This window comes from Colossoma macropomum, unplaced genomic scaffold (genome assembly GCF_904425465.1).
Source record: "Colossoma macropomum unplaced genomic scaffold, Colossoma_macropomum, whole genome shotgun sequence".
NCBI lineage: Eukaryota > Metazoa > Chordata > Actinopteri > Characiformes > Serrasalmidae > Colossoma > Colossoma macropomum.
In genome coordinates this window covers 37,621,201-37,743,096 of record NW_023494805.1, presented here as the reverse complement: position 1 = coordinate 37,743,096, position 121,896 = coordinate 37,621,201, and the positions used below count along the sequence as shown (strand labels likewise).

At 39.9% G+C, this 121,896-nt stretch overlaps 5 protein-coding genes across 5 annotated transcripts in view; 1 reads left to right on the top strand and 4 right to left on the bottom strand.

Annotated features, from left to right (window-relative positions):
• Window positions 1–414: 414 nt before the first annotated feature.
• LOC118825424 lies at window positions 415–21,616 on the bottom strand. The gene is made up of 14 exons (XM_036596009.1): window positions 21,557–21,616; window positions 20,412–20,574; window positions 19,658–19,839; window positions 17,476–17,568; window positions 15,234–15,438; window positions 12,620–12,807; window positions 12,414–12,511; window positions 10,469–10,653; window positions 9,043–9,245; window positions 8,512–8,674; window positions 6,515–6,624; window positions 5,613–5,732; window positions 3,492–3,639; window positions 415–1,279 (listed from the first exon to the last, which is right to left on the bottom strand). The coding sequence occupies exons 1-14, from the start codon at window positions 21,614–21,616 to the stop codon at window positions 1,275–1,277; spliced, it is 1,923 nt and encodes a 640-aa protein (XP_036451902.1). The 3' UTR covers window positions 415–1,274.
• A 1,993-nt stretch (window positions 21,617–23,609) lies between these two features.
• Window positions 23,610–58,758, bottom strand: LOC118825423. Its single transcript, XM_036596008.1, has 33 exons — window positions 58,440–58,758; window positions 57,530–57,685; window positions 55,765–55,949; window positions 54,355–54,537; window positions 53,296–53,387; window positions 53,037–53,206; window positions 51,980–52,133; window positions 51,776–51,855; window positions 50,499–50,679; window positions 49,329–49,484; window positions 49,116–49,249; window positions 47,623–47,781; window positions 46,774–46,957; window positions 46,456–46,667; window positions 45,354–45,542; window positions 43,214–43,356; window positions 42,871–43,030; window positions 42,495–42,578; window positions 41,057–41,182; window positions 39,658–39,774; window positions 39,334–39,551; window positions 37,410–37,603; window positions 35,279–35,503; window positions 33,427–33,578; window positions 32,081–32,158; window positions 30,631–30,728; window positions 28,499–28,580; window positions 28,275–28,412; window positions 27,723–27,852; window positions 26,238–26,383; window positions 25,911–26,057; window positions 24,320–24,433; window positions 23,610–23,750 (listed from the first exon to the last, which is right to left on the bottom strand). Exons 1-33 carry the CDS (start codon window positions 58,542–58,544, stop codon window positions 23,610–23,612), a joined length of 4,833 nt encoding a protein of 1,610 aa, XP_036451901.1. The 5' UTR covers window positions 58,545–58,758.
• A 21,711-nt stretch (window positions 58,759–80,469) lies between these two features.
• Window positions 80,470–85,081, top strand: zgc:153115 (uncharacterized protein LOC768186 homolog). The gene is made up of 2 exons (XM_036597369.1): window positions 80,470–81,280; window positions 84,792–85,081. The coding sequence occupies exons 1-2, from the start codon at window positions 80,776–80,778 to the stop codon at window positions 85,016–85,018; spliced, it is 732 nt and encodes a 243-aa protein (XP_036453262.1). The 5' UTR covers window positions 80,470–80,775; the 3' UTR covers window positions 85,019–85,081.
• Window positions 85,082–90,770: 5,689 nt separating this feature from the next.
• si:ch211-13f8.2 (procollagen galactosyltransferase 2) lies at window positions 90,771–109,948 on the bottom strand. The gene is made up of 12 exons (XM_036596945.1): window positions 109,725–109,948; window positions 107,966–108,079; window positions 106,661–106,778; window positions 105,486–105,620; window positions 103,084–103,288; window positions 101,865–101,984; window positions 99,930–100,003; window positions 98,587–98,693; window positions 98,355–98,487; window positions 94,977–95,104; window positions 94,464–94,670; window positions 90,771–91,014 (listed from the first exon to the last, which is right to left on the bottom strand). Exons 1-12 carry the CDS (start codon window positions 109,946–109,948, stop codon window positions 90,771–90,773), a joined length of 1,809 nt encoding a protein of 602 aa, XP_036452838.1.
• A 1,901-nt stretch (window positions 109,949–111,849) lies between these two features.
• The window catches only part of si:ch211-13f8.1, a 22,012-nt gene continuing 11,965 nt past the window's right edge, over window positions 111,850–121,896 (bottom strand). Inside the window, 7 exon segments of the mRNA XM_036596007.1 lie at window positions 111,850–112,122; window positions 115,820–115,992; window positions 117,459–117,580; window positions 117,682–117,901; window positions 119,584–119,764; window positions 120,255–121,349; window positions 121,351–121,481. Coding sequence (XP_036451900.1) covers window positions 111,929–112,122; window positions 115,820–115,992; window positions 117,459–117,580; window positions 117,682–117,901; window positions 119,584–119,764; window positions 120,255–121,349; window positions 121,351–121,481 — 2,116 coding nt within the window. The 3' untranslated portion in view covers window positions 111,850–111,928.

Genomic DNA, 121,896 nt, shown 5'->3' with positions numbered 1-121,896 from the left:
CAGCCACACTTGGCCATGAAACTGCCAACTGTCCAATTACATTTGGACAAATGGCTGTTAATGCAATATGTTTGTTAAACCCCTTGAATTAAAGCTGAAAGTCTACACTTCAGTTACATCTTGACGGTTTCATATCAAATCCATTATGGTGGTGCAAAAAGGCAAAATTACCAAAATTACACCACTGTCCAAATACTTATGGACCTGACTGTACGTCACACAGTGGTGGAAAAGGGGGAAAGTGCAGGCTACAGGATGCACCTGTGTATGAATGGCGTAGTCTGAAATCAGTACCATTGCACTGCCATTGATGGCCTTTCTCAAAGATTTGCAACAAAAAGTCTGTCAGTGTACAAATCATTTTATTGCACTTTACAACACAAAAGCCACCATAAAATAAGAAAAAAAAAAGAAATCATTGCCCCAGCACTTTTTATCCTCTTTTAATTATTTTGTCTCTCCTTTTGTTCCCCTATTGTGCTCAATTTATTACCTTGTAACCTAGCATGTATAAAAAACTTCCTAAAATAAATGTCTAGAAACTAAACCAACGTTTATACATGCAAAGTGTTACAGAAGTGTAAACTGGATTAGGAGAAATATTAAATTTAGTATCTTCAAGGCATCTTCACTATTTCACATTAGATTCACTGCCTGAAAGACATTTTCACTTGCTAAGAAATGTACTGTTAACAATTAACTTTGCCAGAAAATATCACTAAAAGCATTTCTCTTTCCACACAGCCTGAGTCCAGATCTGACAGGTAGAGTTCCTGATGTCTTCTCCTCCGTAATCAGGGCCACTGGACATCAATCTGAGTCATAAGTCCCGTTCACTACATTTCACGTTTTACGACCCTTAAGTCTGTATTGGCCTCAGGCCAGGTCCAGAACGGGAAAAATGCACTGGCCTGTTTTTATTGAGGGCTTTAAATGTTTTTCAAGTCGAGGTTAAAACCGTGCTCACATTCATTTGCGTGTAGTGAGGTCAAAGTTGTAGAAACCCTGTTAAACCTAAAAGTATTTCCTCAAGCGGTAGATTTTAGCTCTTGAAATTTGTCTTAAATATGTAGTAACTTTAGAAGGTTAGAAGCGCTTTAAAACTCATTGCTGAGGTCAGATACAAGCTTAAAATAAAATGTAAAAAAGTAAAAAGGTCCATGAATCAGATAAATTGCAAAGTAGGAAAGATGTGAATGAGGCTCATGTTATGTGAAACAGCTCAGGTCAGTGGACACGTCGTGTTCAGCTGAGGCGAGCGCTTCACAGCGGCCTTACGCTGCGAATAAAAGAAAAAATAACTGCAAATTGGTAACATTTCTCATTTACACTCACTGGCCACTTTATTAGAAACACCCAATGTGTAGCTCCACTTTGCCGGGGTAGAGCTAGAGTCTGTAGCTCATCTGGTGATAGTTTGTGTTAGCCATCCTCTAGACCGCAGAAGGCCTGTGGGCCAAATCAGGCCTTTGGCACATTCCTATCTGGCCCTCGAAATTATTTTGATTAACTTGTTTCACAATCCGCTGCACTACAATCCCCAGCATGCACTGCAATGTAATGTGCGCTCCCACTACCCCAGCAACAATCTAAGGGATACCATTCATGTCACTAAACACACTAGCTGCTTTTCAGCTGTAGTTCTACTAATACTAACACAGCAGCTCAGAAACTGATCCTAAGTACGAATGAACTTCTAGCAAAGATGGCAGATGTCTAGATTAAGTACGTTGGGTAGGGTTAAACGACCTACCTCCTGGGGGCTTTAAAGAGGTTTAATAGGTATCTGCAGTTAATGTAGCTTAATTGTGCCAAATCTTTCAGGGGGCAATGATGGAGCCTTGTTGGCATAAACAAAGATTTCTCTTAAAGCTACAAAACTACAGTATTTGTGGGCAGCGATGTCCAGAAATGCACTGTAAATCCGTTCTTGAATAACATTATTTTGGCTCTACCATGACTGAACAATCACCTGTGGTCATCAACAGTAACAGCTTTGACACAGCAAGTCGAGAAATCTAGCTAGTTGTGTTCCGATTAACCCCTCAAATGGCCAGGGCCTGCTTTTATTACACACTTCTATAACCTAAGAGTAGCTCAGCCAGTTTGCACTGAAGTCCCTGTTGTTACAGAATAATAAGCCTTAGTGTGTAATAAGCCTGGGATTTTAAGGGGTTAAACAAATGAATGTAGGCATAGCCTAGTAGTACTAACTACAGTAACAATGCACATCACATAGTTACCCACTAGATGGCACTAGATTTTTAGCTGCCCCAGTTATCCCTACACCTGGGGCATGTTCAATCTCAAAACGCTGCGCAATGTTTTGCTTCGGTTTCCGAGTCGAACTAAAAATACAGTCCTCTACAAATGCAGCTGATGCAGCTTGGTGAATGCGACAATTCAAGATGTTAGAAGACGTATTTTGGAGTATTTAACACATATTTAAACTCATTTCAGCAGCCAAGAAAATGACGCCAAGAATGGCCCTCTTAGCTGCTTACATAACACAACAGAATGTTCAACCCACCACAGTTTCTGTTTAACCCTCTACTGCATGCATTAGAGGGCAATTTAAAAAACAAAATAATCAATTCACTTTTCTTGCATAATATGGACCTGATTATTAAATATATTTTTTTAAATAACAACGTGTGTAGTGGTCCGTCTGGTGTTTGTTGCCTTGAGGCAACATTGTGCGGCAATGGGATGAAATGATATAGATCCTCGTTCCCTGAAGCGGTAAGATCTAACTTGTGACTCGCTAAATCCATCCCACTGTTGCACAATGTAGCTTCTAGGCAGCAAACATATTTCTGCAAATTTGAATAACTAAATTATATTAAATGTTTAAAAAAATGTTTAAAAGTGACCACTAAGAGACAGTATGACTAGATACATGCTTTTTATTGACTTACTTGAACTCTGCCCTTTATTGTCAACCCTATGTTGTTGTTAAATATGTATAATGTTATTGTAAAGTGAGAACAATGTTTGTTGCCCTGAGGCAACATCGTGTAATAGAAGGCTAAATAAATGTTTGGCAGGGCTGAGCGTAGCTCAGGTTACATATGATGAAAGCATGTTAGTGCCAGCCCTCCTGGAACCCATTCTTGGCTGGATATTTTTGGGTGGTGGACCACTCCCAACCTAGCAGTGACACTGAAACAGTAGGTGAATGGTAAGGTGTCCCACTACAATGTCAGTGTCACTGCAGTGTTAGAATGGTCCATCACCCTACTAGCTGTCCTGCGGTCAGAAACTGGGTGATGAGGGTGACTGATGTATTGCTCATAATAACAGTTGGGCTGCAGCTAATTCTGCATGCAAGTAGTGGTGCAGTAGGGTTGGTGGAGCTCATAAAGGGACCGATGAGTGGAAGTACAAGGTAGGGTTTCTGATAAAGTGGACAGTGAGTGCACTGCATTCACACATATACATATACAAACACACAAACGGCTGTAAACCTGGAGGGTAATAAGGATACTAACCACACTGTATGGGCAACTCCAGAGGAACGTAGTTTCTATGGCACAAGTGAACGTAGGCTAAAGCCAGCCTGCAGAGAGTAGTTCTGGACGCATCTACAGAGTCACAATGTCTTCGTTCACAAACTGTAAGGAACTGCTCAGGGTCTATCTGAGAATGAGAGAAAGGACATGATGACATCACTAAATAACAGAAAACACCACAGACTGTCAACTAAGGGTTATTAACATAGCATTTTTTATGTCCCTTATTCTTCCAAAACATAATTTAATAAATACATGACATTTATTGAATTATTCAACAATACCTCTTTAATGTAAAACAATTTTCAGTGAATCCATATACAATTCATTTTCAGGGTTGTTTTTTTTTTGCCTCCAAAAGTCTAAAAATGTCAGGTGGTGCAACCGTCCCAGCCATATATGCTGATTAAGTAAACTATGAAAAAAAGGTAACGTAGTCATATAAAATCCTAAATAAACAGTTTGACATGATTTTATGTTTGAAAACTTTAAAAATAAAAACCATGTTGTAAAACTTCTGAAGTACTGAAAAACCTTAAATTTCTCAACTATCTCAAATGTCAAGAAAAACCAAAGGACTTTTATTTTGACATGCTTTTACATGCTTTGACATGTCCAAGGGATCCTTATGATGCAATGCCAAGGTCAAATTTTGGATGAAATATCAGTTTATGTCAGGTGGTCTGACCTCTTAAAAAACATGAAAATGTGTAATGGTTATTAATAATGTTTATTTATTTGAAAAAAAAAATTAAGTATAAACTCAAGCTCAAGAACCAAGGTTTGTAAGGATGTCTAAGTAATTTCACTTGAAATTAGTATGAAAAGTCAGGTGGCACAACCGGTAAATGTCAAATGGTGCAACCAGACCAGCAGTTTTAATAACTGAAATAGGCACTTAAAACCATTGATAACACTCACTATTTTAAGATCTAGATATATGCAAATTTTTAAAACTTTGTTACTGACCCTTAAATGACTGTATTACTAATCATATACTGATATTCAGTTTATTTGAAACCTCCATCTTGCTGTACAATTGTCTCTCCATCCCTATGCGTTCAGGGCTGGGATAGAACCAAAATGGTGACCACCTGAAGAGCCCTTGGGCCTGGTTTGAGAATCATTGCTCTAGCTCTCATCAGGGGTCAGTTTCTGACCACAGAGCTGCTCTTGGCTGCATAGTTTTGGGTGGTGGATGACGGAAAACTTCAGCCACACCGCTGTGCCTGATACCATCACATGCATTACAATGTCAGTGTCGCTGCTGCACTGAGAACGATCTACCACCCAGATAACGCTGCTCAACAGCGGTCCTTTGGTCTGAAACTGACCAGTGATGAATGGGGTATAATAAGGGGGGTGATAAACTGTGCAGCAACAGATGGGTTACAGTCTGTAACTGTACACTTACATAGTGACCTATAAGTTAGGTGGATTTCATAAAGTGGCCAGTGAATAGAAGCACAAAGTAATTGTTTCTGATGAAGTAGGTCAGATGTTAAGTGTACACTGTATATTCTAAGACTGTCCACTCTCAGCACTGCAGTGATACTGACATGGTGGCGTGTGTTGCACTGGTCTGAGTGGATCAGACACAGCAGTGCTGCTGGAGTTTTAAACACCTCAGTGTCACTGCTGGACTGAGAATAGTCCACCAACCAAAAATATCCAGCCAACAGCGTCCTGTGGGCAGCGTCCTGTGACCACTGATGAAGGACTAGAGGATGACCAACACAAACTGTGCATCAACAGTCGAGCTACTGACTTTACATCTACAAGGTGGACTGACAATGTAGGAGTGTCTAATAGAGTGGACAGTGAGTGGACACAATGTTAAAATCTCCAGCAGCACTGCTGTCTCTGATCCACATGTACCAGCACAACACAGCAGTCCTGTGGTGGTCCTGTGGGGGTCCTGACCATTGAAGAGCAGGGTAACAAAGAAACAGATGGACTACGGTCTGTAATTGTAGAACCACAAAGTGTTCCTATACAGTACGAGGAGCTGATCAAATGGACAATGAGTGTAGAAACAAGGTAGGTGTGGCACTTGGATCAAATGCCATTTAACAGCTAGCAGGAGAGGCTGATAGTTACCACTCTGAAACAGGGGCTGAGGGGAGAAGTGACGGAGGAGAAGAGGAGTGTGCAGGATGGAACCACTGTGGTCCATTTCTGGCAGGTCCCAGATCTGGTACCGTTGCAGCTGGAACTGGCCTAGAGCAACACACACAGCCATGACCTAAGCATGTGTTGTTATGCATACCTTACATGCAGGCAACTACTGGGCAGATGACTCCTACACTAAAGCCTCCTGCCCTTATACCTGAGTATATCTCACAAATCAAGCGCTCAAGCTTTGGTTTGACCAAAAATCAAATGAACGGTTTCCTCCCTGGGCTACATGAGGCGGCTAGCCAAGCCATGTTTGGTGGTTCCTAATAAAAGTTTCCTTCTTTATTCTTTCACTTCTTTAGATATGAGGCTAATGTCGTTTGCACAAGGCTAAATGGTGGCTATAGCCTTCTTTTACTACTACATTAGCTCTACATAAGCCTGGTAGCGCCGGTGCAAAACTAAACAAGAAGACTTTGGACACTAAGCACACCTCGGCTGATCAAGTAAATCCAGGGTGTGGGAAAAACTGTAAATCTCACTTCTGGCTTAAATTATCCATCTTACCGAGAAAAGCTGCTTTGTGAAATACCCTGTGGTATTCTGTTTTAAACACAAAAAATAAACTCTCTGCATGATAGCACTTTAAACTGTTTAGTTGCATTAGATTAAACAATGTCCAAAATTAGACACTGAAAAACATGCCTATAATGGAACAGTGGACCGAGATTGATTGTGTCAGCAATAGAAACATGACTCACGGCTTGTAATCGCCTCTTGTAATCACCACAAAGTGGAAGTGGAATGCCATATGGCCACTCTTTCTGGCTGCCCTTCAGTCTCATGTGCTAAACATCTGTGGTGTTCTTTAAAGGGGCTCTTACCTGCCAGTCGTCAGTGAATTCAGCCAAGCTCTGGGCCTGGGAGCCGTCCGGCAAAGGATACTCATTCCCGGCCTCGTTGTCATTGGTGCCAAGAAGTCCGCTGGCTGTCCCTAATGGCACCAAGATAAAAGAATGAGCTAGACGACGATGTGTAACTGAACTTAAGAGGTTTGTCAACAAGTGCAACAAGCAAAAGGCACCCTACGACAGCCGGAAAGACTGGCTGACCTGGATCAAAATGAACGTGATGGTATAACATACGTGTCAGGCTCCAGTCCTCGCGGGCCAAAACACTGCAGACTTCAACATGTTGCCTCAATAAACACATCTGATTCAGCTTATCAGCTCATTAGCAAGGCCTTCATGAAGTGAATTCAGAGCGGTAGATGAGGGTAAACGCTAATCTCCGCAGCACTTTGGCCTGGAAGTTCCCCAGTTTGACATGCCTGGTACAGCATCGTATAGCACGTTGAATAAAACAGGGCAGCCAGTCACCACAGCTGTGAGCTTTTTTCCATAGGGAACCATGTTTCGTTTGTCTTCTTGTCCCCCAAACCAACCATTATGGTTTGGCTATTTTATGCCATCAATAAAACACTTACCAGTCACTATATAAAGCAGTCAAAGTAATATCTGGTCAAGAGTGGTTCGGAGGTCAGAACCTGACCAATCATGAACGAGACAGAGGACGGTTGACAAACTGTGCATGCTACCAGATGACGGTTCCACGCATATTGCCTAGGGTGGCAACCTGTAAGGGGTGGTACTGGCATATTTCTTCACAGAAGCTCCTCAGACTGTGCAGGTTATGTGTGTACCCACTATCCTCCTCCATTAAATTACGTTTACTGGCTGCTGTCAGATGCCACATTCCCAATCCCCTACATCGCTATGATTGCTTCAAATTTTCCTCAATCATTATGTTGCACTCTGGAATACCCATAGTAGGGACAATCACCAAGAAAGCTGGATTGTGGATGGGATGGGGCAGCAAGTGAAATTGCACATAAGGCGCTAAAAAAGGTCAGGCAGCCACTAAGCCAGGCAGGTCAAACCCGGTTACCTTCCGGGCCAAAGTTCTGCAGATATTAGCATCTACCCTCATATAATGCTCTGAATTCAGTTCATGAAGGCTTAGCTAATTAGCTGACGAGCTGAATCAGGTGTTCTTAATGAGGTGCTGAAGTCTGCAGTGTTTTGTCCTGTGAGGACTGGAGCCTGACACACGTGCACTAGGCTACAGTCTAGGGTTAGGGTTAGGGTAATTGTCTATAACTCTACACCTATATAGTATAACCTTCTAGGCGCCCGTGCATTAAATTTTCTCAATGTTTCTATATATGTTTGTCTATCTTTGTGATAATGCAAGAAAACATTTCCTGAATCTGTACAGTCACTCTTTCCATTCCATCTCATCACGAGATCGTATGTGACTCATATCTGGGGTTATGAGCCTGTGAAGAGGGGCTGAGATACACATCATCTGTGTTTCACTGTTATAACTAATACATTTTGTGTGTCCGTCTACATTTTTGTGTAAAACTGACCAATGAACGCTCAGGAAATCACTAAGGACTGACCCATCATTCCAGAAATCCTTCATTCTTCATAAAGTCCACATCGGAGACACATGTGAAATAGTGTGTAAAGAGTTTACAGCCGCTGAAGTTGCTGCAGCAGTTTTGGAAAGTCACGAAGAAGATATTGGAGCATTTTGATATGAAACACATGAGTATCATGTTAAGTGTAAGTGCCTTTAAAGGCGAAATTGGCAGGATATACAAACATCGATATGCTCTTAGACCCCAGAGGGCTAATAAAGCAGATGGTACACATCATAATTGATGAGAAAAAGGTTTATTTAATATTCCATACTCATCTAATATTCTGTATATTATTCTATGTAGTTGCTTTTGATTGAGATTTGATATGGTAAAAAGTAAGAATCAACTAATTCGCTAACTGTCCAGAGGAACATCAACAAGTAGCCATCTCACCATGTAGCCAGCCATCCAGAGTTACACTGCACACGTTCAGATAGGGGTCACATGACACCGACAGTCCTCTTCTGTTGGACACCGTTAGTAGATTCAGCTCCCTCATTATGGCCACATCAGGGTTAGTGAAGGGTGGGTGTATGTTGCGGCAGTCAACCTCCACCTGATAACAGAAGATTAAAGTCCAGTTTATTCAAAACAGCTACTTTATACTTCTAGTCACTGTCCACTTTAGCTCCACCTACCTTACAGGTTCACTATATAGGTGTACAATTACAGACTGTAGCCCATATGTGATGACCAGGTATTATTCATGTGGTGGACCATTCTCAGCAGTGACACTGACTCTGTGGTCAGAAACTGACCTTTGTTGAAGGCCCAGAGTATGGCTAATACAATATATCAACAGATACAGTCCCTAACTGAACACTAGCAAGGTGGAGCTACAAGGGAGGGGTTCCTAATAAAGTGACAGATGAGTGGACATTTATTACACAGAATAAAGTGGGTGGATTTATTTTGCACACATACCTGTTCATTAGGATGGATTATTACAGTGGTGTTTTTCAGCTGCACCACTAGAGAGCGCTGTTTTGGCCGGCTAGCTTTGAGAGTGATGGTGAAGGTGTTACTTTGGACATCAGCTGCCAAGATAAGATCGCAGGAAGCTGGGAGCTCCAACAGGTGTCCATCAAACGATACTGCAAATTCATCTGCTACCAGAAATGCTTGATCTAGACAGGGGGGAGATATATCAGGGAAAGTGGTCTAAAATAAAGAATTCACAAACACAAACAAAACACAAAACGAGTGCAAAAGAATGGACTTAAAAACAGTGAGTGACCAGATTAACCATGCAGGGTTCAAGTTTCATCATTTCAATCCAGTTTCCAATTAATCTGTTTAAGAATGGCCCTTTTTACAATAGACATTGTCCCAAAACTGCTTTCCAGAAACATGGATCCAGCCTCTAATAAGCAAGTTGAAGGCGATACTGCAGAGGTCAGCAACCCAAATGTTAAAAGAGCCATTTTGTCCTTTCAACAAAAATCAAACCACCTTGGGAGCCACTTTATGTCCATTTTACCACCTTTGCTGAAAGTATGTCTCAGTAAGTGCTGATGTACTAGTACAGGCTAAAAATAATGCTTTTCTCGCATCTCCGGCAGGAAACTTTTCCTCAAAAGTAGAACGGTTTCTTGTAAAATGTCCCTCAGTGTTTGATTTTTACGAGGCTGAAGTCGCTTCTCATTCGCCAGCTTTTTTTGTATATTCCTGTTCCACCTTAATTGGTGCCTGAGGCACCAGAATGTATCTGCGGCACCATTTAAGGTGGAACGGAAAAAATTTGAACAGGAAGCTGGCGAATGAGCAGCTGACTTGAGCTCTGTGACGTTTTAGTGTTTGACAGTTTCTCATTGCAGATCTTTCTCTTTGCCTTTTCGTTAGATACTAGCTTGGCATGTTGTCTGCATTGCTATAGTGACCAGCAGTCTGCGCAGGTTAAAGTGTGAATTAGCAGTTCTACATTAACTCCAGAGTTTAAGACCATTGAGTGTTAAAACTGTGTTGAACGATCAGCAGAGCCTTTTTTTACTGCAAAGCAGGATTATTTTATTTTTACCTACAAAGCTAATTCCGCTGTGGAGCCACAACAGGGCAGTGAAAGAGCCGCATGTTGCTGACCCCTCGAGAACCATCAAGAGGAACGAAGATTCAAAAGTAGAAACTCCCTAATCCTGAAAAACAGCCAGATTGATACTGAAGACTTTTCCTCCTATGGTCCGCAGTGCAGTCAGGATACTGATAGGACAGTTTACATCCTAAAGACACGCCTGGTTAAAAGTCCTCTATCATAGGCTGATCATTAAAATCCCTGAGGAATTTAGATGAAGCTTGTTCGTTGCAGCAGCAGTGAGAACAGCACAAGTGGTTAGAGAGACATCCAGAGACTCACGGTTGAATGGACTGTCCATCAACCTCCTCTTGATCCTGTAGAGCTCAGCAGTGAGGCTGGCTGAGTTCAGTGCTAAGAGGGGCTTCAGGAGGAACTCCTCCAGTAGAACCTCCACCACCCCGGACACTGAGCCCTTTGGCCAGGGAGTCTGTGGCAGAGGTAGTCTCAGTCTCACTTCCTCGCTACTGCAGAGACACACAGCCGATTAGGACATCAAAAGTTTATACACTGTTCCAGTAAGTATGAGTACAGTAAAATTGATATATTTTACTTACGTCATCTATAATAACTTTTTAATTAACTTGTATGAACTTTTGTGAATCTATATGAAGAATGAACATTTCTCATTTTTTACTTTGGGAGGCTTAGTTGTCATATAACCCCACCTTGTGGAGGCTGCACTTGAGCCTGGATAACTCTAATAACCGCAAATATGTATTTATATTTATTAGTAATTTACTAATAATTAATAATTTATCATTATTCAGACCCGAGGTGCCAAACTTTGTTCCTTCAGGGCCAAAGCCTTGCAGAGATTCGTGTTTTCCCTTGTCTAGCGCTCTGACTTCAGCTCATAATGACCTTGCTAGACTCTGCAGAGCTGTGTCCCAGAAGGAACCCAGTCTGACACCCCTGATTTAGAATGTCATTGCAATTCATTGATGAAGTCTTTTCTTTAGCGCCTAAACCTTTTAGTTTGCTAAAGTAGCCTCTGTCCTTCTGATTACCACTGTTTGAGTAATGCTCATTTTTGTTAGGGCCCCAGTGGGGTTTGTAAAGCAGGGGGCTCCCCTAACAAGCATGCACATGAACATTTTATAGTGCCCTTCTCTGAACAGCAGGAGGGTGAGGTAGAGGAGACAGGGCTGCTGTCCATGTGAGGAGTGTTAGCACTTTCACTCAGTGAAAAGAAAAGACATTTGTGTTAAAAGCAATACCAGAGTGGGTAATCGGGAGAGTCGGGAGGTGGGCCGGTAGCATGTTGAGCCGGTTACTGTAAGCTAATGAAGTTTCATGCTTATATGGTCCTTTGCATGGTAAGACAGTTCTTCAGATTGATCAGTGTGTTGTATGTGGTTCTGTATAGAACCTTTTTTAAAACGTTTCATGTACACTACCGCTCAAAAGTTTGGGGTCACTTGTGATAATAATAATAATTGTTATTCAGTAATAACTCATGCAGTGAAGACTGAAATGTTATAAAATAGAAACCGATGCTTTATTCACAGTTTACAGTATTTTGGGAACAATATAAGGATAGGACATGGTAAAAAATATGGAAGTGTTATTAAATAACAAGCTATAATTTTCTGTTGAATTTGTTGTCAAATATACAAAAATACTACGAATAAATGCTTAATTAGCGAGATTTGGTTGTATGAGGCACTGTGGAGGTCAGTTTCTTTATAAGTTCATTCACAATGCTGTACAGATTCCACTTACAGCTCCATTTATCATTGTAAACGTCTTCATTTTTGCAGGTTCCTACAAACTGTTTACATTATTTTAATTCATTTTATACACAAATCTTCAAAGAAATCGGTTTTGCATGAATGAAATCAATGGCCCCAATCTTTTAAGTGGTAGTGTAGCACCAAAAAGGGTTCCTCTATCTTTACCAGCTTGACTTTGTAAGAATATAAGAACTCTTGTTGGTGCAATTTAGAACATATACAACACATTCTCCATAAATCTGAAGAACTATTCACCATGCAAAAAACAACTTAAGCATGAAATGGTTCTATATAGAACTCATAGTTCTAAACAGCACCATTGCCCTTATGTAAGAACCCTTGAAGAGCCTTCTTTTTTGTAAGAGTGCACATTTGAGATTATGATTAAAGCTATTTTTCATTCCTTTACTACATTCTGCTTAGACTTTATCGAGCAGTTTAAGCTCTTACACAACTGACACGAGCCACTTTAGTCCAGATTTGCAACCCACCTTTTGGAGAACTTGTACATGTAGGCTAGCTGCCTCCGGATCCCCACTAGCGCTGCAGCCAACCTGGCCTCGGCCCAGTGGACTGTCTGCTGGCTGACCTGGAGAACAGGGCACCATGTAGCTCTTTCACACCCCTCTGTTACTCTGACAGCTCAGTGAGAAGTCTAACTGGAGTTCTGATATGATATGAATTGTCTCTGTCTCACCAAGTCCAGTGCGGCGATCGTGGTGTGGACAGCGGTCAGGGACGGCACCCTCAGCTCGTGGTTGTGCAGGATGGCAGGCAGCAGCTCCTCCAACTCTCTGCGCCACAGCTCCAGACCCTGCTGCCACGCCGTGTCCAGACGCTCTCCCGTCACATCGTGGTAAGCTCCAGCCAGTGTGGCCAGCGGCTCTGTGGATAAAAGAATCCTGATAACTTCAACACAAGCGTAAACTCACAAATATGCGCATATTAATTCACAGAAAAATCTAATATCATCTATTGTTTAATTTAATAATTGAACGTCCTCAGATACACTGATATATTATTAATGCCAGTGTGTTATTTTTACCCCCATACTGTGGTAAAGGACAGGTATACACTACAAGACGAATGTATTTTTTTTCAGTTATATGATTCTAATAATAATTAATAATTCTGATAATAACAATAATGAATGATTTTTGATGATAATAACTGATAATAATTCTAAAGTTTTCATAATTCAATGTATTTAATTAATGTTAGATTTATCTCATTATTTCTTTAATAATGTATTTATTTATTTTAACTTGTTTATTTGTTATTTTAAATGATTTTTAATGTATTAATACTATTAATAATTTTAATAATTAATATTCTAACTGCTAATAATTAATACTTTTTAATAATTCAATATATTGTTTCCAGACTGTAATATGATGATTCATATCACAAATTCACAAAGTTTTATTGCAGGTCTAATCAGAGCTGCAATAAAATGGGAATGTTGGGGTGCTGAGGGGGCTGCAGACCCCAGATTTTGGAAAAGTACCACTGCAACTGCTAAAAAAAAATTAATAATTATCTCTATAATAATTATCTAGCACAGTAAACACCCCTGTGAATGATTTAGAGTGGAATGTGTATGTTTATGTTTTATTTATATATTTCCAAACACTGAATAAGGTGACTGAAAACAAGAAAACTGTTTTCTCGAGTTAACTTGATGACACTAGAGTTCACCTTCTTATCAACGTCTTGGTTTAATCAAAAGTTTTCCTAACTAATATTTTTCAATTTTGCATCTCAGTACAGAATCGTTAGGTAAACACTAATAAATGTATTTTTTTTACTCACATTCTGTACTAGCTCAGACTCTTTCCACCAGACCATCCAACCAGGCATTTTCTGTGCTTGGGCTCCCAGTTACAGATGGCTGTGGCAACACTGGGGTTCAAAGTCCCAACTACAGGTGGGGGTGAATAATTAGTCCGATGCATCACTTGAAAGCTACTGAAATTTCTCAGATTTCTCTGTTCTTTAATGTTTAAACATTGTAAAAAATACACTACTGCTCAAAAGTTTGGGGTCATTGATTTCATCCATATAAAACTAATTTCTTTGAAGATACATCTATAAAATGAAACTTCTTACAAGTTACAGGAAACCTGTGAAAAAATCCCTAAAAATCTCAAATTCATAGCGTTTATGTGAGAACAAATTTCAATAAACGGACAAGCTTATTATTTACTAACACTTTTTTACCATGTCTGAACTTTATGTTGTTCCTAAAATACTGTAAGCTGTGAATAAAGTATTTGTTGTTTGAACTTTGAAAAGTAGTGTGGTAACGTGTGGTGCAATCCAATCTGGTCCTGGAAATTATTTTGATTTTCTATTATTATTAGCCCATTTCCCATCCACAGCACTACAATCCCCAGCATGCACTGCAGCGTAATTTGCGCAGACACCCCACTCCCAACAACAATCTATGAGACAGCAATTTTCTACCTAATCGCGCATGTCATGTCACCAAACACACCAGCTGTGTTTCAGCAGCAGTTTAACCAGCACAATAAACACTCAGCAGCTCAGAAACTGCTTGAGAATGAATGAACTTGCAGAAAGAAAAGATGTTAGGTGTCGGGACCAGACACACAGGTAGGTTTGACAGACCTACATCATGGGGACATTTAAAGAGATTTAACAGTTATCTGTAGCTGATGTAGCCTAAATATATCAAGCATTCACATGTAACATTTGAAGATTTACTACAAGTGGCTATATTTTGCTGTTGATGTTTTGGTGTATTAAAATATAAACACTCTCCGGCCCTCAGATTTGTTGAGTTTGACTCCCCTGATCTACAGTAATGCCTTCCTAAAAGAGGATAGGTGGTATTGAAGCAAAGGGGGGACAAATTTGCTAATTATTTTGGAAAAAGTGCTGGATAAGCAGGTGTCTGGATACTTTTTGGAGTCTGTCAAGGGTAAGTCACCGATGAAAAGCCTTTTTAGTCCTGGATTAGCCCCATTAACTTCCATTCCTCATGCCTATAATTCAATAATAAGCATTATTATTACTAAACAATATGCCTTACAATGTGGATGTGTATGAAAGGGGTTCTTCTATGTGGACAACCTGACGTTTAAGGGGTTAAGCCTTTTCTAGGTCAGGGAAACTGACCCATAAACTCTCAAAATGATGTTCAAATTAACAGTAGACTTATTGTGTTATCATTACTTCAACACAAATTGTGTTTTAACACATTTTACTGAAAGAAGATGGAAAACCAGGCTTGGGACCGAGTGAATTAGATGTGCTGCTACCGGCTAAGTTCCATGGGCTCTACTCACTCCTGAGCTCCTGCTGGACCAGCTGAGACATGTGGTGTAAGAAGTGGAGTGTTTGCGGCAGGCTTTGGGTCAGCGTGTGGCGGAGAGATCCATTGGTCCAGACGCTCCATGGGACGGCCGCTCTCTGCAGCAGCAGCTTCTCGGCCCTCTGGGTCAGTCGCAGCGGCCAGTCACACAACTCGTGTAAGGCCACACTGCCTCCAGCCTGCACACATATCAGATACATGTCACATACTTCTTCTACGAGCCTCTTACCCATAGAAGTTACAGTTATCATCAGCAATAATAAACACTGCAATTTCATGTTAATATTTCTCACTTCACAGCTCACAAAAACGAGCGTAGAAATTCTGTCAAAGGTGAGGATTCAATCTGTTTACATGCAGAAGTGTTGAAACATAAGGTATTTTATTATGAATTTGAATTGAAAAAGTGATTGTTGTGTAGAAAAAAACACCAATTTGAGGAAACTTGGCCCATTCCTCCTTACAGAACTGCTTCAACTGTGTTACACTGTTGGGCTTTCTTGCATGACACCTTAGGTTCTGCCTCAACATTTCTATTGGATTAAGGTCTGGACTCATCATTCCAAAATGCAACATTTCATCTGCTTTAACCTTACTTTGTAGACTAACAGGTGTTTTTAGAGTCACTGTCTTTCTGAAGGACACACCTTCTGTTGAGCTTCAGTTCATGGATGGATGCCCCAATATCCACCTGAAAAATGTCTTGATACAATCCAGAATTGATAGCTTCATCAAAAGATGGCAAGCTGTCCTGGTCTAATAGCAGCAAACAGTCCCAAGCTGCGATCCTGCCACCACCATGTTTCAAAGTTGGGATAAAGCAGTTTGCATTACATTTGTGATATATTGACAGCCTAACTGTGAATTAAAAGCACACTAGGAAGTCCTAGGTAAGACATGCAGCAGAGCAGACAGGCGGACGTCTCGTGTTGTACTTGCTTTGGCCAACAGAGGGGGCTGCTGCTGCTATCTACTGACCACTTCTACCACTCACTCAGTTTTAGAGAATACTGCTGTGTAAAACTTGACCAGAGTCCACAACATCACCACAAATGTCTTTTCAAAACTAAAGGTAGGCCAGGGATTAAAAGCAGGGGGGGTTACGGGACTTGAATCATACCAGGTGATCATTTGTATGGGCAAACAATGCACTTCAATGCGGCTACCATGCCATCTACAAATAGTCCACCATTTTTCAAAACTGCGTCACTTTTCCAGCCATCCATATAAAACATATGGTAGGTGTTGAAAGCGGCCATCTCTGTCTCTGCAGAACTGGAGCTGCCCAGGGGTTGTTTGGGGTCTGGCCATCTTGGTAGGCTATTATATGATTTTCTGACATGGTTTACAAACGTACTTAGTTAGTACCCAATTTTATCAGTCGGCCTTTGTCATATTTTATTACAGTACAAAAGTTACCATGGACAAAATACATGAAACTGGAACTGCCCTTTATTGCATAGATAAAAACACTGGATATTTTAATGATATATTAACAGCCGAACTGGAGATTTCCCCAGGGACCTGGTCATTTGGGGGAACTTTTCAGCTATGCTCACTTCAGCATGGCATAGTCACATCCATGGGCTAACAGCTGCTTGGATAATGTTGATGAGTGGACCATCTTCAACACCTTAATGTTGGTGGATCAGTTTGTTCCCATTGTAATAAGTCCGCTCTCTCCTACATGTAGCACAAAATTCTCATGGTTGTCCGCAGACCTTTTCACTACAAGATCACATCTGGCCCCTCGAAACCACATTCAACCTAAGACTGACACTGATGTGTGTAAACTGACCAATAATGAATGGGGGGAGAGGGCAGCTGATAAACTGCAGCAACAGATTAGCTACAGTCTGTGATTGTACACCTATATGGTTGACCTATAAGGTAGTTGGAGCTCAGAAAGCAGAAAGTAAGTGGAAGTACAAGGTAGGACTTTCTAATATAATGGATGGTAAGAGTGTTTCTAAATGGACGGACTTTACTATGACCTTCACTCTTCACTATGACCTCTTCTACATTTCCGGTCAATGAATCTTTTTTTGTGCCGCCTTCTTTTTGTGCCGCCACATCTCACGCATATTTATGAATTTTTATATTAAAAAAGTGGGTTACAGTCATTATATAACCCATAAAAGCTTTCTAAACAGCCAGTAAATCTTGAAGACCACTGAATATAGTTTTCGTGCTTCCTCTGAACATTTCCCGCTAACCTGTCTCCTGAAGTCCAGCAGAAGATTATGCAGTCTTTGAACTCTGTCCAGCAGCTTCCTCTTCATGTGTGAGCCCAGCTGCTGGAGCCGTGCCTGCGAAGAAAGTGCTTTGGGTCAGAAATGAGAAAATGTGGCATTTATGGGGGAATATGGCAGATATATGGATGGTACGCTGCTCATCAAAAGTTTGGGAACACCAGGCCTTCCTGTTTTCTGAGTAGTGATTGATTTGCACTGTTAATTCTCAGTTATGGGAGAAAACATACCTGCTAAGTTCCACTAATGCAAAACAGCTGTTTGCTAATATATCGGCTATATTTTGGAACACTCGGCTTCATGTTTACCAAAGTGTCTTTCATGGTTTAGTCACAGCGTATGATCAGACGGTTACCTCACCACTGACTTTTCCAAAATACTGATTAAGATCCATTTCCTTCTGTTCCTGTGTACGAGTTACAGTTTCCTTAAACCGGTGGTCCTCTTTTTACCCCATTTTAGCCATAACCCCCTCCATCCTGACTCCCCCTGAAACACACTGGAGAAGATCTTTCTTCATATTATTGCACGCACAGGGGTCGTGAACTTCACAGTGCCAGTACATTAGCTCTGGAGTCCATGTCTGTTATGAATATATGCTGCATTGCTAGTTATTAATATCATACCCAGCGCAGGGATGTAGCCAGAACCTTTTTAATGGGGTGGCCAGGTTAGACCCTACTGTTAGTGTAGTTAGCTAATAATCCCGTAATGTCGATACACATAAAATTGGCAAAAAGAAGAGCTGAATGCTGCCCGACAGCCACTCTGCTGAGAGACTGTTTTAACTTATAATAACAACAAGTTATGATTGAAACATTATGACCACCTCCTTGTTTCCACGCTCATTGTCCATTTTATCAGCTCCACTTACTGTATAGGTGCACTTTGTAGTTCTACAGTTACAGACTGTAGTCCATCTGTTTCTCTGCATACTTTGTTAGCCCCCTTTTACCCTGTTCTTCAGTAGTCAGGACCCCCATGGACCCTCACAGAGCAGGTACTATTTGGGTGGTGGATCATTCTCAGCACTGCAGTGTGGTGGTGGTGTGTTAGTGTGTGTTGCGCTGGTACGAGTGGATCAGACACAGCAGTGCTGCTGGAGTTTTTAAACACCTCAGTGTCTCTGCTAGACTGAGAATAGTCCACCAACCAAAAATATCCAGCCAGCAGCGTCCTGTGGGCAGCGTCCTGTGACCACTGATGAAGGACTAGAGGATGACCAACACAAACTGTGCAGCAGCAGATGAGCTATCGTCTCTGACTTTACATCTACAAGGTGGACTGACAAGGTAGGCATGTTTAATAGAGTGGACAGTGAGTGGACACAGTGTTTAAAAACTCCAGCAGCACTGCTGTGTCTGATCCACTCAGACCAGCGCAACACACACTAACACACCACCACCACGTCAGTGTTAGTGCAGTGCTGAGAATGATCCACCAACCAAATAGTACCTGCTCTGTGAGGGTCCATGGGGGTCCTGACTACTGAAGAACAGGGTAAAAGGGGGCTAACAAAGTATGCAGAGAAACAGATGGACTACAGTCTGTAACTGTAGAACTACAAAGTGCACCTATATAGTAAGTGGAGCTGATAAAATGGACAATGAGTGTAGAAACAAGGAGGTGGTCAGAATGTTATGCCTGATCAGTGTATATTATCTAATTAGCTGTTTGTTTTTTTTTCCGCTCCCATCGCTGATTCCCTGAAGCTAACCCCATGAGAATCACCACCTCAGTGCTCTACAAATATCACAGAAAAACATGAACAAAATATAAATTCAGCTTTTTTTCATTTTTCATTTTCACCACCCACCTCATTCGGTGATACTGTGAAACAGTTCTTTTCCAACCTATCGTTAAAAGCCCAGATGTGGTTTAAACCCCTGAAAGGTTTGAGCACTTATGAGTCACAACAAGGTGATAAAACTTTGCATGGGTTAAGTTATTATTCCCTAAGTAGCATTTCTGTCAGATATTTCTTCACGTCTTGCAAAGGAAAATGGCAACATGTCAACTGCCCTCTGTGTAAACTGTGAATTATTGTTGGATAAAGTAAACGATCATTTGTAATTTAAAAAAAACTGGGAAATCTAGGTCTCTGAACTTTTGAGGAGCAGTGCTTCTACCTTCTTTTTCGCCTCACCTCTGTCGCCTGTAAGCACTCCTCACACCCTTTGGCCTGGAAGATAAGGCTGTGATTGGCTATCCCCATGGAGATGAGTGCTAGAGTCTCATTCTCAATGCCACTTCCTCCCCTTTGGGCCTTGAGGGTCAGCCAGCGCCGTCCATCCAAGCAGAGGGTTGTTCTGAGGTCGTCAGACGAATCTGAGAGAAGATGTGTAACGAAGCGTCATTTTATGGGCTCAACATTAGTCTTATATGTCTATAATTATTCAGGAGGAGCCACAGGTGAAAAGGATCTGACTTAAATACAGTAGCGGTCAAACATTCGGACACGGCTACTTACTGAATGGTCTTTAAATTATTTTTTCCCAGTTTTAAAATAATACATACTGTAGTAATAACACTCCAATCAGAAATACTGGCCTTCTGCCAAACAGAGCTATTTAGATCCACCCAAACAGCAACATAACTAATTGGCTCAATCACAAATAACATCAAACTACATTCCACCAATTCCACTTTTGACGAAGCACATCATTTAATGATTGTTGATCATATTTTTTAGGAATAAATTCATATGTAGGCATCAGCTCAACTATTTACAAATTACAAATTATTTATATATTTAAAGCACTTAGCATTTACATATGTCTTTAAGATTATGAGCATCATACAACATACATTTAACCAGGTTCCTCCAAACTTCTGACTCATCCTGTACATGAATACATTTTTCCTGGCAGGCAAAACAAAGAATTCCAGTGTAAACTGACCGCTATCGTGTCCAGCAGCAGCCTGTAAGCAGCGTTTGCCCAGTGCGGCCTGCAGCCAGAAGAGCTCAGTGCGGTCCAGTTTGGCCTGAACCTGTATTCCTGTGCTCCTGCCTGAGGAATGTCCACTGCCCCCCAGCTCAACGCTCCAGTTACCGACCTTCCACTGCAATACACACAGCACAGTGTATCAAAGCTCAAATATCTGTACTAAGACTGTATTTATAACTATTTCCATTTCCATCGCATCACTGGACCACACACAAACCAAAGGTGAGCTCTGGCCCAGTTTAACTCCTGATTATATCATGGTCATCAAGGTCACATTCCTCTGGATGTAAAACTCCAACCCACTAGTTTGAGTTTCTTTCAAACTAGAATTTGTGGTCACACTTTATTTGGATGGTCCACTGTAGGTGCTCATGTTGCCTTAAATATTCAATTAAAGGTGGAGTAGTTGATTTATTTTAGAAAGATTTTGTGTTATATTTCTTGAAATACAACATCGGTGTGGCCTTCCAATGGTGGCAAAACCTGAGGGAGTTGAAAGGCCTGGAAAGCAACACCAAAGTTGCTAATTTTCTGTTGGACTGGTAATTATCTGGTTTCTTATGTTTATAGAGGAATTTGTTATTTTCCTAAATTATGTAGCCAATGAAGCTAGCTACTTATTCAGCTACATTATGTATCAGTCCAACATATGCATTTTTACCCCTTCCCCTTGTTTTCAAGTGTCACCTTGCCCCTTGGAACTGAGTTACAAGGGTTAGTGGTGGAAATCTTCCCTATGAAATGGGTGGGGTAGGATTTTTTTTCATTTCCGGTTTCTACAAAATCACCTAGTCTAGCTTTTAATATCAGTTTATTTCAACATACCTTTTCTCTAACTCTACACTTAAAGCTATTTTTCTATGAAAAATCAGATTTACAAAGTTTTTTTCCTAACCTCAAATGTGGTCGATTAGCCAAGACATATTTGGTGCCTGCCTGTACAGTACTTATCTGCAATTCCATCCATTTCTACATGCAATCAAGGACTTCAGAAGGACTTTTCAGACATGTCTGGTGTCCAAAGTTCTGTCATTCTAATTATTCATCAAACTATTACTTTTTATTCCCTCTGATCATAACCTTGAAGTCAATCCAACTTGTAGATAAGCTATAAAGAACCATCCAAACGAAATGTAACCGAACTGGCTACTGCGCATGTTTGAGCACATATTTTTCCAACTAGTATGACCAGACTGAGCACTGATCATGCATTAACTGTATGGTTAAGTGTGGACCTCAGTGAGCAGGGAGTAGTTGCTGCGTTGGCTGCTGCTGGCGTTCCTGAGGGCCAGGACGAAGGTGCTGTGCTGCAGGGCCTGACCGGACACTGACAGACCGGTGCGGCTGTACAGCAGGTCCTTTCCTGAGTTTACACGGTGAGAGCCAGACCAAGACAGACCCTGTGAGGAGTACAGTAATTACTACAAAGCTGAAAAGGGCAGACAGTCGGTATAAACACAAGCTGTTCTCAACTCACGATGTGATTCAGGTGTAAAACAGGTGTAATTTATCACAAGGCTGGTAACACATGCTCTAAATTAGAATGACCTAAAACAAGTGTGATATATATATATTTTTTTTTTTTCCTGAAATGCTGTAAAGAGACAAATTGCAATAAAATACAGACCATTTCTCTAAAGCCCATGGGGAGGTGGGGTAATGTGAGTTTACAAGAGGATGTCTGTCATGGTTATGAGCGATTCACATGGGATAAGAAGTATTGGTGTAAATGACAGAGATAGGAGTGGCTATTGTATTTATGTGCCATTTTCACTCCAGAAAATAGTAGAAAAGTTCAAATACTAAGATTAAATAATTTTATTTATTTATTATAAAATTATTTTGTTTACCCTAACCATTTACCTTTCTTAAGTTAATGTAGCATCGCCATTAGCTTGTAAATTCACAGCCAGTCGATTTGCACAAGATTGATATAAGATTGATATAACCTGAGGCTCTTTTTATGGCTCGTTTTACAGAAGATAAAGGCGATGGAATCGCTACTGAATCGGGAGCGCAGTCTGTAAAAACGACTGACATGGCGCATTCAGATGGGACCAAAATCACAGAGAAACGCTGGTAATAATTACGTTACCCCACCGCCTCAGGTAAAACTAATCCCGTCCCAACAGGTCTTTACTCTGTAAATTCAGTGCCACCTTAAATGTAGTTACACCTTAAATTTATTGCCACCTTAAATTTAGTTTGATTTTTATTTTTACTTAAATGGAGTTCCACCTCAAATTCTGTGCCACCTTAAATTCTGTGCCAACTTGAATTCAGTGCCACCTTAAATGGAGTTCCACCTTAAATTTAGTGCTACCTTAAATGCAGTTCCACCTTAAATTCTGTGCCACCTTAAATGAAGTTCCACCTTCAATTCTGTGCCACCTTAAATTTAGTTCTACATTAAATGCAGTTCCACCTTAAATTCACTGCCACCTTAAATTTAGTGCAAACTTAAATGCAGTTCCATCTTAAATCCAATGGCACCCTAAATTTGGTGCTACCTTAAATTCACTTCCACCTTAAACTCAGTGCTACCTTAAATTCATTGCCACCTTAAATCTGTCTCAAGTTTGGAATCGTTTGGGAACTGTTTCGAGGAATTCGTCGATGGCTTAGGGAGGACCAACCTCAGTGGTCAGCTTAGTTAACATTAGTGTGGAAGAACAAGGCACAACAAGGCCGGGGGTTCTGGTAAAGTGGATGGGGAATGTAATTCAATAGTGACAGAGTTGTGCCTACTTACTGGTTGTGGAGGACACAGCCCCAGGAGGACATGATGCTCTAGAAAGTCTTTGAGGTTTGTGTGCATATGAGCCAGGAGGGTGTGAGATGGACAGGGACTGGGAGAGACATTCTGGACTCCCACCTCCACCTGGACAGTGTGCACTCCACTGGATCCTCTCTGTTCAAAGCAGCGAGAACACACAAAAAGGCTTGAGTCTGCACGTCACAGTAAACTTCCTCATATATAATGAATCTATCAGCTTAGGAACTGAAGTGTGTTGGGCCCTGTTCTTCCCTTTTTGGCGTCCTTTAGGTGAAAAATAAAATCATAAAGTGAAAGTTTTGAGCGATGGAAAAGTAGTCCAGGTGCTCAGTGAGAGAATTAGTAACTCTCATGTGTCACCATAACCTAATAGTCTAAATTACCTGGTATTTCAGGCTCTGCGTGATTTTCTTGTCGCTCCACTTGAGATCAGTGCTTTGTGAGTAGGAAGATTTTCCTTCTTGGGCCACTGAGATGCAGCCTCGAGCGTCCACCAGAGGGAGTACTGACCGCATCTGTAATTCAGAGTCACAAATCTGCAGTTCTAAACCCCTCAAACAGGCGTACTACTCGATTGTTGTTCCCAACAAGATCAATTATTTAGTAACTATTCTACATGATTTAGTGACAATTAAAATGAATTTGAAATTAATATGTAATGAAAAATCACGTGAAACCACATAAAGGCCCTTGCAGTTTGAAGGCGTTAAACAATTTCCATTCATTTCCACTGAAAGTCAATCTAGACTTATTTCAAAAGTTTGAGTCATCTCAGAAGCTCATTTAACTGTCACAAACACCTCTTATGCATGCCGAAAAACATTTTTACCTTTGTTTACATTGTACTTTAACAGCATCATGCAGTCATCAGTATAATATTGTGTGAGTGACAAACAGAACTGACCCACGATCCTCTGAAAAAACTATGTATTGCAATCTAAGCTGTAGTGTGAAAATGATGGCAAAACTGACCTCAGAACTGTGTACTTTTCCAGTATTCTAAGCATAACTAATGTACTGCGCAATAAGACTTATAACCAACAACATCGTTTCTACGTTTTGGGGTAAAATCGCTTTTATGTACCTGTCCAGGTGAGACATAGACACAGGCCTGGCCCCTGCTGGACTCAGCACTCCAATGCTTACTCACAGTCATAGATACATTCGCAGGGGTCCCATGATCCCAGGAGAGATGGATCTAGTGACAAAATTAGGGATGTAAAATTTAAATCAACCAAAATAAGCATTTTAACCCTTGGAAGAGACTGGACCTCTACTCTGACTTTTATTATGTTCCAATTCGCTAATGCTAATGTGCTAATGTAGTTCTAATGTTAGTGTAAAACAAAACAAATGTGTCTACAGATGCCATTTTCAATTCAAAATTAATAAATAATAGGCTCCATTGCTGGTGTTGACTACAATGTGTTTAATAAAGTTGGGTATGACTGTTTGTTTCAATGTATGAACACTCCCCTCTCTGCCTGGCTTGTTATTGATTACAGTTAAGAAACACAGACCATAAGTTGTCAAACTAGCTGGCAAAAATATGGTGGAGTGACTGCAGAAATGCTGTTCATGCAAATCTGAAAACATATTAAATTCATTAGTTTGTTTCAAGAATTCTTGTTAATGTCGATGCAGCCTACTGCACTGTTAATTTACTGTCACGGGTAACCAGACCATAGAAATTGTGGTGCCGGTCAAGATGTCCAGAAATGATTCAGTTTGCTAACAAACAGTCAATGTCAGAGGTACACAAAACAATACCTGGTTAAGCCATAGGCACATTGGAAACAAGAGCTGTAGACTGATGAAGTAAATATTTAACTTGGTCACAATCACTAAAGGTATGGGAGCAGCAGAAAGAATGGATTCCACTAAATATCAGCAAATTTTGGAAGCAAATGTGGCATAGTCAGTCAAGAAAGAGAATCTGAAAAGAGAAAAATAAGCTGGCTTCTACAACTAGACAATAGTCCTGAAAGTAACTCCAAATCCACCACGAACTTCTTTGAGAAATGCAAGCTTTTGGAATGGCCCTCACTGAACCCTGACTTGAGCATCACTGGAAATTGGTCGGGCAGATCTTAAACATGCTGTGCATGCAAGATGGCAAGGAAGAGTGGGTGAAACGTCCAAAAACAGGAACAGGAAGACCCATAACTGGCTACAAAAAGCAGTTGCAAACTGTAACATCTGCCCAAAGGGGTGTTACTAAGCTGGGTGTCCAAATGCTTATATATACCACAAGTACTATTTCATTATTTTTTCTCTTTATTAACCGAATTTTAAAAAAGTACTGCAAGAAAAACTGCAAAAAAGTATTTCTTTACATTTAAAAAATCAACAAAATATCTAATATAGCTGGGGGTGTTCAAGTGTTTGTATGCCACTGTATAATTGTTTTGATATCTTGGTAAATAAAGGTTATACTATGACCATTATACATATGACCATATGAAGCATTAAAGAAAGAAAACAGAAACTGAACCTTGACTCACATTTAAACCAAAAGGTTAATCAATTCTATTTTTTTAGCCACTAACTCCTAGTCTATATATATGAATGAGTTGTAGTTCTGAGAACTCAGCAGGATGTGTGTGGGAGTGTTTTGGAGGTAGGGTGTGTGTGTGTGTGTGTGTGTGTGTGTGTGTGTGTGTGTGTGTGTGTACCTGATTGTTGCTGCCATGTCCGTGATCCAGGCTATGTGACAGTGTGCGCAGGTGTAGGTGGGACAGAGTTGATGTGAAGGATTGTTGGAGCTCCAGTGTAGCTTCAGTCTGGCTGCCCACACAGCTCCATGACCCTGTAGCTCTGATCTACATAAACAAACACACACACACACACATGCGTACACATACATACACAGCCAAACAATTTCACATCTGTTAGCACTTACAAAATTCAGCATATGAAAGCTCTAAAAATAGAGCATAAACTCAAGCATAGTATAGATGAAGTAATGTTTACAATATTTACAGCAGTGAGGAAGATCTGACCTCTGGACAGTGTCCATTCCTGCTCTTGTTCTGTGCTTGGTGTCCACTCACAGTCCAATTAGCTAGCACATTAGCCTGTCTGCGGTGAGCTTCCTTCTCCAGTCTCACCTCTAACCTCCATCCATGGGCCTGAGAACCAGATTCATCTGAGGAGATACGTTCATGTAATTTTTTACAAAGAAATGTCCACCACATGAGGGTAATGCTGCTAATAATCAGGGCTGCACTATATGGACAGAACACAAGTATAGTGACCATATTGCCACACATCATGCACTATATGGACAGAACACAAGTATAGTGACAGTATTGCCACACATCATGCACTATACGGACAGAACACAAGTATAGTGACAGTATTGCTACACATCACGCACTATATGGACAGAACACAAGTATAGTGACAGTATTGCTACACATCACGCACTATATGGACAGAACACAAGTATAGTGACTATATTGCCACACATCACGCACTATATGGGCAGAACATAAGTATAGTGAACGTATTGCCACACATCATGCACTATACGGACAGAACACAAGTATAGTGGCTATATTGCCACACATCATGCACTATATGGACAGAACACAATTATAGTGAACGTATTGCCACACATCACGCACTATATGAACAGACCACAAATATAGTGACTATAGTGCCACACATCACGCATTATACGAACAGTCCACAAATATAGTGACTATAGTGCCACACATCACGCATTATACGAACAGACCACAAATATAGTGACTATAGTGCCACACATCACGCACTATATGGACAGAACACAAGTATAGTGAACGCACTGCCACGTCATGCACTATATGGACAGAACACAAGTATAGTGACAGTATTGCTACACATCATGTACTATATGGACAGAACACAAGTATAGTGACTATATTGCCACACATCACGCACTACATAGACAGAACACAAATATAGTAATCATATAGCCACATATCAAGCATCAACGTATTTTTAATACAAAACCATACATGATATGTAGCAATATGATCACCATACAGACCAAACACAAGTATAGTGATTATGTTGCTACACATGTACTGTTTTGAATTAAAAATACATTGGTGCATCAACAATATGACATAAAGCCTGCACTGTTCTGACCAAAATATTCTACTTTTGGTGGATTACATGAATAGCAATCAATCAGAGCTGTGTAGGCCACAGCCACGCCATACAACAAGCCAGGCTTCAGGCTTACAGCTAGCTCCAGCATAGCTAGGGTGAGGGATCCTGACCATTGACAGGCTAACAAAGTATGCAGAGAAACAGATGGACTACAGTCTGTAACTGTAGATCTACAAAATGCTCCTATATGGTAAGTGGAGCTGATAAAATGGACAACGAGTGTAGAAACAAGGAGGTGTACCTAACAAAGTGCTCGGTGAGTGTATATTGCATTACCTCCTTAGGTAACAGTACCCCAGCTTACATACGGTTTATGTGTACAGTACCTTGTTGTTGAGATCCTGCAGGTCCAGCTGAGTCTTGATGCATCCACTTTGTGTGGTGTGTCAGAAGATGTGAGCCATTGTGCCCAGCATACACCGTCCTTACTAAAACAGTGCTGGGAAGTGAGGCCAGCTGTATATACAAAAATTACAAGATACATTCATAAGAGTGCAGGGAAATATAGCAATACATATGAATAAATAACATATAGAAAATGTGGTCGTTCAGCCCACATTTGCCATGTTGAACCCTGAATGTTTCCATATTGTATACATAATGTTATAATGTGTCAGAAACCGTATAGTCTATCTGAGATTCCTTAACACCTTTATGAGGCAAGTTTGTGATGATTTAAGCATGCAGTCTGCACAATGCTAAACAGCATTTGCCCTTATAGCTCCAATATATAAAATAGGAAACAAATCTTGGACACTAAATGCCTTGACTGATCGACTATATTCGGGGTAAGGGGAAAAACAGTGATCGGATTTTTTTGCTGAACTATCTTATTAATTATATGTCTGCTCAGCTGCTTCCAAATTCCAGTCGCTTACCTGTGGTAAAGACTGATAGAAGTCTAAAATCTGCTTGAATCCGAGCTTTGTACGGACCAACTGGCCTTCAAAAGACATCATGTTACTGTCTATCAGTAACTCTGTTGCTGCCTGGACTGCAGAAGATGGATATTTCAGCTGTATGGGGTCAAATGCATGAGATTAGTGACCTGGTTTAGACGATGTCAAAACAAGTAAAGATGTCATATCTGGGTTTTTCATACCTGCGACTTGGCATGAAACACAAACGGCACATACGGTTGTAAAGAAGAGATGTTGTGGGAAACGTTCACCTTCAGCCCGGAGCTAAAATGAAACAAACAGCTATTTGAGTTACATTTTGTGAAGACAGTTTTATGCAAGTGTGTTTGGTCCTTAAGGCAACATGCAACCAGGAGCAAGACCAGATTGTTTACAGTGGGGTGGCCAGGCTCGGTCCAGCACTTTTAGTTGGAAAAATGAAATGAAACCGCCCTTAATAATGTTCGTCTGTGCTTATTTGAGGCCTACATTACTGAAATACATGTTTTCAATTAACTGGTTGACCACATTTTTACAGCTGAAACCGATTTTAAACCTGTTTTTAATAAGAATCAGTGAAAATATACTGTTTGCTTCATTCATTGTATCATTTTCATTGCTGAATACTGTGTCACTTGTTAACATCATGTGATCCACAGCATAACGTATAACAAACCAAACATACTGCACTATATTGATGTAGAAATGTATATAGGTGCCTATAACTCTGTTACTCTAATGTAGAATTCCAGTATTAACTGCTTCTTCAAGCTAATTGAACAAAGCTGATGTTAAGGTTTTGACTAGTGTTCGCTCATCTGCTTGCTCAGCAAAGTGCATACCTCACTCTGCATACCTGGGATGGCCAGAAGGGCCAAACATCATACAAGGGTAGCACTGGCCACCCCGGCCACCCCTGGGCTACACCCCTGCATGCAGTATAGCTTTTGTAAGTTAATTCAACTTGATGATTTACCCCGACTCAAACTTCTTAGTTTAGTCTAACGTTCTCTTAAACTTTTTAAGTGTTGCATTTTAGTCATGTAGATTATAGATTACGTTGAGCTGATTCAGAATAAAAACACGGTTACCTCCTTATAGGCTGACATTGCTTACATTTTTGTTTTGGACTAGTTACATTGTCCCCCCTAATTAATGTCCCTGTTAATTTCTATCCACAGGCATAATTTCTATCCTATCGCATGATGCCCCAGGCTGGGGAGGGGGCTGGGGGGGCTGGGTCTGAGTGTTAATTCCTCTTGGTCTTTTTACCAGGGAGGGCTGTGCTGTCTCCAGGATTCGAACTCATGATCACATGAGGAGAGGGCATTCGAGACCCCTGCACTGTAAAACATACTGCATGTCGAAAGGTTGAGTTCAGTGAACTTAATATTACAGCTTAAAGTTCAAAAAGTTGTCAAGTTAACCTGGTAACTTTTCAAAGTTAAAAGTTGCAGATCTTTTTATAGTGTAAAATTACGCAACTTCACCTCATGAACAGGCAACCACATTGACTATTTTTAAGTAAGCTGAACTTGTTCTTGCAACTTAAACCCATTGTTTACCTAACTGTGCTATAAAATGCAGGTTAAGAGAAATGAGTTAGCTGTAGCTGTAAGTTCTCCTCACCCCAAATCTAGTCAAATGTGCCAAAGCAGGTCTGGTGTCTAAAGTTTGCTTCTTCAGTTTTGCACTGGAGTTACAAGCCTACTGTTGCTAACAATGGAGGCTTAAAACTGCAGGTCTAAAGCATCACACTAGAGGTCTGCACTCCCGCCAAAATATCTTGCAGCGCAGGAGTAATTTTCAGTGTTGTGCACAGGAGCGGGCGGGAAACCAGCCCACTGCAGGCGGGAGCGGGCCGAAGCACACATGAAGAGAAATCCTGCAAATTAATGACCAGCCTAAATAAAGCAGAATGATCACTAAATCATATGTGTAAACAATATAAAATAATATTAGTAAAACAGTAAAAATTAAGTCATTCTAAAGAGGCACAATGCACAAATTCACATAGCTTTGGCCTGATTCACTCATACTGCTTCTGTGTGGCGAGACAGGACAAAATGTTTCGGTTGTGGACGGAAGCGGGACAAATGATTCCACGGGAACAGGTGGGAGCAGGATCAGACCTTGCGGGAGCGGGCGGGAGCAGGACAACATCACACTTGTCTTAAACCGTGTTCAGTTGTTAAGTAAACTCAAAAAGATGTCTAGACTGCTACATTATGCTTGAAGCTCCAGTGAAAACATGTCTGACTATATTTGGAATAAGTGAACAATTGTGTAAATGATTCCTGTGATATTCATTAAGGCAGATGTGTTTATACTGAACCTGGAGGAAAGGCGGTGACCCTGGATCTCGAATGACAGCGACGTCGTCTCTGGTTTCTCAACACGAATGGAATCTGTGAGATTGACCCATATCTTCACCTACCAATGCGCAGAGAATGGTTTAGTACGGCTCTGTGTATCCACATGTACCACCATTCAAAAGTTCAATAATGTCAGAAATGATAGAGGAAGCTATACAGCATCAAAAATGAAGTTATAATAAAGATGAATATCCAGCAGTCCTCATATTTCAAAAGTGCATAATTACACTATATGGTGTATTATTTGACCCTTTAAATAACCAGGGCCCACCAGCAGGCCCAAAGCTTTATTACATACTTCTATACCTAAGAACAGTTCAGCCAGTTTGCATTGAAGTCCCTGTAGTTACTAAATAATAAGGCTTAGTATGTAATAAGCCTGGGATTTGAAGGGGTTAATAAGTTCTGGTTGTTGACATTGCCATTCATTGTTTTGGCCATCAATCTAAACCTGCATGATGTAGGGTAAAGCCACTGATAGGCTACTACCCAAGTTTGTTTATCAGACAAGGCGGTTGGCCAATGAAAGTGACTCTCCAGCCAGTTTTAAAATGAGTTTTGATTGTCACTGTGCACCTGTGGGCATGAAAAATAATGTTAATGCTAATAATATCATGTTTCACTTGCTCCTACCATCATCCCCACCTATCATGGAGAGAAAATCGTCCACAGTAAGACTTTTTAAAGATCTGCAAAAAGACAGGCAGAGTTTCAGCAAAATGTTTCCATGTTTCATAAAGTTTTTCCTGTAGTCACTGAGCAGAGCGGTGACGTGTCAAAGAAGCAGAGCCTGACTGGTCCTCTTGTGTGTGTTCAAAGTGCTAAATGGCTGGCAGATAGAACCTTATAGAACCATGTAAGAGTCTGACTTTGAAGATAGAACCCTTTTGTTTTCTAGATAAAAGTCCAAAAATGCATAGAACTTTTAAAAAACACCTCATATAATGTTAAGTCTCAGAATAAGAATATATGAATAAATCAATTTTGACAAAAATGTCAGATAGAACCTTATAATTCCAAGTATAATTCAGAGACCCTCCCTGATACCATGTTTCACATACGGAGGGAGAATGTGTTATGATATTCGGTTCACGTTGACAGCCTATGATTTTTTCTTAACATCTACAAAATTAATGTCCACTTTCAATGAGCTCCCCCACAGTAAAATACGCACTGCTTTATAGAGAAACATCCTACAGGTTTTGCTATGACAATATTCCAATAAAATAATTTATACATTTATCGATCATTAAGTAATTATTCCCAACCGCCCTATGAAATATTGGGTAAAATACCTTTTGGTGTGTAGTTTATTATTATGAAAAGACATTATGAAAAGAAGGAAGTGAGTACTGAACAGGATCAATCCTCCAAATCAACAGAATCGTGATCAGAGGAACCCCCCCATACCCGCAGCGACTGGTCCAGAGCCTGTGTGTAGCAGAAGCCCAGCAGGTGATCCGGGCTTAACTCCCCTGTGAAGTTCACCTGTCAAAACAAGCCGTCTGTCCCATTAGTTTGTCTTCCTCGTAGGAGAGGAGCGTGGAATCAGAGGCATTTCCCTCCAATAACAGGCCGATCGACCCAGAGAGCACCAGGGTCTCTAGGCCAACCATGCAAAACCACTAAAGTGATGCGTGCCTAAGCTTCAAGAAGTGACTGTTGCAAGTGATTTAAACTTGTAACACATACCAGTCAAGTCTGGACACACTTTAATTTCGAAGACAAACACAATTAGTGAGCATGGAGTAATATGTGCCCTTAATAATGTGTTTGAGCCAATCAGGGTGGGGTCTAACTGGGAGAAGGGCACACTGGGCTCGATGTTTAGATCTCAAACGCAACATCAACATTATATTGATGAAGATATGATGACAACACTAGATAATTTACTCCCATCCTCAGAAGAAACGTCCTTCACCAAGTTTTAACTGAGCTCTCTTTAAATACTCTTTCAACGCACTCGCAATCATCAGATTCATCTGCTTGGGGAAGGGGTCGGAAGCTCTTTCCACCAGAGAGGTCTCCACATTCCCAAATCTTACATAGTGTAGCTTATCGCCTTAATGGCCAGTGCCCACCAGTGGGTCCAAAGCTTTATTACACACTTCTATAACCCAAGAATAGCTCAACCAGTTTGCACTGGAGTCTTATAGTTACTAAATAATAAGCCTTAGTATGTAATACGCCTGAGACTTTAAAGGGTTAAATGGAGTAAACTTTTAATTAGCTTTATAAGTAGATTTTGTTTATCCGATTGCCACTGCTATGCCTAGCTAATGATGTATTACCACACAAGTGATACACATTCTATTAAAGCAGTGAAAAAAGGGAACTATATAAATGCTTAATTGTTAATAACTGTTCTATAATTGTGAAATTAGGAATTGTAAAGAGTTTAAAAATAAAAATATCAAGCAAATGATAAAAAATAAAATAACGTTTTCTGGCTGTAATTATTTTATTGTGTGTTTAAGGAATTTAGCAAAAAATTATTTTTACCCATATATATAAAACTCTCATTCAATTAAGACAGTGACATTAGTGACATTTGTCATTTTTAAGACTCCACTTTGGGGCCTACATGAATCTCAGAGCAAACATTTGGGGGCCAGTTCTGGGACTGTTCTGAAAAAAAGTCAGTTCTGATAAATGTGTTCAGACTTCTGAATGGTGTAATACTGTGTGAGATGAATATTATCATGAGATTTTAATAAAATTCAGTAAGAAAGGTGAAGAATCGAAGGTGTACTAACCAGTAAGTGTCCGGTGGTTTCTGTGGAGTTGTGCACTCCTCTCTGCAGCGTGATCTGTAGCTCTTTGAACCCAGCATGGAGTCCCACCTCAGTCAACAGCCCATTCTCACTACAGTTAACATGAACCACTGCAGTGTTGTTAAAAGGAAGCCCTGCTCCAATGGAAATACACAGAGGAATGTATGTTAGGGCTCTCCTAGAGGAAATATGGGTACAGTAGACAAAAAACCCACTGGAGATCATGTATACATGATAAATATACACACAAATATAATATGAGCCTGTTTACACATTGCATCAACATGCGTGTTCAGTGATTGGATCATATTAGAGTCTGCTGAGTGCTGACTAGCAGGTGAAAAGGCAAACAGGGAAACGAAAGATGGAGGGTGCATTGGTCTGGGGTCACCCCGAAACCAGAGCCATCCTGTTGTCAGGGCTGACATTATATATATGGTTTTATATAGAGCCATGAACACACAAAGAAACATGTGCATGACTAAATTGTTCTTTGCATGATTCTTCAGATTGATAGAGAATATGTTATATATGGTTCTATACAGAACTTTTCTGAATAGGGTTCTATATTGTACCAAAAGGTTTGTACTATTGTTACAATGTCCAGCTTGTAACAGTAGAAGAACCCTTTTTGGTGCTATACAGAACCATTTTTGAAAGGTTTTATACACACACTCTTAAAAAAGATGGTTCTTCAAGGGTTCTTTAGTAAAGAAAATGGTTCTATATAGAACCATGAACACTCAAAGAACCATTTGCATAGTTAAAGGACTCTGTGGTGAAATGATTCTTCAGATTATTACATAGAACCATTTGAAAATGTTCTATGTAGCACTAAAAAGGGTTCTGCTGTTCTTATGATACCAAGCATGTAACAACAGAAGAACCCTTTTTGGTGCTTGGAGAACATTTTCAAAAAGGTTTTATATACAGTCTTTAAAAAGATGGTTCTTCAAGGCTTGTTTAGTAAAGAAACTGGTTCTATACAGAACCACAAACACTCAAACACTGCATGATTAAATGGTTCTTTGCATGATTCTTCAGACTGATGATGAATATGTTATATATGGTTCTACACAGAACCTTTCTGAAAAGGGTTCTATATTGTACCAAAAAAAGCTCTACTGTTGTTACAACGTTAAGCTTGTAACAATAGAAGAAACCGTTTTGGTACTATCTAGAACTTCTTTCAAAAAGGTTCTGTATAGAAACAGCACATCCTCTACAGCACATCCTCCATCAGTCTGAGGAACCATTTCACCATGCAAAGAACCCTTTACTTATGCAAAGGGTTCTTTTAGTGTTCATGATTTTATTTAGAACTATTTTCTTTACTAAAGAACCCTTGAAGAACCATAATTTTCAAGTGTGTAGAACCATCTACAGCACATCCTCCATCAGTCTGAACCCTTTCACCATGCAAAGAACCCTTTAATTATGCAAAAGTTTCTTTGAGTGTTCATGGTTCTGTATAGAATCACTGTCTTTACTAAAGAACCATTTAAGAACCATCCTTTTTAAGAACCATGAGCACTTAAAGAACCCTTTGCATGCTTACAGTGTTCTTTGCATGGTGAAATTGTTCTTCAGACTGATGGAGAATGTGTTGTATATGGTTCTACGCACTTAAAAAAGATGGTTCTTAAACGGTTCTTTACTAAAGCACCGTGGCTATGTAGAACCATATACAACACATTCTCCATCGATCTGAAGAACCCTTTCACCATGCAAAGAACCATTTACTCATGCAAAGGTTTCTTTGAGTGTTCATGGTTCTATACAGAACCCTTGAAGAACCATCATTTTTAAGTGTGTACAGTGTGTAAGAGTTCACCTGCAGATAGTAACGAGGGGAAGGAGTGGTAGAGCTGGGCATGGAGACCAGTCTGGCCATTCTGTACAAAGCTGCTGCTGATGTTGATGCAGAGTGACCGCTCCTGAGCCAGCACACACAGCCAGGCACCTTCACACTCGTTCAGCCCGGAACATGCAGCATCCCTGTGGCTCCGTCTCAGCTTCACGCCATATACAGCATGATCCACTGTTACGGTCAGCTGCCCTGTAGAGCACCAGAGGGAAGATAAAGCAGTGATCAAAATACCTCATTATCATGTCATCATCATGAACGTGCTATGGACAGATGGGGGCTGATGTTTCAAACTCCTGAGACCCTATTTTGGTGTTACAAAGTGGTGATTACTGAAGAGGAGCAACAGTACTTTTAGCACTCATAACACGACTTTTGAGGGTTTCTTGAATGGCGAAGGAAACAAACAAATTAAACTGCTGACCAAATTAAGCCTCACCTCCAACTCAAAGCTGAGATAATCAAACTGATTTACATATTAGGAGAATGACCATATTAGGAGACATATTAGTAGAAGAGTGTATTCTGCAGAAACAGTAGGCCAGGGGTCAGCATGCGGTTCTTTTACTGCCCTGTTGTGGCTCCACAGCAGAATTAGATTTGTAGGTAAAAATAAAATAACCTGCCTTTACAGTAAAATAAAGCTCTGCTGATCGTTCAACACAGTTTTAACAATAAGTGGTCTTAAACGCTGGAGTTAATGTATAACCACTAATTCACCCTTTAACACTGAAGATTGGGGTACAGACTGTTGGTCACCATAACAACGCAGACAACAGTCTTGCCTAGCTAGTAACAAAACAGCAAAGAGAGAGATTTAAGACGAACATCGATAATTTTGAGATGGGTGGACTTATTTGCATTTAGAATCACTCCAGCTGGTTCCCTGATACGTTTAATCTGCAACGAGAAACTGTCAAATGCTAAAAAGTGCCAAAACTGAAGTCAGATTCTCATTTACCAGCTTCTTGTTCGAATTATCCCGTTCCACCTTAAATGGTGCAACCGTTGCATTCTGGCGTCTCAGGGGCCATTTAAGGCGGAATGGGAAAATTCGAACAAGAAGCTGAAATCAGCCTCGTAAAAAATCACGTTGAAAGTTTTACAAGAAACTATTCTACTTTTGTGGGAAAGTTCCCTGCCAGAGATGCGAGAAAAGTGGCTATAGCTGAGCTAAAGCTTAAAGCATTTTTACCCTTTAGGACATTAGCACATACTGAGACATATTTGCAGCCTGGATGGTAAAATGTTACTTCAATAAAATGTACATAAAATGTGGCTCCCAAGGTGGTTTGATTTTTGTTGAAAGAACAAAATAGCTCTATAACATCTGGGATGCCGACCTCCGCACAGATGGTTGCCAGTAGCTGGTACCGACTTGACGGAACTTCATAAGGGCTTTTGCCTAATTGCGTATGCATTTATGGGAGGTTCCCTCTCAAAAGCAAAATACTGGGAGGAGTTTATTATAATGAAGAACCTATTACAATTTACCAGGGCTAATACTGATTTATGGTTATGTGCACTTTTTAACACTTTGGAAAAGTTTGCATTATTTTTGGCGCTTACACATATACACATTATAAAGGAGGAGACGGTCACTGATTAAAATATCAATGGGAAACCTTGTGACGCTTAACATGGTGTCTGTTTACCGTTTAAGCTAGAAGCAGGAAAAGCTCCCCTTGTCATGGAGATATGCACAAGCACAGAAGCCAAAACAAGCTGAAAAATCCCATTTTTTGTGTGTTTTTTTTTTCCCAAATGCAACAAACTATTCATGCTGTTTTTGTCAGATTTTATCAGTGATTTCAAATATGTATTTTAAACATTAATATGGCTTTTGGTTTCAGTCTTAAAGGCCTCTCCCTATTCACAGAGTAGAGAGAAAAAGAGTATGTTCTTGCATATATAAATAACTGCCCGGCGGCGTTGCCAAGATGGCTTTCAAGTGGACAGACATTCCTAAAAGGACTTATTTGTATTTATTCGAATACTTTTCTAAGCAAATTTACACTTACTGTCCCAGATAAACAGCTTTTCTCAGTTGGCTTAAGACATAGTACTGTACTTTCGTATGCTTCGCATCATTGCCTACCTTCAGTGAGACTGTCCGATTGGTTCAAAAGCCCTGCAAGGCTGGAGGTGTGTGGCAGGAGGGAGTAGCCGATCAGAGAGATACTTAGGTTCCCTGACAAACACAACAATAACCCAGGGTTTTGCACTACAGCTCCGCTCAGCTGGGCCCGAAATATCTCCTCTCTCCTTCCCAGCGCACACAGGACAACGAGACTGAGAGAAAGAGAGAGCGTGAGAGATGTAAGAGACAAAGGAAAATATTGAGATATAAATTAATACAAATTAAAGAGTTAGTCTGGCAAAATATATCATTTAAACAAGCCTCCCCTTGTCCCAAAATGCAGCTGATCAGTCCAGACATGTTTGATGTCTAAAGTTTGCTTTTATTTCTGAACTGGAGCTGCAATGCTAATGTAACTAACAAGTAATGGAAACTTATACCCTGTTGATCAGCATCATAGTTAATGGACAAAACTATAAGTAGTGCCAGAAGCCACAACAGTAAGTCTATTAGAGATTACTCAGTTACTTATCACTGTTCAAGGCAAGTGTATTATGACTTCGGCATCCAGTTTGCAGTGGGATATTCATGTCCATTACTTTCTAACTGCACTATCCTTGTAGCTCCAGCGCAAAACATAAGAAGCAAATATTCAGACACAAAATGGCATGTCTTGACTTGGGATGCACTGACGCCATTTTTTTCAGACCCAGGATGAGTACATTTTTTATTACTTGCCGATACTCACACATACTCAGCAACTTACTTAGAATTAAGTAGTTGTTAGTGTGAATGAGTGCAATGCACCTTAATGAATAAATCATTCAAGTCTTGCTGATTTTATTTGATGTGCATTAGCTATCTGTGCTACATTGGTTACCTTGGACAGTGTTTTTTTTCCACATCAGAAAAGCACTTCTGTACAGCTGTCAGTAAAGTAAGTTTCATAGTTTTGATCCTCATCTGTCTCTTCAGCAGTCTCTGTAGCACAGCAACAGCAGGAACCAAATCTGAACAGCTCACCTGTCTAGTTTTACATCTAGTTGGAGTCGTTTGGCTGGTTGAGCTGTAGCTGAATGTCTTCTCAAGCCATTTTCCTTCATTTTGCTAGCATGTATGTGTTCATCGTACTGGGGAAGTGGTTGTGATTGTGTGTGTGTGTGTTTAAAATGGGCTAAAATCGCACTGTGTATTTTCTAGTGGAATTATGCTGAGGCAGGATGTTTAAAGTGACCAACAACTTTGTGTCCAACTGCCGAGACGTCACTGCCGTTTGAGTCGTCGTGGCAGTATACACAAGGTGTCCCATTTCAGGGGCTGCATCCTTCAGAGGCTACATATGAAGGCCGATTGCGCTACCTGTTAAATGTAGGTATTGGGTTTAAACCGAGTCAAATAACTAACAATACAAATGTTAAAAAAAGCCAATGTGGTCCGAAGCAAAACTTACGCTAACGCTTCATTTTGTTTTAGCGAGCAAGGAGCAGACAGAGAGAAGCATTTCCAGCTCTAAAAAGTTTCTGGCTTCATCTTTAAAGAACTTTAAAAGAACTTGACAGGAGCAGTGTTTCGTGACGCAACGGTATGGGCGGGAACAGCGTGACACAAACAGGAAATCCGCCGTAGAGCAGACCGTCTCATTTCGGTTCAGCCTTTGTGGGTCTATGTAGCCTTCGAAGGCTGCATCCCCTGAATAGGGACGCAGCTATAGTATCACGTGGTATCACATGTTTATATCAATGCATTTTTATGAGTACGAGTATGTTATTGGGCTGATACCTGATACCAGTATCAGTATCTATGCATCCCTAGTCTTGACTGATCAACTACATTTGGAGTAAGAAAAAAACGGTAAATTAGATTTTTGCAGTAACGAGTTTCCCAAAACAATGAAAAAGAGATAAGTTCAGAAAATCACAAGGCCAAATTCACAAAAAATTACCTATCTGAGGATGAATTTGCACTGAGATGGAGGTGGCCATCTGTAGTGACCACTGGAAAAACAGTCTGCTGAAAGCTTACGTCGAAGTTGAGAAAATGAACGCCCATTCGCATAGCATTAGCTAAAGAGACATCCAGTGTAGCAATCTTCTTTCCATTGGACCCCAAATATATTGAACTGCTGAAATTTCCATTAGATCTCTCTATTCTTAAATATGCCTGAAACAGAAATATTAATTAACACACATTTGTCATGTTTGGCCTAGTGACCTACAGAAAAACATATATTTTTTTAATGCTGACATGTTGATGTGTAGGTTTTTACATTATAGTCTTTATCATCAATGGTCACTTTTCCCTTTGCGATGTATTCAAACTCCTTGCTTCTCCTGTGGCTTCTCAATAAGTCCACATCTAGGCTTACTGTTGCTGGAAACTTCAACTGGAATGGAATTGGCAGTAGTCAGTTACTGGCATTCAGGCAGTTAAGAGAAGACAGACAAAAACTCTTAATACGTAGGAGCTGACATGGATTTAAACCAGAGTCCAGTAAATGGGATATACAGGCTAAAACAAGCCTGGTGGCAGCATCAATTAATCGCACGCATACTCAGCAATAGAAAGTAAACTGGCAACATGACAAATGATAAGAGGTGACCGCTATTTGACAGATTATACATCTTACCATTGGATATACATCGATCAGGCATAACATTATGACCACCTCCATGTTTCTACGCTCATTGTCCATTTTAACAGCTCCACTTACTATATAGGTGCACTTTGTAGTTCTACAGTTACAGACTGTAGTCCATCTGTTTCTCTGCATACTTTCTTAGCCCCCTTTTACCCTGTTCTTCAGTGGTCAGGACCCCCACTATTTGGGTGGTGGATCATTCTCAGCACTGCAGTAACACTGACGTGGTGGTGGTGTGTTAGTGTGTGCTGTGCTGGTACAAGTGGATCAGACACAGCAGTGCTGCTGGAGTTTTTAAACAGTGTCCATTCACTGTCCACTCTATTAGACGCTCCTACCTTGTCAGTCCACCTTAGATGTAAAGTCAGAGACGATAGCTCATCTGCTGCTGCACAGTTTGTGTTGGTCATCCTCTAGTTCTTCATCAGTGGTCACAGGATGCTGCCCAGAGGACGCTGTTGGCTGGATATTTTTGGATGGTGGACTATTCTCAGTCCAGCAGTGACACTGAGGTGTTTAAAAACTCCAGCAGCACTGCTGTGTCTGATCCACTCAGACCAGCACAACACACACTAACACACCACCATACACTGATCGGTGTATGTAATATATAATTTGTAACACTGACTATAGAATTCTCCTCTTTACTACAATATTAATGCATAATTGATGGATCAAAATTTGTCTTTTTTCCTCTCACTACTGTTACATTTGGGAGGAAAAGCTTGTTATATAGTATGTCAACAGAAAATGAACCAAGCTGAAAATTGATAGTGTGCAATAATATTTGGCTCATATCACAGACTATCCAACCCCTCACTGTGGTGGATCTCTGGTAAAATAAAGCCTAACGGGGTAAAAATGTTTAGTCGAGACTTCCTGAGTTTAACTAGCATGACGGTATAGATACACTGAGACTCTTGACGCTCCTTATAAAATTCTGTAAAACTCAAAATTCTAAATTAGACTTCTAAACCATTTGGAACAGCTGCTGAAAGGGAAAGAAGAAGTATATCCTTCGGTTTACCTGAAGCAACTGAGTGAGGCTGACTTTGATTGTGATACCTTGTTGACCATGAAGTTGGACCTGTCCAAGAACTCCAAACTTCTCTCTCTTAGCAGTCAACATCCTCCCCTGCAGCTCCTGCACAGTCTGCAAGAAGAGATCAGGTGGTGTTGAAAAGGAATGTTTCCTTCAGAAAATTCCAGCTAGTCCCACCAGTATACAGTCATGTGAAGAAGTAAGTACACCCCATGAAATATTTCTCTTTTTAGACACATATGGACATATCAGTATTTGATCTTCAGTTAAACAGCGTGCATAGACAAAAACAATTAAAATTTGACTTTTTTGTTTGGGGGGGCTTCGCATGTACAGCCTGTTTCAAACCCTCCCCAGCAGCATTTCAATGGGATTCAGATCTGGGCTTAGACTAGGCCATTCCATAACTTCCTTTGGACTATTCCTTGGTGGATTTACTTGTATGTTTGGGATCATTATCCTGTTGGAAGGTCTACTTCTTTAGCTTCATTTTTCTTTACAGATGGTCTCACATTCTCCTCAAACACTCTCTGGTATGAAAGAGAATTCATAGTCAATTCCATTACTGCAAGTTGGCCCTTAGGCAGCAACGGAGCCCCAAACCATAACACTACCACCACCATGCTTTACGGTCTGTTTGAGTTACTTCTGATCAAATGCTTTGGTTTTTGCCAAAAATTGGTTCTGGTATGGTGGCCAAACAGCTCTATCTGCAACTCATCTGTCCATAGCACACTGTTCCAAAAGTACTGGTCCTTGCCTAAATGCCCATGTAGATCAAATTTGTCTTTTTCTAATGGTAGATTCATACACTTTGACAGCAACAGCTCTTTTTTTTCACTAGATATGATGATACCACAGACTCCAATGACAAAGAGCAAACCAGATCTGAGGTTTAAATAAAACAGGATATTCTCTAACAGTGTTGTAATCATTAGCACCTGATTAGGTGCACCTGATTTCAATTTGACGTGTAACGTAGTGATTTTGGTAGGGGTGTACTCACTTTTTCCACATAAGAAAAAATGATTTATTTCAATTCTATTGAAATTCTATGACAAAAATGTTAATTCTATGTGTCACTTGTTAAATTATATCACTTTTATCGATCAACACTGTTTAACCCCTTAAAATCCCAGGCTTATTACATACCAAGGCTTATTATTCAGTAACTACAGGAACTTCAATCAAAACTGATTGAGCTATTCTTAGGTTATAGACGTGTGTAATTTTGGGTCTTCTGGCAGGCCCTGGCTACTTAAGGGGTAAAATCAAAACTTGTTTTCTGTATCTCCAAATATGAAGTGATGTTAATTTCTTTAATTATGGATTTTTCTAGCTAATCTGTCCAATATTTTTGGAAAATTGTTTCTTTTTTTACAATAGAATATGTCCAAAAGCTACTATAACTTCTTCAACCTACCTGATTACTATGGAGACTGATGCAAATCTCAGAGTCTTGGGGGACATTTTCCAAGTTAAAAGAATGAATCAAGGAGGAACACACCTAATAACGAACACATAACATGGTGTTTTCTAAAGTGCCTTCAAAGACAGAGTTAACAATTCTACAAACTACAAGAAGAATTTCCAACCACATGCCGGTCCAATAATTAGGTTATTGTATGAAGGTATGGTATTTGACACGAATGCTCAAAAATTGTATGTGAATATTTGAGGCTATCAAGGTAATTTGCCGTTTGGTCAGTTTACAACAAAAATGTACCTTCCGGCAGGGGACTATAGCAGCAACCACAAGAATTAATGCAAAAAATAATGCTTAGCCTTTCTGAACTCACATATGGGTGCTGGGGTCGATAGCCCAGGGTCAGTACGTGAATGGCTTTTCTGTTGTCTTGAAGCAGTGACTTGGACTCAAGAATGTAGACTCCCTTATGTAGGTCAATAGTGAAAGTCTCCTGTAAGAGTAGACTTTCAGGGAGGAACTTAAACGGCTGCCTGTTGAACGGAATACAAACAGCTCTAAACAGTATACATTCAATCTCCATCTCCATTTTTCCTGGTAATGTTGCCATTTCCATGATCAATTGAATCTTTACTTTTATTGTCATCACTGTAAAAGTCAGCATCAAGTAAGAAAACAATAAATATAAGAAGCATAATAACGTTTTCCAGACTGACCTGAAGTGGAGCACCCATCTTTTTTGATACAAATTCCTGTCCTTCCTCATTTCTTCCACTCTTCCTCCTATCTCCAGCTCTAGATAAGGACTGTTTAGCTCTGAGAAGGTCATATTCATCATCACCTCGTTCTTTTTCAGCTTCTGTAACAAAAAAGGACATAAAAAAGGTCAGGGTGGCAAAACATATACAGTGCTGGCAGTGAGTCTTTCTTTGTTTTCACTATTTTCCACATCAGAATTATGACATAACACATGGAATTATGGAGTTACAAAAAGTGTTCAATGAAAATGTTTACATAAGTAGTGCCTTCCTTGCTTTGGTCTAGGTTTGTCGAAGCAGCTTCATGAAGAGCAGCCTGGGACGCTTTTTCCACAGGTTTGAAAAACTCCACATAGGCAGAGAACTTGCTGGTTAGAACTACAGAAACTTTTTTTCAAATTTCATTTCAAAAACTTTTTGAAAATGTAACATTTTTTGTTTTGAAAATACAAACCCCACTTCCAGAACAACTGGGACCTTTTGTAAAATGCAATAAAAAAATCTGTGAGTACAAAGAAAAGATTTCCAATGTTTTCACTGACCAACTTAATTGCATTTTGTAAATATAAACAAATTTAGAATTTGATGCTTGCAACACACTTGAAAAAGTTGGGACAGAGGCATGTTTACCACTGCGTCACATGACCTTTTCTTTTAATTACACTTTTTAACTATTGGGTAACTGATGAAACTAATTGCTGCAGCTTATCAACTGGAATTTTTGCCCATTCTTGCTTGATTCAAGACTTCAGCTGCTCAACAGTCTGTGGTCATCATTGTCTGATTCTTCTCGTCATCATACGCCATACATGTTCAATAGGAGACAGATCTGGACAGCAGGCAGGCCAGTCAAGCACGCACTCTGTTTACGAAGCCATGCTGTTGTAGCATGTGCAGAATGAGGCCTGGCATTGTTTTGTTAAAATAACCATGGACTTCCCAGGAAAAGATACACGCCTCTGTGTCTATGGTACCTTCAAACATATGCAGGTCACCCATGCCGTAGGCACTGATGCACCCCATATCATGACAGATGTTGACTTTTGCACCTTGGTCTTGAGAATGGAGGTATGGAGAACCTGCCTTCTGTTTTTCTCAAAAACAAGCCGAAATGTGGACTGACAGCACACATTTCCACCATCTGAGATGAGCTCGGGCCCAGAGAACTCGGCAGCGTTTCTGTGTAGAATTGATGTATGGCTTTCTCCTTGCGTAATAGTGTTTCAAGTTGCATTTCTTGATGCAACACTGGACTGTTTTAAGTGACAACAGTTTTCTGAAGTACTCCTGAGCCCATGTGGCCATATTTAACCCAGTAGCATGACAGTTTCTCATGCAGTGCCACCTGAGGGCTCGAAGGTCACGCACATTCAAGGTTTCAAGCCTTGTCCTAGGACTGAGATTTCTCTGAAATCTTTTCACAATATTATGTATGGTGGATGGTGAAAGATATAAATTATTTGCAATCTTGTGTTGAGAAATGTTCTTTTTGATCTGTTTGAAAATTCTCTCAAAGTTTGGCTCAAAGAAGTGAGCTACGACCCATCTTTGCTTGATTATCCTTTTATACTCAGTCATGATACCATCACCTGTTACTGATTCACCTGCTTATTGTTGAATGTTTCAAAACAGTTTAACTTCAATATTCTACAAACTTTTCACTCTTATTTTGCCCCTGTCCCAACTTTTTTTGAGTGTATTGCAGGCATCAAATTCAAAATTAGCTTATATTTACAAAATACTATCAGGTTGGTCAGCCAAAACATTAGTAAAAAGGATCAAGAGAATGAACAAATCATAGATTCTTGTTTTATTGAATTTCACAAATTTATTTAATTCCTTTTCCGGAAATGGGATTTGTAAATTCATACATAAGCGTCAAATTCTGTGTTCACATATTGTCTAAGGAACTAATCTCAAGCATGTAAGCATAAGCCTTTACACCCAAATGTGGAAGATTTTGAAAAATATTTTAAGTGTGACTAAATTGTAACTGGTACTGTACAGGGTATCTCATTTGGCTACACTGATCTTTGGTTGTGGTTGTGGTTTTGTGGTTTATATCAGAATGAGAGATTCTCAGTTTTCTTAACTCTACCTTTTCTAGGGTGTTGAGGCTTGCTGAGATTTTAAGGTGCTGCTTGCCATAGCTGGTGCTCATGTCCAGAGTCTTCAGTTGTTTTCCGTTGCCCAGTGAGATCTCCCACCTCAAGGCTGGTGTCCAAGCTGTGCTGATGGAGCAGGAGGCATTAACTCTACGCTTCCCCAGCATTCCCCAGCCACCAACCTGGAGAGAAGCCATCACATAAGCATGTCACTCCCCTAGCACTGCTGCTAATCAGCTACTCTGAATCATCTACTTTGAATTCCAACCAGTTCAACAGATTGGAATTTTTCAATAATAACCTACAAAGTAAAAAATAAAGTATTCCAAACCAGACACCAGGAGGTGTTTTGGATATTTTATTTGATATATTTTAAGCTTTTTTTTCTGAAACAATAAGTTATTAAATGATACATAATATACTGTACTTATTTATTTATAACCATTTCTTGTTAAGGTTCCTCAAGATTAGAGTTTCAAAAGGTACTTGAGCAGCCATGTCCCAGTTTAAGCTTAATTTTCGATAATACACACAATCTTTTAAACCACATATCCTTCTGGGTTGCAGATGGGAGCTGGAGCCTATCCCAGCAGTCACTGGGTGGAAGGCAGTGTCGCCAGTCCATCGCAGGGCAGACAGACAGACATATACATTCACTCTCACAATCACACAATTTTCAATAAAAATATTTTATATTTTTTAAATTTTCCATGATTTAATGACAGCTATTTTAGTCAACATGCACTTGTTTAACTAATTCTATCATTAGAAATATCAGAAATATCAGATTATTCTGTGCTTAAGGTGATTACAGGCTGGTTCGGACTTTTGCCAGGCTATAGTCAGTTTCAGATTCAAATCTTGGTGCTCAGGTTTGGACAGCTGTCAGACTGTGTTCGGACAATTAGGCCAAAACTTCTGGACACATCTAAACTGTCTTAATTGAGCTTGAATATGAAGTTGTAGAGTATTTACAATTTTACATTCATTTTTATATGGGTTCTGTATGAGTGCTGTACAGCTGTTATAACTTACAGCTGACTGTATTGGAAGGAACAAGCTTTGAGCAGGCTATGATTAGATGACACCATATACCTTTAGATAGGTGACCGTAGGTGTGAAAATGTGTAAGTGCCCCTCTCTGTCTCTGTTCCTCTCCTTGTAGAGCCCCTCCAGCATCAAGTTGCGAATGGTAACCCACTTGCGGGTGGTAATCTCGGAGGTGAACTGCGTGGTGCCGTGCTGAGGCTGAGTTAGCTTGTGAGCCATGTAGACATAAACCCAAGGTGTGTCCATGTTGAAGGAGCCTGTAGGTATGGTGAAAGAAAAGGCCTCAATGAAAGCTTTTGGGCTTTCTTTAACACCTTTATCCCAATTTTACATTGTGATGCCTTTGAAGAGGTAAATCTGTACCTTCCCATTTCCTTAAGGATGATTTTGCAGACATATCTTTCCAGTGAAGCCCAGCCACCAGGGGAATCTGGTCATTATAATTGACCTTTAGGTGGGTGCTGCTCTCGGTTTTCCTTCTTTTCAGGTGGGAGTGTAGGAGCTGAGTCCTGTAGTTCAGTCCTTTCTCTGGGATTCGCAGGCTGAACTGGAGAATGAAGACAGAGCTGTAAACATCATTCCCTACTGTTCATTCCTTTCAGACTCAGTCATCTCAGGTTAGGTTCACACTACGAGGCTTTGCTCGGTTACAGTTCACATGCCTTGATGAGTCATATTTGTGTTCGTAGGTGACCCCTGTAGATCTGTAGTACAAACATGTGTCATTAAACAGTTCAATTTGGCTTTTCACATGCTCAACGTTCTCTGAAACAGGCAGTACATAAGGCTACTGTGACCTTTATGTATGTCATAAACAGAAAACTGGTTATGATAAACAGCAATTTGGGGACATATCTGTCCATGTCCATGTGCCTGGCTGTGGAAAGCACTAAACAATGTGTAGGATTTATCATTGCTATGCAATTCTAGTTACTAAATGGTCATTTTTGAGTGTGATTCTTATGCATATTTAAACATATTCTGTGTGCATTCTCAGATTTTTGCATCCTCTGAAAACACTGGATTTGCATCACATTAAGGCAAAAAGCTGATTTCCCTTTAACCTGGTAATGTGAGCACAGCCTCAGTCAATCACGTTATGCTAGAACTGAACCAAATCATCTTTATTTTAATCTTTAGATGGAGATATTAGTTCAGCATGAGGCAACTAAGCTGATGTTTGATTATAAATCACATTAAAAAAGGCTGCACCTCAAGAGCATAACTGGTGAGACTCTCTCCAGACTGGTTCCTGATAGACTGACTCAGGAGGACTCTCTGTTTGTTGCTGCCCTGGTTCCAGTGCTTGCCATAGCTCAGGTCGAGTGAGGACTGGATGTGAACTGGACTCCTTTCATGCCTGAGCTGTATCTGTAATTGAGAATAACAGTGATGAAGTGACACTCCATACTCACTATGGGTGTAAATCTGCATAGATCTTGATGAATCAATCTGAAGGTGAAAGTCGGTGATTTTGGAAATAATATTCACTTAATTTGCCAAAATAAAATTCAAGATAAAGACCTGAACATAAAAAGGTTTGTATCTACATTCATTCTCAGATTAGTGCAGTGACACAGTACAAATGTGCTGAGGCACAGTATACTATGGAAGTCCAGAGGAGCCATGAGGCAGTGATAATTTTCTGGATTGTTATCTTGAAATAACAAGTCAATTATCTTGTTATCTTGAGATAACAAAAGTTGTTATCTTAAGATCACAAGATAATTAACTTATTATCGCAAGATCTCTTGAGATAACGAGTTAATTATCTTGTGATCTCAAAATAACAAAGTTGTTTCTTTTTGAGATAACAAAGTCAATTATCTTGTGATCCCAAGATAACAAAGTTGTTTTCTTGAGATAATGAGTTAATTATTTTGTGAGAGATAATGAGTTGATTATCTTGTGATCTCAAGATGAAGTTGTTTTCTTGAGAAAACCAGTTAATTATTTTGTGAACTCAAAATAACAAAGTTGTTTTCTTGAGATAATGAGTTAATTATTTTGTGAGAGATAATGAGTTGATTATCTTGTGATCTCAAGATGAAGTTGTTTTCTTGAGAAAACCAGTTAATTATTTTGTGATCTCAAAATAACAAAGTTGTTTTCTTGGGAAAATCAGTTTGTTATCTTGTGATCTCAAGATAAAGTTAATTATCTTGTTATTTTGAGATGACAAAGTTGTTTTATTGAGATAACAAGTTAATTATCTTGTTATTTTGAAACAACAAAGTTGTTGTCTTGAAATAGAGTTAATTATTTTGTGATCTCAAGTTAACACAGTTGTTTTCTTGAGATAACGAGTTAATTTTCTTGTTATTTTGAGATAACAAAGTTGTTTTACTGAGATAATGAGTTAATTATCTTGTTATTTTGAGATAACAAAGTTGTTTTCTTGAGATAACGAGTTATCTTGTTATTTTGAAACAACAAAGTTGTTGTCTTGAAATAGTGAGTTAATTATTTTGTGATCTCAAGTTAACGCAGTTGTTTTCTTGAGATAACGAGTTAATTATCTTGTTATTTTGAGATAACAAAGTTGTTTTATTGAGATAATGAGTTAATTATCTTGTGATCTCAAGATAATAAAGTTGTTACCTTAAAATCACAAGAGAATTAACTTGTTATCGCAAGAAAACAATCCAGAAAATTATAACAACAGCTCATGGCCTCTCCAGACTTCCGTTCTCTGCTGCTTTTACCTTGTGGTTTAGGAAGGTGATGTGGGAGCACTGGAGCTCATGCTCTGCTCTCATGCTGTAGCGGTTCTCGGCAGGCTCAATCTCGTCCCTCAGGTTCTGAGACATGTGACACTCGTGCATATTGTGTGAGTCGTCTGGAGAGAACAAGACTGCAGTTGATGCATTTCTCTCCACTCGTTCTAAGCAGTACTGCTGCTTGATTAGATCTCTCACCTGGCACACCGTATCTGATCCTCAGACCGGAGCTCCACTCTGGCCCACTGTGTTCAACAAGTCCAAGGATCCTGGTGCTTAGTAAGCTAGGCAACAGAAGCCCCGCGTCCACAGAGTACTGCCGCCGGACATCGTCCTGCCTCCGCTCCAGCTGCACTGTGGATGAAGTCGCAAACAACATCTTTTGATATTATCGGAGATTTGCTTACATGTACATCTTCGAGTGAAGAATATAAAAGAAAACAGCTATTAAATAAAGAAAACATGTATTAAACCAAGATAACATCCATTCCATCAATGTTAACTGTTAATGTTAGCTAGTGTAGCTGGCTAATCTGACTCAGCATCAAGACTGGCTCAATGTTACTAACTTTAGGTCACGACAACCCAAACGATGAGCTGATGTTTTCTAAACTTTTACTTAATTAGGAGTTCATAGTAAGTCTGTTAATAATACCTCCAAGGAAGATAAATCTGAGAATAACAACATGAAAACCTTTTTCCTCAACTGTAGCACTTCAAATGATGAGGCTGAGGCAGCCAGCGGTGGGTCCTGATGTGCTGATTCAACTATATGAACTCATTCTAATTATTTTGAGATACTAAGTCATTATTTTGAAATTCTAAGACATTATTTTGAGAACCTGAGTCATTATTCTGAGATGCTAAGTCATTGTGTTAAAATGCTAAGTCATTACTTTGAGATGCTGCGTCATTATTTTGAAATTCTAAATCATTATTCTGAGATACTAAGTCATTATTTTCAGATGCTACGTCATTATTTTGAGGTAGTAAGTCATTATTTTGAGTTACTAAGTCATTATTTTGAAATGCCAGGTCATTATTTTGAGATACTAAGTTATTAGTTTGAGATACTAAATCATTATTCTGAGATACTAAGTCATTGTTTTGAGATAGTAAGTCATTATTTTGAGATGCTAAGTCATTATTTTGAAATGCTAATCATTATTTTGAGATACTACATCATTATTTTGAGATACTAAGTCATTATTCTGAGATACTAAGTTGCTGAGACCAACTGATTAAACAAGTGGGATCTTGAAAGGAATGAAAACCTGCAGCCACACCGGCCCTTTGACCTTTACTGACCCCTGGCTTAGACAGTTGCACTGGTAATGATCAAAATTGGTTCATTTCTAAAGCTCTTGCCTGAGAAGGAAGCGTCTTTACTGAAGACATTTCGCAGCTTAGCAGATACACCGATCTTCCTGCTTAGCCCCTGTGTTACATTAACAGAGAGTATGACTGGACGCCCATCTGCTGCCACTTTGGCCTCCAGTTGGTAGTGGGCTCTCGTCTCTGACGGAAGACTCAGCGTCTCCATCAATCCCTGAAACACAGAGGAAAAAGAGGTAATAGAATATTAAGTCTGAGAAGAATAATATACTTCATATAAAGCTTCAGTCTGGTGAATGTCATAGACAAGGCCTCTTTAGAGGCTGCAGCCCAGAGCCTGAGAAACCAGAGGGGCCCACTGGCATGACTTTGAATGGGATAAAAGTAAAGACAACTGGAAAATATGCTTAGATTGACAGACACTTATTAGAGCAGTAGTTTTACATGGAGCTTTGCTGTCCGTTGTATCTAAGGTCACCTTTATGACTTACAATATGATCACAGACATAATGAGCTAATAGAAAACTTTATCTGTTCATTTTACTCAGCCTTACTTCTTCTCTGGAGCATGTCAAACTGAAAAAAAATCATTTTCCTCTAGTTGAGGGTTGAACTTCATTGTTAAATGCTCTTATATATGCGCCCCTGGTACGATAAACAGAGCTGGTCTTGGGCCCACTGACAGAATTAGCATAGGGCCACAGGATGTCTTAGAAGGGAATGTCACAAGCGTTTTAAAATTTCTGAATAATTCAATCATCAAGATATAAACAAAGTTAGTGTTTAGCTGGTATTACAGAGAAACCTATCAGCTAAGACTTCTACAATACAGTGGTGGTGACAGGAACCAGGGGTTGTAATGTTCACCCTACAAATATAGCCATTTTATTTACTGTCCAAAACTACCAATTTTTATATGTTGATAGTGATTGTGGTGGCATTTATAACCATTTTATATTATAACTTTCTGCGAGGGAGCTTTTAGAGGTGGACGTCTGGTTCCTGTCATTACCACTGTGAACAACTCTGACTCTGTACTTTTTTCTACAAAAGAGTATTTCACACCAAACCACTCTAAATGACTTTGTTCACGTCTTACCTATTTATTTATGCTAAAATGTTTGAAATAAATTGTGGAATTATCATTTAACCCCTTAAATGGCCAGGGTCCACTGGTGGGCCCAAAGTTTTATTACACTTTAAGAATGGCCTAAGAATAGCTCGGCCAGTTTGCATTGAAGTCCCTGTAGTTACTGAATAATAACCCTTCGTGTCTGGGATAGACAGTTCTGAATATACAATCATAGTACCTTGAGGTAATAATGGTAGCTATCATCGACTAGCAACTCTGCTCTCCCTGACCAGTGACCATTCAGCTCATGAAGCTGCCCTGTGGAAATGAACAGAGAAGATGAGAAATATCAGCCTCATTCTGATACATTCACAGTGTATCTGTCTGTATATCTGATATATGCACAATATTTCTGATGCATTCACAGCTTCATCAGTTCAACCTTGAACGAGGATGCTTTTCAGAGGGTGGGTTATTTTCAGAATCAGCCTCCGAGGACTGAGGCTGAAGTCCAGGGATACATCTCGAGGGATGGTGGACTGAGGTGCGCCGAGGAAAAGGAGCAGATTGGCTTCCAGTGGCATCCAGGAGCCCTTCTAACAAACATATACAAGAGCAGCTGCAGGTAACAGGCGAGCATGGGTTCGGTTCTCCAACAAAAACAGCAAAGGTGGTTCTTTAGTAAAGAAAGTGGTTCTATATAGAACCATAAACACTTAAAGAGCGATTTGCATGCTTAAATGGTTCTCTGCATGGTGAAATTGTTCTTCAGATTGGTGGAGAATGTGTTGTATATGGTTCTATATCTAACCTTTTTTAAAAAAGGGTTCTATACAGCACCAAAAAGGGTTCTTCTATTATTACAAGCCTGACATCATGACAATGAAGAACTATACAAAGAAGAAATATAGAACGCTTTTCAAAAAGGTTCTGTATGGAACTGTATACAACACATTCTTCATCAATCTGAAGAACCATTTTACCATGCAAGGAACCCTTTGATCAACGCTAAGTGTTCATGGTTTACATACTACTTACATACTTACATACTACTTTACATACTACTTCAAACTCCTTTATTTCAAAATAGTGAGGAAATTTCAGGTTTCTGTAATATAGACTCACCTTAACTGTGGTGAATAGAGTCATTCATTGAGGCACTAATACTAATTGAGGCCTATTATATTATTATTATATATAATATTATTCAGTTTTCTTTATTCTACTCATATTTTTGTTATTGTTACCGGTTTGGAAAAGCTGAACAGAACAAAGAAAGTTTGTGAAATTCTTGATGTAAATTTTTTTATTTGACGTATTGCAAAGCAGTTTTATTTTTGTGGCAGGAGTTTTGCTCACATAATAATCTCATTAAATATAATGTTTTTATTGCTATCTGTGAATTTGATGAAAAAAAGCTGCTGGCTTTTCATTTTATCGCTTGCAAAATGGACCTGAAGTGGATGGAAACCGAGCTAATGTGACTGGACAAAGCTTACCTGAACAGTAAATGCATAAGCTGCCTCTAGGAGGTACTTCTGAAGGCCTCTGTCCAGTTTCTGAAACCTCAGAGTAAAGAGCACCGGGCCAGCGGGCGGAAAACCTCTTCCCATCAGTGACACAGGGTACGTGACATCAGAGCACAACTGCCATCCAAACAGCTTCGACCCTGAGGCATAAAAAAACAGTATTTCACTGTATTTGTCTTCTTTAAAAAATCATTCTATTGTAACTGATACTGTAACATCTTGATTGTACATGTTTTAGGCGTGCAGGTGGTCTTCTCTTTGAGGTTCCTTGAGGCTGTGAGTTCCTCTTTGCTCTCTCCACTAACACGATACATTCTGGAGCTGTTTCAGAAAGTGCATTGAGCTTAGATTCTGTAAGACAACATCTTACGATTTGCATTTTTTAAATTTTTAACACATACATGTAAGATATTCCACTTTCATTGATTTCATTTTCAGTCAAAACAGCCATTAAAAACAAGTGATTCAGTTTCAGTGTAAGAAAAAAAACAGGACCATCAAAACTGCCCCCATCAGATAAACAGCACTTAAAGCTTTCATCTCTGAGAGAGAGGAGAAAATCAAGCTGCTTCAGATCTGAAAACATCCACAGGTGTTTCTGTCCATCCTTCCACTGTGAGAAGACGACTCAGCGCTATGGGTCTGAAAGGATGTGTAGCTGTCAAGAAGAACCTCACTGAGAAAAGGAAATAGATAAAATGTAGAAAAAACTGCACCAAAATGGTGAAACTGGACATCTAAGATGTGGTTTTCTGGACTGATGAGTCTAAACTTCTAATTGGGATTACTTGGATTATAGGAAGCAGAAAATGCAACCAACTTCTAAGACTGAACTTCAGATTTTTTGAAAAACTTCAGATTTCTTCAAACTTCTTTATATTACATAGTAGTTGAGGCTGTGATTTTCTGTTAACTATATGTTTTCTGCTGTTTTCTAACAGCGAAAAATGAATAACTTGTACTTAATGGCTGTTTTGACTGGAAATTAAATAAACAAAGCGTATTGCATACAGTATTGCATATCGCTGTGGTCGGAACAAAGCCTTGTATGTCCATTGTGTCATTTTTCCAGTTTTTATCATAATTTGAAAATGCCTGTTGACCTTTACTTCGTGTGTAAATTTCATGATGAATGGACCAAAAGAAACAGCCCAAAATGACTTGGAAAGAAGTCTGGTTTCTTTGACTTACATTAAAAATAAAGTATGTTTTTTCCTTCTCCTGTAAAGTTACCATTTTGAAGATACGAGGTTTTGTTCCAACAACAAAAAAAAGAATCATTTCTGACCTAAAAGACACAATATCCATAACATCTTCAGGTGTGTTGAGGACCATCTTTAGACTTTGCCCATTGTGCACATATACACCTCCGTCTAAGCTCGTGGAGGTTCGAACTTGGGTCGCCCACTCCAGCCCCACTCGACCGAACGCTCCGTCCACTCCCATTCTGGCTGAGATGCCAACAAATGCGCTGGATGTGAGGATAAGAACAAGAGAGTCAAGCAGATCATTCAGCAATACATTGCTGCAAATTAAGGGGGTGTTTGGGAAGGTAATGACCCCCCTGCCTCTAATTAAGGCCTCCCCCAAAGAAAGTAAAGTCTTGACTCCCTTATTAATTAATTGACCATGGCAATTGACTTTTATACTTTACTTGTGTAAAGTGTTGCATGAATATATGACACAAGCTATCTTCCTAACTCTACCATTTCATTCATTGTTTGGTTTTGGTTGGAAATAAATGGGTTAAAATCTTGACATGCCCAACAGAAAGTTGTCCAATCAGGTTTTTCCCCTGTGGTATCTAGATAGATACAGCCAGGCTAGCTATCCCATTGGTTAGGACTTCAGGAGCTGAGCAGAAGGCCTTACATATTAGATTGACTACCAACATAATTAGGAAGTGACAGTGGAATCGACCAATCACGTGTTGATTACAATGTTCTAAACTCTAGGCCTTCTTGAAGTTCTAGATACGTCACTGACTGTGAACATGAGTCGTAGGGTAAACCAGGTTTCAGTCTGGTGTATACTCTTAAAAAAGACTGTTCTTCAAGGGTTCTTCAGTGAAGGCAGTGGTCCTATTTAGAACCATGAGCTCTATTTAGAATGATTTCATGCGTAAATGGTTCTTTGCACGGTGAAATGGTTCTTCAGATGTGTTATATATTTTTGAAAATGGTTCTATATAGCACCAAAAAGGGTTCTTCTGTTGTTACAATGTCAAGCTTGTAACAGTAAAAGAACTCTTTTTGGTGCTATATGGAACCATTTTAAAAAAGGTTCTATATAGAACCATATCTAACACATTCTCGGTCAATCTGAAGAACGACTTCACCATGCGAACTATATAGAACTCATGGTTCCAAATAGAACCATTTTCTTTACTGAGGAACCCTTGATGATGTTTTTTAAGAGTGTTTTTAAGAGGTTTTTTGAGCCTAAAATAGAACATATGGAACGTTTTTATAAGCTTCAAATGTCTTTTCAATCTAGAACTACCAAAAAGGTTCATGTGCATTAGCTTAGTGCTAACATACTATTAGAAACCCCATAGAGGCACCAGAAATGAGCTTTTTTTACTGGTGTTTTTCACATTTTTTGACTGAGTTTAGACATTTATGTCACAAAATAATGGCCTAGCTCTAAGCGTCATGGTTTATTGCTGTACGGTCACTATGTGGGACATAGTGCTTACTTTGGTTTTATGTAACCGGCCAAAGAGAACTGAGACCAGTCTTTAAAGTTGGCAGTGCCCTTCACCCAGAGAGAGTAGAATGAAGACATGTTGACACTCAGTTTGATGGGCAACCCTGAAAGCGATGGTAACACCAGCTCTTCTGCCAGCACAATCGCTCTGTGGTTCACCTTAACCTCCTGACCCTGAGATGCAGAAGAGATTACATAGAGATGGTCAGTGATGTAATCTGGGAAACGAATCACGAATGATTGTGATGGAACATTGCTGAGAGGATTTGATGACATTCAGTCACAAGAGCTCTAGTGAGGTCAGGTATTGAGGTCTGATGATTAGTTCTGGAGCACAAACACCACTACAAGCTTCAAAGGTTCAGTGTTCAGTCCACAATCAAATGAAGAGGTCAGTTGCAAAAAACAGATATCTCCATTTTAATGAATTTTCATAAATCATATTTTTTTTCTTTTTTAGTGTTCATTCCAGGTAATATCAATCAAACAACTCAATAAAATACAGAAAACTTACAAAATTTTACTTTATTGTTTTTTTTTATTTATTTATTTAACTTCAGTTTTTTGGCAAAAGTAGATAACTCCAATGGTCATTTCATGTTTCAGAGTTACACAACACTGTGTATGTAACGTCCTGTCTTGCTCTGTCCTTGTCTTTCTCTGTTTTATCCCTGGTTTTCTTGTTTCCCAGTGCCATGTGGTTTTGTTTATGTCTGTCATGTGGTTTTGTTTTCTTGTGCCATGTGCTTTTGTTGCTGTCCTGGTCTGTGTCTCTTCACTGGTCCTGCCCTTTTGTTATCTGCTCCACCTGCCTGTAGTCTGTAGTCTCGCCAAATCATTAGTCCCAGGTGTTTCTTGTTTCCTCTCAGCGTATTTACACCCCTCTGTTTGCTCAGTCTCTTAGTCTTGCATTGTCTCTGTTAATCTGTTGCCTGTTTCACTGAACTTGTTGTAGGTTTTGTTTCTAGTTTAGTTCTGTTTTGTTTCATCATGGATTTGTCTGTTCTACGAACCTCTGCTACTCCGTTTCTGGACTCTATTAAATCTGATGTAAATAAAAGCAACTTGCACTTGCATCCAGCCTCACTGCCTCCTACATTACAATGTAATAGACAGAAGTTTCTTTTAAGTGCAATATTTAATATAAGACAATCAGGTAAAGTGCTGAGAATTGCAACAAAACAGCCCATTAATGGGCAATGTTAAAAGTCTGTAACATCATTCTTGGAAAATCCTAAGGATGAATGTCAAACGGCTCACTGCTCCCTATTTAATGCACTATGTGTGTTATGAAATTTTGGCTTAAACACCCAAATATTGCACTTTATCTCCAGTATGACTTGTGCCCAAATGGCTGAATCCAAAGTGGCTCTTTGTTAGACACACTGTGCTCTGTTTAGATGCAGTAGCTGTTATTTTAAGACCTACGTAGTGCACTTTGTAGGGGGAAGGGAGGCTTTTGAGATACTGCCTGAAACAGTGTTTTGTCACCTGATCCGAATACTGCGCTGATTTGCTAAACGGATTTATCGGGTTCTGTAAAACATGAACTTCCAATGCTTTGAAAATGAACAATAAAGGCTTTTGTGACAAAATCTAAGATCCAGAATGCAGTATGTGTTAAGAATAACTGACCACAGTCAGCTCGTTTTCTTAAATAATGCCGTTTATCGTTTTTTTGCACATGAACTCCTCAAATACTCTTTGCATTGTTACAAGAGCCTATATATGGTCAGTTGAAGAGATTCTCTCACCTGTAACAGCTTCACAGTGACTCCAGCCATTCTGAGTGACAGCTCTCTGAGCTGGTCAAGGAGATCGTTGCAGGTCATGAAGGTAAGGTCATTGCCGAACATCTTCACGTTCAACCAACATCGGAACTTACCCTGCCTTTCCCTCTGCCCTGTGGACTTAAGCCCAAAACATGGTTTACTTATGTCCAACGTGGACAACATTAGCTAAATCACCACACACTGGACACTGGGATTGCCTGTATGTTCATAATTAACTAAATTTATACATGATAATCGAAAAGCAGCATTTCAAGCATATGTAATGAAAAGTGAGGTCAGCTTAAAACTTTAAGCCAACTTACTTCAACAATGTTTAACTTGAGGGCACCAGAGTTCATCCAAGTTCTCCTAACTCACAGTGAGTGTGTTTGCATGCACTTAATAATCCGATCATAATCTGATTTCTGCAGTTATCTGATTATCCAAATGGTCATGTAAACAGCACACTCTGATTTCTTAGATCGGAGTAAGGTGTAGAAATCTGATTAGAAATCTGATAAAGAGAGCTGGATTTTAGCTCAGTAATCAGATTTCTTAGCGCATATGAACTCTGGATTTGTTTATATAATGTTTATTGAACTTCAGATAATAAGTTTACATAACAGAACGCAAGGCACGATTTTAGGTCAGCCACAAATAATGCTACATTATTTTGGTTCCCTAAAAAACAGAAAAAAATAATAATGTCACAAACTCAAAAATGACAAAAATGGAGATGTGAGGTTTCGCTCTCACAGCAGTATGTATATATATATGTATGTATGTATATATATTTATATATCAAGGCAAACCAAAAAAATAATTGTGTGTACCACACAATCCAATCAAAACATAACATCATGTCAGAATACCACCAAATCTGGCAATTCACCTCAGCTTTGAGGGGACTCAAGATGTTGGACTTGCAGTCGTCATTCGGAACCACTCTTTCTTGCTGGTCTGGCCACCTCTCCTCACTTCTCTTATTCCTTTTCATCCCACGTGATGTAGATTGTGTTTGACCAGCAGGCTTCTCAACAGGAGAGGCACGATGACCTTCAAAACATGCTCCAGAGAAAAGGCTCTGCGTTTTCCATCCTGAGCGCAACCTGAATGCAACACAACAGTCTAGTGAGTGGCAATTCTAACTATCTCCCCTTGGGATGCACTAAACCATTCAGAAGAAAGAAGAACGTGTTATTTTTCCCACCTCCAAGAGATTAAATGATCTGCCCAAGAGGTGAACCGTCACGTTGGCCATGGTAGAGCGTGGCAGAAAGGATTTAGGTGAGAAAACCAAGGCTCCTTCAATGTTGGCGATGCCCGGTCCTTGCAAACACATGAGAGAATACAAAAAAGTCATGGACGAAACAAAGTCATGGTAGCTCACTTCCAAACTATTGACAGAGTGACTCAAAACGTACCAGCATCTGTTGTAAAGTCCACGAATGAAGAGTACTTCCATGGTTCAGCCTCAAAGTCTCTACTGATGATGTCATGTGGCAGAGACTCCATTAGATCTTTCTTCAGAGGGTCTTCTGTCTTCTGAAGGTTGAAAAGGTGGCTCCAGACGAAGGACCCGACTGAATTTATACAGGATTCGGTGATGGAAGAGGGTGTTTTGGGACAAAGCATTAAAGGAACCATACCTCTCTTAGACATCTTGTTGCTTATAGTCACAAGTGCACAATGCTAATTGCTAGCATGTAAGCTACAGTAGTCTCACAGCTCCAGCGCAAAACTAAAGAAGCAAGCTTCAGACACCAAACATGTCTTACCTTGGGTGGACGTCTCACTGCGTAAGGTATCCCTGACAATCCTGAACACCTCCTGGTCAGGACACTTCATGAGTTGCTGATACGCAGCGATTCTGACCTCCACATCCTCTTGACGCTGCTGGTAGGCCCAAGCAAGGACTCCTCTCTGAAGAAAGACAGCATTACTGTGTTGTTGGCCTGCTGTCTCGTGGACAACAAGACTAACATTGGACCCTACCCATCAAAAAAGTCATGGTCATTCTGGTCAGCTAATTTAAAGTAAGTGAGACAGCTGTCTTCAATGGAGCGGTCACTACAGAAAAGCTGTCCTATCTACCCTGTGTAAACCCTACCATCAAATCTGTCACCAATCAGTTATAATCTGATGCTACACTCCAAAATCAGCATATCTTGCTGTGATATAGGCTATTTTGCTAAGAAAACAGAGGAGTGAACGCTGGTCAAAGCGTTAGTGGTATTACTGTGCACTTTGCTGGGCAAAGACAGGTAAAAGCACCAGAATAAATAGGCCTTTTTTACAAGGAAGTATGTAACTACTGGGTAAAACAAATTCCACTTTTGCCTTATGTTCGTATCACTTCAGCTCATCATGGAAATGTTTGTCACTTCATTGCCAAGATTGCAATTCGAGGATGTGTCCACAAACACCAAATACGCAGCAATGTGGGCGTCCAAGCTGGACAAATTATGCAAATTCTTCATGGAAGAATCCCTTCACAGCTATCAGCTAATGTCAGCTAACGTCCACAGAGTGATAAAACGATGGATAGGTTAAACTAACTATAACCAAAAAGCAAGATTAGCCATGTTAGCTAGAGATGAACTAGCTTGCTAACAAGAAGCTAGTTGGCAAAAAGCTAACCAGGCACACATTCTGTCAGGGGGGCTGCTTTATTGGTCCAGGGGACAAAATCTACACCTTGCCCAGCACTTACTTTCTCAAATGCCGGAGTGAGAACTTGACAACTGTTCCATTGAAACAGAACAGGGAACAGCACCAACTTTAAAGTGTGAGAACGTTAGTCAGCAGGGGGGAAATGCTGACACGAAGCTACTGTTCCTTCCTCTCGGTATGCCAGTTTGTACCATGGTCCCTCCTAATTGCACAAACCCATTTTTTTCTCTGGTCATCATCAGCTGTGAACCCATCAAAACTGAAGTCAGGAGGGGCTTTTTTGCCATTTTTTCTTTCCCAATTTGGTCCTGTCCAATTCCACCCAGTAGCCAGGTCTCCCCATTCACACAACACCAACAGCGCTGGGAGGGTAAAGGCTAGCACATGCTTCCTCTGAGTCATGTGAAGCCAGCCACCACATCCTTTGAACTGCCACTAAAGAAATATTACACATATCAACTTAAGTTAATTTCACTTGACAGGATGCCATATTTTGCAGTGATAAAATATCTCCTCTCCTACTTACAAACACAAATGCGGTATTGACTGAAAGTTTATGACACTTATGACAGAATTTCTACACTGAACAACATGATTTTGTTGAGAACTATCAGCATTCCACTTATGACTGACCCATATGCTTCTTACATATTGTCTATGTTACCTACTTGACCGTCACATGGGATGCGTCTGTAGGCTTGTACAGCAGCTAGTCGAAGCTCCAGCGGTGCCGAGTGGTTGAGAATACAGCTGTTCAGTTGAGGGATGAGTGCTTTAGCGGTCAGGCCTATGTTTTCCACTGCTTTCAGGACATGCAGTAGCTGCGTCAGAAAGGTGGAAACAGGCTTCCAGTCAAACGTTACAAATAAATATGTATTTATTATAGAATAATATATACACAATACTGAGCACTACTGAATAAAATGTCTTAAACAAAAATGATTAACCTCTGTGATTGGGAAGGCGCCCTGCTCTCCACAGCCCTGTGCTAGGCCCTCCTTCAGAACCTGCACAAACTGCTGGACTTCTGCCATCTGGCTGCATGGACTCTGTTGTGTTTGGCAGAGGCGGTGGACGAGCGAAGACAGCGCCAGAATAGTTTTCAAACGAACCAGAGGCAGCTTCAACAGAGCCTGAGGGACAAAAACGCTGGTAAACGAAGGTAACAAGGTGTCCTATCTGGACAATACATTTCTTTTTCAGGGGCAGGAGAGCTCACACTGATATGGCTGATCATGGACGGTGTGGGATGAGGAGTGAACGCGATGGTGCTGAGGAGGGAGCTGATGTGATCTTGATCGATCTCATTGTTGAGGATGAGGTTTGTACTGAAGTGGATGCAACTCTCAGAGCCGCAGGCAGGAAGTGCCTCCATCAGGGGCTGCCTGTAATTACAGTGCAATGAACGTAATCACAGTCAGAGCACGCTGTATATTACTGGCCAGACAATATGCTACATTATGTTTCCATGCTTGTTTAAAGGGTCAGTTTCCAATATTGCTGTAGGTCTTTTAAAGACGCTTTGCGCTTGTTTCTTGCTAAGAAGTCCAAAGTTGTTGTCGTTTTGCTTTACATTCTATTATTTCTGTGTAATTCTATTAACAAATGAATTACATAGATAGTAATGAATTAGATTTACATTCTGTATTGACAGATTTGAGTTTGCACTTCAGACTTCGTCCCTTTGGTTTCGATGTCAGAAACGGACATTGCAAAAATGTAAATGTATTGTTGTACACAACAATAACTTTTCCTCAAATTCCAACAGGGCTGTTTGATCCATTGGCAAAATGAAGAAATATAAATATAACTAAATATGGCTAATTTTAGTGCACAATTTCTGTTTATTCTTTTGATTCATTAACTATAAAATGTGCCATAACTATGTTTTTTTATGTTAAATTCAGTAAATAAACAGTAACTGTGCACTAAAATGAGCGGAGTGTGTTCTCTGTAGAGGATGTGTTCATTTATTTACAGTTAGAATAACATGGAATTTGACTGGACGCACCCAAACTTTTTTATATGACTGTATTTATGTAGAAGTCCTCATGCAGCGGTGGTGGTTTTGGAAGAATCTGTGACAAGCTTTTGTCCCAATTTAAGACCAAAATAGTTATTGGTAACATTTGAGCAGTTATTTTGGGTGGGCCAGTGACAAAAGTGGGTGGGCCTAGATGCTCTGGGTCGAATCTTACCACTGTCACTGCTTCAGGACCAGGTTTAGCTACTAACACAACTGCTAACTAATTGATGCATTAAATCCATTTAAAGGAGCAATAAGTGTTTACGAAAAACAAAAAAACAAAACGAGATCCATTTTGGTGAGTTTCCAAAAAGTTTAAGGTTTTATAAGTGTAAGTTATTTTGTTTATCAATAACTTCCTCTAAGCCTTTGTTAGTACATTTGGTTTGACCAGTATTGAGTATTAAATATTTAATCATTCTCGTTATTGACCTTTCAGCTATACAGCCAAAAGTCTGCATGGCACTGCTGTCGGAACCAAACCTCGTATCTCAATGTGTGTCATTTTGTACTTTTTTAGAGAATCTGAAAATGCCAGCTGACCTTTACGATGTGCCCAAATTTCATGATGAGCGGACCAATAGAAATGCTCCAAAAGTGCTTGGAAAAAAATGTAGTTCCATTAACTTCCATTCAAAGTTAAGAAAAAGTCAAACTTTTATTTTGGAGATACGAGGTTTTGTTCCACAAGCAGCGATATATTGGCGTGTTATTTTACGGGATGTCCATTGTCTTATTTTGTGATTTTGTACATTGAGTGTTATTTGATGAATCCTGCGCTGAATGTGTTGTTGAACAGGCTGATTATGGAAGAGTTCAGTCGATCATGTGCTGTTTATTTCATGATTCTGTCCAGTTGGGAGACCTAGGAGGGTTAGTCAAATACCAGATAGCTGAATGCTTGTGAACTGAACACTGACCAGTCATCGCGGCACTTAAAGGAGACCTCCTGCCAGACATCCTTCAGCTGCTGGAGGGTCAAAGTCCTCAACTGGAGGGCCAGACTCAGGAAGAGCTCTGATTGCTGGAGTGCAGATAACAGCAGAGAGCAAGAAATTTGGAAATTGCTCATCATGAAATTTCACACTACCACAACTGAGATGGATTCTGTTATTTTGGTATGATCCAACATTACTGTTAAGAATACCCTGAATACACTAATGTTACCACAGACTATATATAGAATACAAAAGCAAAACTTTATATATATATAGAATACAATATATATATATTTCTATGTTCTATTGGCTTTTCTTGGATTTCTATGTTTGAAAATAGCCAGAGATTTGTATAGAGCTCATACTTTATAATCATCATCAATTATGAAGTTCTAAAATCAATACAGCTGAATCACCGCCTTCAATACCTAATGACCATGAGAGGCATTCAGGTGATGAAGCAGGGCCTGACCTGTTGCTGGTCTGCAGAGTGGGCACACAGCCTCCTCACAGTGCTGGAGACTTCTTGAACTGAGCGAACTCCTCCTCGCACTGGGCTTAGAGCTTCCACCTTAAATCTCAGATCAGTCACGTAACCTTCATCCTGCAACCCTGATAGAAAATGAAAGTTTCTCAATTCTCCTCCATATAAAATGATAGCGATGATGAACTTATATATGAATATTAAAATGAAAAAGCAAGTTTACACAACCGAGTGAAAAATCAAATGTACACAATTTTCTCCCTAAATCAAATGTAGTTTGGCAGCCAAGACATGTTCGGTGTTTGAAATTTGTTTCCTTAGTTTTGCACTGGAGTTACAAGACTAACACTCTATGTACACTGTAACTATGGATGTCCCCGACCACTGGGTATCAGGTGATACTGAGCTGATATTTGTTTTTGGATAATAAAGCCAAATCTGTAAGTTGGACGTCCCAATTAATCAGTAGCAAACCATGACTGTAAGAGACTATAAGCCAAAATTGATGAAAACACCTCTAAGACAATTTTCTGCTAGCACCCCAAAGGGATTCTAGTAGTATGTTAGCGCTAAGCTAATGGTGAGTCACGTGAACATTTTTTAGCCGTTCTAGATTAAACATGAACATTTTAACATTTTAAATAAAAGACATTTGATGTTTTTTTGAGACTGTAACAGACATGTTAACGTTCATATGAAGATTTTCCAAATTCGGAATTCAGAGGATCCGGTGGCATTATAAGGAAAATTGTACGTTGGATAAAACGTATCCAGTTTGGAAACTTTTTGTTAACTACAGGGTGTGATAGCTGCGATTTTCAAAAAAACCCATTTATTTTTGAAGTGGAAAAATCCAGCTTAGCCCCAGAGTTGCTAATATGGGCATAACAACACGACTTTAGTGGCCAATACAAAGAGCACCTCATGGACACTAAGAACCTGAAGTAGATTGGGCTCAATATAGCCAATACATTCAAAATAATCCATTAAAATAAGCAAAGATCCCTAATTACAACAATGTATGACATACTGTTACCTAAAAATGGACAAAAGCTTGTCATATAACAACAGTTGTAGCAGTCATCTTGAAGTCTACTTCAAGTTGAAGTTTACTTTGGTCCATTTTTATAGATAATGGTGTCCTATACTGTCAGAAACCACACAATCAAGTCTATTTGAGATTACTAAGCAACTCAATGAAGTTTGAGGCGTGTGTGTGATGAATTAGGCATACAGTTTAGCACAATGCTAACTGCTATCCAGAAGTTTCTGTTACTTGTTAGCTACGTTTGCCTCATAGCTCCAGTCAGAGACGTTATAAAGGAAGAGACGGTCACTGGTTGAAATATGAATGGGAAAGCTTGTAATGCTCAATATCGCGTCTGTTTACAGGGAAATTTCCACCCCTCAAAAAAAAAAAGAGACAGTCAGTCTGCTGGCTCGGCCATGAGCAGGGAAAGCCCCCTAATTGTCTGCGCAGTAGCCAGAACAACCTTAAAAATCATGTTTTTTGTGGGTTATTGAGCCAAATATGTATATGAGTTTGTTGTCAGATTTTATTAGTGATTTGAAATATGTTTTTGAAGCGGTAATTTGACATTCAGTTTCAAGTGTTTTCGTCTGTTTCATTCAACGAAAGAGGGGGCTGGTCTTTGGCAATAAATAACTGCCTGGTAGTGTTGCAAAAATGGCCACCGAGTGAGCAGACTTTCCTATAAGGATATTTTCCCCATTTTTCTCCCCAATTTAGACGTATCCAATTCCACCCACTAATCAGGACACCCCCAATCACGCGTTACCACCAGCGCTAGGAGGACGAAAGCAGGCTTCCTCCTTCATGTGAAGTGCCACTGCATCTTTTCGAACTGCCGCTAACGCATCGTCATTGGACAGCTGAATGGGCCTGGAGAACCAACCACCAGTTCTGCTACGTCAGCTAACAGAGGCCTGCGCTGGCTAGCATCACGCTGAAAGATGGGGATGACTGGGGGCCATCCTACCCACCCAGAGAGAGCAAGGCCAATTGAGCACAATTGGCCTTGCTCTCTCATGGCTGTCGGGAAGCAAATGGATCATTGTAGCCTCCCAAAGTATCCATACCTCAAATGGCCCCTGATGACAGGACCACTGGGGAGCCTCCTATAAGGACTTTGCAATAAATCACCAAAAGTGAGTCACTCTATAATCATTACCTGAATCTACTTGTATCCCCTCCAGAGTTCTCAGCAGAGTCAGGGTGGAGACAGTGCTCGTCTGTGCCACATCCAGCGACCCAGACAAGGGCACCAGCACCACAGTCTCTGTGCAGTTCACCCTGTCCATCACAGTTGTGCCATAGAGTTGGGCGCATTTGAGGCTGGCGTTCACTGTCTGATAGAAGGATATCACAAATCAATATGAAGCTAAACTCGAACTGAATTATTGTGATCTTTTAAAGGAGCGCTTGAATTACTCTACAGTTAAGACATCAAAACAGCAAATTACGATTAACTTACCGTGTCTTCCTTCAGTGGGACGGAGTGCCACCAAAACTCATTCACTCTGTCTCTGAGGCACTGCTGGAGATGCCGGGTCTTCACCAGTAAAGGGCCCTTCTGCTCATATGAGCTCATACACGTCCCAAATATGTCAGTCTGTAGAGATTTGAAAGTATTCATAAAAATCAGTTTTAGGGGATTTAGACTTTTACCCAATGTTTGAAAGTATAAATTAAAGAGTACTTAAGAGTACTGACATTGTGAAGTGTTCAAAAACATTTCACAGGTGATGCAATCATGCTGGACATAAAAGGAACATCCAGGAAAAGCTTATTCCTTTAAGAAGAACAAGGCCATCCAGATTGTTACCAGTGTAAAGTTCAAAAGCCAGTATCTGTCATGGTTTGTGGGGTGTATTAGGGGGTAACTTGCATATTCAGTACTGTTAATGCTGAAAGAACTGTGTGTATATATATATATATATATATATACACATTTTGGAGCAATGTGCCTTCTACACATGTTGCCTTCTAGACAACGTCTTTTTCAGGAACGTTCATTCTTATTTCAACATGACAACACCAAGCCATAACACCAGCATGGTGCCGTAATCAGAGAGTTTTAATTTCACATGCTGTCCTGACTTTTTGGAATGATTTTTTCCCCCCAAAGTCACATTATGTGGTTTATGTACCAAAAACTTTTTATTCCTTTTGCAGTTTATTACCAGCCTTTATCACTTAAAATTAAGTAGGTTGTTTTTGTGGCTGTGCCTTTAAGACTAATATATGTAAATGTGGACTCCTGATTGGCCGCCCTGCATTGTGCCTTATTCATTGCGTAAAAGAAGCCTGGGCTAAAATGTCCTGGCTGAAATCCACAGGAACGTCAGAATAAATGAACTTCAACCACTCCTTTTGGAGGTATGGATACTTTGGAAGGGTACAATGATCCATTTGCTTCCCGACAGCCATGAACAGCACAACATTTAATTATTCTCTCCACATCTTTCACTCCAGACTGCGACAGACTGTCTGCAGGAACAACACTCTGCATCACTTCAATGGGAATGGAAGGGGCTAAACTGCACTAGGCTGAATGGGCAATTATTTATAAATGTTTTAATGGTTATGACATCACAAACTTGCTTTTGACACATTAACCATGTTTATGTAGTACAAGGAACATTCAGTTTTCCATGATATAGGCAGTTAGCATATCGCTGCTGTCGGAAGAAAACCTCGTATCTCCATATTTGTCGTTTTTCAGCTTTTGATATAATTTGAAAATGCCTGACGCCGTTTACATTGTGTGTAAATTTCATGATGAATGGAGCAAAAGAAATGACCCAAAATTACTTGGAAAAAAGTCTGGTTCCATTGACTTACATTAAAAGTAAAGTATGTCTTTTCCTTCTTCTGTAAAGTTACCATTTTGGAGCTGCAAGGTTTTGTTCCGACAACAGCGATACATGTGCGTGAGGAAAGCCACTTGTTGAGACATTTCTCACCTCTCTCACCGTCTCCCTGGCTCGTCCGGAGTGGGACGTCTGGAGCATGCTCAGTATGGCTCTCTTGATGTTGAGTGTCCACACCTGCTCGGCTTCCTGCGGGCACAGGGCCGTGACCTTTCCCCCCTGAAGCAGGAACCGCAGGGGGTTCTTCTCCAGCGCTTCTCTGCCAAAAGCAAAACACCAGATGGGCCCTCAACCTCTCAACCCGTACGAGATGACTGCAGTGCAACTGACTGCTGCACAGAAATGTCAGGGATACAAAAACTCATCCACTGGATTGAAAGGAATATAGTGGATTTCACGCAGTACTGCAGAGCAATTTAACACTGCATTAACTATAACTGAAAGAGGCTGCCTGGTCATGTCTTCATATTTTTACTGAAATTTACACAACACTCTCAGAAAAAAGGTACTAAACTGTCAATGGGGTGGTGCCCTCAAAGGTACATCTTCAGTACCCTTAGTTACGGAACATAATTGTGCCATATTTCATTGCAATTATATATTTTTAAGTTGTATCGATTCCACACCCGTCTCATCGCCAGGGTTTTTATTTTATTGTTCCGTTTTAAAACATTAGGTTATGAAAAGGTACAAATATGCATTTCTCCTGGAAAAAACATATTCAAGGTACACCGTTGGCCCTTAAACCACTGTTGTACCTTTGAGGGCACATTTACACTGTTTGCACCTTGATGAACGAAAAATTGTACCTGCACAGCACCTTTTTTTCTTGACACTGTACACTATCATCAGGTTAGCTTGAGTACACACTGATTCATCACAAACTCAGCATTTCAGTCATGCTACATAACAGATGAAGCATTAACCGAGCTACAATTACTACTATTGAAAACTAAGATCAGACACGACATACCATGGTTGAACTTCCGAGACACCAACAAATATATAGTACTGTGCAAAAGTCAGAGGCCTCCCTTCACTGATTCAGTCGAAAGGTCCATAAAATATAACTTTTTCTTTTTTCAGGAGATATTTTTGGGGAAAATTAGATATATGATAATCTATGTGCCAAAGGAAGGAGAAAGTTAAAGAAATGTTAATCAACAAACAGGAGTTTCCAAAACTAGAGCTGAAAGTTATGGAGAAAATGGAACTCTTGCCGCTTCCCGAGACCATTGTTGGCACTTGTGGCTCCTGCGTTTGCTGGCCTTATGCTGCCTTTTGCAGCTCACATCAGCACCTGCCTTATCCTTGCATTAGCATATTTTCATATACTGGATCTCGATAGGTTCAAGCTCATTTGCGATGTACAAAGCTAAGATGCTACATAGCGCAATAACATGAACGCTATAGTTACACATTAGTTACAACAAGTATCAGTCCATATCAGACATGTCAAACCGGGGACCTTCCGGGCCAAAGTGCTGTGGAGATGTGCTGTAACATTTACCCTGATCTGACGCTCTGAATTCAGTTCATGAAGGCCTTGCTAATTAGCTGATGAGCTGAATCAGTGGTTTTAATGAGGCAGTGTGCTAAAGCCTGCAGTTTTTGGCCCACCAGGACTCGAGATTGACACACGTGGTCTATATAATCATAATAACCCATCCAAGAGTAGTTAACCATTTAAAAACGACATTTTTGAGTGCAGGCGGTCTTTAAACACTTAGCAACAAAATGAGCTACAGCTACATGCTACATTAGCAGACATTTAGCTGTACTCCACGATGTCTTGAAGTGCCATAGTGTTATTTATAATGACAAAAGTGAATCAATATCTAGAATATATGATACAAAACACACGTACAGTCTTACAGAGAAGACTCAGAGAAGAACGAGCGAAAGAAGAACACAGAGAACATCTGATTTACCTTATGTTTTTCAAACGCAGCACAGAATTGTCCTTTTTCAACGAGCTTTGCTTAATTTGTGGATTTCTGATCTGCAAATGATAAGACAGCATTCAGTGCGATACAAACACCCATTGAGCTTCATCTTAAATACATTGTGCTTTAACCATCTCATAATGCAGAAAACAGCCTGAACACTGCAATACAATACAAAATTCAGAACGAATAACTGGATGCACTAGACAAAATGGAGAGAAAATGAAAATTGCTCAGGAGCTGACTTCTATTAGCGAACATTAAAGTGATAATTCAGTGAAAAATTTAATTTACACATATTTCTCCTCACCCCAGCACACGTATGGTGTCTGAAGTTGGATAAATGAACCAGGTACGGGCAAAATTCAGGCTTCAAGATGGTACGCTTTTATCCATTTTTATATATAACAGCTGAAACACTCTTTATAACTTCAGTGTGAATGGGTGGAGCCAAACTGCTGTAGGCTGAATAAGCAGATATAGATGATATAGAGATGCATAAGGCTCTTTTACTTCCCTGTTGCGGGTTCACGGCAGAATTAGATTTGTAGGTAAAAATAAAATAATCCTCCTAAAATAAAGCTCTGTCAATCGTTCAAACAAAGTTTTAACAATAAATGGTTTTAAACACTGGTGTTAATGTATAACCACTAATTCACCCTTTAACCCTGAAGATCGGCGCACAGACTGCTGGTCACCATAGCAACGCAGACAACAATCTTGCCTAGCTAGTAGCTAACGAAAACGCAAAAGGAAAGATTTAAGATGAACATCGATAATTTGGAGACGAATGAAGTTACATTCTGCCGCCTCAGGCTCCATTTAAGGTGGATCGTGAAAATCGAACAAGAAGCTGGCAAGAGAAGCGACTTCAGCCTCGTAAAAAAACGAACATTGAAAGACATTTTACAAGAACCTATTCCACTTTTTGGAAAAGTTTCCTGCTGGAGATGTGAGAAAAGCGGCTATAGCTGAGCTAAAGCTGAAAGCTGAACAAAGTAGGTCTGCATTTTCGTTTATATTATATTTTTTAGCCTGTACTAGCACATCAGCACATATTGAAACATATATACAGCCAAACAAAAGGACATAAAATGTTGTGGCTCTTAAGGTGTTTTGATTTTTGTTGAAAGGACAAAATCGCCTGTTTTAAGATTTGGGTTGCTGACTCCTGGCCTAGTAGTTCACAGGGTATTCACTGCATGTCTCTTGATGATACAATTTGCTTATTGTTTGATTATGATGCTGCAGAGAGTTCCAAATCAAGATATTTATCAACTATAGTTCCCTTAACCCACATTGGATGCTCAAGCATGCAGGGAATATAAAGGTACTGCTTAGGGACCCTGTGGAACAGGGTCCTATTTCAAAATAGTGAGCATAATTTAGTTTTCCATGGTATGAGCCCTTTAAGCAAGCAGTTAGCATCATGCTAATTGGTGGGGTAAAAGCTTCCATCACCTCTTAGCTACGTTAGCCTCAAAGCTCCACTGCAAACCTAAGGAAGCAAACTTCAGACACCAAACACGTTCTGGCTGATCAACATTTGAAATCGAAAAACATTACAAACAGCTTTTTCACCAAAGTATCACTTTAAATTGAATAAATTCCTGTTAAGTAGTAAGTGTAAAAAAGGAAATGGGAGCAGAATATAAAATCCAAAGTAAATATACCGCAGACGTACCCTTAAAACCATATCTGGACACCCTGGAAGGACGTCGATGTCAACCACGCAGTCGAAAGCCAGCTGACTGCCTGCTGATGAGGGTCCTTTCAGGGAACTGGTGATGGTGGTGCTGTACCTGTACGTGTGCCTCTGACCTTTCGGCATGTTCACCGACACTAAAACTGCGCACAATAAAAAGGAACCGTAGAGCCAAACATTGGAACATACCTACCTAAGGTTTTGATAACTGTTTTCTACATTTTAGACTAATAACGAAGCCATTAAAACTGTGAAAGTTACACAAATCAGAAACACTGGACTTTAGAAACACCCTGCCAACAACCGACCTGACTGGCTCAAACACATTAATATGGAAAAATCTTCCACTAAGAATGATGTAATTATTGGGCTTAAACATTTGTGAGCAACAGTTTATCACTTCTCAGGAAGCCGCAAAAAATAAAAGTAAAAAATAAAGATACGTGTTGTTTTTTTTTGGACACTGATGATATGCGCAGTCAGGTGTGTCCAAACTTTTGACTGCTAATGAATGATGATTCATATTTTTTGACCCACTTTACATGAATTATTTTCCCTTATCATTTGTCTCACCAGAGCAAGTAGGTTTGCAGAGTTGACCATGATGCATTTTATGGCACTCGCCTAGCAAGAAGGAAACATAAAAACAAACATAAGTTAATCAGGAAAAATATCATTAAATGAGTACATTAGTCATATTATAAGTATATTGACCATCACTAGCTGGACAGCACCAAGTTTCTAAAAGCACTGCAGAATTAAGAACTGTTATAATCCTCCTGATGATCATCTTTATGTTCAAATGCTGTTGTTCATTCATTCATCATCTAAACCGCTTATCCTCCTGGGTCACTGAGAGTGCTGGAGCCTATCCCAGTGGTCATTGTGCAGCAGGCAGGAAACACCCTGGTCAGTCACACTCAGGGACAATTTAGTATCGCCAATCAGACTGACTGCATGTCAGTCTACAGCAGTTTAGCTCCACCCACTCACACTTGATGGACTGCTTTTTGAATTAAGCCAATTACAGAGCAGCCAATCATTTGCATAAATATTAGTATCAAAGGCGCAGTAACACTAGCCTGTTTAGTTCTAAAGAGAGGTTGTAAAATTGTCATGTAAAAATGAATTAGAACTGTTTTGGTATATTAAACCGACAGACAGTATAAGTGGAGTTCAGGAAACAAAAATAAAATACAACAAAAATATCAGATATGGCCTGTAAACTATCCCACAAACGTAACAATCACTGTTTTTGATAATATAAAACCAGTTTTGCTGCAGATGTGCTACTGTTTATATTTTCATGCTACTACATTACAACTTCAAATGGTTTTCAAATCATTAGTATAAAGGTTTCAAAAGGTTTCAAATCATTAGTATGAAGCTGTAAAAAATGAAGAAATATGTTTCCAGTATGATGAACTGAGCTGTAGATGATTCCATTACAATACATTTACAGCTGTAAAACATTAAGCACAGTTGATATCAGAATAAAGTTCTAAAAACTCTAGAATGAAATTCTAATAAAATTAATAAATAGAATAAATTGCAATAAAATTAATATTTAGAATGAAATTCTAATAAAATTAGCGTCAGAATAAAGTTCTTATACAATTATTATTCACAATAATATTCTAATAAATTAATATCCAGAATAAAGTTCTAAAAAAATCTGAAATTCTAATAAAATTAATATCTAGTAAGTTCTAATAAAAATTAATACCCAAAATGAAGTTCTAATAAATTTCTTATCCAAAATGAAGTTCTAATGAATGTAATATCTATGATAACATTCTAATAAAATCAATATCAGAATAAAGTTCTAATAAAATGAATAAATAGAATAAAACTGCAATAAAAGTAAACTTTAGAATGAAATTCAAAGAAAAGTAATATCAGAATAAAGTTCTAATACAATTAGTATCCAGAATAATATTCTAATTAATTAATATCCAGAATAAAGTTCCAATAATATTAATATCAAGAATAACGTTTTAATAAATTAATAACTGTGATAAAATAATAAATCCAATAAATTTAGTATTTTAAATGACATTCCAATAAAAGAAATAAAAAATACAGACTAAAAGTTCTAATAAATTTAATATCCAGAATAAATTTATAATAAAATGAAAATCTAGAATAAAGTTCCAATAAAATTAATTACCAGAATAGTTCTAATTAAAATTATAATAAAATGAATGTCTAGAATGAAATTCTAATAAAACCGATAACTAGAATAAATGTCCAATAAAATAATATCTAGAATTACCTTTTAAATAAAATTAATATCCAGGATGAAGTTCTAATATCATTAATATCTAAAATGAAATTCTAATAAACTGAATAGCTAGAATGAAGTTCTAATAACATAATATCTAGTATGAAGTTCCAATAAAATCTCTAAAATTATCTGATAAATTTAATATCCATAATATTTTGTATTTTGTAATATTAGATTTTGTAAAAGTGATGATGTCAAGACACAAAACTTGACAAGATATAAGTATTTTATTTATCGTTAAATAACTTCTTGTTGTTAAAACTTCTTAAACCTAAAACATCTTTTTCTGTTGATTTAATAGTAACTTCATAAATATGACAGTGGTTCTTCACTTTGGAGCAGCGCTGTGTGTTGTCCAATGGTCAAACTCAATGGTCAAATGGTCTAACATGTTCTGTTTCAGGTCATTAAGTTCTGTTCACATTCAAAAGAGCTTTAAAAATGAGCCCACTTACCACTAAAGACGCTGAGCAGAAGCATTACACAGAAACAATCTCCAAACAGCAGAAGACCCATCGGAGACATGGTCATCGGGACGGTCAGCACTATGCCTTACACTGTCAGTGAGGACTGAACATTTCTGGACAGCAGCAAGCAGGTCAGTGGATGAAGCAGGCTGAGCTGAGTCTCTGTAAACCTCCAAAGAAACCAATGAGGAGAATGTTCCTCAGCAGGAGGCCTGGAGTCCTACGGCCCATCTAAAGCTCAAAGCTCAGCAGTGACCACTGTGTGCAACATTAGCTTTGAACGCAGTTTGTTTTTGCAGATCTTCTCTAGACACTTTTGCTAAGGCAGCATTTATGTTTTAATTTTTTACAATCTGTTAAATTTAGAAAAATAAGCAGTAATTGTGCTGTACAGGATGTTTTCACTTATTTTCATATTATTTTCATAATAATAATAATTATTATTATTATTGTTATTATTATAGTACACATACATATACAATATTTTAAACACCTCAGTGTCACTGCTGGACTGAGAATAGTCCACCAACCAAAAATATCCAGCCAACAGCGTCCTGTGACACTGATGAAGGACTAGAGGATGACCAACATAAACTGTGCAGCAGCAGATGAGCTATCGTCTCTGACTTTACATCTACAAGGTGGACTGACAATGTAGGAGTGTCTAATAGAGTGGACAGTGAGTGGACACAGTGTTTAAAAACTCCAGCAGCACTGCTGTGTCTGATCCACTCGTACCAGCATAACACACACTAACACACCACCACCACGTCAGTGTTACTGCAGTGCTGAAAATGATCCACCACCCAAATAGTACCTGCTCTGTGAGGGTCCATGGGGGTCCTGACCACTGAAGAACAGGGTAAAAGGGGGCTAACAAAGTATGCAGAGAAACAGATGGACTACAGTCTGTAAGACTACAATCTCTGATTTACAATTTATTGTTCCTTCTATTAAGCTCCATAACTGCTTCAAAAACCCCAATACAATTCAAACAATAGCCACAGCTCTAACAGCTTGGTGGAAAGTCCTCAAAATTACTCGACACCACAGATGTAAATAAACTCCACTTTGGATCAACCCAGACTTTTTGTTCAGTAATTGTTTCCCCCCTGACTGGAAAGACAAAGGAATCTCTCATCTACAAGACATTAAAGAAACCTCAGTCTTTTTATCACTAGAGCAAATAGTCCAAAAGTATGGCACTGGCAGGGAGGCATTTCGCCAGGACCTCCAACCTAAACCTGCCATCATTCATAGAGTAAGTATAAAACAGCATAATTTAGAACCACCTCGCTTAGCAGAAGAAAACTTAAAAGTCTTTAATGAAGTACTGTAAACTATTAAACTACACTGACTCCACAATGTAGCCTGCCTTCCAACTGCAAAATGGGAAATAGATTTAAACAGCGCCCCTAGTGCCAACTTCTGGACCAAAATTTGCACCTTCGCCCCAACTAACAATACTAAGCTTCAGCTCATTCAGTATAAAACCCTCCACAGGACACACTTTACACAGAAAAAAGGCATCTAATAGGATTTGCTGATTCTGATGTTGGCCTGCAGCGCCATCTGGCACCGCACACCTGTACAACACTTCTGGCAACACATAACCCAACACATCTCCATTTGTCTGGGCTGTCGAATTCCACCTTCTCTAGGCCTTTGTCTACTACGCGACCACTCCACAGTTACTATCTCAAATCAGTACATCCGTACTACACTTACTGCCATTACCATAGCAAAGATAACCATTCTAGGAAGTAGGAAAAAGCTTGACACAGTGGGACACACTACTCATATAATACATCTCCTAGGGAAAAATCTTATCTAACAATACCACTAATGTGCAAAATATCCCCTGGTATTCAGGGGGTCTCATGTTGGGTGGCTACTTCAGCGTTGACCGGCTGCTGACTCGCTCGCCATAGTGGCTTCAATGGCAGCAAAATGTTTGGTTTAAAATTCTTCTGTTGGAAATTCTCTTTTCTAGTTTGGTAACTGACATACTACTGTTCCAAGTTCTCCATTTGTGGATAATGGCTCTCGCTGTGGTTCACTGGAGTCACAGAGCCTCAGCAAGGGCTTTGTAACCCTTTCCAGTCCGGTAGATTTCAATGACTTTGTTTCGCCTCTGTATTTGAATCTCTTTAGAACATGGCATCATGTGCTGCTGTCTGTGAAAACAGTTCATCACTGCATCCACAAATGCAAGTTAAAACTCTACTATACAAATAAGAATAAGGATCCAGAAATACTGCCACCTTCTCTGGGCCCAAGCTTATTTAGAACGGACTGAGGGGAAGTGGAAAAGTGTCCTGTGGTCTGATGAATCCACAAATGAATTTTTTTTGGAAATCATGGACACTGTGTCCTCCTGGCTAAAGACCACTCAACTTGTTATCAGTGCACAGTTCAAAAGCCAGTATTAATGATGGTATAAAGGTGCATTAGTGCACATGGCATGGGTGACTTTCACCATTAATGCTGAACAATATATACATGTTTTGGCAACATATGCTGCCATCCAGACGACATCTTTTTCAGGGAAGGCCTTGATTATTTCAGCAAGACAATGTAAAACCATCTTCTGCATGTATTACAACAGCATTGCTCCTTGTACAATTACTTCATGTTGTAACAAATAAATTAACTAGTTTTATTCAACCTATATAAATATTTTGAATGAATATTTGTCCTTTAACCAAAGTAGATTTTTGAGTTGATTAAAACTAGTAAAATGAAGTAATTTTTTTAGGTTTAACTGAGAAGCCATTTTTTTACAGTGTGTGCACCTACTCATGCTATTTAACCTTCTACTGCATACATTAGGAGAGCAATTTAAAAAAATCAATTCACTTTTCTTGCATAATATGGACCTGATTATTACATTCACAATTTTTTTAAATAATAATGTGCGTAGTGGTCCAATTGGTGTATGCTGCCTTGAGGCAACATTATGCAACAATGGGTTGAAATGATATAGATCATTGTTCCCTGAAGTGGTGAGACCTTCACTAAATCCATTCCACTGTTGCGCAATGTAGTTTCTAGGCAACAAACATATTTCTGCAAATTCGCATAACTAAAAAATGATACTGAATGTTACAAAAGAGGTTTAAAAGTGCCCACTAAAAGACAGTATGACCAGATACATGCTTGTCTTTTGACTTTCTTAAACTCTGCCCTTTTTTAACCCTATGTTGTTGTTAAATACGTATAATGTTATTGTAAACTGAGAACAACGTTTGTTGCCCTGAGGCAACATTGTGCAACAGAGAGTTAAAACCATTTACTTCCTTTAGATTTAAACGATAATGTCCATTCAGCTTTTATGTCATGGAACAACTCAATCTTCTGGCGCCATCTGCTGCTCTGCTGGATCAAAACAGATTAGGCTTCACAGAACATTTTGTAGAAAATGTGTATGGGTGAATTTCTTTAATGACACTGAAAGCTGCAGAAATGCGTGCATATCTGTACAGGAAAACTGCTTACAGCTGTCCTGCAATGCGACAGCACAGTAAGAGTGCTTTTAACTCAATGTATTTGGCACAGAACCACTGTGTGTTTGCACTATTATTATTGCACAGCTTCACTCTTTTGCAGAGCTGTTTATAATGTCAGCACATATTCTCTGTATATAGTGTCTCATATGGTTAAGGCAGTTTAGCTCTATAGAAGAGCTTCTCATTTCCTATTTCCTTTCTCACCAAGCATTTCCTCAAATTAATTTTATTTGTTTATTTGTTTGTTTATTGACATATACTGTGATTACTATTGTTGTATATTTCCACTGGTTTCCCTGTTTCTACGCTCATTGTCCATTTTATCAGCTCCACTGACCATACAGGAGCACTTTGTAGTTCTACAGTTACAGACTGTAGTCCATCTGTTTCTCTGCTTACTTTGTTACCCTGCTCTTTAATGGTCAGGACCCCCACAGGACCCCCACAGAGCAGGTATTATTTGCATGGTGGATCATTCTCAGCACTGCAGTAACACTGATGTGGTGGTGGTGTGTTAGTGTGTGTTGCGCTGGTACGAGTGGATCAGACACAGCAGTGATGCTGGGGCCACTTAAGCATGAAATGGTTCATTGTTCTTCAGATTGATTGGGAATGTGTAGATTTTTGGTTCTATATAGAACCAAACAGGGTTGTAACAATAGAAAACCCCTTCTGGTGCTATATAGAACCATTTACAACGCAATCTGAAGAACCGTTTCAACATGCAAAGAACCATTTAAGCATGAAATGGTTCTACACAGAACTCATGGTAAAAACAGAACCATTTCCTTTACTAAAAAAAAACCTTGGTTCTATATTGAACCAAAAAGGGTTCTTCTACAGTTACAAGCTTGACATCATAACAACAGTTGAACCCTTTTGAAGCTATATAAAACCAACAATATACACATTCTCTATCAATCTGAAGAACGATTTCACCATTCAAAGAACCATTTAAGCATGAAATGGTTCTATATAGAACTCATACTTCTAAACAGAGCCATTCGCTTTAACTAAAGAACCTTTGAATAACCATCTCTTTTAAGTGTGTATAACTTCCTATACATACACACTTAAAAAGATGGCAATTCAATGGTTCTGTAGTAAAGAACATGGTTCTATATAGAACCATGAACACTCAAATAACCATTTGCATGATTAATGGTTCTTTGCATGGTGAAATCGTTCTTCAGATTGATGGAGGATGTGTTGTGTATGGTTCCATATATAACCTTGTTGAAAAGGGTCCTATATAGCACTAAAAAGGGTTCCTCTATTGTTATAAGCTTGACATTGTCACAATAACAGAACCGTTTTTGGTGTTATATAGAACCATTTTCCAATTGGTTCTGTGTAGAACCATGTACAACACAATCTGAAGAACTATTTCACCATGCAAAGAACCATTTAAGCATGAAATGGTTCTACACAGAACTCATGGTAAAAACAGAAACATTTCCTTTACTAAAACACTGGTTCTATTTTGAACCAAAACGGGTTCTTCTATAGTTACAAGCTGGACATCATAACAACAGTTAAACCATTTTTTTTGCTAGATAGAACCAACAATATACACATTCTCTATCAATCTAAATAATGATTTCACTATGCACAGAACCATTTAAGCATGGTTCTAAATAGAACCATTCGCTTTACTGAAGAACCCTTGAATAACCATACACATTTAAAAAGATGGCTATTGAAGGGTTCTTTAGTAAGGAAAATGGTTCTATATAGAACCATGAACCCTCAAAGAACCATTTGCATGACTAATCATTCTTTGCATGGTGAAATGGTTCTTCAGATTGATGGAGAATGTGTTGTATATGATTCCATATAGAACCATTTTGAAAATCTATATAGCACTAAAAAGGTTCTTCTATAGTTACAAGCTACACCCTACGACCCTTTTTTGGTGCTATCTATATAGAACCTTTTTCTTATATATATATATATATATATATATATATATATATATATATATACAGTAATTGTGGTGATTTCCTAGGCCAAACAAACAAATGGAAAATCTTGAGTCTGGCCTGTGGAGGAGGGGCTCGGGCCTCTATACAGTTGGTGACCTCATTTATGGACAGTGGGACATTTTGTTTCCTCCGCTGCATCCCCCCCATTTCTGAGCGGATGGCACTGGCTCTGAAAATGAACAGCACATGTAGACCACAAATGGAGATCTCAATCAAAACATGGGTGGCAGTTGCTTTGAGAGAACCAGGCTTGGACTAAACAAGCAGAACGGGAGATTTGAGGAGGCCATAGCCGGACGTCCTGTCCCATCCCACTCTAAACTTTATGGGTGGGAGTGGGGAGCGGGATAGTGGCCAACTAGACCCCCCTCCCCTTCTTCTTCTTCTTCTTCACCACCCCACCCCCCACCATATGGGCGTTCACTCAGGGTCCCAGGCCCAAAAAAGCACGCTAATACGACTTATAGACCTATGGTCGGTTCCATGTAGAGCTGCGTTTACTTCCAGCTTACAGACTGAAAAAAGTGATGAGATATTCAGGTAACGGAAACATGAAAAATAGCCTCTTTTCTCATCCTCATTTCGCTGCCGACAAAAATATAGTCGAACATAATGTCAATATTTCTAATATCGAAACATATCGAGTACAACACATGGCGAGGCGGTAGAAAAAAAGCATATTAAAAAAAAAAAACGAGTATTTACTTTCGCAATGCTATCGTTTCGATACACGCCCACGCCGCGCTCGACGTCATCCGCTGCGTGGCGTTGGGCTACTTTTTACACACCCGTTTTCCGACAAACCCCGTCTCGTCCTGCGCTGCGATTGGCTAGCCGCGTCAGACTGCTTGTGAACAGGATCTGCTAGCCAATCCCAGCGCAGTTGGCCGGATGCAGCTGGCCAATCGTAGCGCATGAGTGGGCGGGACATTTAGGAATACGGGTGTGAACAGAGGGAAAAAATAATGAGTCCGTCTTACAAGAGAGAGGGGGCGTGGTTTTCACCGGCTTTCGCGCAGACACAATGAAACGAGGGGCAATGTAGGACACCACGTTGGGGCTCGGAGCACAATATAAGCCGGTGGTTTTGTTTATTTTATTTTTTACGTTTCATTTGAGCTTTTGTATGATCCATTTTGTGCACCGTGGTCGTGTTTAGCGCATTTATAGAGTTACCTAAGTGTATTCGCGAAGGCTGAGGAGGAAGGAAACGAGGCTGAGGATCAGTATCGTGGGGAGACTGGTAGAACAGCGTGATCTCGATCCGCAAAACAGGTTCAGAACAATAAAGTAAGTTACAAAAACACAAAAAAAATGTCGATGTTCGCGTACTCGGATTATCTCGCGGCTGAGTGCCTGGTGTCGATATCCAGCGGGCCGGTCCTCCACCGACCCAGGCCGGCGGCCACGCAGGCCCCTCCTCAGGGCCCTCCACCCGGGGAGCTGGACGGGTCGAGCGAGGACAGGGAGGTCCGCGAAACCCTCCGGCTGGAGGGATCCAGCATAGCCACGGTGGCCCAGGTGCTGACGGATCTACACGGGAAACTGCGGCCCGTGTCCGCCTACTCGGAGAGCAGCAACTCGTCGTGCGGGGAGAGCGGCTACACCACGCTTTCCGACCCGGCCACCCCCACCGCGACCCCAACCATGACCCCCTCGGCCACCCCGGTCCCCCAGCAGCAGCAGCAGCACATGTGGGGTGGAGGAGGAGGAGGGGCGCCCCGGTCCCCCACCAAGCGTCACCCGTGTACCTTCGACGGCTGCGACAGGGTGTACGGCAAATCCTCCCACCTGAAGGCGCACATCAGGACCCACACAGGTATAAAGGCTAACGGCTACGTTAGCGCTTTAGCTCCAACGCGAACAACAAAAGAGTGGAAAATACGATACCGGTGTCCGGTTAACGACCAGTTAGCGGCGCTAGCTAACCCAGCTAACTTCTCCAACTTCGTTTTCTGAAAAGTGTGATCTTTTAAACGACGAGAAATTCGGTTGTTGACGTGCTAGTGAGAACATTGAGTGTTTTCATGTTGATTTTATTCCTCCTGTTATTATTGTTGTGGAAAATGTGCGAGGCTTCCAGTTCGAATTTGCCCGTTCTGCCTTAAATGGTGCAGCATTTACACTGCTATACTCCTGCACCGTTTAAGGTGGAACGGGAAAAATCGGACAAGAAGTCACGAGCATGTAACGTTAGGCATAACTGAAACTGTACAAACTGTCCCACTTTTTCAGAACTGATGAATATATTAGGTTGGCTCTCAAATAAGGCTAAAAAGCTGTTGGGGCCGTGATTGAAGAGGTATCTAGGGATTTTTAGAAAAAAAGGCAGATTTAAAACACTGAAGACTTTTAAACACTTTAAAATCGTAACCCTGTCTTTCAGTAGTAAGTTAGTTACTCACTAATTATCATACGTTACACAACGAGGCTGAAGTCACCGTCTTATTCGAATTTTCCGGTCCACCTTAAACGGCGCGGCAGTTACAGTCTGGCGCATGTAGCTTACACCGCTGCTGCCGGGACACTGCTGCACCATTTAAGGTGGAACGTTTAATTCGAATTTAAAAACTCCAGCCTGGTCCTTACCTTTAGGGTTCATGGATGGCTAAGCCTTATTGTTCATGGAAATTCTCGACAGTAGTGCCATACTATTTTACTAAGAAGACGTTTTTGTAGAAAAGGGGGAGTAAATGTAGTCGTTATTGAACGATTTTTAAGCAACTTAATGCATTAAAACGTCGTTATTTGTGTGTGGCGCTCTGACAGAGAGAACTTGGTAACGTTAGCTAAGGCTAACTTTGTAGTAACGGCCGTTTGTTGACTGTTGTTGTCATGGACTCTTCTTACCCCGCTCACAGTCCAGACATCCACCTTTATATCGAAATAAGATCGATTTGTATAATAAAAGGACAATTTTAGCCATTATGAGGCTGTTGCGAACTAAAAAAAGGGGGTAAGACTCCCGACCGAGGCTCCTGAACAAAGACATTTATGAACAAAGGGAAGGAGAAGTGAGGGAGGACCGAAATTGTGACTGGCGTTCAGATTTGCATATGAAGCTCAGGCTCGGCCCTGGGGTGGTGCTGCCCAGGCAGCACATGTTCGCCTCTGAGCTCACTTTGTCTTCGGTTCTAACTTGTTTGGTTGGGGGGTAAAAAGGTGTGGAGACAAATGAACTTATTATAATTATTTATTTATTTATTTAAATTTGGCCCAGTGTTAGTTATAGTACCTCCTTCTGTTCCATTTCCTTTTACCTCAGCCATCTGCTGAACACTTAAAGAGGAATTGCACCATTTTTTCAAAATTTCTGCGTAATTCAGTTTTTGTAATGTAAACAGTCATTCAGAGTGGTTTGATTTGAAGTGGTTCATTTGCCGAGAAACGTACCGATTTAGATTTCTTTACAGTGGTGGTGATGGGAACCAGGGGTCACGATGTCTGCAACACAAATACAGCCATTTTATTTACTATCCAAAACCACCAGTGAGTCTCTACAATGAATCATTTTACGTCAAACCACTCTGAATGACTTTACATCACAACGATGGAATTCTGCAAAAAAAAAATAAAAAATCAGTGGAATTCCCCTTTAAGAGGTATTAAACTGTTCAGACGTCTGGTTCCTATCACCACCACTGTGAATAGTTGACTAAGTATGTTTGCCTAGAACAGCGCACTTGACGGCAAACCACTCTGACTTTCTTTGGTTACATCTTGATTATTTAATTATAAATACGTTTTGAAAAATAAGTGTAATTTCCCCTTTTAAATGAGTTTTTCTTCATATTTATTTGTGCATAAGTAAATCGTCAAGAGGTAAACAGTCATTCAGAGTCGTTTGATGTGAAACGTGCTGTTCTAGTAAAACTAAACTAGTTCACAGTGGTGATCGTAGGAACCAGACATCCAAAGCCCCTAAAAGCTATTAGATGAAGTGGTTATAAATGCGTAGTCTGATACCGGGGACATTTTTGACATGAGCTTTTGGGCTAAAATTTTTTTTTTTTTTAACCCATTCATAGTGGAGAGGTACATTTAAGGCAATATAGTACCCAGTTGTTACCAAAGAAAACATAGTTTTATTAATTTCATTATCAACATTTACATAATAAGCTTTATTATGAAATAAAGACCAGACCACTCTGAATTTTCGGAAAACAGGTGGGATTCCCCTTTAAGGTAGTTATTTGGAGGGCTCTTTGTTCTGTCTAATTATAGTAATTTAAGGTGACTGTATAATCTTGTTAAAACATTTCTAGTCTTATTCAGGGGGCTTCATCTGTTAGTTCTGTTGTCCGTAGTGTACTGCGGTATATTGTCAGCTGCTGGTGTCCTATATTAATACTGCAGGAATTTCTGTTGGGTTTCTATAAGTGTCTTACAGTAAATTCAGACAGTTAATATATTTTACTAGAGGATAATACAGAGGCCTTATAGTTTACTCTGAAACAGGTTACAGAGATATTATACAGAGGCAGAAATGAGCTTTTAGCATAGTATTAATATGGATTTTTTTTGTTAGAGTTGGGGATGGAATATGTGTTTAAAGTTGTAGTTCAGCACAACAACATTGAGATGGACACTTTACCCCCTACCCCAAATGTGGTTAATCAGCCAAAGATATACTGTTAGCTATAAAAACTGGCAAAATCACTGACAAAATTCAGGATTCAAGTTAGCTGCTACTACCGTGGAAGCCCATTTCCGCCCAGCTGAGGAGGAAAAAACTCTCGTTCTCTGTTTCTGGCAGCAGTATCTCAAAATTTGTATTCAAAATATTGACTTAGCATCTTGAATAATGAATTTCTTTTTTAAATAGTGACTTAATATCTCAAAACAATGACTTAATATATTGAAATAATTATTTTCACAAAATATTGACATGCTATGTCTAAGTGGGCACAAAGTATCTCATAATAATGACTATTTATCTTGAAATCATTACTTATTTAGTTACTAATAACTCATAATTTGGACCAAGTATCTGAAAATGTTGAGAAAATAAGTTATTATAATTGGTGGATTTTTAGTTTCTGTTATTGTTTCGCTATATTAGCCTCGTAGCTCCAGTTCAAAACTGAAGAAACAAGCTTGAGATGTCAAACATGTCTACGTTAGCTGTTTTTAACAGCTATATTTAGAGTAAGGGGGAAAACTTGAATAAATTAGTGTTTTTACCACAATGTTGCTATGAGGAACATTATTAGTATTACTGTGTTAGCTTTAAATGCTGAAACATGACTCTTAAATATAATGAAATTTGAAAAACAGCCCTGTGTTGGTAAGGAATGACTAGATGTTTTCCTCTCCACTCTGTGTTGCAGGCGAGAGGCCATTTCCCTGCACCTGGGTCGGCTGTGAGAAGAAATTCGCCCGGTCCGACGAACTCGCCCGCCACCTGCGCACGCACACGGGCGAGAAGCGCTTCCAGTGCCCGTTGTGCGACAAGCGCTTCATGCGCAGCGACCACCTGATCAAGCACGCCCGCCGCCACCCCGACTTCCAGCCCTCCATGATCAGCCGTAAGGGCTCGGGGCAAGGGTCAGCCTAGGCCTGAGGGTCATCGATCGGCGTGGAGTCTCAGCGAGCCAGCGCTGTGGTCCATTATACATCTCCTCCAGCTTTCCTTCCAGACCTCGGTCGGACCCCTTTGTCCTACGATACGACCACTTTTTTTCTTTTTATCTGCCCTTCTAGCTACCTGAGAGGTATTTCACAAAGCAGAATAGCTCTTCACATTGAGCTTACAGAGAAATTCTGCTTTGTGAAGTACTTCTGCGTTTGATCACACACCATGATCCTCACTCTCATGATTTTGGGAGAAGCTCCGCATCGTCGTCCACAAGAATCCTCCCAAACCACCCGGCGACAAAGTTCCTTTGCCCTTCGGAGAACAACGACCATCTGCCTCAACACATTCCTCTTCGAGTCTGTAGACTGTAGAAACTCAAGCATGATTGACGAGTGATGTCGAATCGGTTGCTTTGCGTCTAGAGGACGAAGCGGTTCAGCTGATGATGCGTAGGCCTCTAAGCACAACACTCTACTTCTTCGAAGCAGTGAAGCTGTTCAAAGCCAACGAAATGGCAGCACAATCCTTCACAACGTCTGGTTTAGTTGCATCACTCATCAGCCACGTTTGAGCTTCATAAAAAGTCACCCAATTTTTTTTTATTTATGGTTTATTTATGATGTTAGGCCACTGTTAAATGGACACTTTTGCTATGTCATTCCAGACATCTTGCACATCACACTCACACTGTCTTTTCTCACTATGCCTGTCATGACCAGAACAGCTGGTAACGGGGTTGACATTAGCAGGCATTCACTGGTGCTCGGTTTCTCTCAGTCTTTCCATCACAGCAGTCGGACTGATTTATCGAATTATTGTGTAAGATGTAATCGTCGGGTAATACTTGTAACATAGTCGTTAAGATACACTGAACTTGCGTCATCTTTCAAATCATGCATTCTCGTGGTTGGTTTACATTTGACTAAGCCGCTGAGCTTTACAGAGCCCAGCGATGCATGTTTTCTCACTTTCTATTGATGTGACGAGACAGCTAGATGAAGAAAAAGACGATGGGAAGCGAAAGCTTAGAAAAATGTTTCATTCGGGTAGAAATATAGCCTGTAATGTGTGGGGAAACATCATATTTTGTGCTATTTTTGCGGTCTTTAATGTTGTAATAAGTTATTCTTTTAATTTGCAATTACTTATATTGGCAATTTACATATGCATATATATATAAATATATATATTTCCCAGTAGAGTTCACACTGAAGTTCCATGGAAACGGTTCAGTGTCCTGTTTTTTTTAGGTCATTTGCATATTGCTTTTTCATATAGAGCAGTTTTTTTTTTTTTTTTTTTATAATTTATCCTTGAAATAGCCTCACATTTAGACATGTAGGGTCATGTCTGATAGTGTTGCAAATGGCTTGTGTCTGTGTGCGTGTAAGCGTGTGTGTGTGTGTATATATATCTATGCTAAAGCTTCTACTGTAGGGATGTTATATAAATGACCTGGAGTGATGCCTGTTGGGTTGTAGACCTTATATTAGGGGACACAGAGCATATACAGTACTGTGCAGAAGTCACCCTTCATTTAATTGATTGAATTTTAATTAATTGCCATTCAGAATACAAGTTATTCATTGTTTAGCATCAAGGGGGGAAAAAAAGAACACACATACAGAAAACAGAAGCCTCAAGCATGAAATATCAAAGTGATCAGTATTTAGTGTCTCCTCTACCTTTATTATGGTTTCCATTCTTTCCACTCACTTTCAGGATATTTTTCCGCACCTCCAGTTCAAGTCCAGTCTTAGAAGTTGGTTGCACTTTCTGCTTACAATCCAAGTAATCAAACACATTCAGTGATGTTAAGGTCTGGACTCTGGGGCGGTCAGTTCATTGTCCTGAGAACACCAGCAGCTTCTTTTCTTTCCCTTTAACATCTTTTTGACAGCAGTTCCAGTTTTGGAAACTCCTGTTTTTTCACTTTTGTTTTCTCTTTCTCCCTTCGTATGCATGTGGATCTTACCTGATCTCAGAAATGTCCAGAAAAATAAATAACATGAACATAATGACCTTTTTTGGGGAAATGAAATAAACGAAGAGTGGTCTCTGACCTTTGCACAGTCCTGTATTTGCTCTAATGGATAGGCTAGTGCTGCTTGCCTGCTCGCTCGCTTGTTTGTTTGTGTGCGCACGTATGCGAGTCTCGCGTCTGTATGTATGTACGTAGCAGAGAGAACGGAAAGAGGTCTCTCTCAAAACTGTCCCGCAAGCGGACGTCTCACATCTATCTCAGCGAACAATATATAACACATCAGGAATCTCAGAAAGCCTTAATCCTATCCAACTTCTTTTGCACCATTGTTAACAGTTGTACATTTTTCTACAGGTGATGTTTACCGCAAGGCATGTTTGTTTTTTTGGTTCCATTTTTTTTTCCTCAACTAAAGAAAATACACATATGCAATATTGCACTTTTCTTATAGGTGTTGATGATGGTATTTGTCTGCTAGTGTGATGGGCAACACTGTATAAAATGTATTTCTACGGAAAAAAAAAAGAAAAGAACACTGTGGAATTGGAAAGACCTGTCACAATAAACCCAATGCTTTAGTCTCTGTATGCACATATTTCCAAGTGCTTGGACAAGTGCGAGAAAGGACAAAAAAAAAGAAAAGAATGGACTTGTTTGAGAATTATTCATTTCTGTTTTTATATAAAATAGTTTTTTCTTCTTCTTCTGTTTTTGCTCAAGTTGAACTAATTCCAGGTACAGAAGCTTTGCCTTTCAAAAAGGCCTCCATTCCCAGTAGATCGGCCTAAGTGGGTTTCGTCTACTGAGTCTCTTCAACGTCTTCCCCTCTGCACCCAAGCAAAAATCTTACTTTGTAATACAGTCCTTTGATGGTTTATATATTCTGACATGGATACAAACCTCATATCATGCAATACGCCCTGCTGAACAGGTGGCTGCTGGCAGTTATCTGAGGAGCAGTGGCTTCAAGTTTTAAACAAGCAAGAAATCAAATGGAGTCTGTTTTTGTAGTTTTCTCAATAGTAACGGTAGCGTTTTTCCTCAATAGGTGTCTTGTAAATCAAAAACGATCCTCCTACGAGTCGTGTGGGTTTCTTTTTTGCCTCATTAAGTTTTGTTCTTCTCTGTAACGTGTCAGACCTTTTGGTTGGAGTCGTCTTTGGATCTGTTGTACTGCTCTTGGCAAACGCGTTCCGCCATCAATAGCGCACTGTGTGTAGGCCGCCACGGCCTCGTATCTCTTTCTGGACGAGTCAAGGCCGCTGCGCCGCTGCGTCACCGGAGTCCAACTCTTACAAAGCCTCCTTTTTGCTGTGGAATCAAACTCTGCATTTGATATCCCTCCTACGTCCAGCCGATCCACAGTTCCACAGACGCTCAACCAGTAAATGCCACCACAGAAAACAAGAGTCTGCTAATTCTTTTTTTTTTTTCCTTGTCTTCATTTTTTTTTGTCTATGCCTTGCATTTTCTTTATTTTTTTGTATTTTGAAAAGCATCACTGCTGTGTGCTGTGTGTTAGTGCTCGGATGTGAAGGAAGCACTTCGTGCAGAAGCGCCAATGCCGCTATTAACCAACAGGCGCTACCTAGCATTATGCACATAGGATCATGCTAGCTGCGTTCGCCTTTCTGGATGAAGTGTTTCTTCGAGGAACTGTAGTGGCCTGTGAAGTATGCACAGCAGTGCCCTTCTAGGTAGTTTAGAATCAAGTCCACACGAGTGGCATAGCTTAGCTGTAATACTAGCCAAGACCGCTAGTATACTGTAGGGGTTTGGGGGGGGGGTTTATAATGCTGCATCATTCACGGTGCCCAAGGTCACTTATGTCTGTACATCGAACCCGTATGAATTCTGTGTGTTTGGATCACAGTTGATGCAAGAGTGGAAATTTTGTGGAGAGGGAATGTTAACCTTTAAAGCTGCCTTCTTGCTTGGTGTTAATACAATCTTGGCCTTGTCCAACCTCAAGCTTATTTTTAATCGTTTTTCATTACACACTAAACTTAATATGCATATTCTCAATATAAACGTTCTCATTCAGGCCAGTTATCACACTAAGATGATGTCCGTCGAGACCACGTCTGGGTCTCTAACCTATACGGCCTTGTCTCAGCATTGGTGGGGTAAAGGGAGCGGGTTGGAACACGAGCTTTGATGCATCTCCTCAGGTGTCTAAACTGAATGCTGAAAACCTCCATACTTCATGTGCAGCACCGATGTGTAAGCATGCTTTTCTTTTTTTTTTATTTCATTTTATATTATTCGGCTGATTTATTTATTATGCTATTATTTGTGTGTGATTTAAGTATTTTTTTTTCCATAGCTTATTTTGAGGTATGAAACTTTACTAATATTTTGGGTTAATTGTTTGCCTCAAACCACAAAAAAAAAACTGCCAGTGCTTTTTAAATAATAAATAAAATGATTATGACTGTTTGGGTGTTTGGAGTGGGTTTTTGTTGGTTTGTACATAAGAGAATGCTGTGAATGATCACTGGCAGGGAAGACGAGCGCAGGTCGCCATGGGCTCCTACAATCTTTATTGGGCCCATTCTTTATTTAGTTAACTTCCAGTCAAAAGGGCCATTAAATATCAGTATTCAATATGTCCAGTATTTCCATTCCCAACCATAGTTTTTCAAAGAAGTCTTAGAAGTTGGTTGAACGTTCTGCGTGTCACACTCCAAATATAACACATTAAATCATGTTGAGGGCTGGACTCTGGGGTGGACCAATGTTTTGAAAACGGCAGCAGTTTTTGTTCCTTTTTTCCCTTGGATGACGTCTTCCAGTTTTGGAAATTCCTGTCTTTTCACTTCACTGACTTTCCTTATGCACGTGGATTATCTTATGTCTGGTCTCCTCAGAAATATCCCTGCAAAAGTGAATAGCTTGAACTTACTGGCCAATTTGACTGGTAATTATATACATGAAGGGCGGCCACACTGTACTGTAGATACTGACACTGTACACCCATGTCTCCCAGAAAGATTAGCTCACTAGTTATCTTCTATCAACACCACACAGACAGCCCTGACGTTTATTTATCTCCATCTTACTCATAATGCATGTACTGTAGGACAGTGGTTACCAACCCTAGTCCTGGAGGAGCCTGCATATTTTAGTGTTTGCCCTACTCCCAACACACCTGATCCAACTAATCCACTAATTAACAAGGGTTTCCTGAGATGGAGTGGTTGTGTCTTGGCAGGAAAACACAAATGTGCAGGTCTAGGGATCCTCCAGGACCAGGTTTGGGAACCACTGCTGTAGGATGTGCTCATTATTGATCATTTAAAATCTTAAATAAGTAGTCTTAACATAAACTTTCACAGTAATATCAGTTGGTAGGGGTTGGAGTGGCATGTATTGAGAGCATCAATTTGACAAATAACAATCATGACTAATCAAGCAAATTGTAATTTTTTATTTGTTGAAGGTTATTTTTTATAATAGAAGGGCATACAATCCTAATTATGTTCTGCAATAATAGCTCAATACTTCATAGACACTGAGTGACTAATCCTATGTCCAACAGTATTGCTAATATTGTAAGACATTAGGGGACAGTTAGTGTTATGTGTTTGACATTCATTGCTTTATAGCATTTATGTGAATTGAATAATTCACTTCCCTGAATATCTGACAAGGTTCGACATCCATAAACAGTAATAAATCCAACGAGCCCCCATAGGCAATAAATTACAACCAATAACATGACACCAAAGGTTCACTGTGATTGGCTCAGAGTTCGTCCCCATGACCCCTGTTCCAGGTGGGCGTGGGACCTGCATCACCACGGTTGCGTTTTTTATGGGCGAGCTGGCGGTCCCAGTCTGTGGCTTTGCTCTCGTCGTCCCAGATGGTGGAGGTCTCCGTGTCGCTGATGTAGCCGGGTTCTCCTGTATAGTGAGTGGGGTAGAGGAGGAGTGGCTCCACCGAGAACGCCAGCAGGTTCCTCTGCTCAAAGTGAGCCAAGTACTCTTCCCTAAGGATAAAGGGAGCACAGAGTTCGTTTACACAGGCCCTGGACCTGTATTGATAGAAGATCAGTTGCGAAAAAATAGGTCCCAGTTCATGATCTGTACTCTGTTAATACACTCCATTGGCTACTTAATATGCCCTCTGGCCCCGCAATGGGGCTTCAAATTTAAATGAATAGTTTGTCAAAAAAATTAATTTAGGCAATTTTCTTCCCACCCAAAATGTAGTTGATCAGCCAAGACATGTTTCGTCTTTTAGTGTTGTACTGGGACTACCAGGCTAACAATTAAAGTCTCTTTTACTCCACCAATTTGTGCAAACCACATCCATAAAACACCCCAGCAAAATCATCTGGCCCATTTCACAATTTACTGTTGGCAGAGCATCAGTGCCGGCCTGGTTTTGCTACAGCAGGTCTTGGCTAGTACTTTTAGGAAAGCCTCTGGCCCAACTCAGGCTGGACGGCTGTGTTCCTGCACCCACCCTGTGATTCAAGGCCAGTGCTGCGTACCAATAACTACAGCATCACTACACCCTGCTATAAAAAACAGCATATGTTGTGTTTCGGGTTGCTGTATGCTGGTCAGCAGCAATGGATGCTAATACGCTAATCACCACCAAAACCAGCTTATGTTGAATTTTGGATACTGGCATGCTGGTCAACCAGCATGACCGGTTGACCAGCTAAACCAGCACAAAACTAGCACTAGATCAGCATGAACTGCCATAGACCAGCATGGAATTCATGCTAGTCCGCGCTGTTCTTCTCAGCAGGGTAGTAGCGGATCGAAGAAAGCATGTGAACCCCACAGAAAAGAAGCGTAGCCTAAACGCAAGTGGGTTGCAGCAAGTCTCCACAGCTACTATTTTAACGAGCGAAATTCTATTCTAATGCTCATTGAAATTAGCTACTTGTGGTTGGTGTAAGATATTGAGCTAACTAGCTTGTTTTCTGCATCCTGAGGTAAAAGATGCTGGAACTCATTTTAGTTCTTAAAGCTCCCTGCTAGAAAAACCAGCATAGACCAGCATGGCCTGGTCACCAGCGAAACCAGCATATGTTGTGTTTTGGATGATGGTATGCTGGTCAACCAGCATGACCATGCTGGGGTGAAGAGCTAAACCAGAACCATGCTAGCATGAAACGCTTGCTGTTCTGTGCTGAGTTTTTCAGCAGGGGTACCTTTAACTCCTGTGTTAACCCAAGCTTTTCTGACAGCCAACAGTATATCAAACTTACAAAAGTGGAGGGCAAATGTATGCATGAGAAGTGTATGAGACGAAAGTTGCATTTAATGCGTTTTGGATCAGTCTTCCATTTAAAATTTACAAAGTGCACCTATCAGAAGTGGCCAGCGAGTGCAGCTAGATGTTCACATCACATGCTTGTTTCAAAAAAGCAAAGAAAATGTGTTTTTCCATTACATAAGCTCTTCAACTCGAAAGCCGCTAAACCACAATTGGAGTCAAGGAGACAGGACAACCCACAATGTGAAAATAAACACATTTGTAGCTGATGTTATGTGTGAGTCAGACAGGAATTGTTTTCATGCACAAGCGTGTCGTGCCTGCAGTATTCAGGGTGGGACAACCAAGATTATGAGACAACATTACATTCTAAACGTTTCCCATTCAGAAATGTAGGCCTGTTGCTTACATCGTCATGATTAACCCTCTTTCCAGCCTGTATGAACAGATTCATAGATGTTGCTATCCTGCATTATCCTTGATTCAACATAATGAGCTCACCATCCAAGCCCCTGATAAACTTGAGAATGAGATGTTGACCAATGGGTTATTCCATGCCAACTAACCTAGGGCCTGTCTGGATGAACTTCTGGGAAAAAAAAATCAAGCAAAAACTTAAATTTAATTTATGTGACCATGCAGAATTTCAAAGCTATGGTCCTGTTTTTCAATTATGAATGTTTAACTGTTTACAGTTAACTGTTCTGAGCTGAAATATGAATTGAGTACATTCTGATGTCTATTTACATGTAATTTAGAAACTGATGGAGTAAACTTTAACCATCCATTACTGAAGAACTAATTGGAACATAGCTTTGAAATGTTTGCAGGAGTTAAATCAATGTTTACGCTTTCATTTTGTCATGGAAATCCATGACATGACTGGGCAGGCCCTAAATACCTAAATAAAGACATTTTAAACTCAATAGGCATGCAACTAACTTTTATTTTCTATGTAAATTAGAGTATTACATTAACTCATTCTTTAAAGGCTTGAACATGAATTCTGTCTTAGCCTGAGTGTTGGCCTGTTAGCATTCGGCTCAGCCTACTCTAGTGAGAGCAGAATATATCCAGTTAAAAAGAGGTTGATGGCAGCAACCAGTGACATTCAACTGGCAGTTCATAATCGGGTCGGATTTTATGGACATGGAGTTCAACAATTACAACCCGGCACTCAGCACTGAGCTTTCTTGAGAGGTTTATCTTTGTAAGATTACTGTTCTTGCCATACTTTCAGCTTTACTCAGCTGCAATGAAAGCTTCAAATTGCACATGGTCCCAGAATGTCTCAGAAACATTTAGGACATAAAACCATAACCAGATACCTTGAAAAGCAAGCACGCTTGCTATAATTTTATAGTTTTGCTATAAGTTACCTCAGTTACTGGCTTATTGAACCAAGTTATAAATAGTTGTAAATATGCCAGTGGCTGTGTGAAATATACCAGTAACTGAGGTAAATATGCCAGTAACCAAGTTCAATAAGCCAGTAACTGAGGTAAATATGACAGTGGCTGTGTGAAATATACCAGTAACTGAGGTAAATATGCCAGTGGCTGTGTGAAATATACCAGTAACTGAGCTAAATATGCCAGTGGCTGTGTGATATGCCAGTAACTGAGGTAAATATACTAGTGGCTGTGTGAAATGCCAGTAACTGAGGTAAATATGCCAGTGGCTGTCTAAAATATGCCAGTAACTGAGGAAAATATGCCAGTAACCGAGGTAAATATGCCAGTAACTGAGGAAAATATGCCAGTGGCATCCCTCTGGAGTTGTTTAATATACATCTCCATCTCAAATAATTCACTTTTAAGCATGGCAAACCACAATAAAACAGCAATCAGCAAAAGATAGCATAATGCAGTGTGATGTGACATCAATTTACAAGCTCTATAGACATGCTTATGTAGTTTCTGACACATTATGACTAACTATTATATGTAAAAAGTGTGCTGCGGTGCTAAAAAGTAAAAACAGTAGCAGCAGTCATCTTGAAATCTGAATTTTGTGCGCATGTAGGCATGCATTAAGCATGATGCTAATTGGTAGGGCATAAGCTTGCATTTCTTGTAAGCTACATTAGCCACGTAGCTCCAGTGCAAAACTAAAGAAGAAATCTTTGGAGACTAAACGTGTCTTGGTTGTTCAATTGACTATATAAGTATATATAAGTATGATATCTACTGAAGCAAAACGTACTTAGGGTGCTTGTTAAACATAACAGGCAGGAACTCATCTACTGGCAGCATTTTACTCAGAGGCTGGGCGTCCAGCAGTTTTTTAGCACCCTGCAGGGAGAGAGCGTAGCCCAGTGTCCAGTAGGAGTAATCAGGGTTTACCAGGTTCTTCACTCCCTTTACCCAGCTTTCAGGACGCTTCACCTGCAATCGCTTACGGCCCACATATCTGATGGAGAAAGAAAAACCTTAAGGTTAGGTGTGAAACGAGAAAAGACTTTTTTGATTCTTCAAACCATGAGAACATAATTGGGTTCTCAGGAGAGGCGGGATACTATTAAACATAAATGACTATGGGTAAGGGAAAATAAGAAAGAAAATAATGAAAATAAATGAAAAATAAAATTTAGCCACAGCAGCACCATCTTCAACTTAGGTCTGCCTCGTTTCTCAGACTGTCTTGTCTGTTCCAATAGATGTACATTATGTCCTAAGCATAAATTAATAAGCTAACTAATATCAAACCTGTACTAACATTAAGTCCCAGTTAAGTCGTGCACGCTTAGCATCCTCCATGATGGTGTTCAGGCGGCTCTTGAAGTTCAATTCAAACCGGACGTCATCTTCTAGCACCAGCACCTGCTGCTGCTGCTGTTTCACCACCTGAGGGAGACACTCTACCTGTTAGTCTGAGCCTCAGGGAGTGGGAGGTGTAACACTTTACAATACTGTTTCGTAGTTAATAACTAACTAATCAGGATAATTAACTCCTAGTTCATTAATAATGAATTATGTGTTTCACTTTATAATACTGTTCCAGATCATCATTAACTCCTAGTTCATTAATACTGAGTTACCATGTTTTTCACTTTATAATACTGTTCTTGACCATCATTAACTCCTAGTTCATTAATAGTGAGTTATCATGTGTTTCACTTTATAATACTGTTCCAGATCATCGTTAACTCCTATTTCATTAATAGTGAATTACCACGTGTTTCACTTTATAATACTGTTCTTGCCCATCATTAACTCCTAGTTCATTAATAGTGAGTCATCATGTTTCACTTTATAATACTGTTCCAGATCATTATTAACTCCTAGTTAATTAATAATACGTTACCATGTGTTTCACTTTATAATACTGTCCCTGATCATCATTTACTCCTAATGAAGAACACAGTAACAACTTGTTCATTAATAATGAGTTATCATGTGTTTCACTTTATATTGTTCCTGATCATCATTAACTCCTAGTTCATTAATAATGAGTTACCATGTGTTTCACTTTATATTGTTCCTGATCATCATTAACTCCTAGTTCATTAATAATGAGTTACCATGTGTTTCAATTTATATTGTTCCTGGTCATCATTAGCTCCTAATGAAGAACAGCAACACCTCATTCATCATCTAACAGACAGTAATTACATAATCACTTGGTAATATTTAAACCAAGTGATTTTAAAGACAGGACACATACACAGTCAGATATTTCCATGAGCCCTCTCTTCAACTGACCCTGCCCTCAAGAGGACTTTAAAGAAGAACTACTGTTCAGAAGAAACACTGGCACGTGTGCTCCTGCAGAAAAGAATGGTGTTTTCTTCTCTAAAGATGAGAGGTAAGCAGACTGGTCTACTGAATACTGTAGTATTTTAGCAGTTGTCCCATTTGTAGGCTGATGTGCAAGTTGGTTTACACTGCAAATATGAAAATGTGCATTAGCCTTTTAAGGTTTCTGATCAAAACAAACACATGAGGGACATCAGTCAGTACAGTGTGGTGTGATGCCGCCACCCTACTTATTCATTCCTGCTTAGTTCCTGAGTAGTTATTTATTAACTAGGGAACAGCATTGTAAAGTGTTACCACGGGAGGTTTGGAGCAAAAGGCTAAAAAAGAAAAGCTTGTGAATTTCCATACATGGAATGCTAGCGGTTTTCTCTACCCATGAACACAGTTACCAGTTTCCAGATTCTATCCCTAAGTTTGCCATAGCTTTGGTGGTCGGTCGGTCTCTTACAGCTCAACTGGAAATCTGGAAAGAGTCTCCAAAACACTTAAAGCTAATAACCAGCTTGCTAAATGCTAATAACTAGTAGCAGGTCGTTCACCATTTTGGGAAGCCTTTGTTTTTTTAAATTAAAGACTTTTTCTTCCAACACTGTGCAAAAATCTGACTAGTTCCAACATAACATACATGGGAAAGTCGTTTGTTATTCACTTTTAGAAAAACCCATTATTGAGCACCTTCCACTGCAGGGTTTGTACGTGGGCCTACATTTACCTCATATCTACTTAATGCATATATTAGTTTTGTGGTAGTTACTGAATTATTCATAGTAGTAATCTCAAGTCTTGAAACTGAAAGAATACTCCATAGGCTCCATTATATGAACCCAAATCAAAAAAGTTGGGAAAATAAGTGATAATACAGATAAAAACAGAAAACAGTGATCTACTTTGATCTGTATTTGAATGAAAACAGTACAAAAAAAGATGTAATGTTTTGTCTTATCATTTTAATTGTTTTTTGTAAACATATGCTCTTTCTGAAATTGATGCCTGCAACAATTTCCAATAAAGGCAGCAATTTAAGACTAGGAACATTGTTACATGTTCAAAAAACATCTTAAATAGGTGACAGAATCATTCTTTGACAGAATCAATATAAAGAAGCATCCAGGAAAATCCTAGTCCCTTATGAGCAAGGATGGTCAAGGCTCACCACTTTGCAAAAAATGCATCAGCAAAAATCCAACAGTTTCTCAGTGAGAGATTGCAAGAATTTTAGGAATTTCACCATCATTATACAGTGCATAATATCATCGAAAGATTCAGGGAATCCAGAGAAATGGCTGTGCATAAAGGACAAGGCCAAAAACTCCAATGCCTTTGACTTTTGACTTCTCAGATGCCATTGCATTAAAACCCAGCATGCCTCTGTGATGTATATCACTACATGGGCTCAGGAACACTTGGGGACAAAGTTAACTCTTCTACACACAGTGGAAGTGTATGTCAATAATGCCCAGAAATGCTGCCAACCTCTCTGGACTCAAGCTCATCTGAAATGGGCTGATGGTGGAAATGTGTATTGTGATCTGATTGACTCAGCCAAATTTTGATCAACATATTCTGCCTTCTAGACAACATCTTTTTCAGGGATGTCCATGTTTATTTCAACAAGACAATGCCAAGAAACACTCTGCACGTATTACAACAGCATGGCTGTGTAATCAGAGAGTACGAGTGCTAGACTGACCTGCCTGCAGTCCAGGCTGGTCTTCCATTGAAACCATGTGCAAAACATAATAATGAAAGTCTTGATGAGGTTGCATAGCTGGTCCTCAAATGATGATTAAATGTTGTTAAAAGTAAAGGTGATGTAGGACTAAAGTGCGTATATAAACACTATACAGGCTCATATACCCTATTATAATTCCAAATTTGCACTAACTGTCCACCTTATGAGTGCCATCTACTTTATAGGTCCAGTATATAGGTTTACAGTTACAGACAGTAGCCCATCTGTTGTTACACAATTTATCATCCCATCTCTACCCCAATTATCATTGGTCAGTTTTACACCACAGGACCACTATTGACCAGATATTATTTGGGTGGTGGGTCATTCTCAGTACAGCAGTGACTGGTGCTGGTACGAGTGTAGTTGAGAGTGGTCCACCACCCAAAATATCCAGACAAGAGCAACTCTGTGACCAGAAATGGACCAACTCAAGGATGGCTAATACAAGTTCTGCAACAGATGGGCTACAATCTCTAATTGCACACTGGCAAAGTGAAGGGGAGGGTTTCTGATAAGGTGGCCAGTGAATGTACTAAAATGTATGCCATCAGAAAGTTACATTTAGGTGTGTCTTAGTGTAGAAAAACTGTAACTAACTACCTGTGTCCAGATGTTGTAATGGCTGAGGAAGCAACCGACCTCTCCTCTGGTCAGCACACGGCCAGAATAGGGGTCTTGGTAGTCAGGCAACATCTCAATGCCTAAAGCCTGGAGCTGAGAGGAGTTCAGAGCTCTAAGAAAGAGAGAGAGAGAAAAAGAGATTTTAAATATTAAGGAAAGTCATATTGTTGGACGATGGTCGCATATGTTTCAGTGAGTTACAGTATCGTACTTGCCATCCACTGCATCCGTAAGTGTGACTTCAATACCCAACACCTCCAACGAGCGCAACATACGCTCTCTACGGTCCACACGTCTCTCTAGATTAATTAAGTAGATCTGACAGAAAGAGAGAGCAACACTGTAGATGTAAAGTTGTGAAAAAGTATTTGCCCCTTCCCGATTTCCTCCATTTTTTACATGGTTTCAGATTCTCATACAAAACGTAATATAAGACGAAGAGAACATGAAGAAACATGACTTTTAAGTCAATCAAAGAAGGACTTTCTCTTGTGCTTTAAATTGTTGTTTTGCTGCATAACCCAATTATGCTTGAGCTTCAGATCACAGACTGATGACCAGACATTCTCTTGCTAGATCTTCTGTTAGATAACAAAATTCATGCTTCTGTCAATTATGGCATGTCGGCTAGGTCCTGAAGCAGCAAAGCATCCCCGCACCATCACACTACCACCACCATGTTTCACTGCTGATACGATATTTTTATGTAGAATGCTGCATTAGCTTTACACAAGATGTAATGGGACCCCTGGCTTCCAAAACGTACCACTTTCGACTGATCAGTCCACAGAACATTATTGGGGGTCATCAAGGTGTTTTTTGGTAAATGTAAGATGTTCCTCTTGTTTAGCAGTGGCTTTTGCCTTGCAGCTCTTGCATGGATACCATTTTTGTCCAGTCTCTTTCTAATGGTGGAATCATGAATGCTGACCTGATCTGAGGGGAGCAAGGCCTGCATTTACTTATCTATCTGCTATTACCTATCTGGGTTTTTTTGTGACTTCCTGGATTAGTAAGCACTGTGCTGGACTGAGAATAGTCCACTAAGCAAAAATATCCAGCCAGCAACGTCCTGTGGGCAGCATCCACTGATGAAGAACTAGAGGTTGACCAACACAAACTGTGCAGCAACAGCTGAGCTACTGTCTCTGACTTTACATCTACAAGGTGCACCATCAAGGTAGGAGTGTCTAATAAAGTGGACAGTGAGTGGATGCAATGCTTAAAAACTCCAGCAGCACTGCCATTTCTGATCCACTCGTACCAGCACAACACACACTGACACGTCACCACAATGTCAGTGTCACTGCAGTGCTGAGAATGATCCACCACCCAAATAATACCTGCTCTATGGTGGTCCTGTGGGGGTCCCGACCTTTGAAGAACAGGGTATCAAAGTATGCAGAGAAACAGACGGACTACAGTCTGTAACTGTAGAACTACTAAGCGCTCCTGTGTGGTGAGTGATGCTAATAAAATGGACAAAAAGTCTAGATACAAGGAGGTGCACTTAATAAAGTGGCCACTCGGTATTAATACAAACTTTATACATACCTCATCAAACGCCATTCTGTCTTTGTTTTTTTGGAGGTTGTACAGATAACGTGAAGGCTCCAAAGGAAACTCAACTAGAGAGGATATAGTATAAGTTACTCACATTTCATACACAGTGCATTGTCTGTTTCACCATAGTAACTACGCAAATTTGATTCAGCTGGGATGGACCTGTTCATAAAATGGACAGGATTTTGCTATTAAAGCAAGACATTGCAGGAGAGAGGTGGAGAGCTATGGTAGGTGACCCCAGGCTGACTGGGGAAAGTAAAGAGAGATGTTATGTAGGGGTGAAAGTTCTATCTCGCCTGTGAAAACTGTGTGTACAGAAAGGAGCTTGTGAAGAGACAAGAGATAAAAAAGGTGAAGAAACCAAGCAAGCTGGAATGAAGAAACACTCAATGGTTTCTATGGGCTTTTTCAGCAGGGTTTGCTTTTACATACTCGAACGTTAGAATAACACATGCCCGCCCCTAGTGATAAAACCCTGCTACTCTGCACTTTACGTTGGCTATGCTACGTGTTCTAATTGTCTTTGTTTCCTACAGCTAGCTCTCAGCTAATGCCGACTGAATGTGCTCAAATGGCCGATAAAGAGCTGACAAGGAGCCACTAGAGCTCCCTCAGCTCACGCCAAGCCACAGCATAATATTTCAAGCAAGGACATGCACCCATATGAAACACAACAGTCTTAGCTTTAGCTTACCTAACACTGTGTTGCATTGAGCACTGAGAGGCCTGAGAGGTAAGCTAAAGCTGTGGCGTTTAGCTTACCTAGTGCTGACGCTCCCCTCTGCAGCTGCTCTGCTATATTGCCTGAAAGCTAACGCTAGCTACATTGCTTTTTCTTCTTCTTTGCTGTCTTTTTCTTCTTGTGGTGGACGAATGGCAGTTTGCAGGCCAACTGAGGGCTAAAATAGGTGAAAATGCCTCTTCTAAACCAGCCAGCTAGAAGCATTTCATGCTTAGATCGTTCTCTGCATGGTAAAATGATTCTTCAGATTGAAGGACAATGTGTTGTGTATGGTTCTATATAGCTCCAAAAAGCGTTCTTCTGTTGTCACAATGTCAAGCTTGTAACAATAAAAGAACCCTTTTTAGTGCTATACAGAATCATTTTCAAAAATATATAATACAGTCAACACAATCTGAAGAATTTTACTTTGCAAAGAACCAGTTAAGCATGAAATGGTTCTAAAAAATTGAGGAAAATATGAAGATGTTTTTTCAAGGGTTCTTTAGTACAGGGACTAGTTTTATTCAGAACCATGGGTTCTATAAAGAACCATTTCATGCTTAAATGGTTCTTTGCATAGTGAAATTGTTCTTCCGATTGATTTAGAATGTGTTGTATATGGTTCTGAATAGCAGCATAAAGCATTCTTCTATTGTTACAAGCTTGACATTGTAACAACAGCAGAACCCTTTTTGATGCTATCTAGAACCATTTTCAAAAATATACGACACATTCTCCACATTTCACCTTGCAAAGAGCATGAAATGGTTCTAAATAGGACCATTCTCTTCACTTAAGAACCCCTGAAGAACAGTCTTTTTTAAGTGTGTATGTAAAATAATGTTCAATTTATGTAGTGGATCTTTTCATTTTGGCCCATTTACCATATGTTACTGTTTCAATGCGATGTGCACTGCATTTCACTGTTTTGGTTGCATTTCAATAAAGTACAAAAAACAGGTCAAGCGACGTGAAAACAGTGCAACAGGGGTTTTGCTTTTCATTTTGGCATGCATTGCACATGGCACCTGTGGAAAACTACTGTCATGTGTTCCCTGCATTTCACATTTTCCACTGTAGTGATTGCTCTTCAATTTGGTATGAATTTTTCTCCATACTCCATACATTAGTATGGAGTCCTTTTGGGAAGGCACATTCCTAACTACTAGTCATAACTGGAAGAACAGTAAGCCACTCACGCATGGCCTCAGTGAGCGTGTGGCTGAAGCTCTCCGCCTCCTCCTCCAGAGTCTGCTGTACACTCAGTGGCACAGGCAGGTAGCCGTAGTGCTCTCTGTTACATACAAACATCTGCACACCTACAGGAGAGCAACCGAACAGCAACTGTGAGGAACATGCACAATCAACGAAATATCCAGCATTCCAAGCAAAAGTCTTACAGGTAGATAATTGATCCAGTTCAAAATAGCGGTGTAGTTTTAGGTACGAGGACAATGTCACAAGGCTGTTCACTTATCATGAGTTAAGTGCAGGTGCCTTTTACAGTACCTGAACAGAGCACTGACACAGTAATATTTTGTCTTATTTAGATCAAGTACATATTTAAAAATATTCGAAAATATCGTCGCTGTCCAAAGAAAAAACATGTATCTCCAAAATAGTAACTTTACAGGAGAGGGCAAAAACGTTCTTTACTTTCAATGTAAGTTAATGGAAAGATATTTTATTCTAAGCAATTCTGGAGCATTTCTATTGGTCCAATCATCATGAAATTTTCACACAATGTAAAGGACAGCTGGTGAGCTCAAACAATGCAGATAAGTAAAAATCTCAAAAAAATGGAGATACATGTTTTTCATTGGACAACGACGATATGTTGTTCCTCAAGTTAAAGGTTACAGTGTCTACAATCCCACCAACAGAAGTGACTTGAAGGAGAATTCCACTGATTTTTGGACAATTCCATATAAAATAAACCATTAAGATGTAATTAAAGTAATTATGTGTGGTTATTGTAAAATGCACCATTCTAGAGAAACCTGCTGAGTCAGAAATGTTTACACTGTGGTGATGGGAACCAGATGTCTGAAGCGTTTAATGCCTCTGAAACGCTACCTCACAGAAAGCTGCTACTTGAAATAGATATGAATGTGCTGCCTGATGCCTGAGACATTGCTTTACAATAGTTCTGAGAAAAGGATTTGCCCTAAATTTTATGTGCACTCCGTTCAGATGTACATGCAGCGGGTTGTAAAAGTCCCCAACAGTTCCTATCTCCACCACTGTAAAGAAATCTGAGTCTGTAGGTTTCTCTACAGTGAACCATTTCACATCAAACCACCCTGAGAAACTTAGTTTACATCTCAATGACTGAATTACGCAGAAAGCCGTGAATTCAGACATATAAAGAAGCCTGAAAGGTTAACAGGCACAGTCAGGCTCCATAGATGAGCTCACCTGCCTGTCGTGCTGAAAACGAGAAGACCATGATGTCGTCCAGGGCCCAGGGGTAGCTCTGGGGCAGAGGGTAGAAGGCCAGGGCTTTGCTGGAGCTTCGCCGCAGATCCAGCAGCATGGTGGAGTGAATCATGGGGACGGCATGGCACCCGGTGCGCTTCCAATTCCGAATGGGAATATACTCTTCCGTTCTTTTATAATATCCCTGTGGAAAGACGTTAATGTTAAGATCTGCACTGGATTCAGAAAAATAAGGAGTCAAATGTCGGGGCTGACGTGATTGCACAACAGTTGGAACTCTTACATTGTTCTTCAGCTGAACAATACAACACATGCAAAAAACCTGTTGTTCACTTAAAGAAGGATTATATTAGGACACACACCAATCAGGCATAACATTATGACCACCTCCTTGTTTCTACACTCATTTTCCATTTTATCAGCTCCACTTACTATATAGGTGCACTTTGTAGTTCTACAGTTACAGACTGTAGTCCGTCTGTTTCTCTGCATACTTTGTTAGCCCCCTTTTACCCTGTTCTTCAGTGGTCAGGATCCCTCACAGAGCAGGTACTATTTGGGTGGTGGATCATTCTCAGCACTGCAGTGACACTGATGTGGTGGTGGTGTGTTAGTGTGTGTTGTGCTGGTCTGAGTGGATCAGACACAGCAGTGCACATATTAGGAACTCTGTATCTATGATTACTTTCATCTTGTGTATAACATCTTTTAACACCTTTTAACTCCTAAAAAAGATGGTTCTTTATGGGTTTGTTAGTATAGAACCATAGACAATCAATGAACCCTTTGCACGATTAAATGGTTCTTTGCATTGTGAAAATGTTCTTCAGATTGATTGAAAATTTTGCATGTGGTTCCTTTTTTTACCTTTTTGGAAAGGGTTCTATATAGTACCAAAAAGTGTTCTTCTATTGTTGTAAGCTTGACGTCACAGCAATAGCAGAACCTTTTTCAAAAAGGCTTTATATAGAACCATCTACAACATATTCTCCACCAATCTGAAGAACCATTTCATTATGCAAAGAATGATTTTTCATTAGCTTGGAACTTCGGACAGGCCTAAAATCACTGAGAGACACTAGTGAGGATTACATTACCCCACCTCCACACCCTTAAACAATGTGGTTCCTCAAGGGTTCTTTAGTAAAGCCAATGTTTCTATACTTAAATGGTTTTGCATGGCGAAATGTTTTTTCAGACTGATTAAGAATGTGTTATGTAAGGTTTCTATATAGAACCTTTTTGAAAATGGTTCTGTATATCACCAGAAAGGGTTCTTCTGTTGTTCTACTGTCAAGCTTGTAACAGTACAAGAACGCTTTTTGGTTTTATATAGAACCGTTTTCAAAAACACATTCTCCATCCATCTGAAGAATGACTTGCCCATGCAAAGAGGGATGAAATGGTTCTATGTAGAACTGACTTTACTAAAGAACACTTGAAGAACCATCTTTTTTACGTTTGCATGTAAATCTCATCCAAATAGGGCTGAAGTCTACATTCAGCCCGAAATTTCTCATGGTTGTCCCCAGACGTTTTCACAAGACTAACTACAAGAATCTTCAGTTTGATGGAGAATGTGCTGTAGATGGTTCTATATAAAACCTTTTTTGAAAATGGTTCTATATAGTACCAAAAAGGGTTCTTCTAATGTTATGGTGTCAAGCTTGTAACAATAGAAGAACCCTTTTTGGGTGCTATATAGAATCCTTTTCAAAAAGGTTCTATATAGAACCATCTATAGCACATTATTGCATATTTTCCATCAACCCAAAGAACTCTTTCATAATGCAAAGAACCCTTAATCATGCAAAGGGTTCTTTGAGTGTTCATGGTTCTATATAGAACCATTTTCTTCACCAAAGAACCCTTGAAGCACCATCTTTTTTAAGAGTGTAGGCTACTGCTGCCAAAGCAACATAACTACCACATTTGACGGTTTGTATGGGGTGTTATGGTGAGGTTGCCAGTCTTCTCGTTTCAGTGGGCAGCAGGGTTAGCTCGCATGTAGCAATAATCATATTTCAACTCCCTAACGGCCTCATAATTCAGAGGATCCAGTGACATTTGAAGGAAAAATGCACATACAGCAAGATTTAGTTTACTAAATTATGTGATAGCAGCGATTATGAAAATTGCTCAAAGATAAACAACAGCTTAGTTCTCAATATGGGCATGACACCAACCACGGAACGACCACACAACTTCAGAGGTCTAGTCCAACCTCATAGTTAACCCTAACGCGCTCCCATGCGGCAGGCTTATTTCTCTACTCCCCTACACCACACCCCCCCACATCACCTACCACATATAGGGACAGAATCATAAGCCAACAGGCATAAAAGACAGCTGGAACATAAACGTCCACATGTTGAATGTACCTGCATGGTCATACCACACCAGAAGTTGGAGTAGAGTGTTCTGGACTCCAGCATGGGGGCCACCAGCGTGCGATTCTCAGCCATCAGCTGCGTCAGCACTTCTGGATTTGTCAGCAGGTTATCACTGTCTGCAAACTGAACAGACACGATTTATGAGATATGAGTCAGCTGAACAGCACTGACATAGACAGTATTCATGGATTATTGTACCGAGTTGATCCAAAGTCTGAGTTGAAAACAGATCTTGGACTTTTAACACACTGTAATTATGCTTATTTTATTAAAATTAATGATTAAACATTCAATTTTGTCACCAACACCACAATAACACTACCAAAAACTATACCAAACATTTCAGTGCTGACAATTTTAGCTCATTTGACGTTTAGAACTTAAAAATGCTAGCCAGTACATGACTAGCAAACACAGCTTTGAACAGTTGTACACACATAAAATTATCATATTTTTCATTAAAACACAAAAAAGTTACTTAATTTCAGAAAATGTGTGTTTCGGTAGTGACAATTCTTAATGTTCCACACTGATTTTCAGACTTTGGGACACATTTACTTCAAAACAGTGGGATCTAACTGCTCACCATGTGGCCATGAGGGACAGGGATGCAGCCTCACTTCCTCTAAAATGCAGGGGTGTGGCTAAAATTAGGCCTATGAACTAAAACTCTTTGTGTTTTGGTAGTGACATAAAAACATTGGACAGCAATTTTTATTTATTTTTTTATTTAAAAATTAAACTCATGATAAATCTTAATCTTTATCTTAACTTCACTTTGAAATATAAATAAATAAATAAATAAATAAATAAAATGTCAGCAATGACACCTTCCAATAGAAAGTAGCCTATAAATGATGATTTTGTAAATATTTAGTTTATTATTCTCTCAATTAATGCTTTGGGTTTAAATAGATCGTAACATAATCCTTGTAAATCTCTAAGCTTTGAATACTTAAATTGTGTAAATCTAAAAAAAGTTTTTTGATAGTTTTTTACTGTGGGGCTGCAGTTTGAACTGATTTGGTAGAATATTGGTCCATATTTTTGCATTTTAATATTGACATATAAAACGTGATGTATTTGTTGTAAATATAAGCGTTCTTAGTTTACACAGTTTTACGTATAAACTGCTCTATGTGGGTTTGCAGAGAGCGTCTCACCAGGATGTAGTCGGCCCACTGCGCCCGGGCCGAGCGGAGAGCGGCCTGCTTCAGCTTCATGACATGGGTGAATCTGGAGTCTGGCCAGTGTTTGGGACCCAGCTCGTCCACATAGGAGCTACAGGGGAGTGTAAAGCATGACTTAAATACAGTGTAAGTGTTCAATGGCTGAATGTGTCATAAGAACATTATGGAGCGCTTTGGTTTTTAAATAAACGTCAACAACTTATCGACTTTGCAGGCCTATATCTTATCTTATTACCCATACACTGTACTCTCCAGGGCTGCCATAAGCCTACACCAGATCATTAGCCCAAATGTAAAGAAGTGCCAGTTTACCATCTTTGCTGTAAATATGTCTCAGAATGTGCTAATGTACTATTATAGGCTAACAAATATAACATAAATGAAAATCCAGACCTTGCTAATTTGCTTCGCTTTAAGCTTTAACTCAGCTAGTCGCTTTTCTTGCATCTCTAGCAGGAAACTTTTCCGCAAAAGTAGAATAGTTTCTTGCCTCTTGTCTCTCAATGTTTGACGTTTTACAAGGCTGAATCAGCTTCTCATTCACCAGCTTCTTGTTTGAATTTACCCGTTCCACCTTAAATGGTACCTGGGACTATATACTGCTGGACCATTTAAGGTGGAACGAGAAAATTCGAATGAGAAGCTGATTTCAGCCTCGCGACTTTTTAGTGTTTGTCAGTTTCTCGTTGCAGATTAAATGTATCAGGAAACCAGCTGGAGTGATTATTAACGCAAATAAGTCAATTATCGATGTCTGTCTTAAATCTTTTTGTTAGCTACTAGCTAGGTGAGACTGTTGTCTGTGTTGCTATGGGGACCAGTAGTCTTCGCGCCAATCTTCAGGGTTAAAGGGTGAATTAGCAGTTGTACATTAACTCCAGAGTTTAAGACCATTTATTGTTAAACTGTGTTGAACGATCAGCAGAGCTTTATTTTACTGTAAAGGAGGATTATTTTATTTTTACCTACAAATCTAATTCTGCTGTGGAGCCACAACAGGGCAGTAAAAGAGCCGCATATTTCCAGCTCATGGCCTACACGATTATGGCCTACAAATCTGACGTAATATTTATGTACATACAAACGACCACATAACAGAACATCATTAAAATTAAATAATTTCCCGAACAGTTTCATAAACTGAGGTCTTCAGTGCATGTCCGTGCCCCAACGGAAGTCTGAAGAAGTCCAGAGAGCTGAGGTGAGCTACAACAGTGTCCAACCTTATCCACAGGCCCTTTGTGGGCATGACTGGATGCCCTTGGCCTATACGGTTACCTCCTCTCGTCCTCTGTGGTCCTGAATCGTACAGAGTGGTACAGGCTCTCCACTCCTGCCAGCCACTCCTGCAGCATAGCTGTGGTGTTATCAGTGTTGTGGTCTGTAGCAGCCCTGCAATGAAAGCCTCGTCTTAGACCACGGTCAGCCAAGAGTTACAGTCACCATTCAAACGTAACCACAGAAGAACCCTTCTCAAAAAGGTTCTATATAGAACCACATTCTCCATTAATCTGAAGAACACTTTTCATGATGTTAAGACCCCGTTAATCATGCAAAGGGTTCTTTGAGTGTTCATGGTTCTATACAGAACCATTTTCTTTACTAAAGAAACCTTGAAGAACCATCTTTTTTAACTTTGTAGTGACACTCAGGCAAACACTTTGGCCTCCATGGAAACTGTAGTTAGCTCTTAGACCCCCCCTCCACTGTCTCTCTCTCTCTCTCTCTCTCTCTCTCTCTCTCTCTCTCTCTCTCTCTCTCTCTCTCTCTCTCTCTCTCTCTCTCTCTCTGCATTCTCTCACTGCACTGTGATTCCTCTCTGTGTACTTTTCTACAGCAGAATATTTCAGACTCAGGTGCAGATGAGGATCTACTCCCAAACAGAGCGTCCACACATACAGTCCTGGTCAAAAGTTTTGGTCAGTTAAACAAATTGTTAAAACTACGTATCCCAGCAGCCCTTAAAAGACTATATAATATAACAACAAACACAAATAAACAGATAAATAGTTCTACATGATCTTATTTCATGTGCAAGACTTTGGCTCAGTACTGCATTCAGTTCAGTAAGTACTTAAAGGGGAATTCCACCAATATTTCAAAATCCCCGCATAATTAAATAGTCAATATGTTAACAAAGTCATTCAGAGCGGTTTGGTGTGAAATGACCTGTCCTAGAGAAACTTGCCCAGGCATTGTTTGCAGTGGTGGTGACAGGAACCAGACGTCCACCTCTAAAAGCTCCCTCGCAGAAGGTTATGACATGAAATTGCTCGTGCTCTGATGCCTGAAACAGTTTTTTGAGAGAAGGTTTTGGCATGAAATGTATTTTTTAAGAGCCACTCATGGTGGAGGGGCACATGCAGGGTGTTATGATACAAAATAGTTCGAAAAGAAAACAAATTATCCAGATTTAACCCCATTTTACCATCATCAACACTACATATAAAAACTCAGAAGACACGTGTGGGTTCACTGGTCATTCTGGATAGTAAACAAAATGATGACCCCTGGTTCCCATCACCACCACTGTAAAGAGTTTCTCTATAATGAACCACTTCACATCACACCAATCTGAATGACTCTGTTTACATCTCAATGACTAAATTACACAGAAAATTTAAAAACATTGGTGGAATTCCCCTTTAAAACCTGCATAAATCATTATGTTGGCATTTAACAGGGAATATATTCAATTTATATGGATGATTAGACAAACTAAAGGCCTGTTGCTCCCTGAATAAACAAAATGATGAGCTTGAAATGTTTATACAAATATTAGCATATAAGGAAAATATTTCTGGTCTAAATCTGGAGTGTATTAAACTATTTACCCTGAGTTGTATCAGTAAGTCTTACTATATAAATGTAAATTACTCTTTTACAAACAGCCTATTCAACCTCAGCTCTTTCAAACTGTTAAGCAGTGCATAATAAATAAATGAGCACATTAATTAACTCATAAAACGTTTTTCTTGCAAAAGTGTTGCTAATGTTTGAGCTGATGATGGTAAGTAAACACAGGTGAAGCTGTTACCAGATAGCGATCCGGTCCTTTGGGTAGTCCAGGCGTTCGATGCAGCCCAGGTAAAAGGGAAGACTGTGTTCGGAATTGCGAGCCAGGATCGCGATCATCACCTTCGGCCTGAGCAGAGGCGACTCGGCTCGAATGGGTTCCAGATCCACGAGAGCATCAGAAGATCCAAACTGTGTAATAAATACACTGAACAGAAGCTGAACAGACACAGACACAGACAGCATGGCCAAGGCTGTGCTCTCCCACTGTCCACCACAGAGAAAGAACGCCTCGGTCAGCGTGAGGGGCTGAGGGGCTGAGGGGCTGAGGGGCTGAGGGGTCAGTGTGGGTCCTGACCGCTGACAGAACGTGACCTGTCTTTACAAAATAACATTTACCAAAATAGAGAAAAGTCTGTCTGTCTGCCTGTTTGTCTTTCATCATTGAATTAAATACACAAAAATTATTTTTATCATTTTTATATAATGAGAATATATCGAATTAACACTCTAACAGAATTCATTCATAATCATCTGTCTCTGTCTGTCTGTCTGTCTGTCTGGTTAATGGTTAATCTATCTATCTAACTATCTATCTGTCTATCTCTCCATCTATCTGTCTGTCTGTCAATCTAATTGTCTGTCTGTGTCTGTCTGTCTGTCTATCTATCTATGTATCTAACTATCTGTCTGTCTGTCTATCTATCTATCTGTCTGTCTGTCTGTCTATCTATCTATGTATCTATCTGGCTGTCTATCTATCTATCTATCTATCTATCTTTCTGTCTGTCTATCTATCTATCTATCTTTCTGTCTGTCTATCTATCTGTCTGTCTGTCTATCTATCTTTCTGTCTATCTATCTTTCTGTCTGTCTGTCTGTCATCTGTCTGTTTGTTTCTGTCTGTCTGTCTGTCTATCTATCTATCTATCTATCTGTCTGTCTGTCTGTCTATCTATCTTTCTGTCTGTCTATCTGTCTGTTTGTTTCTATCTATCTATCTATCTATCTATCTATCTATCTATCTATCTGTCTGTCTGTCTATCTATCTTTCTGTCTGTCTGTCTATCTGTCTGTTTGTTTCTATCTATCTATCTATCTATCTATCTATCTATCTATCTATCTATCTATCTATCTTTCTGTCTATCTATCTATCTGTCTGTGTATCTGTCTTTGTTTCTATCTATCTATCTATCTATCTATCTATCTATCTATCTATCTATCTTTCTGTCTGTCTATCTATCTGTCTGTCTGTCTGTCTGTCTGTCTATCTATCTATCTATCTATATATCTGTCTGTCTATCTATCTTTCTGTCTGTCTGTCTATCTTTGTTTCTATCTATTTATCTATCTATCTGTCTGTCTGTCTGTCTGTCTGTCTATCTATCTTTCTGTCTATCTATCGATCTATCTATCTATCTATCTATCTATCTATCTGTCTGTCTATCTTTCTGTCTATCTATCGATCTATCTGTCTATCTATCTTTCTGTCTGTCTGTCTATTTGTCTCTGTTTCTATCTATCTATCTATCTGTCTGTCTGTCTGTCTGTTTGTTTCTATCTATCTATCTATCTATCTATCTATCTATCTATCTAACTGTCTATCTGTCTGTCTATCTATCTGTCTGTCTGTCTATCTATCTTTCTGTCTGTCTAATTGTTATTCAGAACTAAAAGCACTTAAACTCTTTATTTTATAATGTTCTATGTAATAAATATATATTCAATTATGTAATGATTAATAGATTTATAAATATATCTGTCTGTCTTTCATCACAGGATTAAATCACTGAAATTATTTATGTAATCTTTTAATATAATGAATATATATTCAAAAATAACTGTATATGGATTTGATATAATATTAGTTAATTAAAAAGAACGCTAAACATTAAACGTCCAAGTAAACTAAAATAATTATGTACTTTACATCATTATCTGGTTTGCACTATAAATACTAAATAACACAGTGTACACTACACTACATTCACATTAAACCCATCAGTGAGACGAAAACACATCACACCACGTCTTCACATTCAATGTTTTTACTTTTATTGATGAACATTTTGTAAACAATACACGACACGTTACATCCTTCACATTCAGTTTCTCGGTGTCGGAGCTGAGGAAGAACGCCACGGCTGAGGTATAACATATAACAGCACAGACACACACTCAACGCACTCAGCGGTGTTTACGTCACATCTCTAATCTCTCAGAGGTTCAGTGCTGGATCCAGCGGTGCGGAAGGATCCGGATGGTGGCTGTGCTCTCGCGGGTCATCAGACGAGTCACCTGATCGAGGTTCAGTCCGGTCACCTTCTCTCCGTTCACCTCCAGTATTTCATCCCCAACACCCAAAAGCCCGGTGTAGACATTGTCTGTAGGACTTCCTCCAACTTGCTCCACATAAATCCCTGGAAAGAGAGTAATAGATCCATTACATCAGTGTAAACACCCAATCCAGAGCTCTGTCCACGGGGAATTCCACCATCCATTGTTCTTTTGTGAGTCACACTGTACGTTTGAATAGACTATCATGTACATAGAAAGCCTACGATTAATATGCTCACACTGTATGAACACACTCTGTGTGATTGTCATGCTATGTGAAACGCAGCCCCTACAGACAGCTCTGTGTATGGACAATTACCAATAAAGCTGCTTCATTCAAAACAACACGCTGTGCATCCAAGTACTGAGCACTAATGCAGAGAAACTGAGCTACAGCAGCTCGGCTAACCTGTACCGCACTGTGCACTGAAGCTAAGGCGGTGATGTACATGGTAGGACAGTACTGTCTTCTGTTGACAATACAACAGATGACGCCATCTCCACACACTCCACCTGGCTCTCACCCACCTGGACAATAGAGACACCTATGTCAGAATGCTGTTCATAGACTTCAGTTCAGCATTCAACACCATCATCCCTCAGCAGCTGATTGGAAAACTGGATTTCCTGACTGAGAGACCTCAGTTAGTCAGGATAGGCAATAACATCTCCAGCACCACCATACTGAGCACCGGCGCCCCTCAGGGCTGTGTGCTCAGTCCGCTGCTGTTTACTCTGCTGACTCATGACTGTACTGCAAAATATACAGCTCAAACCACATCATCAAACTGATGACACGACTGTGGTGGGTCTGATCAGCAAGAATGATGAGTCAGCGTACAGAGAGGAGGTGCAGTGGCTAACAGACTGTCTCTGAATGTAGAGAAAACTAAGGAGATGGTTGTTGACTTCCGGAGCGTGCGGGGTGACCACCCTCCACTTAGCCAAGTTCCTCGGCGTCCACATCACAGAGAACCTCACCTGGTCTCTCAACACCAACTCCATAGCCAAGAGAGCCCAGCAGCGCCTCTACTTCCTACGGAGACTGAAGAAAGTTCATCTTCCCCTCCCATCCTCACCATGTTCTACAGGGGGACTGTGGAGAGCATCCTGAGCAGCTGCATCATCGCCTGGTTTGGGAATTGTGCCGCGTCCGACCGCAAGACACTACAGCGCATAGTGAGGACAGCTGAGAAGATCATCGGGGTCTCTCTCCCCTCCATCATGGATATCTACACCACACGCTGCATCCGCAAAGCCACCAGCATCGTGAACGACCCCATCCATCCCTCACACGGACTTTTTCACTGCTCCGGTCTGGCAGAAGGTACCGGAGCATCCATCACCGCCAGACTCTGCAATAGCTTTGTTCCTCAAGCAATCAGGTTTTCAAACTCACAAGGACTGAACTAAACCGCCAACACACACACACACACACACACACACACACACCTCTTTTGATGCACTACTTGCACTGTCTGGAACATTGCTGCCAATACTGTGTTTACACTGTTTTACTACCTCAGTAACTGCTGTGGTTATGTTTATTATCTGTCTGTGTAACTAACAGATCACAGCACGTTAAGTATGTCTGCACCTTATTCCACCACCTCATATCCAGAATGTGTGCTGTGTTGGCGCTGCACTGTCCTGTCTGTTTACTGTGTCTAATGTCTGTTTAATTTATTGTATTTATTGTTTGTTTCTAGCTTAATTTTTGTTTGCACACTGTCTGCACGTTCGCACTTTGTACTTTTTGTTCCTTGTTGCACGGTGTTGTTCCTGGAGGAACGTAATTTCACTCTACTGTGTACTGTACATAGATGGAATGACAATAAAAGCCTCTTGACTTGACTTGACTTGACTGTCTCTACACACTATTGTGCAAAGAAAAAGTCAATGTATTAATGTTTATACACAACTCTATTCAGTCAGAGTAAACTTGGCATATACAGACTCACTGCTGCTTGCGTACGTGTGTCCACCTGTATTGGGGAAGTGGTTGTGATTTGAGGGCGTTTAAAAACAGTCTAAAATTGCACAGTGTTCACTGCCAGCTTGAGTCATTCATTCATTAGCGCAACAGCGTATACTCGGCTTACACTACATGATATCAGCTGGTAACGGATGTTAGTATTGGTGCATTTTATGAGTTGATGAGTAAATGATCACAGTATCGGGCCGATACCTGATACAAGTATCGGTTTTTGTTGCATCCCTACTTGTCATCCAAATAGATGTCTAATTACAAGTTCGAACTGATTTTATTGTAAGCAGTTTTAGCTTTAAATCTCAGTTGTTCAATTTGCAATGCATTTATCAAAGGAATGTACAGCTTACACATGTGCAAATGACATATTTACTACTGAAAATTAATTTCCTACAAGTAAAAACTGAAACTGTGCTTGTTAAAATTGACGTTTTTTAACTATCGCAGGTGTCTGTTAACAGAACTTGCGTTTGGCATTGTCCTCCGAGCACGTTCAGCTGTCCAATGATGTTGCGTTAGTGGTAGTTCGAAAAGATGCAGCGGCGCTTCACAGGTCTCAGAGAAGCCTGTGCTACCTTTTACCCTCCTAGTGCTGGTAGTATGGTGTGATTGGGGAAAAAAAGGAAAAAATTAAATATTTACGAGTTGAACTTTAACTTTGGTGTGTTACACTTTAAATCATGCTAGTAAAAATTGTTACTGCAATTATAGTGAAATGGAAAAAGGAATTCTTACCAATGAGAAATCGGACATGCTAAAATATAATTCCTACTATTAGAAGTAGACTTTTAATTAGATTTGTATATACATGTCATATTTTCTGAAAAAGAAACTTTGTTCCTTGACTAAAATTGAAAAGCTTCTCTACCAAACAATTGACTGTTATTCGTCAGCACTTTTTAAAATTCGTAGCTCTAGAATTAGTCTAGAATTTTGATTTTCTTTCTTTTTTTGTTTACATGTCTTTTTGGCAAAGAGTCGATTTTGGCAGCCTAGCACCCCGGTGAAAATACGGTCATATTAAAAAAGGTTTTATGAATAGGTCTTATTTGCTGTGACTGGAATCTGGCCCTGTCTGTCACATTGTGAGATAATTTATCACAATAACAATGAATATCATCATATGGCCCGCCCCTACAACAAATCTGCCTTCTATCTCTGATTTTCAGCTTCAGGGAAGTTGAAACGCAAACCATTGTGTCAGGTGTAATACCCGCCCTCAACACCAGAGGTCAGCCTCACCTGAGTACTGAACTGTCTCCTAGTGACACCCTGATCTCTTTCACCTGCAGCTCATCTACCTCCCTTTATAACAGGCGTATCAAACTGGGGACTTTCCAGGCCAAAGTGCTGCGAAGATCCGCGTTTACCCTCATCTAACGCTCTGAATTCAGTTCATGAAGGCCTTGCTAATTAGCTGATGAGCTGAATCAGGTGTGTTTAATGAGGCAGGGAGCTGAAGTCTGCTGTGTTTTGGCCCACGAGGACTGGAGCCTGACCCGTGTGCTTTATAAGGACCCACACCAACACATGCCCTCTGTGAAGTATTGCCAGTTTGTCTGTGTACTGAGCCTATTATCACTACTGTTGCTGGATTCTTGGTTTACTTGGACTTTCTTCTGGACTGTTGGACTCTGCCTTTTGGACTCTCTTTGGTACTCTTGCTGGGTTTTTGTCTGATTCTGTTTTTTGTGATTTTGATACTGTGTTTTTTGAGTAAACAGGGGAAAATAGATTCAAACACATCTGGAGCGCCTTCATTACACATTGTTAGCACAGTGCAGTGCTACCTGAGTCTGGTCGACCTTTGCCTCTTGAAATGACAAAGCCAAAAGGTCCGTTGGCTGGTCTTTTGAGCTCCAGGAGCAGAGTTCCATCAGGGAAAGCCTGGACCAGTCGCCCTAGCGGACCCACACTTCGAGAGCCATCTAAGTGCTCCATTCCTCCTTCGACCTGAAGCTCTCTGCAGAAGTAAAAACCCAATCAGACACTATTCTTATGGGAATTCTGCATTACACTAGATGTGATATTATATTTTTCATCTGCAGTTTTCTCTTTAATGGGGAATTCAACAGATGTTTCACCACTGCATGATTAAAGTGTTAAGATGTTAACAGTATCCTTCAGATTTGATGTAAAATGCTCTGTTCTAGAGACACCAAGTTAGAATTGTTCACAGTGGTGGTGATAGGAATCAGACGTCTGAAGTGTTTAATGCCTCTAAAAGCTCCTTCACAGAAAGTTAATACATGACGTGGTTACAAATATGTTGCCTGCACTGCAAAAAATGTTACCTTGTCAACTGAAATGATCTTAAATCAGGTCAATATATCTAACATTTCCCATTGGAGCTGCTTGTGCACTTATTATAAGATTATCTTGCTTATTTTCAGAACTTTTTTACTTGGTTTTGGTCATTTTATTAAGTTATCCCACCATACTGGCAGATAATTTTGCTGGTTTCAAGCACATTTCTTAAAACAAGCAAAATTATCTGCCAATATAGTGAATTTTACTTGATAAAATTACATAAAAAAGTGAAAAGTGTCTAGAAATAATTTTAAATTGATCTTCAATTTGAATCAAATTGAATCTCATCAGGAGAAATATTTGACTTCTTGGCTATATTTAAGATCATTTTACTTAACAAGATACCATTTTTTGCAGTGTGATGCCTGACACGTTGCTTTCACTGCACAAAAATGGTATCTTGTCAGGTAAAATCTTAAATATAGTTTTTCTCAATATTTCTCCTGTTGAGATTGTTATAAGCTTATTCTAAGATTATCCAACTTATTTCCAAACATTTTCTTGTTTTAAGTAACTTTCAGTTACAATTCTCACCACACTGGCAGATCATTTTGCTTGTTTTAAGAAATGTGCTTGAAACAAGCTAAATTATCTGCCAGTATAGTGAGATAACTTTACTTAAAATTACTTAAAACAGGTAAAAAAAAAAGTCTAGAAACAAGCTAGGTAATCTTATAATAACTGCACAGCCAACTCAAAATAAAAAAATATTAGATATATTGACTAGAAAAAAGAATTTCACTTGACAAAACACTATAGACTATTTTTATTTATTTATTCTTTTGCAGTGTTGTGATAGTATTGAGGAAAGGTTTTGGCCTAAAACATATTTTTAAAGTATATTCATGGTGGAGAGGTGCATGCAGGGCGTTGTAAGGCAAAATAGTCTCCAAAGAGTAATTAGATATGCTACATTCGCCAGTATGTTGTTGGTAAAAGAACCAGCGACCCCTGGTTCCTATCACCACCAGGGAGTTGGTCAATTAAACATTTTGCATCAAATCACTCTGAATGACTTTGTTGACGTCTCGACAAGTAAATTATGGAGAAGTTTTGCTAAATTAATGGAAATTAATGATATGGTGAGGAAAAAACCAAAACAAAAAGCGTCCCACACACCTGGGCCCCAGACTAAGAGGCAACGGAAGTTCCCCCAGAATAGTCGAGCGCTCAAACTTCCTCTTCGGAGACTGCAGGCTCTGGACCGAGGAGACCTTGCGCAGCTGAGCGAGAGGGGACTCCTGGTGGAAATGAAAGCCAGAGCAGGTCATCCTCCACATATCAGACCATCAGCAACACTGACGTCCAAAGCTTATGTGTACTGCACTACAGCCAGACTTACAGTGTGCAGGGACTGCAGAGAGGGGGTTCTCTGCAGCGGTGGCTGGCCTTTGTGAGTGGGGCTCGGAGAGGCTGAGCTGTGTTTGAGAGCAGGGGAGGACAGTTGCTCCATGCTGCTGGACCGATTGCCCTTGACCAGCTTCCCCATGCTGTTCAAGCCCATGGCTGAGAAGAAACGGCGAAGGGAAAGTTTGGGCTTGCCTTCTCGCTCTGCACTTCTTCTGCATGAGGACCACAATCGACATGGGTTAATGATGAAACAATGAGCATATTACTTTCATTATTACTTTTATTATTAAGATTACTATTACATCATTTAACACGATTTAAGTATATATACTAAAACATGCACCAAGTACAGACGGTCTACAGACAGTTTGTGCTTGTGGGGGTGGTCAATTTAGTGGGTTATGTAGTTTTAATGTAACTAAACATGGTCACAACTTCATAATTAACATATGACAGTGACTTTTTTGACATTTTGACTTAGTATGTTTAAATAATGAGTTATAACTATTTAAGAAAGTGTAATTATTTTGAGATGTCGTTATTCTGAGAAGATAACTCTAAAGCTTCCATTTTGTTGAACAAGCTTTTCACAGGTGTTAAATAGCGTGCAAAATAATAGGTCAATATTTATTTATTATCAGCCTTGGTAAATTGGAGAAGGCGTGTCACTGTGTCTGTGCAGAAACATGCAAAAATTGGAGTTTGTAACTCCAAAATAGGGCTGATGATGGCAAAAAACGTTAGATCCACTTCTTAATTTAGCAATAAGTAAAATAATGTGATCTGTTGTAACCCTGTCTTATGAATACTGTTATGTTGGCTATTATAAGTCTAATTGCTTTTCCATTAGCATACTTCAGAAATAATAAACGAAAACATATTCAAAATCCGTTCTTTGATCAGATAGCTGCAAAATTGTGCTGTAAAGACAAAAACTGGTGATGACCAATTTGGGTTCTTCATATTTTAAAGGACACTTCTTCTTGCCAAAAGTATGAAGCAATGAAAGAATGAATTAGTTTGATGACATGCATTAGGCTCTCGTTCCCATGCATTAATAAGGCGTAGCCACGCATTATTTTTATTTATATGGCATGTCACCAGCAGGGCACCGTATGACTTAGTAAGGCGTGTGAACAAGATAATTAAGTAGTGGCTACGACTTACTAAGGCATGGGAATGAGATCCTGAGGCGTGGGAACGAGAACCTAATGCATGGCCACATCTTAATAATGCGTGGAAATGAGACCCTAATGCGTGGTCACGACTTAGTAAGGCTTGATCTCGTTCCCACACCTTACTAAGTCGTGGCCACAGCTTAATTATCTCATTCCCATGCCTTATTAAGTGATGGCCATGCATTAGGATCTTGTTCCCACATGTTAATAAGGCGTGGCCACACATTATTTTTATTTAAATGGGATGTCAGCAGCAGGGCTCATCTGCAATTCGTAGACTGCAATTCAAATTGCGATTATTTTCTATAAATTAAGTTTCAGACTTTTTTTTGCCAAGAAGACCAAAATGTCCACTTTTTCTAGCTTGAGTCTTGTGTAAATGAATGTGCCAGACAGCCAGTAAGTTGTGGTTGTGATGTTACAGCACATGGAGGTTTGGTTGCCTCTGATTGATCTAACTTATCTACAGGTAGTTCACAAGGTCTGTGTTATTAGGTTACATTTCTCCACTCAAAACTTGATCATGTAGGCGATAATTTAAAAAATATTGCAGCTCTTGCGATTTGAAAACTGCACTCTCTTAAATTGATTTCAATATAAAAGCAATTAATCTTTCAGTCTTATTGTGTTAGGGCAGGGAAACCACCAAACCGTGTTCAACTCCAGCCCTCCAGGTCCATAAATGGGTACCCTCATCGTTTCCATTGGACACTTACCGTGATCCACCTAAATTTTCGTCCCACTGTAGCTCAGCTTTGCGGTGCTCTGCTCTCAGAAGCTCTGCCCTGAGGTCCTCAGCCTTTGACATGCCCATACCTCGGACCGCTGGCCGACATTCTGGGGGATGAGGTGAAGCACAGGTGGAATCCCTGCAGACATCATCACTTGACAAATGGGCTAAAGAACAAAGAGCGTGATAACATATCTCTGTCAGATATGTGCAAGTATACTTGAGCTTAACCATGCAGTTCTTCAGTGAGTTACTTCAATGGTTTCCTGGTTTTATTTTGCCAGAGCATCATAAATATAAAATATGAACTATTCTACCAAAAGACAACAAGCCAGGATATGGATCAATCAAATAAAGGCACTTCTTCAACAGCCATGGATAAAAATGTTTCACAAAGGAGTGGTCACCAACCTTCCTCCTGGAGATCTACCTTCCAACCTTCATCTAACATGCTTCCCCTCCCTTACCTACCACTAATACATCTGAGCCAGGCAATCAAGAACTTGTGAAGAAGTTAATTAGCAGGAGCGGCTGTGGCAGATGGTGGTTGGAACAAGACAGGAAGGTAGGAAGGTAGATCTCCATGACCATGGTTGGTGACCACTGAGCTTTCTCCACTAACTACTACTTTAGTTTACCACTAATGATTAAGCTTACCATCAACTGGGTCTACAGTGTCCCATATCGCCAGAGCCTGGAGCTCAGGAGTTAGCACAGGTGAAGAGTACCTGAGAGAAGATGGCCTGATACAAGGGGTCAGTCCTGAGGTGGCTTGCGAAGCCTGTGAGGATGTGCCAAGAGTCACACTGAGATGCTCCTCAGGTGCAACATCCTGGTGGTGGGAACCCCCCTCCACCTGTTTGTCCAGATGGATCAAGCGATACTGAACTGAAGGCAAGAGCTTCACAACACGTTGCCCAGTTGGCCTGCTCTTGGATGTTGACTTCAAAGCTGACTTGATGGGCAGCTGAGGGCCAGGGGAATCCCTGGCATTTCTGGAAGTTGTAGCCATGGATTGAGAGGTATCTGCTCCAGGCAAGGTGTCGATCGCGAAAGTGACCCCTCGTGTCGGTGTTTCAGTCTGTTTGGAACGAAGGCCAGTTACCTCCTCCAGACTGGAACGGGTTCTAGAGTTCCGTCGCTGGGCCAACAGTTCTTGACCACGAGCATAAGGTCCATAGCTTGTCTCGACTCTGCTTTCTCCTTTCCGGCTCCTCCTTCGAAGCTTGCCAAAAGCTGACATCCTCTCGCCAGCTCCACCCACTGCTGCAACCTCAACGTTTTCTGCCAAGTTGGAGCCCTCAGTCAACATTACTCCTCCTAAGAGGGCAGGACGAATAATCTGGCGACTCGAGTGACCAGGAGTGACCCATCGAGGAGCTGGCTTTCCCTCTGCAGAACTTAGCAAAGACTTAGAGGAAGATTCTTTGGCATGAACTGGTGCTAAGATGCTCCCGCAAGCCTCGCATTTTCGGAGGTCTTCCTTGAGCACCACAGTCTCCAGAGAGGTACCTTCTACCTCATCAGTCAGAATAGCTACAGGGATACCTACACTACCCCAGCTTGTTCCAGATCCTTTGCTCACCTGTGAGATGGTGAGAATTGGTTCTGCCTTTGGCTGCTGGTTGGACTGAGATCTCTCTGCCACCACTGGGCCACGCTCCCGCACCCTATCCAGGTACCGGCGCTCTGCCTCCTTCTCCGACTCGTCTTCAAAGCGTACGCGAGTCGGTGACTGTCCGTGTCTCCGCAAGGGTTATCCCACGCTCGCTGTTCCTGCCTCGGACCTCCAGCAACTGAACAGGTGGGGGAACTAACTGCTCCTGAGTAGCTACAATGATGGTCCTGTGTGGCGGTGGCGACTCATGCATAGGTAACAGTTCCCTACAGAGCAAGAACAGAATCAATTACCGAAATATCTTAGGATACATATTGCTAAAGTCCGACACTTTGAGAAATATTACTTTGTACAGCACTTTTTACTTCAGCTAAACTTCAGGTATCAGGTAAACTAAAAAGCTTAAAATCTTCAGTAACACTTTACTGAACGGTGGTGTTCATAAGGTTACATGACACTTACTTAAGCCTTTCATTACAGTTGGACATAAAGCTGACTGTGTGATTTTGATTATGAATTTGAGCACTGGAAGCGATGTAAACTCAAAGAGGAATCTGTCAAAGCATCTAATCATTTAATGAATGAAGATCCCAGTGCTGAAGAAGAGGGAGCTCTAACCTCATCTAAATAACAGCCTGATTTTTCTTTGATTTTCATTCAGAAACAGCTCTGTAAGCTTTA

Bases quoted from the DNA above. Each gene is read 5' to 3' on its own strand.
- LOC118825423 (XM_036596008.1), bottom strand. From the start codon at position 58,544: ATGAAAAGGAATAAGAGAAGTGAGGAGAGGTGGCCAGACCAGCAAGAA. The intron at 53,388-54,354 runs GTCAGAAATGAT...TTTCTGAAACAG, and splicing joins ATGGATATTGTGTCTTTTAG to CTCCAGAATGTATCGTGTTA. The intron at 50,680-51,775 runs GTACTATGATTG...TCTGTGTTTCAG, and splicing joins GCTACCATTATTACCTCAAG to GGATTGATGGAGACGCTGAG.
- si:ch211-13f8.2 (XM_036596945.1), bottom strand. From the start codon at position 109,948: ATGCTGTCTGTGTCTGTGTCTGTTCAGCTTCTGTTCAGTGTATTTATT. The intron at 106,779-107,965 runs GTAACCGTATAG...ACTCCCCTGTAG, and splicing joins ACCACAGAGGACGAGAGGAG to CTCCTATGTGGACGAGCTGG. The intron at 91,015-94,463 runs GTACGTTTTGCT...CTTTATCCTTAG, and splicing joins ATGTTTAACAAGCACCCTAA to GGAAGAGTACTTGGCTCACT.
- LOC118825424 (XM_036596009.1), bottom strand. From the start codon at position 21,616: ATGCGCAGTAGCCAGTTCGGTTACATTTCGTTTGGATGGTTCTTTATA. The intron at 19,840-20,411 runs GTCAGTTTACAC...ATCTTCTCTCAG, and splicing joins TGCTGCTGGACACGATAGCG to ATTCGTCTGACGACCTCAGA. The intron at 12,808-15,233 runs GTGAGTAGAGCC...TTTTATCCACAG, and splicing joins GGTCCAGCAGGAGCTCAGGA to AGCCGCTGGCCACACTGGCT.
- zgc:153115 (XM_036597369.1), top strand. From the start codon at position 80,776: ATGTCGATGTTCGCGTACTCGGATTATCTCGCGGCTGAGTGCCTGGTG. The intron at 81,281-84,791 runs GTATAAAGGCTA...TCTGTGTTGCAG, and splicing joins GCACATCAGGACCCACACAG to GCGAGAGGCCATTTCCCTGC.